Here is a 135,070-nt window from a genome sequence, read left to right as displayed (position 1 = left end):
TGAAAGCCTTTTATTTTGAATGATTTAATTCTTACCTATTACATTCGAAAAGATTGTGACATTTTGACTCATTTCAATCATCGTCTGTCTTGTCAGGGGTATTGATCAACATTTAGATCAGGGCTGGCCAATCAGGGGACAGAAGGTATCTGCTGGCTGACGCAAAAGCCAATGAATACACTTATAGGAATATTTTAGATCAAAAGATGGACTGAGGAAAAGGAGGGAAAGAAAGAAAAGAACGTGTACTGTATAGCTCAGTGTGAGTGAGCATGGTTGTGAATATGTGTATGCGTGTGTGGGTGTGTGAGCATTGGTAATAAACTCTTTATAAATCAATTGTGCCTTTGGCTTCAATTTTTAATTTAAATTTTTTTAAATACATAAACTTTGGAAATGTACATGCCATTAATTAATGTCCATGAATTTTTGTTTCATTTTTGTTTTTTCTGTCTGGTCACAAATCTGTGAAAGAAAAAACATAATATTTTGGTACCTCATTGTAGCATTGGGAAAAAATCGACTTGGGTGTAGCTAAAAAAACCGAACGCATTAGTGGATGTGCTCTTATTTATGTCATGAATCTCAGCTGACATAATGTTTGTTGTTGTTGAGATCATATTATACGAACATGGGCTAAGAGCCCTCAGTAAATGCATATACTGTTCAAAATTAGGATAAAAGGTATTTGGACACTTCCAAGTTGAAACATCCCATTAATGTGACGAATGACACCTGTGGTTAGTCTGCTAAGAAATTAGTTCTGAAAGAAGCATTATTTGTTTGCAGATGCAACTTTTATGTATATTTTTTGGTAGCGTCTGCACATTGTTGCAGTCATCATGGAGGATGTCATGCAATGTTTAAATTCCATCTGAAATCGAGTGCTTTAATGAGTGATTTTCACACGCTTGGTTCAACTTTTAGACAAATTGTCCAAACATCTCCCTGGTTGTTAAGAATTTGGAGCAACTGTATAAAATTTACAAGCTACACAAAATAGGATGTAAAGAACAAAATGTTTTATTGGAATGACAAAACTTCCATCCACTACCACTCAAAGCACTTAGTCATCTTTCAAAAATCAATTAATTAAAGATTAGTGAAAAACAATCGTTCATTCAATAGGGCACCAAAACAATATTGCTCCTTTTTGTGGAGAAACTGATAATAAAATTCTACATAAGTTGAAATAACAGTTTCTAACCGTGACAGACTGGAAAAGGTTAAAACACGAGGACTGCCTGCAGCTTTCTTCGGTGCCTGTCAGTTTAAAGTATTAATAAAAAAAAAATTTTAATCATCCAGCACAAAAAAAATATCAACATATTTAAGACTTAAACAGCAGTATTCAGTCTGAAAATAAATGTAACTGGGTCTCAATGACAAAGGTAACCAAATTTTGCAGAAAATGATCTCACTCTTAGTTTTTGTAATTTGTAAAATGACAAACTGTGGGCATAAAAGACCCTCCCTCTTTAGATCACTGTATTCAGTCTAGTAGTCAGTACCATACATCTCAGAAAAGTAGTAAAAAAAACAGAAAATAAGAATACAAGGAGTGACAAAAGAATGAGAGGATTAACAATACATTAAAAAAAAGAACTGATATAAAGTTTGTTCCCCAATAGTGATGCATATGCAACAAAATAACCCCTTACTAATGATCACTTCACAATTATCATCCATATTAGAGGTAGACGTCCTATATTTAATCATGTCTAACTTGATTAAAATATCACAGCTGACAGAGAACAAATATCAATGTCCCCAAATGACATAGTTTGGATGCCTGTGCCCAGGATATCAATGATTATGAAATTTAAATATTAATATTAGGACTTACTATATTATTTGACTGATTTTGCAATTTACTAATACGTTATACAAAAGGAAAAGAACACCACAATCATTCTGCTTACAACTACATACAAACTCTCTCTCTCTGCATACTGAACATTAGCACAATCTGGTCCAGTCCCATAGTGATCGATAGTGCTCTTCATCAACGTGCACTTTCTATTTGTCCTTCTTGCTCTCTGTGTCCATCGCAGTGATGGTCTCGGTCTCCGGTTCCTCCTCTTCAGGCACGGGTGAAAACACAGATTCATTGGGCCTCTCAAATTTCTCTCCTTTGGTTTTACCAAGCTTCTTCGACTTCTGATACAACTCGTTGAGGTTAAACTCTCGGATGATGTTTTCCTAGGAACGAACAACAAAAGAGAAACTACAGTCACTTCACATTTCTCTATGTAGTACAGAGATTAAAAGGCTTGAGATTTCTGAAGTGTTTAAGGGATGTTTCTGACAAAGTTTTTCATTTTCTGAAGTTGTTTTTCAGTCAAGTCACCATGAAATCCAAATTGACATTTTTATTTTTGGAATATTACGGTGTTTAGTAGGGGTTCAAACGCATTGTGCTGAAACCCTGTTCTAATTGTCAGAATTTCCAAGGATTTCCAAGGATCACCTAAAAGTGATCGGGCAGACCAAACCGAAGTCATAGAGCAGGGGTACTCAAGTTCGGAGGCCAAGAGGGACACATTTTAACCACATGAAATGCAAAGGGCCACAAATTATAACTTGGATCGTAAGACTTATTTAAGCCTTCTTAAGACAATATTTGTAGTTTTACTGAGTATTTAAGTGCAGTTTATTACCTAAAGCCAAGTCTTACTAGTACTTTAATGGTTGTCCTATTTAAAGGGTTACTGAACATGAAAAGTGGCATATTAAAAAAGGATTAATAGCTTGTCTTGCTGTATTCTTAATGCACAATTGCATAAAGAAAAACAACAACTGATGAAAAGAAGTCCTTTTTCATGGTGAAATGTCTGCATTGTTTTCACAAGTAATTCAGGTCTGGCTGTTGTTCAAGATTTTATAGTCTTTTTATACTCCATTGCACCTTTTTAACACTTTTTATAGCACCTATTTATACTCAGGGTCGCACAAAGGTTTTATTATTATTATTATTATTTACCTTTTAACTTGTTCATAATCCAAAAATGGTTACAGGCTTGCTAATTTGAACAGAATACCTTTTTAGGCATATGCTTTATGGGCCTTAAAGTGCTTGAACTCCGATAATTGCTGCTCGCAGCTATATTTATAGATGATTTTTACTGTGTACTTAATTTAATAATTGATGCTGATTTTTAATTAATTATATCTTCTACCTCCCACTTGCAACCACATCTTTCCGCTTTGTTACGCATATGAGATCACAGCAATAGCAAACCACAATCATCCAATCAATTTCCAATTGACAAAATTAAGTCCCGGCCTAAATTTTTTCTTGTTTGAGAAGATATCAGGGTTCCCACCCTAAGCCAAATGTCAAATTCCATAACTTTCACTGACTTAAAAGCTTAATTTCCATGACCTATAATTAACAGAAAACAGGCCGCTGTTGTGCTGAGCAGTGAGCAGACAAAAATCCGCCACAGATAGTATTTTAAAACCATCAATTTGCAAGCTTTATTTACTTGTTCACAGAAGTTTTTAGTACAAAACTAAGTTAAACACTCATACACACTACTTTTTGGCACTTTTACCCATTAAAGGTGCTAAAGAGAATGTTTTGTTTTATACATTTTTGCAATATTACTTGAAACTGTCTTTACTAATTGATAAAAGACTATTTATTAGGTGCACTGAAAGGAATAATAATAATATACATCATCTGTGCACGAGTTAAAAACATCAGCCGATATTGCGTAAACGATTGGCCCTCTGGCTTGTCAATCACTGCCATGACGTTCCTTGTGAGAGACGAGCGCAGCTGCGCGCTCCAGTAACTTTCCACACTCCACAGGCGCCGCATGCAATGTTTTTGTCCGGAGACAGGAGTAACAACTGCAGGTTATGAGTTACCTGCGGTGAGTCCGACATAATGAATCCTCTAACACGATACAGCGAATGCCGGTGGTAAACACTCGTGTTCCAATACTCATGCACGAGTTTTGGGAGGCGTTCCTTCGAAGGAGGGGGGTTGTTCTTACGCATGCGCTCATTTCAAAAACTCAGTAACAGTCTTTGGTTTCTCAGTCGACGAAAAGATCCTCTTTAGCACCTTGAAAATTTTCTGTACTAAGGCCCGGTTTCACAGACAGGGCTTAGCCAAAGTCAGGATTAGGCCTTAGTTCAGTTAAGATATTTAAGTATCTTTTATAAATGTAGTTTCAGTTTCAGTTTATTGATATATAAAGCACTACTAAAACAACAGAGCGTTGACCAAAGTGCTGTACAATGAAGAAATTCTACATAAAATAAGACATAGCACCAAACAAACCTCTAAAACAGTACACACAAAAGCCGATGCCCCAACACACTGCAGACTCGAAAGCTAAACTAAAAAGATGAGCCTTCAGACGTCTTTTAAAATTGTTTAGAGTGGAAGACACTCTAATATGAGATGGTAAGCTATTCCATCTCTTTGGTGCTGCCACTGCGAAGGCCCGATCACCCCTCCGCTTGTATCTTGTCCTCTGAATAATTAAAACAGTCTGATCAGAAGATCTTAAAGTCCTGGAAGGCTTATGCACCTGTAAAGTCTCTGACAATACGAAGGAGCTAATCCATTCAGGCACTTATATACAAAAACCAGGAGCTTAAAATCAATCCTGTACTGGACAGGCAACCAGCCCAGAGAAGATAAAATAGGAGAAATACCAAACAAAATTAAACCCTAAAATGTTATTCAAAATACATATTCAGTGACTGATACAATCTTTGTCATGAAATACACTTGTTTGAGCTTTGCTTAATATTAAAATGGTTGAGCTTGAATTAAGGTGACCAGATTTCTGAAATGGAAACCGGGGACATTTCCTATTTGAGTGGAGAAGAAAAAGAAAAAAGAAAAATTCACAGAAATCTCATTTGTTATTATCATTAAGTGAAAAATTTTGTTTTTTAATATTATTACATTAATAGGCCTAATTATTATGATTTAGTTTGATTATTAGGATTTTTGGTCTGGTTTTAATACAATTCACCAAAAAATGATTACACTATTAATAGTAACCTAACCATTGTAAAAGCAGTTCAAAACAACATGCCTATTAGCCCGTTATAACAAAAGTATGATGTTATAAAACACATAAGCACATTTCAAAAATAAAACAACATAAATATAAGATAAATAAAATGGCATTTAACAAATATTTTTAACATTTATTATAGAATTTAATGTTTTCATTTACACAACTCAACTATTATTTTGCAGTTTAGAACTGTTTAAAGCAAAAAGTAAGTTGCAAGTGTATTATTTATTTTATTTTTTTATTCATATGAGTGTACCTTCAACCCCTGAGGCTAGTTAAGGTCTGTGTGTGTGCGCGTGTGTGTCTGTGTAAGTTGATGCGTTGTGACTGTGGGACTTTTGGGGACATTTAAAATTGTGCAAAACAATCCCGCCCCCTGCTGAGGCCTTATTCTAAAACACATACTAACAGTAGGCCTATTACTTTAATTTAACATGAATAGTTCGTATGTTACTACCTTGAAACTGATAATGATGTTTATTTTGATAATTGATGATAATGGCTATCTTCTCTGGTGCAGATTACATTTCTTCTGAAGTAGTGCGCGACCAAGTGTAGCTGCACAGCCCCCTCTGTTGGTGAACAGAGAATCACTACACGATTGCTCCGATAACCAACAGACTGCTATATCTTAGTCTGGCTTTTTTGCAATGTATTTGCGGGTTTTTTTGAATGAGCTGTAAAACAGGGAACATTTCCGGGGACAGATCACCAAAAACGGGGACGTCTTGAATATCATTTTACGTGACTTTAGTAGCCACTATGAGAGCAACAATGGATAACTTACCTCAGAATTTGAAAAATAAATAAAAGGAAACAAGAACATTCAAACTGTAAGTAATAAATACTTTTCTTTGTGCATTTATGTCCTTGTTCACTCTCTATGACCTGAACTATTAGCTGCAAAATCCCAGAAACGTAGAAAAAATAGAATACTTGTCATGTCACAGCTGGTTAGGACGGTCTTTGAAGTGGTCATTTTGTTGCCAAAGCTCTTGAAATTTACATTTTCCTGGCATGTTTGCCTTAGTTAACAGGTACAGGTGACTGCATTTGACTTAAGTTGACGAGCGGGAATGGAATAAAAACCTAACCATAACAAAATGTATTATAAAAAAAAATAAATAAAAAAAAAACAGTACAGAAAAATTACATTTTGATAAACGGAAACTAAAATTTCCTGATATTCCATGACTTGGACAAACAAAACTGACTTTCAATGTCTGGAATAGACCTTTTAAAATTCCATGATATTCCAGAATTTCCATGACCTGTGGGAACCCTGAGATATGCTCACACGGATATACATCACAATAGGGAAGGAGAAACTATCGCAGCTTCCGATTCATGCTGATTTTAAGCCTCACCTCTGTGAAGGACCAAGATACTGCGCGTCCCTTCTTGTCCACCTGAGGGCGCCTCATAACTTCCTTTCCCCCCTGGAAGAGCACCAGAGAGGGCAGCTGCTTTGAGAGAGGAGAAGTGCTGACCCTGTACCTGAGGGGGAAAAAGAAACAGGATATTGTCACAGTTTGTGTACCAAAGCATGACGAGAAACACCGAGACACAACAGGGCAACTTACTTCTTGGATACTTCACTGTAACGACCAATGTCCACTTTGCCAAATTTCAGCCCTGCACAGTTGTACCTGAGCAAGATAAAGTTAATTTTCTCCATTCATAATATTTAAATTCACAGTAAACTGATGAGCAGCAGGACATACAGTACCATTCAAAAGTTTGGGGTAAAAATTTTAATGTTTTTAAAACAAGCCTCTTATGCTCACAAAGGCTGAATTTAGTTGATCAAAAATACAGTAAAATTATGAAATATTATTGCAAATTAAAGTAACTGTTTTCTATTTAAATATATGTTAAAATGTAATTTATTCCTGTGATGCAAAGCTTAATTTTCAGCATCATTACTCCAGTCTTCTGTGTCACATGACCCTTCAGAACTCATTCTAATATGCTGATTTGCTGCTCAAAAACATTTCTTATTATTATGTTAAAAACAGTTGTGCTGTTTAATATTTTTGTGGAAACTTTTGATGACTAGGACATTCAAAAGAAGAGTCTTTATTTGAAATAGAAATCTTTTGTAACTGTAATTATAAAATGTCTTTACTGTCACTTTTGATCAATTGAATGCAACCTTGACCCTCAATAAATGTAATAATTTATTTAAAAAAAAAAAAAAAAAAAAAAAAAGTACAGACCTCAAACCTTTGAATGGTAGTGTATCAAGAGCAATGTTCTTACTTCAAGGACAGATCAGCATAGACGGAGGCGAAAGACTGACATTCTGGTGACCAGTTAGCAAAAAACTCCACAATCCAGGTCACTCGGTGGTCCTTCTCCAACTCCTCCTAAAGACAAAAGAAGCATGAACATCTATACTCACTAGCATAAACCAAACAGTTTCAAACAGCATGTATTTGCACACTATATCCCTCAGGCTGCTGAAGTTAAAGTTCAACTATGAATGTAGCTAAAATTTAAGCGTATAGACCATTTAACATTGGGTTAAAACTTAGCTTGGATTTTTGCTTTTGAACACCCAATGGCTTATTTGCAAAGACTATTGGGCTGCAAAGGTAATAAACATTTATGGGCTTTGAATTCATAAGTTTTAAGTCAGCAACTAGTATGCAATGAGAAGTCGTAGAGTACAGTGCGCACACTTGTGAGAGAACGAAGCATTGGAAAGACGGAAACTAAAAATGAAGAAACAAAATACATAAAGAATAAATAAATATATATAAATGAGTGGTTCTCAACCAAGAGCCAGGGCCCACTGGGGGCCTCAGCAAATTTCCAAGAGGGCTAAAGGGATAGTTCACCCAAAAATGAAAATGTTGTCATAATTTACTCACCCTCAAGTTGGTAAACAGTTGACGGTAGCCATTGACTTTCATAGTCGGAAAAAATACAATGGAAGTCAATGGCTACCGTCAACTGTTTGATTACCAACATTCTTTAAAATATCTTCTTTTATGTTCAGCAGAAGAAAGAAACTAATACATGTTTGGAACAACATGAGGGTGAGTAAATGATGACAAAATTTTCATTTTTGGATTAACTAACCCTCTTTAAGGGCGTTTTCACACCTGGCTCGATTAGAGTGTTTGTTTTGGAAACAAACAGGCACATATGAACACGGCAATCACGCTTGGATTCGTACCAAAACGATCACTCAGAGATCGCCTGAACGAGCTGGTCTCAGCCCAATTGAAAAACTCTGCAATGGTTTGGTAAGCCGACCCAACGGACCAATGAAACAAGCGGTATTATAATTTATAACTGGAAATGCGTTATATAAAAAGCAGCAGTGTCTGATTTTTTATTGCTCTTCTCCGTGCATTGCAAGAATGCGGTCCTGACGAAGCCTTAATTCCTGCTCACCAAGGCTACATTTATTTAATTAAAAATACAATAAAAACAGTAATATTGTGAAATATTATTATAATTTAAAATAACTGTGTACTATTTAAATATATTTGACAAAGTAATTTATTCCTGTGATGCAAAACTGAATTTTCAGCATCGTTACTCCAGTCTTCAGAGTCACATGATCCTTCAGAAATCATTCTAATATGCTGATTTGCTGCTCAATAAACATTTATGATTATTTTCAATGTTGAAAACATTTGTGTACTTTTTTTTTTTCAGGATTCCTTGATGAATAGAAAGTTCAAAAGAACAGCATTTATCTGAAATACAAAGCTTCTGTAGCATTATACACTACCCTTCAAAAGTTTGGGGTCAGTAAGAATTTTTATTTTTTTGAAAAGAAATTAAAGAAATTAATACTTTTATTCAGCAAGGATGCATTAAATCAATCAAAAGTGACAGTAAAGACATTTATAATGTTACAAAAGATTAGATTTCAGATAAACACTGTTCTTTTAAACTTTCTATTCATCAAATAATCCTGAAAAAAATATTGTACACAAATATTTTGTACAATTGTACACATTAAATGTTTCTTGAGCAGCAGATCAGCATATCAGAATGATTTCTGAAGGATCATGTGACACTGAAGACTGCAGTAATGATGCTGAAAATTCAGCTTTGCATCACAGGAATAAATTACTTTGTGAAATAAATTCAAATAGAAAACAGTTATTTTAAATTGTAACAATATTTCACAATATTACTGATTTTACTGTATTTTTAATTCAATAAATGTAGCCTTGGTAAGCAGACAAAACTTCTTTTAAAAACATTTGGAACCACTAACATCTTAGTGGTTCCAAACTTTTGGACTGTACTGTATATAATTTATTTAGCAGGAATCAAAGCTACATTCGTATAAGTGTTTGCGTATGTGATGCCAGCTACAGATAAAGCCACAATAATCCCACGGAGCAAACTTGTCAATCCATCTTGATGGATGACACGGAGGAACGTAAACGGGTAAACTCCAATAACATTATTATTGATATATTAAAATAATCTCTAAATACTCGAAATTAAAAATGCTAAACAATAATTCAAGATGCAAACTCAAATAATGACTTTTTCCACTCAATACCTATTGTTTTATTGAATAACATGCAGTTCGTAAAACTTCTGGAATCATAAAATGAATTGAGGTTAATTCATTTAATGTATCTAGTTTCTGATAATATACTTTCAAAACAAGCTGCTTTGTCCTAACTAGAGCAGAAATACCAGAAATATTGTGTATGTTAAGTAGTGTGATTGTTTCTAAATCAATCTGGCTGATTTGAAATCATACTCACGTCAATGGTTTTATCACTGAAGTACTTGATGTATTCAGGGCCCATGTACAGAGGAGGTTTGCAGACCATCAGGAAAACTGCATTAGCGATAAGAGAATATCAGCATGCATAGAAATGATTGACAGCCATACAACATTCATCTAATATTTGGCTTGGTCTATAGTTTTTCTAAAGAAAAAGGACACCCATTTCCACTGACTGAGAGTGACACCGATTAAAAATACTGACCAATACACAAGGTCAAGTAGAGAAGCCCCAAACGTATGTCCAGTCTGAAGAACAGAATCACATTGGCCACTTTACAAAAGAGGATGATGTTGCCCACGTGCTGCTCAACGGTAACTGTGGAGCGACAACACATATTATTATATCGAACTGTTTCATCGTACAAAAATGAATAGTGAAAGGGGGCGAGTTTAACAGGAGGAGGGGGAGAGAATAACAGAAACACTGGATGACAAAGGACATTGATTTAACAACAAACACAAGGACAACCGTCACTGAGAACACAGCTGCCTAAACGTTTAGTGTATAAACACAACCTCAACCTCTGCTTATTGACATCACATTGAATATGGATGGAGATTATTTTCTGAAAGTTGAATGTCAATAAATAAAGCTGTAGAGAAACTCTTACTTGCTCTTCTGTTTTTCATCATGACTATAGCACTCAGGAACATCAGTATTTCCACCTCTCTCTGAAAAATGAACACAACAATGGCTGAAATTAATTTAAATGTACATTATAGTTAAAGACACTCAATATAAAGTGGGTCCTATATAATATACGTCCAAAATACATATATTATAAATTATAATTTTAGCATAACAATTTGAGTGAAATGTTGAATGATTACAGAAATGATTCCAAACAGCATCTTGTGAGTCTCAAAAAAATCTGACACTTCGTACAGAGGTCAATTGTCAAATATATATATTATATATATAGTGGCGTGCAGTGGTGTTCTGAAATGAGGAGGCACATTTTTTATTTATTTATGAATCAATGTAAATTCATGCATTACTCTTAACATTGACACATCTTCCTAGTTAAATGAACATTAAATCAAAAAAGATTATATTTTGTAATTTTACATTGACAATGTAATGTTCTAATTATCAAAACCAAGTCAATCTCATCAAATTAGTGTTTTAAGCATTTCTACATTCATTCCAAATTAATAACTAAAGGCAGTAACAATTTAAACAATATATTTTATTTGTGTATTGATGTTTTTCTTTTTAATACTCAACTTAGGCTATTTTGGATCATCAGTCATGCTCCGTAAACACCGTCATCATGTTTTCAGTCCATTTCAAGTTTAATTTTGATGTGACAAAGCGGTGATATCTAACAGTTTACTTACTTTTTAATTAGTCTTCCCATTGACGCCATCATTTGTTAAATCAAACTGACGCGCGGAACGCGCGCGTCAACAAGAGGCGGGATTTATCGCACAAACCAATCATAACATTTTACATCCAATCATAGCGCGATGGAGACATTGCCTCCTCTCATGTGACTTTCCCCCATTCATTCTCAATTACCCCCCACAAAACCCACCACACTCCAGGGGTCTGATGATTTTCTATGGTTTCCTATGAGAGCAAAGGGAGGCATGACTCCTGGGTAACTTTACCTGTGGGTGTCGCTGTTGCACAGTGTTCCTTAAGAAATACACATGACTTGCGTTCTTTGTAATATTTGTGTTATTTTATATGTAATATGGATTATTTTCTCATCCTATTTTTTTTTTGAGGAGGCACTATTTTAAATTCATTAACTAGTTACAAGGTTTTAATTAGGTTTGTGTTTCCAGTTCCATTCACTATAATAAATAAAAAGTCGAAGCATCAACACAACAATGTGATCATTCAGTGACACATATGCACCACACGTGGGGCAGGATGCAAAGTTTATTTCCCCCTCACATGCATCATTATGGTATTCCAAACTCTTTTCCCATGATTTAGGCTAGTTCCCGTGCCAGCTGAATAGCGACCCCCACATTGATCTCTTCTATAGCCCATCATCTGATGGCCACTGCCCAGTTCCCTTGTTACGAAGCTTAGCTGTGTATCCGTTATCATTCAGCATGAAACCCCGAATGTCTGCCTTATACATACCCAATCAAAATCGCATGGGTTGCCATCCTCGCGCTGCGTCGAAAGATGTTCACAGATCCCAGGCGTTTTGCGGATAAGCAGGAACGCGCTAGACATAAATAACGAGGCTATGTAGTATGGTTTTAGCAGCCATTTGTAAACCTGCGGCAAATGATAAAGAAACGCTAACAGAGGTGTTAACAATGCCATTTTTCTTTTCTTTCAGAAAACGATTGCTGCGGAGATCCGAGACGAAAGGGTCCGCATCAATACCGCTATCTATCAATGCGAGACAATATTCGTCGGCAAATGAATTAAACGATTTAAAGGGACAGAGGTCACTGCGGACGAAGGAAAAAAATCGCCCCTCCTCTTTAAAGCAGGCCCGTTGATTGGTCACTTCACTGAAACGACGTCGCTTATTGGTCGTGATGTCACATAAAGGGAAGGACAAGCGGAAGTATATGTGGCGTTTACCGTAATAAACAATCGTCGAGCGACTATTTTAACATGCGTCACTGACACACACATTCATTGTTTATCTCCTAGTTCATAATTATTTATGCAATAAAACTCCAGTATTAAACACTATAATGCATTTTAGGACAAATTATGAGTTTATCTAGTCGAATATATGAACTGGACATAATACGACAATGTACGTACTTGATAAATTACGGTAAATTTCCCCAAGGTACAAGAACAACCGGAAGTAATTGTCAACAGAACGTCAGGGACGTTCACAGCAATAGTAAAACTCATTCAAACGTCCACACAGTAATAACGTAGTTTTGTCAACATGACAGAAATCTTCTCCTCGCTGTATGGTCAGTCTGATTCCCAGGGTCCAGTAGGAGCGTCTGCGCTGGGCTTTGGATCTGGGAAACCTCAGGTACCCCAAAACATGGGCCCGATGTGCTTCTCGCATCAGATGGTGGATGAAGGGGGTCAGATCAGAAAACCCTCCGCGATGAACGAGCCCTTCTACCTGCTGCGAGAACTGCCCAGTGAGCGCCTCTTTTGTGTTTTTAATGTATTGATTTTGTAGTAATATTTAATAAAGTACTGTGTCAGTGATTGTATGATTACCAGTACTGAATGACTATCGTATTTGTGTGTCAGGGTATTCACAAAGTACTTCAAAGAACATCTTGGTACCAAATAACATTGGTGGTACGTTTAGGTACTGTACCATTATAGTACCATAGTTACCTGTGTACGAATAATACCTTCACTGTTATTAATAATATGCACAGTGATGGTTATGAGATATGAAAATACCATATAGTACTTATGTTTGACATGTCATGTCATGTTAGACCCTTACTAAAAACATCATAATAACAATAGTTAGCAGCTAAGAGAATTCACATATATCACATATTCATTTGTTATGGTTTTGTTGTAGTAACATTAGTCACTGTGTCTAGATCAGTGGTTCTCAACCAGGGGTCCGAGGCCCACTAGAGGGCCTCAAGATGACTTCAAATAAGACAAAGCAAGCTTTAAAACAACAAAAATCAATATCTTTCTTATTATAATTAAGCCTTGAACAACTCATTGTTTTTTCTATGAAGAACCAGGATTCCCACGAAAAACTTGAAAAAACTGAATATATGAGGAAGCCTCATTTTAAAGGATTAGTTCACTTTCAAATTGAAATTTCATGATAATTTACTCACCCCCATGTCATCCAAGATGTTCATGTCTTTCTTTCTTCAGTCGAAAAGAAATTAAGGTTTTTGATGGAAACATTCCAGGATTTTTATCCTTATAGTGGACTTCAGTAGCCTCCAAATGGTTGAATGTCAAAATTACAGTTTCAGTGCAGCTACAAAACGTTCTACATGATCCCATTTTTTTTTTTTTTTATTAAAATTTTATACATTTTAACCATAAATGCTTATCTTGAACTAGCTCTCTTCTTCTTCTTTTCTATTAGAATTCCAGCAGTGTAGACACTGCTAAGTGTATTACTGCCCTCATATACAATATGCTAGTGCAAGTATAGAACAGTTAGTTAGCTAATTCAAGATGAGCATTTATGGTTAAAATGTATAAAATGTATTTTTTTTTTTTAGAAAATGAGCGATGGTTTCTGTAGATAATTTAATTTGAAAGTGAACTAATCCTTTAAAAGTAAAAGTCCTGTAAATTAATATAATCTAAAATGCCATTTTTATAATGAATATACATTATGTACCATTCCTCTAGTTAGTTAAAAGTTGTAGAATATTTAGAATAAGTAGAAATTGTAGGTAAAAAATATTTTTAAAAATCATTTTCCTTAAAATCCCTTATCCAGTCAATCTCAAACGACTGGAAAAGTCATGTAAATTCATTGGTTAAAAGTGTTGGAACCCTACGGAGCCCCTAAAGGGACATGGTGAATGAAAAAAATGAGATGGGAGGAATAAATATTTGTCAGAGCTTTTGCCTACTCTCACAATTTGTTTGCGCTCCCCCGAGAACATTTGCATTTGCTTGCAAAGAATGCAAAACTTTGAAATATATAATTTTCCTCCCATCTCATTTTTTCCATGACTATGTCCCTTTAGGGGCTCCCGTAGAACCCTGAAGAACATTCAGCACTTAAAACTTCTGGAATTATTTTAATTATGATTGTTTTAGGCACTTAATCTATTTTGAAAACAAAATGTTGTCATTACAGCAGATGTACCAGAGAATCAGCTTTGAAGACAAAAAAGTCGAGAACTACTGATCTAGGGTATTTTGCAGAGTTACCAGAGTAAATTCTGTAATGGCAATGGGTAGATTTAAAGTCAACAGAGTTTTGATTACCACTGTGAACCTCTTAACCCCCTCATATCTTTTTGACAGTGGAGAATGAGCTGACGGGACACACTAATCTCATCACACACTACAACCTGGAGCACGCTTACAACAAGTTCTGTGGAAAGAAGGTGAAGGAGAAACTCAGTAATTTTCTTCCAGAGCTTCCTGGTGCGTATGCATACTTTCATGAACCCATGGCCTGGGTTAAGCTAGTACCTACATTGTTTTTTTTTTTTATCCTTCTGTTCTCCAGGTATGATTGACAGCCCAGGCATTCAGGACAACAGCTCTCTGCGCTCTCTCATTGAGAAGCCGCCAGTGTGCAACAACTCTTTCAGTCCTCTCACCGGGGTCATGCTCACTGGCTTCAGGCTACACACTGGCCCTGTAAGTGTGTGTGTGTGTGAGACAAAAGAAGGACTCCCTTTGCATTTAGGGGGGCATTATTGTGGGTCAATCATATATTGTTGTTTGTTTGCATGCATGATTTATGTGACTCTCTCTCTCCTGCCAAAGTTGCCAGAGCAATACAGACTGATGCACATTCAACCGCCGAAGAAGAAGAACAAACACAAACATAAACATCATCGGCCTCAGGATCCTTTACCACCAGGTGACTGTCACAAACAAACACACAAACGAGATGAGATGAACATGAACACGTTACATTTTGACTGTCAATCTCACTTTACTACAGAAACTCCATCAGATTCAGACCATAAGAAGAAGAAGAAAAAGAAGGACGATGACCCAGACAGAAAGAAAAAGAAGAAAGATAAGAAGAAAAAGAAGGTTAATTGGAGTCGTTATACACTTTACATGAAAACACATTACAAATGGACTTATTTTATAGGAGTTTTACAATCAAAAGTTTAGGGTTTTTTGAAGTCTTAAAGGCTGCATTTAATTTATCAAAAATACAGTAATATTGTGAAATATTATTACAGTTTTGAATAACTTTTAAATATATAAACATTTTTTAATTTATTTCTCTGATGGCAAAGCTAAATTTTCTTTAGTCTTCAGTGTCACATGATCCTTCAGAAATCATTCTGATATGCTGATTTGATGCTCAAGAAAACAGATTCTTAATTTTTTTTTTTTCTTTTTTTTGTGGAAAGCATGATAAATTTTGATCAATAGAATGTTCACCAGAATGGCATTTATTTGAAATAGAAATCTTTTTTAACATTATAAATGATTTTACTGTCACTTCTGATCAAATGAGTTCTTCCTGAATCAAAGTATTAAATTCTTTGAAAAAATAAAATAAAATAAAGAGCCTCAACTTTTGAACTGTAGTGTAAGTTATTGATTTGTTAATACGTTCATTTAATTATGATCAATAGTACACATGCTATCTTCAAATAAATACAAAAACTGTATACAGTTTTATTTCTATTATTATTTGTAACAATAATATATTATGATGTTTGTCTGTTTTCAGAATCGCCACAGTCCTGATCACCCAGGCATGACTGGAGCTCAGCCCAGCAGCAGCAGCAGCAGTTTGAGATAAGAACTGCCTCAGTGGCAGAAAACCCAGGAATTAAAGGCGTTAAAGTGAAGCACAAGCTGGAAAACTGGGCCTTTATGGTATGTCACAGATTTAATGTTGCAGTTACAGATTTGTGTGTATATATGTGTCAGAGTATATCGTTTTGTAATGTACTGGGTACCAGAACACCTGGTGCCCATCATATGTTACATTTGTAAGTGTCTAAGTGCCTCTGTATCTATTTATGAGAGTGATGAATAATGCAACATTTTTCATTCAACTTTTTTTAAAACCTTTTTTACAAATAAAACGCAGTCAGCCAAGAAACTGGCTGATTTGTGACAAAATCTTTGTATTTATTTGATATCCCCCCCCCTTCAGGCATATTTACAGTCATGAGCACAATTAATGCAAGCACCATTATGTTGAAAAATCACTAGAATCACTGAAACTTTGAGAACATGATTACAGCTCTGTAACATACAGAACAGTACTTTTGAAACAAATAACACAGTGCAAAACCACCATCTGCAATAAAAATACTCGTGTGTATTTACCAGTTGTCACATACAGCAGAATGTGCATCACGTTTAGTCAAAGTGGGAAGGCATAAAAATCTATTGAGAACCTACAATGAAAAGATCTACTCGAGACCACAGGCTTAAAGTTAAAATGATCCATGTCAAGGTAAAGTGAGTGTTACATGAAACCCTGCTTCATTTACCTGCCCTGAGTCTTGATGGGAGATGAAGTACAGCAAAATTCCACTAAATGACAAACATCATTTAAAAAATAGTGACTATTCATACTAGTGAGTTTGAATATGTCTGTGACCTGCACATACATACTGATGATCATATCATTGTAGAATATGAGTTTACAGTCAATTGTGAAACCTCTGACAGACTTTCGAGGAGGCTTTTTGAACGAGACGTGGAGACTGAAGGCCGAGTTTCCCTTCAAACGTATCTCAGCAAGTTGGATCAAGTTTTTCTGAAAGATTATTAAACAAAATGATTGTCTTTGGTATAACATGCACTGATAGATTATGCACAATAACACTGTGAACAAATATTAAAAAGTAGGTTGTGAATTTTTAACAAAATTGACGAGGCAGGAAGTGCTTCGTGGAAGGAAGTTTAGATGCTTTTGGTGACATTAAACCCCTCCTTGTTTTACTACCATTTTACTGGACATTTCAAAGTGTCAATGTAATAATAATGAAACAGCCACACTACATATTTTATGCCCTGTAATAATGTTTTTATGTCTGGTACAACCACAAAAACACTAAATGTTGTTGTGATGGTGAGACTTTTAAGATAGATGAATATCTTTTAATGTTAACAATTAGTGTGGCATCCTTTCGTTTTGTCTGTCAATTTGCTCTACAAGTCAACAACGTAGAGCAAGTGATAATAAAAGCCTTGAAAATACATCCTGCTCAGTCACACAGTCAAAGCCTTGACTGATAATTTAAATAGCACATTCGCTTGATTTTTGTAACACTCTTTCATATTTGTCAAGTCTCTACAGGGACTGAACAGGAAGCCCAATAATTCAGTTTCTAAAGTGCAATGGAACAATAACTGTCATAAATCAGGTCTATAATTCACATCTCAATAATAAATGTTATCCAGCTCAGGCGTTCCCATTAGTTTTATATGAAGAATCATTTGTTTGGTTGAAGCTGACACTCTCTTGCGCTGACTGCCTTATTGACAGACTATCACGTGCTGCCTTCTCCTTTATAAGTTGTCTTCGATGGTAGAAGAGGTATCCTGGCAGCAAGAATCCAACCAATGAGAACAGAAGCAGGCCCAAGTTGATCTGTTGATTCAAAAAGTGTCATGTTTGGTACTTTGTCCAAAATGTTAATGCTGTGAAACTCATATATATATATATATACACACACACACACACACACACACACATATATATACACACACACACATTTACCATGCACATGAATGGTGTATTACACTCAACAATGTTTGTCTCACCCAGTAAGGATCACCCTGCAATGGTCCCACCATCCACATGAAGAGTGGTTGTTGTAGGAGGGCAAACACAGCACTGATCATGGACTGCAAGCCCGTCAGAGTGCCAAAGTGATTGGTTGGGTAGCTAAATACACAAATAAACAGCTTGAAGAGAAAACAGCAAATATCCAACGTACTGAGCCATTTCAGCTAGTTGCCAAGGCAGCATTTCTAATTTTCGTTTAGCTTAAGTTCAAGTACTAGAAATAAAATAAAATAAACCTATAAATAACAAAATTACAAAAACATTGAACTAAAATGAAAATGAAAATAAAATCTAATTCAAAATTTTAACAAAAACGATTATACTAGTATATCAGTGATACTAAATTAACACTGATTCAAATTATTAATTTCCTTCATTTCTGCTTTTTAGCTGGAACTATTAGCCAAATCTTCATTGTTGCTTGCTGTGTTCAGGTAGTTTCACCTTTAAGCAGCTCAAAAATAAAAAAATAAATAAAAAAAAATAAAATCAAGTGGATTTTGATAAGTAAAACTCACACAGCAGCATAGAGCCCACCACAGCAGGAGTGAATAAAACCTCGAACTGCAGTGTGAAGAACAAAAGACACCACCTGAGACAGAAAGGAAAAAGACAAATGCAGTTATCACATTGAGAAGCTAATGAAAATGTTTGTTTTGCAGCATAAACACAGCAAGGTCAAGAAAATCATAGACCACACTGAAAATCTGGGGTCCAAAATAAAACTATATATAATATATGAGTGTAAAGTTCTATATGAATATAAAAATTAAAATTATTGAGATTTTGATCTAACAAAAATATAATTAAATAACATTCTCCTGGTTATATAAATTATATAAAATAATTAAACAACATGTATAAAATAAGTAATTACATAATATTAATATAAAATAAATAACATTTCTAAACAAATAAGTACATTTGTGACATTGTATCTAACCTGTATGGGTAGATTGTCTATGAGGGAGATGATGCCGAAGACGACTAGCAGTAGATTAGTAAAGATGAAAGCTCTGATGGCGTTGGTGAGTTTTTGGATCTTTCTATCCCTCTTTGGAGGCCCAGATGGACTGAAGAAAACGATGAAAGGGAAATGTAACCATATCACTGACATATCACAGTAATTCAATATTTCAATCTTTCTCTTTCTCCACCTTCACCTTTTTTCTCCCTCGGCTGAATTCACCACGTCCTCACACTCCTTCATTCTCCAGTCCATGATGTAGCCAATCAGAGGACAGGACATCAGGCAGAGCAGCTGAAGAGTGCCAAAGATGGACGAGTAGAGACTCACTATAACACACACGTTGGGTTTACATGTTTTATGGGGACTTTCCGTAGACATAATGTTTTTTATACTGTATAGACTGTATATTCTATCCCCTACCCCTAAACCTACCCATCACAGAAAACTTTCTGCATTTTTACATTTCCTCATGGGGCCCAAAAAATGTCCCTGCAAGGACAAGGATTTTGGATATTGCCTTCTTTGTAGGGACATTTTACCCACACACACACATCTTTGTGAGGACATTCATTGACACAATGCAGTCTCTAGCTCTTTACCTTAACCCAACTCCTCACAACAAAGTGCCTAAACTGAGCCATTACCCTAAACCTACACTTAACCTAACTAAAACCCTACCCCTAAAACCAAGTCTTGACCCTCAAACAGGCCAAACATGTCCTCACTCCGATGATCTAAAACTCAAACCGGTCCTCACACACACAAGCTCTTTGAATCCTGGAATAATGTTGCCATATAATATACTCACTGATACTTTTACTGATAAATTGCGTTATATCAATGTATTAACACTAGAAGTCCCAGAGATTTGTAACCCTCCTTTAGCCAAGTGGATGCTAACTGGCTAGTCTTTTGGCTATCATTAGCATCAATTCATGTGTAAATATGGTCATTACCTGAGCAATCTGCAGGGGGGTTGGGGGTGTGTGTGTGAATGGTTGCTGGTGGCTTGTTTGTATGTGTGGGGGAGGGAGGACTGCTAAAAGCAGAAAACTTGATTGACCATGGGCCGGTTTCAGAAAGGAGGTTAAGTGAAAACTCTGAGTATGTTAACCCTGAAATGAGGGAGTGCAAGTGATGTTTAAAAAGTTAACTCACTCATTCACACTGCAAAAATGCTTTTCTTACTAAGTATTTTTTATCCTATTTCAAGTAAATTTAAAAAAAAATCTTAAATCAAGATGGATTTTCTATATGAGAAAATTATATATGATATTTAGTCTTGTTTCCTGGGGGGATCTAAATTAAGTGCATTTTACTTAAGTAAAATGATCAATATCTGCCAGTGTGGTAATAAAAATAATCTTAATGCAAACGGAAAGTGTTGGAGTGTCTACCCAGGTGAAAAAAAAGTGCAGTAAAATACACTTTATTTCATAATGTACAGTGCTCTATTTCCGTGCACTTATTTTGTACTTAATATACTAAAAGCTCTTCTTTAGTACTTCTTAAGATAATCTTAACAACATCTAAGTGTACTCAACTGTGCTATTTTGAGACACCATGAATTTGAACTAAAATGAGCTTTTAACATACTATCTCTGTATAGAAAAATGTATTTAGTTACCACTTGTAGTACACTTGAACCTATCTTTCAAACACTTTTAAAAATGGACTTATGATGTATTTCAAATATAAGATTAATATATAATGAATATATACAAAATGTATTTATAATATATTGCCAGGCAGTGCCAGGATTGTGAGTGATTGCTGGAATGTACTCACTCACTTTTTAATATTATTTGTAAATATGTGTACAAATGGTTGGTTTCTTTATTTTATTTTGTAATATTTTTATCAATAGATCTCAGCAACAAAGGAAAAAAAACATGTGTGTTGATTTCTCCCTAAGATGGCAAAGTGAAACACAAGTTTCCTTGAAGTGGCTCAGCATGGCCCCACATTGTTTACATAACAAAAGCAACTGTTCACAGCTGATTAAGGATATTAGCCTAAAGCCTTCCAGCCCATCGGCTGTCCTGCGGGTTTTATAGGTAGAAAAGCCAAATGGCTGCTCTCTGGGACTTCTAGTGTTAAACCAAATAAATGATACTAGATCTTTTCTCAGAAGTAATTTAACTTTATGAGCCATTTTGAAACTTTAACCAACTGGTATTTTGTTATCTAGTGTAATATCACATGTGTGTATCAAGTGTGTCATAACTTCATAAGTGTCCAAATACTTTGTAGGGCCACTGTTTGTTCCAAAACCAAAAGAAACATACATTGGTTAGGTGAAAATAGCACGATTTTTCTTACCTTGGTCCTCTGCCTCCTTCTCCAACTCCTCAGAGGCTAAAACAGACACAAACAGGCGGTGGAAAAAAGTGCAATATAAAACTATGTTTACTACCCACTTACAAACACCCACACACAAACACATGCTTCTGCAAAACTAGAGCATAAAGTCTGTAAGCTTTTGCTAATTACATTTACCCATCTGTTCTTGAGCAAAGTTGCATAAACACATTTAAATGAGCATTTTTTTTTTTTCACGTTTTTCAATTTCACGAAAACAAATGATTTAGATATTTAGCTGATGCTCACGGTTAGGGTCACCATGGGTAACCAGGAACTCCACCATCTTATTCATGGCACCCATGAAAAAAATGATACGGAGCTGGGTCATCGCCATGGTGATGATACTCCACAGGAAAATAGGTGAGCACACAGAACGACGAAAGGGAGGGGATCCTGCTGTCTCACAAACATTGATCACATAAGGATTATTTTATTATCAATTTCATAATTCTTTGTCATTTTTGTAGATGGTGTGTTTGTGGATTTACCCTGGTTCTCTTCTACTGTTCCATCGCTGGGTGCTTCATCAGTAGAAGGTTGTTTTTTGGTCTGCTCTTGCTCTTTAACAGTCACATGAGTGTCAGTCATCTTATGGTCCTCTGCTTGACCTCTCAACTTGTCCATTGTACTATGAAATTAAAAGAAACAGAGAATTTTACAATAATAGACACAATAATTGGTGTATATCTTGTTTAACATATAGATATTCTTCTATTTTCATTCTAATTTACTGATTTGGTCTTTAAGAAATATTTCTTATCAATGTTGAAAACGGTTGTGCTGCTTAATTTTTTGTGGAAGCTGTGATACATTTTTTTCAGGATTCTTTGATGACTAGAAAGTTAAAAAAAGCAGCATTTATTTGAAATAGGAAATGTTTGTAACATTATAAAAGTCTTTACTGTCACTGTTGATTAATTTAAGACATCCTTGCTAAATAAAAGCATTAATTTCTTTAAAAAAATGGTAGTATATACAGGTGCTAGTCATATAATTAGAATATCATCAAAAAGTTGATTTATTTCACTAATTCCATTCAAAAAGTGAAACTTGTATATTATATTCATTCATTACACACAGACTGATATATTTCAAATGTTTATTTCTTTTCATTTTGATGATTATAACTGACAACTAAGGAAAATCCCAAATTCAGTATCTCAGAATATATTGAAGACACCTGGTGCCACACTCTAATCAGCTAATTAACTCAAAACACCTGCAAAGGCCTTTAAATGGTCTCTCAGTCTAGTTCTGTAGGCTACACAATCATGGGGAAGACTGCTGAGTTGACAGTTGTCCAAAAGACGACCATTGACTTGCACAAGGAGGGCAAGACACAAAAGGTCATTACAAAAGAGGCTGGCTGTTCACAGAGCTCTGTGTCCAAGCACATTAATAGAGAGGCGAAGCGAAGGAAAAGATGTGGTAGAAAAAAGCGTACAAGCAATAGGGATAACCGCAACCTGGAGAGGATTGTGAAACAAAACCCATTCAAAAATGTGGGGGAGATTCACAAAGAGTGGACTGCAGCTGGAGTCAGTGCTTCAAGAACCACTACGCACAGACGTATGCAAGACATGGGTTTCAGCTGTCGCATTCCTTGTGTCAAGCCACTCTTGAACAACAGACCGCATCAGAAGCGTCTCGCCTGGGCTAAAGACAAAAAGGACTGGACTGCTGCTGAGTGGTCCAAAGTTATGTTCTCTGATATAAGTAAATTTTGCATTTCCTTTGGAAATCAGGCTCCCAGAGTCTGGAGGAAGAGAGGAGAGGCACACAATCCACATTGCTTGAGGTCCAGTGTAAAGTTTCCACAGTCAGTGATGGTTTGAGGTGCCATGTCATCTGCTGGTGTTGGTCCACTGTGTTTTCTGAGGTCCAAGGTCAACGCAGCCGTATACCAGGAAGTTTTAGAGCACTTCATGCTTCCTGCTGCTGACTAACTTTATGGAGATGCAGATTTCATTTTCCAACAGGACTTGGCACCTGCACACAGTGCCAAAGCTACCAGTACCTGGTTTAAGGACCATGGTATCCCTGTTCTTAACTGGTGAGGGAACTCGCCTGACCTTAACCCTATAGAAAATCTATGGGGTATTGTGAAGAGGAAGATGCGATATGCCAGACCCAACAATGCAGAAGAGCTGAAGGCCACTATCAGAGCAACCTGCGCTCTCATAACACCTGAGCAGTGCCACAGACTGATCAACTCCATGCCACGCCGCATTGCTGCAGTAATTCAGGCAAAAGGAGCCCCAACTAAGTGCTGTACATGCTCATACTGTTCATGTTCATACTTATCAGTTGGCCAAGATTTCTAAAAATCCTTTCTTTGTATTGGTCTTAAGTAATATTCTAATTTTCTGAGATACTGAATTTGGGATTTTCCTAAGTTGTCAGATCTATTTCGACCTCACTCAGACCGTCACCACGGTCTTACCTGAATGACGCCATTCTTCCGCCTATCCTCGAGACCTAATATCAACAATGTCAGGTGACTGACCTTAGGGGTTGACTATATAACATCCGGATGAACCAACCACTTCCTCTTGCCTTTCTCGCCTCATCTGAGACCGAAGCGGTAAAATTTGAGCTTAATTATAGGAGAGATTACAGTTCCAATCCGTCACGTTTTCGTGCAGGTGCTTCACGTCCCTGAGGATTGCGGTGGATTTCTCCTCATTTATATATCTCGGCGCGTCGTTGGAACATACGTCGGTGAGTGTTTCTTTTGTTTGTATTCAGGTGTTTTTTTGTTGGGTCGGCTGTTCGCAGCTGACAAGTGTTTTTCCATCCTATCTACTGCGTGTGCGCACGTAGAATGGTGGATTTATAATTTTCTCTTAGAGCTCTGTTCGCAGAGTTATTTTGTAAGATGATTATGAAGAGTGATTCGTCACAATCTATATATTAATGGTACATTGTTAATTGTATTTTTCAACTAAGACCAAGTAGATTATTCTAAAGAATTACAGTTTAAAAAGGGGTTTTCTGTCAATCCAAGTGTTCTGTTCGCAGACTTTAAGGATGATTAATGAATTGTGATTCGTCACAACCTTTATGTTAATGGCATTTTTACTTATGGTAAACTAAATGCCAGATTGTTTATTTTTTAAATCTTGCAGTTTAATTTCAATTGATTAAAATACTGTGATTCGTTACAGTTAAATTTGTTTATTTAATTATTATTTTCCCCTTACCATAGACTGTTATTTATACGAGTGACTTGAACTCTGGATTGTCATGAGTCACTCAAAATGTCGCTTTTGCCAAACTGGTTTACACCCACGTGATGGGCACCGGGAATGCCCCTCCTGTTTGAGTATGCAGCATTTATTAGATGATATTGAAAACCCTTGTGCAGCTGCATTGGAGCTATCTTTGCAGGAAAGAAGACAGAGAGCCAGACATTCAACTGGTGGTAGCAAAGAAGTGATTCCTAGCACTTCCCCTCATAAACGCAAAAGGCCTGATGATTTCACTAAGTCCTCATGTCCTGGCATACCTCAGGATAAACGGGAAAGGGCCACAGTAGTACAAGAGCCCGAAGGTGACACTCAATTACAAATTTTGGCAGCATTGCGTGACTTAGCTGGTAAGCTTGAAACACGTAATCCTCCAGTAAACGCACAACCATCGGTACTCCCTGTTGCACCTCCTCCTGGAGATGAGTTAACATCAGATCAGGAAAGGAGGGATGATTCTATGGATGCCGTATCACTACATGCAAATAATTCTCTCTATGGTAGTGAAGAGAATGCTGAAGAAAATGAGGAAGAGGAATTTAGATCTGATGTTTCAGAAGGGTATCCACATTCTGACATTATTTCTAGCATTTTAAGTGCAGCAAGGATCCTGGGCCTTGATACTCAGGAAGAAGCTACAGCTCCTGCTCCGACACAAGGTGTATGGACGAGCATTTCCCGTACACAGCCCCCTGCATCTATTCCTGTGGCTGATGATTATTCACAGATGCTAAGGAAAGCCTGGAATAATCCAAAAGCTGCACCTCAGTTTAATGCGGGTTGTAGGCAGTTTGTTAAAATAAATTATCCCTCTGAGAGTGGTATGGGGAACATGCCGTCAGTGGAGCGAGAGATCGCAGCCTTAACCACTTTGGGACCTGATAAGGTTACAGACAACCCTCGTTGTCCTGGTAAGGAGTGTCAGAAGACTGATCGGTTAATGTGCCAAGCGTATAATGCAGCTACCCGGGCAGCCCGATCAGGAAATGCTTTGGCAATAGTTTTGGCTGCTTTGAGGAAACTTGTCAATACAGAGGAGCGTGATGTCATGAATTTGATTGACACAGCACTCATCACACACTCACAGCTTACGAGAGATATTGGAGCATCTATGTCTTCAGCAATTTTAGCTCGAAGACAGATTTGGTTAGCCCAAACATCTTTGCCTGAGACTATTAGGAAGGAACTGACTAATATGCCAGTGGTTCCAGGACGGATATTCCACAATGATTCCCAGTCTTTACTGGATACTGCTGAGCAGGCAAGACGCAGAAGAGAAACAGTTCAGCAAACTTTTGGTGGACCTGCCAGATATGGCCATAGAGCTGGTCATTCCTTTCAGCCCCTACCATTTCCTCGTTCGGAACCTTGGGGGTATGACAAAAGACGAACTAGAGGATACCAGTTCCATGATCGAGGCACCAGACAGTTTTACCAAAATCCCCAAACTGACCAGCCTCACACTCCAGTCAGGGGAGGACCTCTTAAAAGGCATACTACCAGGGGTTCTAAACCCCGGGGAGGCCATGCATAGCGGTCTAGGAGTCGCCGGGGAATGCTCCCAACTATGCCTGGACAGTTGGGAAAAAGTGACATCAGATCCTTGGGTTCTAGATACCATCAAGACAGGGTACAGGATACAGTTCCGGCGACGCCCTCCTACTTTTTCAGGGGTTCATATGACCATGGTCAAAGACCCAGTCCAGGCACAAATTTTGGCCAACGAGATCACAGTCTTATTACAGAAAAAAGCGATTGTACAGGTAAACTCCAACGAACAGCTAACTGGGTTCTATTCGAAATATTTCCTAGTACCCAAGAAAGATGGCAGACTTCGACCAATTCTGGATTTACGACAACTGAACAGATTCATAAAGGTGTTACCTTTCAAAATGCTGACTACAGTGCAAATTCTGGAAGTCATAGAACTGGGAGAATGGTTCACTTCCATAGACTTAAAGGATGCATATTTCCACGTGCCCATCTGTCAAGATCATCAACCGTTTCTTCGCTTTGGCTTTCAAGGCCGGGTCTATCAGTACAGGGTCCTTCCATTTGGCCTGTCTCTGTCTCCAAGGGTCTTTACCAGGGTGGTTTCAGCAGCCCTTCGACCTCTTCAGTGTGCAGGTTTGAAAATTCTATCATACCTGGACGACTGGCTAATTTGTGCTCCTTCTCACAATCAAGTCATGAAGGACACAGGAATAGTGCTTCAACATGTCCAGTCTCTTGGTTTCAAAGTGAACTGGGAAAAGAGCAGTCTAATTCCCAGACAACAGACCGTGTTTGTGGGAATTTTGTTGAGTTCACAACTAATGACTGCATCTTTATCACCCCAGAGGGTGGTGCATTTGCTCACTCTAGCCCAGTCATTCCGTCTGAACAAGAGGATGAAGTTAATTCAGTTTCAGCGATTGCTGGGTATGATTGCAGCAGCAGCAGTTGTGATCCCACTCGGCCTTCTCAGAGCCCGTCCACTACAACGATGGGTGAACAACTTCCAGTTACATCCCAAATTACACAGACATGCAAGGATAAGGGTTACACGAAGGTGTATCCAAATGTTACGCCCTTGGAACAACAAGACGTTGCTATCACAAGGGGTTCCGTTGGGCAACATCCCAGCGAGGCGGTCTGTGATAACAACGGATGCCTCTCTAATGGGGTGGGGAGCAGTTTGGGAAGGCAGGTCCATCAGGGGAGTCTGGGAATCTCCTTGGACCTTGGAGCACATCAATGTGCTGGAACTCAGGGCAGTGTATCTCTCCCTGAGGGCCTTTTACCCATTGTTGCAGAACAAACATGTTTTGGTAAGAACGGACAACATGTCTGCAGTGTACCACATCAATCACCAGGGCGGCACCAGATCAGCACGATGTCTCCAGGTGACAAAGGAACTGCTTTCCTGGGCTTTTCTGAAACTCTCATCACTCAGGGCAGTATACATACCGGGGGTAGCAAACAAAGCAGCAGATCTTTTGTCTCGAACTGGACCTCTCCCGGGAGAATGGCGTCTCCATCCCGAAGTAGTGAGACTTATATGGAGTCGGTTCGGTATGGCGAGGATCGATCTGTTTGCGACTACAGAGACAACTCATTGCGACCTATGGTACTCCTTGAACAACCAGGGAGGTCCCTTGGGGATAGATGCACTATCTCAAGAATGGCCGAAAGAATTGTTGTACGCTTTTCCTCCCCTACCGTTGATTCCCCTGGTGCTCAGGAGGATAGCATTGGGCCATCACAAAGTTTTACTTGTGGCCCCGAGGTGGCCAAAGAAACATTGGTTTCCAGCCCTTGTACGTTTGGTCCAAGGTCACCCTTGGCCGTTACCGAAGAGAGTCGATCTTCTTTCCCAAGCGGAGGGCCAAATCTGGCACCCGAAACCAGAGACGTTACAACTGTGGGTATGGCCTTTGATAAGTCCTTCTCTAAAGACTTAGATGAAGCTGTATTGAGGACAATAAATAGTTCCAAAGCGCCCTCTACATGGAGTAACTACTCTAGCAAGTGGAGAATTTTCTCAACGTGGTGTCAAGACCGTCAGCTAAACTCGGCCAGTTGTGACACCAATGTTGTTCTTCGGTTTCTACAGTCATTGTTGGACTCGGGGAAATCGGTAAATACCATAAAGGTCTACATTGCAGCCATCTCCCACTTCCACACATTAATAGATGGTGTAAGTGTTGGCAAACACCCCTTGGTATCTCAATTTCTTAAGGGTGCACATCGTTTACACCCAGGGAGAGTTATGAGATCACCTTCTTGGGACCTTACTATTGTCTTACACTCACTGGCTAAAGCACCCTTTGAACCTTTGGAACAAGCTGATCTTAAGTTCTTAACATGGAAAACGGTTTTCCTTTTGGCAATATGTTCAGCCAAAAGAGTTGGTGAATTGCATTCTTTATCAGTCAGTGAAGACTGCTTGAGATGGAAGGCGGAGAAAACGGGGGTTTTTCTTTGGCCAAACCCGTCATTTCTACCCAAGGTCCTTAAGCCTAGTACAATAAATCAAGTAATTGAGCTTGATGCTTTCCATCCTGACCCTCTTTGTACGGGTACAGGGTTGGATAATTTTTCTCTTTGTCCTGTTAGAGCATTGCGTACATACATTGACCGCACTCGCCCATTGCGGCACTCACACACACAACTATTTGTATGCTTTGACAAGAAGTGTACAGGTAAGCCTGTGTCTAAGCAACGTTTGTCTCATTGGATTGTGGATACAATTTCACAAGCATATTCGAACCAGAATCTCCCCATTCCGGGTGATCTGGTTGCTCACTCTACCAGGAGCATGGCTACTTCTTGGGCAGCACTCAAGGGAGTAGCGCTCTCAGACATCTGTGCTGCAGCCTCTTGGAGTACTCCATGTACCTTTACAAGATTTTATAGGATTAATGTGACAAATCCGAATTCTTTGGGGTCTACCGTTTTATCTGTTGCTAAATTGCCAGGAGAGGGAGGAGATATTAGTCCCTCGTGACCCTGATGTTATTAGTCATCCAGGTAAGACCGTGGTGACGGTCTGAGTGAGGTCGAAATAGATCGTAAGTTATGTCTATAACTATGGATCTATGAGACCGAACGATGACCGTCACCATCCCTTGTCACTCGGGACGAACTGGGGCGTTCCAGGCAAGAGGAAGTGGTTGGTTCATCCGGATGTTACATAGTCAACCCCTAAGGTCAGTCACCTGACATTGTTGATATTAGGTCTCGAGGATAGGCGGAAGAATGGCGTCATTCAGGTAAGACCGTGGTGACGGTCATCGTTCGGTCTCATAGATCCATAGTTATAGACATAACTTACGTTATAATCATCAAAATTAAGAGAAATAAACATTTGAAATATATCAGTCTGTGTGTAATGAAGGAATATAATATACAAGTTTCACTTTTTGAATGGATTAGTGAAATAAATCAACTTTTTGATGATATTCTAATTATATGACCAGCACCTGTACATACAAACATACACACACACACACACACACACACACACACACACACACACACACACACACATATATATATATATATATATATATATATATATATATATATATAAGGGGTGTAACAATATATTGTGTCACAATATTTCGCAAAAATATGCATCATGGATTGTGACAATATGTATTGTGTATAGTACAGCCAAAATGAAAATTACTGTGTGAGAAATTCAAAAAGTTTACAGAGTTTTAGTGTCAGTACTACACTATATATAATGTTGAATGTAATGTATAATAATGCAATGGGGAATATTTGTGGGTCCTGATAATGCCAAATGTCTCATGTTACCAGTAAAAAATGGCCTACATTATTTTAATGAGGGTATTGTTACACCCCTAATATAAATAGAAATGAAATTAAACTGTTAAAATAATTTAGCCATATAGTGTATGTATTTGACAAGTACTGACATGTATCTGATGTCCTCAGGGGCAGGAAAAGACTCTCCTGGCCAATTAAAAAAGCAGTTGAGGAAGACGAGGCCAGCAAGCCCTGCCCATACCCAGAAGATCACAGAAAACGGTACTTCCATATCATAGATCAGCTAAAGGACAAGACAGAGAGAGGAAGTGTTGGTTCAAATGCTGTGTTGCAGGAGATAAGTCTTTGAGCATAATGCCTCGATACTTTGTATTTCTGCTGTTTAAAGTGTTGGTGTTTTTGTACATTAAAAAAAATAACTCTACCTTGACTCCTGGGAAGGTGACAGCAGAGGACGCATACGAGCCAATCATGAGAGAAAGAATCGTCGAGCGCACATTTCCAAACATATTTGGCAACTGAGAAAATCAATCAAGAAGTGAGAATCATAAATGAATGTGTTCAAACTGTAATGTTTGTCTATTGCCACTAGAGAGCATTATGAGCTAGAAGTTTGAAATAGCCTGCAGCTACACAACATGTAAGACAGTCACAGCCTTTCAGACACAGAACAGCACCTCTCTGTACCTTCTCAAGATTTACACTATTTATGTGGGTGTTTGCTACTGTTAATACAAGTAATACAAAAATTTGATAATGACATATACATAAAAAATAATTTACATGCTTTGCAGTTTATCCTATTATTTAAATAAACTTATTGTATGTAAATATATTTAATATATAATTATATGTAGTACATTAAATAAATAAATGTATCTTATTTATATTTAATAGTTAAATATAATTGGTACATATACATTACAACATATTTATGTATATACTAATAATTATATACATACATATATGTATATAATTATATGCAGTAAATTTAGTAAAAACATATTTTTATATTATTTTATTTATTATTATTATTATTATTATTATATAATTATTTAATATGTAATTATAAATTTTAAAAAATAAATACATGTGTGCACAGTTACTAGAGTGATTACATAAAATATCTGGCATATATGTTTCTGCACATGTTGCAGCCATTTGTTATTTATCAACCATTCTGTCCATCTTTCTTTCTTTCTTAATTTAAATCAAAAGTTCTCTAAATTTTTTGACTCGCTTAGCATACAATATATTTGTGGGTATTATGAAGAACAGGTAGCAACAGCCATAATAAATTGCTGACCCAAGTATATTCCTGTGCTGCTGTGCCAACAAAGCTCTAGCACTCCAATCACATAAACACACACAACGCACACACACACACACACACACACACACACATACAAACAGAACACAAACACAAACACAGAGTCAAATAACCCTATTCAAACTGACACAAACACAAACAAGTGGTATGGCAAGAGGCTGTCAATGAGAAAGAGTTCATTACCAGCTCTTAAATTTTAGCATATAAATAGGCCGTTGAAATGAAATACTTTCAGGAAGCTGACATGTCCTTCAGTGTGGCTCGCTACACTCCATCTAAAACTATTTAAACAGCATTTTGCTAGATTGTTTATATTATACATATGACCTCATATTAATTGAACATGATTCAGTTCAATTCAGGACGTGTGTGTGTGTGTGTGTGTGTGTGTGTGTGTGTGTGTGTGTGTGTGTGTGTGTGTGTGTGTGTGTGTGTGTGTGTGTGTGTGTGTGTGTGTGTGTGTGTGTGTGTGTGTGTGTGTGTGTGTGTGTGTGTGTGTGTGTGTGTGTGCGCGCGTGTGTGTCAGCATGGAACTATAAATTTTGACAGCCAGGACATTCCAGCAGTAAATACACAAAGATCACAGACACACACAGAGAGAAGATATGGGACAAAAAGAGGTGGGTGGAATAGTTCAGTGCAATTGATAAGCTAAAAAGGGAACATTGTGGCAATGTTTGCATGTCTGTAAGACAAAATGATCTAATTGGCAAATAATCTGGCACATTTACAAGTCAAGCACAGTTTTAAAAAACTATCAAGAAACAAAGTCTTTTCATTCTCAAATCCAGATGAATTAAATCAATTCCAGTCATACATTTTTGCTTTGTTGAATATGCTGTTGTACTTGGAACTATATTAGATTATGGAAATGGGTTGTGAATTTTGGGTTGACATTAAGTACAAATACCCACATGAAGTGAATTACGAAACATAATCTAGATTCATTCTAATAATAAATTTATGGTCCATTTATATATGGTAGATAACAGAAGATTTGTTTTGCACAGTTGTTTTAGGTAGTGTAAAAATAAAGGGGACACAAATGCGTGAGAGAGAAACAGACACGTGAGAGAAAGCAAGGACAGTGCATGAAGGTGGGCTTGGCGGAGTTGAGGGCGTGAAGGCTGATCTGTGCTGTGATTGGCTGACCAGCATGCCAAAATGTAGAGAGAGGGGATGGATAACATGTGCAGCACTGAAGCAATCAGCAAAAGACATGCAAGGGCAGCTCTTACATGCAGAACAAGAAATATAACAAACATGTGTTTTGATTGTGTGTAATGAGGAGCAGTATTCATATGTTTAACTATTTTCTGATTATTTGAAAATACAGTAAAACAGTAATATTGTGAAATATTACAATTTACTGAAAATAGTTTAAATGTCATTTATTCCTGTGATGGCAAAGCTGAATTTTCAGCATCATTACTCCGGTCTTCAGTGTCACATGATTTTGAATTTTTGAATGATCCTTCAGTCAGTCAGTCAGTCTAATATGCTGAAACAGTTGTGCTGCTTAATATTTTTGTGGAAACTGTGATACACTTACATTTTGAAGTTTTTAAATAAATTTAAGGGGCTACAGAGGATCTTTTCGTCGACTGAGAAACCAAAGACTGTTACTGAGTTTTTGAAATTTCAAGGGAACGCCTCCCAAAACTCGTGCACGAGTATTGGAACACGAGTGTTTACCACCGGCATTCGCTGTGTCGTGTTAGTGGATTCATTATGTCGGTAACTCATAATCTGCAGTTGTTACTCCTGTCTCCGGACAAAAACATTGCATGCGGCGCCTGTGGAGTGTGGAAAGTTACTGGAGCGCGCAGCTGCACTCGTCTCTCACAAGGAACGTCACGGCAGTGATTGACAAGCCAGAGGGCCAATCATCGATGATCGCGTAAATGATTGGCTGATGTTTTTAAGGCACTACCTCGTGCACAGATGATGTAAATTAATATTATTCCTTTCAGTGCACCTAATAAATAGTCTTTTATCAGTTAGTAAAGACAGTTTCAAGTAATAATGCAAAAATGTATAAACAAAACATCCTCTTTAGCACCTTTAATACTTTTATTCAGCAAGGATACCTTAAATTGATCAAAAATGACAGTAAAGACACATAATGTTATAAGGATTTCTATTTCAAATAAATGCTGTTCTTTTGAACTTTATCAAAGAATCAGTATCAGGGTTTACACAAAAATATTAATCAGTAAAACTAAATCAGCAAATTAAAATGATTTCTGAAGGATCATGTGGGAGTTCTAACTGTTGAAAATTCTACTTTATTAAAATATTAAGATATAGAACATTTTAAATTCTAATAATACAGTATTTCACAATATTGCTGTTTTTACTGTACTTTTTTATCAAATAAATGCAGCTTTGGTGAGCACAAAAACATTAAAAAGTCTTAATTATTCCAAACTTTTGACTGGTAGTGTATATATAGACACACACACTTAAAAGCAATACAGAGTCAAGTGTCAACATGACCATCACCCACTAACAAACAGTGTTCAGGCAATAAGAATATAGAACAGGTCAAATGGCAACTTTGCATAGTTAACATTATGATATTGATATGATTATGATATCTTAGGCATATACAGTATAAGAATTGAACTGACGTAAGCACTATATAACTGAGTGAAAATGTTGATGAGTCTATTTTTATGGTGTATTTTATATTTGTGTGAACATGTGTGTCTTACTGTTAGTGAAGTGAAGGTTAGACAGATTCCTCCAAACCCGTTCATGGAGACAGCAATAAATATTAGAGCTGATAACACTGTAAGCAGAAACAATGCTTACATTAAAATGCAAATTCACTAATTATAGACACGTGGAATTAATTAGCAATAAATAAATATATAAATATATACACTATACAATGCACATATAGTATATATTTAATATATCTATGTATGTTTTTTTTTTAATCTGCAAAGTTCATTCAAAGTTATAAATGTTCATTTAACAATAAAATGTGCATAAATAAGCAGTACTACTGACCTTGTGTATTATAAGATGCGACAGCAATCAAAGCCATGGAGAATGCAAAACACGAACTACAAGAGTCATTAAAAAAGAGAGTTGGAGGAAGTGACCATGATGTGGGTTACAGGGCATGAGTAGTGATGAATATTCATAAAATATCATGTTCACATGCAGCAGACGCGCTGCAGATGAACACCTTCAAACTTGAAGGGTTAGTTCACCCACAAATGAAATTTCTGTCATTAATTACTCACCCTCATGTTGTCCCAAACCCATAAGACCTTTATTCATCTTCTGAACACAAATTAAGATATTTTTGATGAAATCTAAGGGTATCTGATCCACAGATAGGATATTTTTGATAAGATATTTTTGTTGATATCTGAGGGTTTCTGATCCACACATAGGCAGCAACGACATTGCACCTTTCGAGGTCCAGAAAAGTACCAAAAAACAAAAAAGGCTCAGTATTGGCCGGCTCCTGCGTCAGCATCAATACTGAGCCACTGTTCGGACGTAAACTATGAAGCTCTGCAATGAAAATAGAGTAGCAGTATGACAGAGGACAGACGAATATGTTGAATAAAGTAGTTTTTTTTTTTTTTTTTTTTGTGCACAAAAAGTTTTCTTGTCGCTTCATAACATTAAGGTTGAACCACTATAGTCTTAACAGTTTTTACTACCTTTCTGGACCTCAAAATGTGCAATGTCAGTGCTGCATATGTGTGGCTCAGATACCCTCGGATATCAACAAAAATATCTTAATTTGTGTTCCAAAGATGAACAAAGGTCTTACGGGTTTGGGACAACATGAGGGTGAGTAATTAATGACAGAAATTTCATTTTTGGGTGAACTAACCCTTTAATGTCTTCATTAAAATCTTTCAGGCCAAACTTGTCAAGCCAACATTCAGCATTAGTTCTGAGGAACTTTTCAAGTTTTATACTGATAGCTGTATATCTCTTACCTGCCAAACAATCTGATTGGACGTGGCCCAAACTTGTCCATCAGGACACCTAGTGGCAGAGTGGCTGCACTGATAATGAACGATCCAATCGTGAAGCCTAAATTTAGAATCTCCTCCTGTTCAATACAGCTCGGCCAAACCGTCCGCCCTGTTAAACTCGCGTTAGTGTGTCCCTCTGTGACATTACCTAATAGTATCAGAAGAGGAATCAGGTAGTCAAATACTTTACATGTTGCTGTTTCCTAAAACTGCTAGTAGCAACTTCAAGTAAGACTTTGCCTGTCAGGATGGATGTGTTCTAATCATGTACCTGAACACAGGTGTGAGTAGAAGCCCTCGTTCTTCAGCATGATAAGCAGGGAACCCCAACCCAACAATACGGCAGAGAAGAGCAGATTTTCTATGATTGATGTGACAGCCATCCACCAGCGCCTCCTATAGGCCTGCGAGAGTGGCGGAGCCATTGCACTACAGAATGAAAGAAACCACAAATAAGGATCAAGTTTACATAATTTTAATACAACAATTCAATACAGTACATTCAGAACAGGATTATTCTTAATTCATAAATACAAAATGACAGCAGAAGAGGCAGAACACATTTGAACACTTAATTTCATTATATACCATAAGTTTAAATTTGTAAAAAACTTTTCATTTTTGCATATAGCAGACATAACAAAATGAATTTGATCATACTGTACAAGACGGACAAATTTACTTTACAAAAAAAAGTTTGAGTGTGTTACAATTTTATACTTTTGCCCAAGTCTTTAGTAATCTGCACTTTTACACCCTCCTTGCCCAAAGTTTTATACACAAAACATTCATGAAAATAAACAGCCTGCATCTGAGACTCATTCATGCCTGAATGTGTACTAAAGACCACAAATGTAAATGTAAGCAAGTATGAATAGACACATTTTCGCACCAAGAACCGGCACTCATTCAGGATAGCAAGGTTAATTCACTATACAGTACTTGAATGTGAACAGCAGAAATGAGAAGAATTCAGGGGGGAAGCCCTTTAGAAACAGATCTGTTACAAGTTTATGTCAGTACTTGCCCTCTTTGTTCAGCACATTCTTGAACGGCACACATCTATATTGCAAAATGAAATGGAATGAGATTTAGGATTTTTTTTTTTTTTTTCAGATTGTGATTTAGGATGAAGTTCAAGCGCCTGTCACCCAAATCACTGCAATCTGTGCTTTTAATAATTGTCCTCGTCACATGGATAAAAGAGGCTGAAGTATTTTTATTATCCATAGAGCACATGTCCACACACCCCCTGACCTGCTGACACCAGAAATAGTCACAGACCTTCATGGTACACCATGAGTATCTTATCTGATTTCACCAACACATAGAATAAATCCAAACCAGATCATTTTAACAGTAATGTCAGAAATAAATGCTATAATTCATCTTATAAAACAATTTTTGCGTGTGTGTGTGTGTGTGTGTGTGTGTGTGTGTGTGTATGTGTGATAAATGTAAACACCAAAAGGAATATTTATTGGCAGACATATCGAAGAATAGGCAGTTGAAGTAATGAACCGTTTCTGTACAAATGTTTATTCAGCGTACTAAAATATATCCTCCATTGAGTTCCATTCAAACAGAAAAAGCATTTGTTCCCTAATAGAGTTAATGCCTTTTAGAATAACTCAACCATGCATGCACTTTTTACTGATATATAGTGCATCTACAAACAAAAAAGTTGCAATTTTAATTTTTAATAAAAATGAGTCAAGTAAATTCTGAACAAGTTCACTGATGGCATAATTTGCATTTCTGACATGAAACATCACAAATGCAGAACCAAGCAGTGATTACGGCACCGCTCTACATAAAGTGTGACTTGTTTAGTCTGATTCAGACTACTAGTATGAGTCAGTTGCTAAATTTGGAACTGCATACTAGTAGCCTATACAACTCGTACTACGTTTACCAAATCTTTCTATGGCAGAAATAGTAAGAGTAGTAATATGCTAGTATGCGGTTCTGAATTCAATTCATTTTGGGCACAAATTAATAAGGGGCTCGAGGAAACAGCTTCAACTCGAGCTTAGATATACCCCCCAGTGGGACTACTAGTGCTTGGAAGAGGAGTATGGTAACGAGATGCCTAAATTACATTGGTGGAGCTGGGGAGGTGGAGGGATGCCAAAACAGCTGATGTCAGAGCAAGGTGAGCAGCTGCTTATTCGCTCTGGCAGTTATTTAAAAGATTAGATGGGTTCACTCCTCCCGAAATCACATTTGTGAACTTCACCAAGTGCATAAACTGAGAGGCCTGTTGCATGAAGCTAGCTGAACAAACTCTGAGTTTCAGAGTGGGTTTAGAATTGACAAATCCACATAAATCCAACCTGGTTTAGATCCGGTTCAGTGGTCTCACAACGCTCGGTATAAACAGTCAACTCAGGTTTGATCCAGTGGCCTGTTGCGCAAAGCCGGTTTCAGATTCTACCCAGGTAAGTTCAAGATTAGTTTGAGAAAACTCTGTTTTTTTTGGGCTCATGAAGGTGGATTGGTTTTTAGCGGTGTTCATTGCTATGGTAACATGGTGCTATACAGCTAACCTGCTCCGGAGCAGGTTTATTCTGAGTTACAGATCAAACCCAAACTGGACCAATCAGCTGTGATTAAAGTGACATGTATCTGATGCAATAAAGCCACTCCCCCTGTATCTCTCGCTCCAAATTAAATCAGTTTATACTGACAACATTTAGAGACAAAATTGCTCATTTTTTGCTGCTAATTAGAGCCTGAGCACTGATGGTGCTCGAAAACACATGAAACTTTGCACACACGTCAGAAGTGGTGGAAATATACATCTTAAACCGGGCACACATTTAACAACTAGCTAAAACATTCTAAGACTGTGCTCAACACACAGCGATTGTTTCCTGCGACTGAAGCAGATTTATATACTTAAACATGGAATTTGAACACCGACTGTAATCGCAGACTGAACGCAACTGGCTCTGACTGGACGCGTTTGAGCGCGATCAGTCATAAGTATCAATTTATATTTATAATCGGCCTTACAATCGTTAAGTGTGTGCGGCTTTATATGTGTTTCAGAATCAAGTGTGGCAAAATGGCTCAATAGCGCCACCTACAAAATTTCAATTAAGTGCCCTTCGCGCTACGTTTCATGTACAGGTATGAAATTCGGTAGACACATGTTGGAGCCCAAAATCTGTAAACCCAACAGGACGTGAGATATTATGAATTTTCTCTGCAAAATTTTAGCAGTTTTTGCCATTTCCACATGTTGTACTTTAACGAACTCCTCCTAGAGCTTTAATCAGATCAACATCATATTTGGTCAGTCTAATCTAAAGGCCTTTGAGACGTTAAATTGCAAAGATCTTGACTTTTTACTTAAGGGCGTGTCCGTGGCGGCCTGATAAAGTTCGATGTTTCGCCATGAAACAGGAAGTTGTTGTAACTCTTGTATACAATGTCCGATCTGCCCCAAATTTCACATGTTTTATTAGAGTCCCTTCCTAAAGACATTTACATTCCAATATTCAGTTACAGTCATAGCGCCACCTGTGGGACACAGGAAATGACATGTTTTACACTCTGATTAACTCCTCATGGAGATTTAACCAGATCAACATCATATAGGGTCAGTTTAATCTTAAGGCCTTAGAGATGTTAAATTGCGAAGATCTTGAGTTTTCGCTGAAGGGCGTGTCTGTGGCGGCCTGACAAAGTCTGATGTTTCGCCATGAAAGAGGAAGCTGATGTAACTCAGGCATACAATGTTCGATCTGCTGCAAACTTCACATGTTCAGTACTACTCCTGGCCCGAAGTCATCTACATGACAATATTTAGTTACAGTCAAAGCGTTTAGGTCTACACATGTGCATTAGCTTGATCCAGCCTGAAATATACAGTTTTTTTTGTCACGATTTGAGCGTTGAATGAAGTGAATCAAACGGACGTTCTGCATGTTCTGTGTGATTGACTGTTTGCTGCATGTGTCACACTTTCAGGTGCACACACTTCAGAGTTCATCGCAAACTCTGGATTAAACCTGAGTTGACAGAAAAAGTTTATACCGAGCGTTGTGCAACAGCTGATCCTGATCTGGATTTATCTGGATTTGTCAACTCTAAACCTTCTCAGAAACTCAGCTAGCTTCATGCAACAGGCAACCGATCTCAAACTGATCCAGATCTCAAACTGCAACAGGCTACAGGAGTTACCACTTTGAATCAGCCTGACAAATCCTTCACTGAATAAACACACCGAATCAATCAGATCAGCTACTGAATCAACATATGACTCGCTTACTGTGTTGAGGAGACGCACAACTTTATCTGTATTCTTGTAATTTGTAACCTTGAACACAAATCTTTTATTTCCCTGGTGCAACTTAACCCCAAAACCTAATTTTTCCATGCTGGTTTCTCAGATTTTCCATGCTTGCTCTGGGATTTCTAAAAATATGAAACACAATGTTTTGTACAAGACAGCAATGCTAACTATAAAATATGAGAAACTCTGCATTTGCTTGCAAAATGCTTGCGTTCCCCGAGAAACTTTGCGTACACTCGCAAAACTTTTAATTCTTTGTGAGCAAATGCAAAAGCATTGACATATATTTTGCCTCCCATCTCATATTTTTCCATCACCATGTCCTTTTAGGGGCTCCGTAAAAAAGTGTTTACCTAATTGACAATTAAAAAGTTTAACTAATTATGCAACCCCAGCAGAGATTGTTCTCAGAACTTTAAATAACGTTGTGTCAAGGTTCTCTCAGTTATGAACAAATGTTCTTCCAAGTAAAGTTAACAAAATGTTTGTTCAAAGTTATCTGGTCTTTAATAATGTTCTCAAAACATTAGCACAAAAACATTATTTATATATGGAAAGTTTTCTGAATTCTTTTAGTTGGATGTTCATCTAATATTTTTTAAATTTTACAGCTTGATTCAGAATGATCAGAGAACGTTTTAAAGTAGCATTTTATGTTTACATAATGTTTGCACAATGATCAAGTGAAATGTTCCCTTAACTCTGCATAACCAAGAAAAAAAAGATTTAAAACATTAAAAAATTCTCTTTTGGACTTCTTGAACGTTTAGGGAACATTCAGAAATACTGTTTTCATAACGTAATACAGGATGAACAACATTCTTAAAACATATTTTTGTTAAGGGATGATCTATGATGAAATACTTCCACTCAAGAAGACAAGATGAACTGAGTTTCAAAAGGTCAAAAGCAGATTTCCAAAGTAAGTAATGAAGCTCAACTCAACACACACACACACGTTGGGTTTCTTTTATGGGGACTTTTCATAGACTGTTATTCTTTTCATAGAATGTTTTTATGCTGTACAAACTGTATATTCTATCCCCAAACCTACCAATTACAGAAAACTTTCTGCATTTTGACATTGCACAATGCACTATACTATTTTTTCCTCATGGGGACCAAAATCTCAGTACAAGATCCAATATTTCTGGTATATTATACTTTTGTCCCCATAAAGTAGGGTTTACTAGTTCAGGACCACACAAAATAATGACGCTCAACTCAACTCAACTCAGCACACACACACACACACACACACACACAAACAGCTGTTTCCTTCACACTGGCTACAGTTGCTACCGCGTGCTCAGCAGCTCACTGGAAGTGCCGCGTGCGCACTTCAGTTTCCTAAAGGAAAAAACAACGCGCGCACTTGAGACCACTGATAATTACCTTTATCAGTTGTAAAAGGTCATCATTAATACACTATACTGTATTGTTCATTCTTGCACTGGATTGTGTAACATGCCATTTTTAATATAAACATAATAAAATGAGAATACGCAAGACACAAAACAATCTGATTACTAAAATATAAATGCACAATTCAAGATCAAAAAGCAATGAGATAACAGTCAATTTTGACATTTACAAAGTACGTTTTTTATCCCACAAAAGTACGCACATCTTAGGAAAATTAACTGACAATGAGGAAAAAACTGTTGTCAGTAATGTATTTACATTTTTTTTAAGTGGTTTGCAAAAACTGAGCATTGATTTATCAACTTGGCTCTTAAAACAAGTTTCCAAAATCTTGGAAGCTTAGAGAGAGTAAACTTACCAATGTCTTATGTACTGTTATTTATAGCAATGGCATGTGTCTGGTTTTCTTCAGCCTTGCTATCCTTTCCCAACCGTGGTGCTATAATTTTGCGTTTTTCTCTTCGTGCACTCCAGGTTGTACTTGCACGTTTGTACAAACTAAAAAGGATATGTCAAGTTTTGTATGCTCTTTCTCTCTCCCTGCTCTTTTTTTCTATAAATGGCTCCCGGCATTGACCCTCCTCCCCACCTTTCAAAATGAAAACTCAATTTATGGATGTTTCCGAGAGAGCACACTAGACTGATTGTTAGTGTAGACGCCTGTAAGATCACTCACAGTGTCAGCGGCGCCCTCGTGTGGCCATGACCGCCGAAACTTTGGTTAGTTTGGCTGTGGTGAGTCTTCTAAATGAAATTACCAGGGGCGTGTTTAGGTTATTGGTGGCCCTAAGCAAATCTCCGGGAGGGGGCCCCAGCGAGCGTGTTCCGGGGGGGTTTTCCCACCCTGCCTCATACTCACCCATCCCAGAGCGACATAAACACGACCATACTCACTAATGCATTTGCATCTGATAGGCTATATGTAATTGAGAGCATTCTGAAAGACTGCTTATGTGTGTGTTATCAACATGTCAATTTATTATAAACAACACAAGACTTTAAGAGCCAATGACATTTACAGCTGAAGAGACTCTGGACTGATTTCCTATACTGTTTAGTGTCAATCACTATCCAACTCAGCCATTTAAGAACTACATTTAGCCTTAGATGTTATAATATGGTCCCTGCATCATATGTTTATCAGCTGGCAATTTTCAATGCACATTTAAAATTGCAAGTTGCAACTATTATTAACAATGGACAGATGAGGCTCATCACTATGTCACAATATCTCCCTGTTTTGCACCATTTCCTGCCAATCTGTCGTCATAGTTATGCATTTGGATTCACAAGCTTGCAATTCAAGTCGATATTAGTTTTTTTGGATATGTATATCAAATACAGTACATGGCAAATTTTCTCAAGAAAAAAATAAAATAATGCTGTATGAATCAGTTGGTAGGCTACTACAGTAATATTGAAGGTTAAATGAACCAATTTAACTTAAATGTGCATTTAGTCATTTAGCAGACCACAAAACATTTAAATGGTGGCTGTCAAATTGACAGATTTATTCATGCATTATATAAGCTATTGGAGAACATTAAAAAATTATAATATGTAATACGGTGCATATTTTGCTAAATAGCCTACCTCGATAGAGTTAATTTTTCTAGCTGACTAATGAGTTTATGGTCACTGAATATGTTTGTTCTGAGGTAAATGTGACTGACGTTATGTTTGTTTGTTTGTTTGTTTACTAACTTTTTTATTACCGTCTTATTACACAAGACATGATATGGATGTTGGTAAGTTGTTCTGTATCTTTTAACATACCTTTAGATGTTAATTCATGTTTATTTAGCGCTGTAACTGGTATTAAAGCGAAGGAGAGGATCAGTTCACGTGCGCGTCAGGCTGCCGATTCTTTTTAACTGAGACTCTGCGATCTGTCGCGTCACATTAAAGAGCGCCAAATCCGTGTTCTCGCGCTTTTTTAAGTGTACTATATACTGAAATCATTGACCTTTCCTAGTGGATATAAGGCATATACCTGCATATCATGTAGACTATCCCTCTAGGGAATACTCGCGGGGGCCCCATGCAATTGCGTGCTACTGAAACACGCTAGGCTACTGGAAATTACCCAAATAATAAATTAATGTTGTACTCGGCCCTCTGGTGAGAAATCATGGATGGTGCACTTCTATTCTGTGTGTTTTTTCAAAGCCACCTTGAAACTGTTAGGGCCCTATTTTAACGAACAAAGCGCATGGTCTGAAATGCAGGGCGCAGGTCACGTGTCCGAATCCACTTTTAGTTTAACGACGGAAAAAGTCTCTTAAAGGATTAGTTCACATTCAAATGAAAATTACCCTATGCTTTACTCACCCTTAAGACAGTTGTATATGACTTTCTTCTTTCTGACAAACACAATCATAGAAATAGGCTATTAATAAATATCCTATGGCATCCAAGCTTTATAATGGCAGTATATGCGTTAGAACTGAGTATGACCTGAAGAGAGAGTATGTGAACCCCCTGCAGAATCTGTGAAAATGAGGATTATTTTAATAAAATAAGAGGGATAATAAAAAATGCATGTTATTTTTTGTTTAGTACTGTCCTGAGTAAGATATTTTACATAAAAGATGTTTGCATTTAGTTCACAAGACAAAACAATAGCTGAATTTATTAAAATAACCCCATTCATAAGTATGTGAACCATTGATTCTCAATACTGTGTGTGGTTACCTGATGATCTACGACTGTTTTTATGTTTTGTGATGATGGTTCACGAGTCTCTTTTTGTTCTGAGCAGTTAAACTGAGCTCTGTTCTTCAGAAAAATCCTCCAGCTCCTGCAGATTCATCAGTTTTCAAGCATTTTATGCATATTTGAACCATTTCCAGCAGTGACTGAATGATTTTGAGATCTGTGTTTTATTGAGGACAACTGAGGGACTCAAACACAACTATTAAAAAAGGTTCAAACATTCACTGATGCTCCAGAAGGAAACACGACGCATTAAGAGCCGAGGGGTGAAAACGTTTATCCAGTCTACCGAATGTATCAAATAATTTTAAGCATTCGTTAACCGAATCTGTGATATTTGATACATGCAACAAAACGTCATCGGCATAGAGTGAAATTTTATGGGACGTATTCACACAGCTTATAGGTGCTATTGCAGGGCATTGTCTAATCGCTTGGGCCAGAGGCTCCAATGATAAATTAAAAAGCACATCCCTGACGAGTGCCCCTGCCAAGACAGAAGGAAGGAGAAATAGAAGAACCAATAAGTAACCTGGCTGAACAATTAAAATAAATAGTTTTAACAGCTCGCAAAAAAAAAAAAAAGAGCCAAATCCAAAATGCTCTAAGACAGACCACAAGAAATTCCACTCAATTTGGTCAAAAGCATCCAGAGAAAGGACTGCAGAAGAAGCTGTATAGGAGTCTGCTTGTTGCACAATATGAAGAAGCCTATGTATATTGTCTGCCGCAAATCTCCCCTTTAGAAAACCTGATTGATCATGGCTTATCAAGTCTCCTACACATCTATTCAATCTTAGGGCCAAAACTTTTGCCATCAGCTTAGAATTTGTGGACAGAAAGCTAATTGGCCTATAACTGAGCATTCGAGTGGATCCTTCCCTTTCTTCAGCAGCAAAACTATGAAAGCTGTGTTTTGGACCCTGTGTAAAGCACCCGTTTCTAAAGCAAAGTTAGGAGAGTTGAGAATCAAGGGTGCTATTATATCCCATAATATCTTCAGTAACTCTGGGGGAATCCCATCTAACCCAGGGATTTAGGGATTTTGCTGGAGCTCCAGAGAGGGGGAGCTTGAGGTTATGACTCTGGAGTGAGTAGCCTCTCACAAATCTAGCAACTTCTTGGACAAACCTTATCTAGATTATTATTTTTCCTACTGATCTCTATTCATATTTCTTCATTTGTGTTCTAAAATTATGAACAAAAGTATGTTTTTGTAAAATCATAATTTACCAAATAAATATACCAGATATGATTATTTATATTCAGTTTTGGCTGGGTGACAATCTGTCTGGACCATGCATCCTGGCCCTTGTGGTCTGTGGCCCCTTTCTTTATTTTTTTCTTACTGTTGGTGACATAATTGATTGGGCAGGGTTGTGCTGCTTTGGTCTAGTTCAACTGAGAATGTTTTGAAATCAAGCCCTAAGGTAATTGCGCTATCTTGTTACTTGGAGTGATATTTTATGAGATGAGAGCATGATGCAGAACCTGAAACTAAAGCCACAGGCGCCTTACGCTAAACTTGCATGACAGCTGGCAGTGCTGTAAGTCTGCATTGTATCCCTGTGACTAGCTATTGTTAATATCATTTACAGGAAAAACAAAGGCTACTGAACTTAGTCATATTTGAAGAGATTTTTGCTGGTTATGTGTAATACAGAATTTTAAAAAAAAAATGTTCATTGTTCAACAGCTTTACATTTGTGAATAAACTTGTGTCTTTAACATCTCTAACTTAACTGTTTTATCTTATATCTGTACATTCACCATGTATAATAGGCTACTACTACTGTATAAATATATAAATAATATAGAATAGCCTTTCACTTTCATATCTTACACTCAGAAAATAAGGTTCAATGGGATTTTATGGACCCCATAAGATTCTTGACATAAGGAAATGTCTTATGATTGCATAATGCTTTCATGTTTGATAGGTTATTTACATTTTTTTGTGATAAAGTACAGTATGTTCATGAGCTGTTTAATTCATAAAATTTAATTAAAAATTAGAATCTCTAAAAGTTTCTGTATGAAGTGCCTGACAGAACCTTTTAAAGTGTTAGTTCACCCAAAAATGAAAATTCAGTCATTAATTACTCACCCTCATGTCGTTCCAAACCCTAAGACCTTCGTTCATCTTCAGAACACAAATTAAGATATTTTTGATAAAATCCGATGGCTCAGTGAGGCCTGCATTGGCAGCGATTATTTCCTTTTTCAATGCCCAAAAAGTTACAAAACATATTTAAAACAGTTCATGTGACTACAGTGGTTCAACCTTAATATTATAAAGCAACGAGAATACTTTTTGTGACGCCAGACAAACAAAATAACGACTTTATTCAACAATATCTAGCGATGGGCGATTTCAAAACACTGCTTCATGAAGCTTCGAAGCTTTACGAATCTTTTGTTTCAAATCAGTGGTTCGGAGCGCCAAAATCACGTGATTTCAGTAAATGAGGCTTCGTTATGTCATAAGTGTTTCAAAATTTCGATGGATCACGTGACTTTGGCAGTTTGATACACGCTCTGAACCACTGATTCGAAACAAAAGATTCGTAAAGCTTCATGAAGCAGTGTTTTGAAATCGCCCATCACTAGATATTATTGTTTTTTGGGTGCACAATATTGTAACCTAAAATATTTAAAATGTATATTATATATAAATATACAAAAATTATTTTATTAATTTTTAATTTATTACATTTATTTTAATTTGTGATATATATCATAATATAAAAATTATATTATAGTGTATAAAATATAATTATATATAATTATAATGTGTTGCTATTACAAAGTACATCACAAATAAGTGTTACTATAACTATAATTATTCCATATTATATGTATACAAAACATATAATTTATAAACTAAACTGATGACAGGGTTGAAATAGTGTATTTTTTAATGATTATAGGCTTGGGGTTGGTAATAATAAGTGAGTAATGTTACTTTGCTAGGCTGTAACCTTACTGGTGGAAAAAGATTGAGAACCAGCATATTTGTTGACCGTTAATCTGAATATTGGTGGAGATGATCCATATCTCCATATGGATGTATGAATAGCATAACAGACAAAATATGAAGTGTAATGCATGTTTAAATGAATAGTAAATTGAATAATGTGCATTATACAAATGTACAAGTGTATTGCCGTACCAAATAGTGATGTCTATTGTGCTGTGCACCTGAATTTCTTCAAGCATTTCTTAAAGGACAGCCACGTTCATGAAAGGTTACAGTGCTGTTAACACGGCTGTTCCAGAAGAAAGATCTGAAAGGAACCTGAATGTCCTGTTGCAAATTTTTTTCCACCTGAGATCTGCCAGTCAAGAAACTTAGTATCTATAACATAAGCCCAATTTCCTGCTCTACTGCAAAAAGAAAAAAAAAAAAATATTAAAAAATAAAAGCTTCAATTGAAGAATCAATAACACGAATTTTAAATCATCCAAAAGTTTGCGTGCCAGAGATTTATGGTGTCATCCACTGACCTGTTTGAGCAGTAGACAAACTGAAGTGGTTAAATGTTCTTGGAATACTATGCAGAATTACATCATTTCCAATAGTTTCCCAGGAGGAAGTGACAAGCGGTGAGCATACCGGAGGAATCAGTTAAAAAGAAATTCTAACGAATTAACAATAGCGTTGAGACATGTCCAATCAATCCCAAAACACACCCACACAAGATTCACATACACTTTCTAGCCTGGTGAGAAAACTGATGACTCTTCAGTTTTCTCCGAAAGTTTTACGTCCAGTCCTGGAAGTATGTGATGAAAGGGGATAGAACCTCAAGATATATAAGATGGAGAGTCAGGAACATTTGCAGAAGCCGTGGCACAAGAAGTTGACCTCTGACAGGGTACCCAACTCTAAAACACTACCAGCACAGAATTTGTGTTCGACACCAAGGAGATACAAGTAAGACTTTATATGAATGAGTAAATGAATGAATTACTTGGAATATCATTGCTTCTCAGAGCTTTCTGTTGATGAACATGCATGGGTTTTGTTTTACAGTGCATTCTATGATTTATGCCTTCCTTATGATGCTGTGTGTGAAGTCTGGCAGCTTTGCACCATTCAGTTTAAACACCTGCTCAAATATAAGGGGGCAGGTTGACAGGATCAGAGAAATGTTCACCACAGAAAATGTAAGTACGCATGCCATTGATTTTAGTCTCTTTTTAGTTCATTTTAATGTAATGATAATTCCATTTTGTATATTTAGTTCACACCGACTCCAAGTGCAAGCAGTGACATCTCTACTGAAGACTTTAGAGAGGTAAGTTAGTGTGGCTGACATTGTTTTTTTTAGCTATCCGGTACTTTTTGGTTCATTGAAAGTGTTCAGCCACTGTACTGTCTCTGACAATATATGCATTTGTTCTTTTCTCAAAAGTGTGAAGTTTTACAGAAACTTGTTGATTACTCCAACTGTGAGGTGGCAATCCAACACATCGAGAATGAAATTAAAGGCCTAATCGATAACTTAAAGGTAATGAAAAGTGTTATAGATAAATGCAGTGTATAGGCAAATATTACAAGATGAGTTGCAATGTGTTTTTGTATTTGCAGATGCTCACATGCTCGGACGACGAAAAAACGTGCAAGGTGTGCAATGTATCAGAACTCTCATGCCCCTTGGAACTCTCTTTGTGGGACAAAACCTTTACAAAAACTTTTGAGAAGAAGGTCATGGGGGTGTGTTTTCAAATAATGCAACATGTGTGTCCTTAAGTGTCTTAAAAAGTACTGGGAAAATCCTGTCACTTTTATATTTATATGTTTATTTATCATTTAATGTTTTTATATGATGTTTTACACATTGTTTGTGCACCTGAACTCTGGTACAAATTGAAAATATGTATTTTTTTTATTATTATTGTGATAAATTATATATATATTTCAATAAAACGTTTTTTGAAAAAAATAATAATCATGTTTTTACATTTTATTATTTACAGTAGTATTTATCCAATCTGTTGCATCAAATGTTTCAAAATGCTACAAGACACAAACACAGCTAAAGTATTTTAAATCAAGAGTTTATTTTCCGTTTCATGAAGCAGTTTCCATTTCCCTGTCAATGGAACAGCGATTAAATGACAATTATGGCATCAACTGCATGAATAACAAAATACTACAAAATTCAAAATGTCTTTTTCAAGAAGTAGGAAATAAATAGAATCTAAATGACGAATAGAAAGAACAGGATTTTCATTCTTGTATAAAGCTCCTTTTTGTGGAATGATTTTCAATGGAGAAAAGCAAACATTAAAATAAGACTGATTGAAACAAAGACCAAAAGGATAAAGACGTGAAATAAACAGGTTATGAACTTGAACCCCCCGAGAACTTGACACCTTAGTATGGAAATGGTAACCTTAATCGCTCTGTTCTTAACAACAACTGATCCACAACCGATCCTGAAACTTTCTTTTTTGGGCTCTGAACAATTACAGATGTTATTGCCAAACATTTTCAGCATCCATCTGATAAGCGTAGTATGATAACTGGACACCTGATAATGATGTTTGGTCTTAATAAGCAATAAATTGCCCCCAATGAATAGTAGCTGGTCAGACTGATGGGAAACAAGATTCATATTAAAGGATGAAGGCAGGCAAAACAATATTCCCTGCCATACAAGCATGAATAAAAAGCATAACAGTCACAATGAAAATATCTGTAAAAATCCCCACGGTCATTTTGAAAGTAATGATTCAATGTGAGCGTGAAAGTTCAGAAAAACCCCAACTCCCCTAAAAAAGGGAATGAAATGTGACACCGCATGCTATGGGACTTGTATGACCAGTTTAAACTACTCATGGTATAGCTGACATATCCAAATAAAAAATCTTCAAAAATGACAAGGAAATGTTCTGGGTAAGATACTTCAAGGTTTTTTTGTTTGTTTGTTTGTTTTGTCACATCTCTTGGAGTGTGGGAATTTGAGGAAATTAAAATGAATGGCATGCCAAAATAGAGATGACTGACATTGTGACTTGATAAAAATAAAAAAAAAAATGGTACCAAACAAGTAGAAACATAAGAGTACTGTATGCTGCAAAAAAAAAAAAAAAAAAAAAAAAAAAAAAAGAGTATTTTACCCCAAGCACAAGTTGAAGTAATGTTAAACACATAACGTATGGAACTTGGTATTTAAAAAAAAAATAAAAAATAGCCTTCCTGGGATATTTACTTTTTCAATTTGCTTGGTCTTAAAAACATAATCCCTCAACACTTAATAAAAATGGCTAAAGCCCAACAAATATTTTAATGTATGTGGCAGGATGTGATTAAAATGTCATTTATCATGAAAAATTAGTCTTTGACAGATAATTGCAATGGTTGTGGGGGTGTTTTAGCCAGATTTCTTTAGGGAAAGGCAATAGCAGCACCAAACAAAGTTTCCACCGTCTTTGATAGGTCAGTCAAAGGGATAGCGCTGCAAAATTCATGCTAATAGTTGAGCCAATGTTGTTATGACATTTCCGTTTGGTGTCGTTAGTAATACAAAAATGACACAAGTATAACCTTTAAAAGGCAACTAATTAAAAAATAAATAAATAAAAATAACTAAAATTATAATTGTATTAAAATTTCAGGCCTAAAGTAATATTGACATATGTGCATTTTCAACTCATTTTCAAAAAATAAATAATTAAAAAAACAAAAAAAACATGAAAGAACAATGCAAAACCAGTGACACATGGGGAAGGCTGAAGTAGTTGGTCATAAGCACATCACTTGCCATTTTATAAGACTGAATTAAATTTTTCTCTGTCCCTAGCTTTTCCCAGCATTCATTTATCTGTGATTGTCCTGGTCCTGCTCTAACTTTCACGGAGCTCCTTTACATGGTGATGGAAAAATGATGAGGTGGGAGAAAAAGTATGTTTAAATGCTTTTGCGTTCACTCGCAAATGTTTTGCGTTCCCTGGTAGTGTTGTCAAAAGTACCGACTTCGGTACCTAGTCGGTACTGACATTTTAAAAATGTTGCACTTTGAGCGCTGTTGAGCGGATTCATAAACACCTCCAATTGGCCACTGTGTCGACGCGCTCATTGGATATGTCTGCGATTGGCTTCAATGATCAACGCTGTAAAAAAGTTATAAATATTCATCAATGATGCTCTTCACCGAGCTCTTACAGATACACACGGGATTATTTCAAAGCAGGTGTCTATTGCGGACCAGTCCACTGATAGACGCCTGCTTTCAAACACTCCTGATCGCGCTTTCAAAATGCTTTCAAATTCAAACGCTCCCGTGCGTTGATCACTGTAGCCAATCACAGACATATCCGATGAGCGTGTCGACACAATGGCCAATCAGAGGTGTTAACGAATCCGCTCCACAGCACTCAAGCATCACATTTTTAAAATTTCAGTAACCAAAGTTGGTACATTTGACAACTCTATTCCCTGGGGAACTTTGTGTTCACTCACAAAACTTTTGTGTTCTTTGCGAGCGAATGCAAAGTTTCTCAGGGGAACGCAAACATTTTGCGAGAGAAAGCAAAAGCACTGACATAAAATTTTTCCTCCAATCATATTTTTTTCCTTCACCATATCCCTTTAGTGGCTCCGCAACTTTTCACTCGTTCTACTTTAGATGCATACACTGCTTCTGTACATCAGCCGCTTTTCTGTCTGCCTCTCTGACTCAGACATACACACACACACATAGACTTTCACACATACTCCTTTCTAATCCCAGAAGATATTTGTTATGTCTGAGTCCAGGCTGAAGATCCAGACCAGCAATGGGGCAGAGATGAGCACAAATGACCAGGACACACCCCTAAATGCCCGCTGCAGTTTGCCAATCACTCCCCTGGTAGCATTTCCGTCCTCGTCCAGCAGCAACTCGTTGCCAGGCTCAATGTAGTTTCTGGCCAAGAACTTCAGGGCTTCATCCATCAAAATAACAGGCAGAGACATCTTCAGAACAGTCACCCACTGAGGCCAAGACAACGGCCTGATCTGAAATATGACCTACAGAGATAAACAGTAACAGAAACGGCTGTAACTCACAAGAACGAGAAAATTAAAAACATGTTCTGTCATCATTTACTCATCCTCATGTCATTCCAAACTGTCTGACTTTCTATCTTCCATGGAACACAATAGGCAACATTTTAAATGTGTGAGAAGTTGTTTTTATGCTATTAAAATGCCAATAAAGCAAAACCATAGCTTTGAGTAATAAACAGTTACATAACTTCAGTGGACAGTTAACCACTGCAACCAGATTATTATATGAGCTGAACTTCAGAAAACAGATCAGTTTGATTTAGTGAACAAATCATTATTGAGAACTGAAGCAGGGTATTGGATTCATTAAAAAAGTCAACATCGTAAAATCTGACACAGTGATCAAAATATTGTGTAGTCTGAACGCGGCAAAACAACAACACAACTTCACCTTTTGTGTCCCACCAAAGAAAGTCATGTAGGTTTTTGAAGCCTAATGTTCAGGGTCAGTAAGATTTATTCTATTTCAAAGAAAAGCTTTTTTTTTTCTTTTTTTTTTTTTTCAAACTTTCTATTCATTAAAGAATCCTGAAAAAAATATAAGAAATTTTACTTGACATCAGAATATAAGACTGATTTCTGAAGGATCATGAAGACTAGAGTAATGGCTTCTGAAAATTCAGCTTTACCATCACAGGAATAAATTGTATTTTAAAATATATTACAATAATAGTAATAATAATTCTAATATTACGGTTTTACAGTTTTTATGATAAAATAAAAAAAAACCTTACCAAGCCCAAACTTTTTTTATACGGTATTGTAAATGACAAAATACCATATTTTCCATACTTAAAGATGACATAATTTCCTTAGCATTGCATAATTCTATTGATAAAGTCACAAATATTCCACAACATCAGAGGGGGATATGATTTACTGTATTATCATCCATCATATCCCTTATTTCTAAGGGAAGCCTTTCATCATCAGTGAAATGAGCAGCGAAATCATTTCCTTGATTCATTAGGCAACCACTTTTATTGTAATTTACCGACAAACAGGCATGCACAAGCCAAACCTCTTAAACTCACACATTCCTATTTAATTATGCCCAGGCATTTTTCTAAGATACTCCTGCATCATTTTTTCAAATATCTGGCACACAGATTCTTACTCACAGGAAGAGGGTCCACATATAAGATGAGGAAATGTAGGGCCATGGAGAGACAAATGGCTCCCACCAGCCAGGGGTTTGACCATGGTGGCATCTTGAGTAGAGACTGATTTTCTGACAAACTGAAACACACATACACACAATATGACTGCACAAGACAATAAGAGCTGTCCATGCTCTCCTGTAGAACTGTCTTAATACCAAACATAGGTAGAACGATCTGCCATTTTCAGTATTATTACTGTTCAGAAAGACATATAAATTATATTTATGACATTAAATGTTTTATGTATTAGACACACACATATAAAAATATCACACATATTTACACTGGTTCTTTAGTACTAATTCAGACAGAGAAAAAAAGATTTGGTAACAAGAAATTATTTTTTTATTAAAATCTGTTCAGTTCCCCGTTTCTCCCATGTTCTCAGAAAAAAAAAAATCCTGGCTTTAGCTAGAAAAATAATGTGTCAAATACACTACCATTCAAAAGTTTGGGGTCAGTAAGATTTTTTTAATGCTTTTGAAGCCTGCATTTATTGGATCAAAAATACAGTAAAAACAATAATATTGTGAAAGAAGTATTTTCTAACATTTCTTATTATTATTAATGCTGAAAACAGTTGTGCTGCTTTATATTTTTTGGAAACCATAATGCATGTTTTTTTTAGGATTCTTTGAATAGAAAGTTCAAAAGGAAAGCATTTATTGTATATATATATATATATATATATATATAATTATATTGTAACAATATAAATATCTTTACTGTCACATTTAATTAATTTAATGTGTCCTTGGTGAATAAAAGTATTGATTTCTTAAAAAAAAAAAAACTTACTGACCCCAAACTTTTGAATGATAGTGTGTGTGGTGTATAATATATATATATATATATATATATATATATATATATATATATATATATATATATATATATATATATATATATATATATATATATATATATATTAGGGCTGTCAATCGATTACAAATTTTAATCTAATTAATTACATACTCTGTGATTAATTAATCTAGCATACATCATTTTTGCTGTGAAAGTATTAAATATCTCAATTCAAATGAATCAATGAATAATCAGCATTAGTGACATTAAAGTTCAAAAACTCTTTTATTATTATTTTCACTGTTCAAATAATGGCCATAACAATCAACAATATGACCTAATATGCTAAGGAAATAAAATCAAAAGTGCTTCAGGAAGAAGATTTGATGATGTGTGCCGTAACACCAAGGTAATTGTGATTGCTAACTGATTTACATGTTAAGTCAATGCAAAGACGCGAATAGACATCCGGCGGCACAAATTGAGCGTTTCGGGCATTTGACGCGCGTAATTCGTGCAAGTTGAAAAATCTGAACTTTGGCGAAAATTCGCGCCGCGTTAACCAATCAGGAGCTTGCTCTATAGAAACAGGAATAAAAAGGATCTTGCTTGAAAGAAAGTGAGTGAGGAGGTAGGACAATCTAGTAAGTTGTAAATGCTCTTTACTCAATTTGAGCTATATATACATATTGACACTACAAGCTAACTAAAGCCGACCAATTGAGCTTATTCACTGTAATTTACAACTATTTCCCCGCTGACGAGTTGATGTGTTTATTCAGAGGATGTGTGCAGCAAGAAGTGGAAGAGTCTGGGACACATAAAGGAGCGGGAGAGCCCCTCTCATGACGCGAATTCGCGTCTGTTGTGAAGTGAATTTCACGCGCGAATGAAGCGAGTAAACTCAAAATGTCCAAGCGTCCAACTACGCGTGAATATTCGCGCAAGTCGCATCTGGTGTGAACAGTCGAATGGTGGCTAGAACGGCTCCAGGTTTAAAGGTCAATACGGAATGGATTAATCTGCGTTATTTTTTCTCAGATTAATTAATCGAAATTAACACGTTATCTTATCAAGGTAATAAAATGTTGTGTAGCAAAAATGAGTACACCCTCCTAAAAGTTACTAATTAAACATTTTCTGGTGTAAGTTTAAGGCAATGTTTGATCAACAGGTAAGTATGTTGAACCAAAACATTTAAAGGGAAACAATTTCTTGACATTTAAAGTGTTATATAGCCCACTGAATCATTCTCAGACTTAATGCTGACAACAATGGAAGCACTTGGGAGGGAACTGTCAGGAGACTTATTTCTTAGCACAAAAGAGGACAGTGGTACAAGAGGATTACCAAATCATTGTTTTAAGTGTGAAAATATAGCAAAAGTAACACAGAAATTCAAAAACAGTGGACTTTCATTTAGTGATGAGGGATGTTTTTGCTAGACCAGGATAAATACCAAGTGAGTGTCTATAAAGCCAGCTAAAGCTATAAAAAGAGTGACTGTTCATCTCACAGAGTAAGATGCAGCCTGCAGAAATGACATGCATGGTTGTTGTTCTCACTGGAACTACCTACTGTAGCCAAAGCACAATAAAGTCAGTTACCCATTTCCAAAGCCCATATTTACAAAATATAGATTCTGGGAATCAATACTCTGGTCTCATGAAACGAAATCAATCATTTTGGATCTAACAGCATCCAAAATGTTATGGTGTTGCTAGAGGAGGAGTACAGTGAGAAGTGCCTGGTTCGCACAGTAAAGTTCAGTGGTAGTAAAGCTCTTACATAGGGATGAATGAGTGCTGAAGGTGTGAGAGAGTTGTGCTTTATCAATGCTGTCATGAATTCCCACACCACTGTGTAATTTAATACACAAACTTGAAACAGAAGATGTTACCTTTTCCTCATTCCCTGCATGGGCATTTTTTCAACATGACAATGAGGATATGCATTCTCCCAAGGTGAAACACCTTCTGTGGACATGTATTGCACTCGGTCTTAACACTCTTGAGCGCCTGTGGGGGATTCTGTAGAGAGGAGTTGAGCAACACTCCCCATTAAAGATCAGGGCATTTAAGGAGCTCATCATCCAGGAGTTAAACAGGACAGGTGTGACAATTTGTCATGAACCTGTACACTCCGTGCCAAGAAGGGTCACACCAGTATATTCAAAATTATGGAGGGCATACTAAGTGCTAGACTATTAAACATTTGTTGAATTAAATCTAGGGTGTACTCATTTCTGCAGTCCTTAATTGAAACAGAATTGGCTAATTTACAAATTTTATGGCTATTAATGACAGTTTAATCAGTTTTTATAATGTATACGTTTACTACATTTTAGTTTTGCCATCTTTCCATGAATTGTATTAGTGATCATTAAGAAAATACATATTTGTATTTGTTTAGAGGGGGTGTACTCATTTATGCTGTGCACTGTATATACAGAGCTGGTAGTAACGGATTACGTGTAATCTGGATTACGTAATCAGATTCAAAAAATACTTAAGAGTAAACTACTTTTTAAAATACTCGTAATCAGACTACAGTTACTGTTTTATGGATTATATGATTACATATTATGTACACAATGGCAGTAAGTTGTTCACAATTCATTGATTCTCCTATTTTTCATTTTTTTTAATGTTTATATTTTTTGCATAATAAACCTGCCGCTTATATACATTCGTGATTTTTTTTGTTTTTCCGGTGATGAAGGGGAGGACTGTGGAATCCTGCACAGAAATCAGCAACAAGAATATTTTTTTTTGTAATGTTGCTTTTTCTAAATTAATTTTAAGTAAATATGTTTTAAAATCATAAGATGTGATTTTGTTTTATTCAGCGTTACTATCAGCAAACACTAACAGGTACATTAGTGTTAGTATTTTGAAGTATTAACTGTCCCTACATTGCACTTTAAAAGTAATCTATTGATAACTTTTGAACCATAAGGGCTAGAAACAAATTTTCCCCCTCTAATTCCTTGGCTCAAGACGATTCAATAACACCCTATGACGTAATTTTCCATCATAAAAAATTTCCCGCCATTTTGATTTTTCTGAAAAAATCTACTTTTTCAAACTCCTCCTAGGCCATTACTCCGATTTTCACGAAAATGGAACCAAATCATCTTGAGACCATGCTGACAAAAAGTTATCAAAAGCTTTTGGATAGAACCATCCATTCTCGAAAACTGCACAAATGAATTCAATGAAAAGCTTGCCAAATCAGACTTGAGGCTATATCTCCAGAACACTTTATCATATTCAGACCAAACTTGGTACATCACAAGCATGACCTGAGGCAACATGCAGCGTTTCAGAGCTGTGCTACCTACTGGTCCGGAGATACAAAAAATGGCTATTTTTGCTTATAACTTTTGATAGGTTTGTCCAAAAATCATAAATGTGGTCATTAGATTTGGGGCATCATGCTGAAACGAATGATATCCAATTTTTCCATATCGGCCATTTTGAATTTTGTATGAAAATGCTGTATTATATGAACGCATTAGCATATCGTTACGAAACTTGGTTTGGATCATCAGCACGATGCCCTGAAGGAGCCTGAGAAATTTCGGACCAGCGCCACCTAGTGGAGAAAAAAAATTATTTAAATGCTTATAACTTTGGATGTGGTTGACTTATATTCATGGGAGTCATCTCCTTGCCGAGTGCAACAATACCAAACATGTTAGGTTTTGATTTATGGTTTGTGCGATGTGGTGATTTGGCGCTTAAAAAACAATTGCGAATATCTATGTGAAACTGTTAGTCCAATCGAGATGAAACCAGCGTGGGAAACACAGAACCTTAGCTGGTTAACTATACACTAATGCCCAAATGTCAAAATTTTGATAGGAAGTGGCAAAAAAAAAAAAACCATATAAATGTCTAGAACTCTGAAACGAAACAAGATATTTTCACCAAATTTGACATGTATGGGTTCACTCTGAGAACGCATAAAAAATTGGTGGGATTGAGCCTCTTGGTGGCGCTATAATTGAACAAAACACAAGATTGCCATTAACTACAATACAGTTTTATGATATAAAATGCTATATTATATGAATTCATTGGTGTACCATTACAAAACTCTGTATGTGCCACCGGCACCATCCTCTGAAGGTTCTCAAATGGTTTTGAGTCAGTGCCACCTTGTGGTCAAAAGTTGTAATGATATTTTGTAAAAATGCTATTAGGTTTATATAAATGTGGCCTGTATTTAATGAGACTGGTCTTAACAGATTCCATGGGTCATGCTGAGAACACTGAAGCCAATTTTGCCGTTGTCAGCCAAACTTCATGTCTGCCATACAAGTCAAAACAAAAAAATTTTTCGAACTACTCCTAGACCGTTGGTCCAATTTTCAACAAAAATCGAATGACTGTAAAGTTGGTAAAAACTTATGGATTTCGTGTTGATAGATGAAACTGTATTCATATACCACAGCAACGAATTTGAGGCTTGATGCAAAAATGACATTTGAGGCTGTATTTCTGCGATACTTATATAGACATATTGACACCAAGCTTTGACCATACCACATTAATTTGGTCACAGTGCCACCTATTGCTTGAAAGCGATAAACCAGTAAATCTTTATTTTTGACTATATTGGTGATTTTTCAGCTCTTTTGCCTAAAATGATTTGCCTGGCAAGGCCAGACTAATATATCTTCTACAAGATATATCAGTCTGGTCAGTCCGCCCTCCGTTGCCTTTCGAATCAACTCCAAACCGTACCGTACAATCAGATTAGTTTATTTCAGTGACGCAAACAGCGTCACTCTAGTGCAGCGTAAGTCCCTTCAATATCAACAAAGATTGCGCACGCGAGACCTCAGAGTTCGTTCTATTCAGCCGTGAATTCAGTTTTAAATGACCAAAAAAAAACATTAATTATTTACTTTTCGCTGTTGACTCTCGTCACTTTGCTAACGTCATATCCGCCCTTCTCTGATTGGTTTACTCCGCTTCCTGTTTGCTCGGATTTGCTCCGCCCTAGAAATTGAATTGATTCAATGGCCGACCAGACTCATCCGCTGGTACAGTGGTGAGGCTGGATTTTCCAGGCAATAAAATGATCTTAATAGGGCTTTAATTGCTCACTGTTGCAGATTGTCTGATGCTCACAGCCATGTTGGCTGGCTTGTTGTGCCTTCTTTGTGCTTGGCCGCATAAATGCTGCTTTAATTTTTCTTTGTATATGTAAAATAGTACAAGATTATCCTACAATATATGACATCAAATTAGAGTTTGCACAAAAGTAATCATATTACATTACCAAAAATGTGTAATCTATTATTACTGATTACAAATTTTCTCATGTTGGAATAATGAAATGGATGCAAAGAATATTTTAGGATTGTAGCTTTAACATGAATATGCCATGTGCTATGTGCTATTCTCCCCATAAAAACATCCAGTGGTGGTTTTATGTAATGACAGCATTTCTTAAAAATCTCATACCTGTTGAGGGCATTGCACATCTCTATAGTGACCAGCACGGACAGGGCCATAGTCATGGGGTATGGAGACTCGAACACTGAGCACTGCACTCCTGCAAACTCAGCATGACCTTCACTGCACTGCAGATAGTGAGACTATAGAAAAAAAAAAGAAAAAAAAAAGAGAAGATGTATTTACAGAACTGGCTTACTTGGTCAAAAATTATATTTAATACCATCAAGTCTTCAGAACTCCTTTTCAAAGAGGTACTCAGAGAAACTGCAGTGTGTGATTGTGTTTTGGGGTTTTTTGTTTTTTTATTACCAGTTGGTAGTAGTTGAGCTTTGGTCCATCATGAGCTGCCATGAACCACCAGGCAGCAGCTCCAACTGTTGCAGCCCCTACATAACCTGCAAAACAGAGAGAGATAAAGGGACTGAAATGCAATTTTACCAATGAGTCAATTCATTGGTTCTTTAACTTTAATTCATGGTTACCAAAAGAGTGTGTGAAACGACATGCATAAATTGTTGACAGTTCTATCGACTAGTGTTTACCATGGCTGGGTTGACAATATTGATTAAATCTATTACATTTTTTTAAAAATTGATCTTCATACTGATGAACCAAAATCGATTCTTAAATTTCAAAATTTCTATCTTTTGGTCTGTGCTGTTTTCTGTTGATGTGTGATCAAAACTTCACTATTGCTTGTAGTGTACCTTCCATCCAATAAGGTTTTGATATGAAACACAGTCTCAGCTTTCAATTTCTGTTTTATCATGAAATTCAAACAATAAATACTGTTTTGACGGTAAATACTGTTAAATACTTTAATGAGGAGTAACAGATTGCTGTAGTTGCCTCATCTGTCATGACTCACCTGTCAAATCTGTCGTGAAAACAAGTTAAAACAATCACCATTAAGATTTATCTTGGAGAAGATTAATAAATCACTCAAAAGTTTATATAAAAACTGCCTTATGTGAAATTTAAATGTTTTTAATTTGAATGTTGATTATGTCGTCTAAAAATCCATTGAATTTGGACTCTGTTGTTAATATTAACTTTTAATACAATAGTAATGTACCAACTGACAGGTTTTCTGTATAGTTAATTTGAGAGATTGTTTTCCTTAAGGAAAAACTGACATGCTGTATTTGATATAAATCCAAATTTTGACTTTTTATTTGTTGTTGAGTTGGTCTTTTTGTTAATTCTTAACATGCGGTCTAGTATACGGAACCAAAAAATTGGTTATTAAACTTATAAAGAGAAAAAAAAAGTAAGGAAATAGAAACCCTTGAGGTAGTAGGAATATTGTATTGACTTCTTGTGTGTCTGCTTGTCTTTTGGGAATTGTGTTTTTATTTTGTGTTTTTGGTTTATTTTTTTGTATTTCTTATGCTCCCTTTCTGCATTGTCCTCAATGTTGTTAGTACATGTACTGTTACTCATCTTCCATCTTAAGGACCACAATGGAAATAAGCCTATGGGCTTTTTGTGTTTTTATCCTTTTGAGCACTTCGTGTTGATTGTTGTTGTTCAATAAAGTATTCAATCAATCAATCAATCAATCAATCAATCAATCAATCAATCAATCAATCAATCAATCAAATCAATCAAAATCGGATAGAGTTTTGGACAAAAAAACTCTGAAAAATGACACAAATATAGGTGTGATTGCTGATTATGTCTGGATTGGAATGGGCCAGATAGCTCAGGCCAAATCTAATCCTTGCTGCACACCGAACACAAAGCTGTATGTTAAACACATGAGTAAAAAATGGATCTATTCCACATTTATACCACATTGGCACTGCTTGTGTGTTGTAACTGTTCATTTTTTAAGATCATGTTCAACTCTGTAACTAGGAATGTCACAAAGAAAACTCTGCACTCTAGTGGATGTTAATATATTATGACCAAGACGTTTTTTGTGTGTCATTAAGTAAATTGCAAAAATATTGACTGCATTTGTGTATTATAGCATCTGATCTAACCAGACCAATCCTTCATTTTAACAATATTATTTTATATACACTAATGACAGGTTTTAATCTCCATAACAAATGACTCACAGCCAATGATGAGGTATCTGCAGAAGAGCCAACCAGAAATTAGTGGTTCTTTAGGGGAGCGTGGGGGACGGGACATGATGTCCAGGTCAGGAGGGTTGAAGCCAAGAGCAGTAGCTGGGAAGCCATCAGTCACCAGATTGACCCACAGCAACTGGACTGGGATCAGAGCCTCAGGCATTCCCAAAGCAGCTGTGAGGAAAATACTGAGAGACAGAGAGAGAGATACAATGTGCAGCCACATGATTCTTATTCACATGATTTGTTTACATTTCTTATTTAAAACTGCCACACTGTAAACTGTGCAAAGTTATTAAGCAGACTATGTAATTAATTAACCACATAAAATGTGTTTTTGCATTCCAGTGCTGCTTTTAAATTGTTATCCTATATAAACATGCACTAGACGGATGTCTTTGACCATTGTGCCGTATTTCACAGCTTTTTCAGTGTCTTGAGCTTAAGTGTTGAGTTTTTAAAATGGCGTACTTCTTAAATGCGTCTCGAGACATTATGATTTTTCCATGTGGCTGCACTGTCTCACATTTTAACAGCAAAAAGCATCTTGTGTAAACGGCCCCTGTGTTTATTCAGCTCACTGCAGTTCGTTCTGCATGAACACCCAACCTAAACACTTTTAACTGAAACAGATTAACTGAATCGTTACATGAGAGACTATCACAAAACATTATTACATGCTCTCTGTTTCACTGCCTTCTGGATACCAACAAAAGGCCCTGACATAATTCAAGCAAAATCAAAGAACGAACTGGTGTGACATCATTTTGCACAAAATCAGGCAAAAATTAAGTTTGTTTCGAGTTCATTTCAGGATTTTGAAACAGCGTGCCAAAGAGAATTTTACAGAATAGTTCGCTCCAACTGGTAAAATCCTTCAAATTACCATTGGTCAATGGTGATTATACAAAAGGTAGGTGTGGCTCTAAAGGCAGGAACACACCAAGCCGACGGTTGGCAGTCGGGCAGTCTTTGTTCGTCGGCCGACTTAAGTTTTCTCAGTCGGCTTCGTAGCTCGTCGGTTCGTCGGGCCATCTGATCATTACGATTGGCTGTTCAGCTACTGCCACCTGCTGGTACGGAAAGGCATTTCATCTTACGCAGGCGCAGAACAGACGTGCTACTTGGCCGTCAGCTGTCGAACGTGGTTTAGTGTGTCAGGGCAACTTTGGACACAGACGCTGCCGACATGAGCCAACCCCGCAGTCTGCTTTCGTCGCCACTAGTTCGTCAGCGTCGGCTTGGTGTGTTCCTGCCATAAGGCTCTGCCTTCTTTGATGTGGAAATCTTCTTCAGTTCATTTCTTCTGTTCACTCCCTCGAGGTCAGACGTCCGCGAGTAAAAACATGAACACCTTGGAGAGCTGCTTTATAGTGGAAAATGAGTTTGTAATTGTAATTGAAAGAGACACTGACACTGTTTTTTCATGTTTAATAATGTAAAGCAATCTGTTGTATAAAGTGCTATATAAATAAACGAGACTTGTTTGGAGTGCCAAATTACAGAGCTTGTGCAAATGTTCACTATAAACAAATGCTTTCGTTTATTGCCATTTTCTCACTGCTGTCATTTTTGTTGTGTGTTTATTTTGTAATTGAGAGGAAAGCACCCAGCACATATTTACATCTAAATTCAACTTTCAGCAGCTTGCGCACCCTCAGGATGTTCGCCGACAGTATAACACTACAAAGGTATTTCGAATTTCATTTTATTACTATGTCAAGAATGAAAAAGAACTTAGCTGTAAATATATTAAGAGTAAGAGTGATATATAAGAGTCTGTATTTCTGTCTGTACTTACCAGACCACCTCTCCGATGTTAGAAGAAATGAGGTAACGGATGAACTGTTTCATGTTGTTGTAAATGGCTCGGCCCTCCTCCACTGCGGCCACGATGGTTGAAAAGTTATCGTCTGCCAAGATCATCTCTGAAGCAGATTTAGCCACAGCCGTGCCTGAGCCCATAGCAATGCCAATCTCAGCCTTCTTCAAAGCAGGAGCATCATTTACACCATCACCCGTCTGAACAGAAAAAAACAGAGCAACATCATTTTTGTTTTTTTTTTGTTTGTTTTTTTTGCACTCAATCATATCTAGAAACACCTACCATAGCTGTGATATCGTTTAGGCTTTGCAAATATTCTACAATGCGGCTCTTGTGAGTTGGCTCGACGCGGGCGAAACAGCGGGCGGTGCGGCAGGCCTCCCGCTGCAGGTGGGGAGGCAGCTCATCAAACTCACGTCCTGTAAGGCCGCTGCCATACGGCCCACCTTCAGCCTCCTCTTCCTCCTGCTCAGTGATGATGCCCACTCGACGACAGATAGACAGGGCAGTGCCCTTATTGTCACCTACACAAACCAACACAGGAAGAAGACGTCAAATTGACTTCTGTTATATACATATTTGTTTGCGCTTACCGTGGCTGGGTACTGTAAGATAACAGACAGTCTTGTATTTGGCCTTATATTTGTCACTGAGGTTGCACTTTGAGACATTCATATGAAACGATTCCATATGAATCAAGCAGCTTACTCCAAGTCTTGTGAGGAGATATGATCACTTTGAATGATGAACAGATTTAATTCAGGCTTTTATTTACATCTAAACAATGATCGATGCACATACATAGAGCACATCACATATGGTAAGCACAAACATGCTTGGTAAAGCTCACTTTTGGTAAAGTGCATGTGTGTCATGCACGAGAACCAGTGATGTTTGTTCTAGTGCGTGATGCATGTATATGACACGCATGGGCTTCCGTGTTTACCATATGTGATTCGCTTTATGTATGTGTTTGAACAAAAGCCTAAATTAAATCTGTTGTTCATCATATAAAGTGATCGTATATCTTCGTAACTTTGATTAAACAGCTCGATTCATTAGGATTAATTTGATCATGCTTTTATGTTCTTTTTGGATGTTCTAAAGGGATAGTTCACCCAAAAATGAAAATGATCCCATGATTCTTGTTTTCTAAAGTTCAGAGTTGATCTGTTTATCAGAATATGTTGCTTGTCACCATCGTTGAGATTCACAGGCTGATACTTGATGTCTGTGTGTGCCTAAAACAAAGATTTTTATTTTTTTATTCAGAACAACTTTTGAGAATAACTTTGGATTATATTGAATCACAGTGCTGCTGCAATCAATCATGTAAATTTATCTCAGAGATTGAGCTCTAAATTTGTTCAGTTATTCACACAAATAATGATTACGTGAAAACATAACCAACACCACCTGATCATCTTTTTTCTTTGCTTGACCATCTGTTACAACAGCCCAAACAAAATCTAATATTAAAAAGTCAAGGGTCAAGAGCCCAACTAAAGGCGAGCATTCACTGTGCAATATCTGTGCGATTTCAGCAAGGTTACCAACTCACACTGTAAGAGTAGATCGCGTGCGATGTAAAGCCAAAACGCACGATTTATGTGCTCACACTATGCGGTCCGATGGTCGATACGTGACTCGACTGCTCACACTATGCGCTTGACAATATGTTTCCAGAGATATCGTCAAAAGCATCAGCTATGGATATCAAGAGGATTTAGCATTTCCAATTTATATATTAAATAATAATAATAATAATAATTAGCCTATTATTATTATTATTAGTTGTAGTAGTATAGGGTAGGCCTATTTATTATTAAATTGATACTACAATTCATTTGGCCCGCAATATTTCATAGCGCATCACCGCATAACCGACGCGCTGCGAGGATAAAAGATTTGATTAGCTTTACTCCTCACTGAAAATTATTTAAAGACATTTATACAATGAATTAAAGGCATATAATTCAAATTATTAACAGTAGCCTATGTGTCCGAAGACTGCAATAATCAGTCAATGAAAAGCAGCTTCACTTCAAAAACATCTTGTTTAATACGATATACTTCTCTTCTCATTTTTTCACCCACTACATACAGTTTATGGGCCACAAGAGAAATATTAAGAAAATAAATTAAGATTTATTTACATATATTACATATAGCCTACCGTTATCAGGTTGAAGTAGGATTTATCTCTCGTTGTCTCTGAGAGAATATACACCGAAAGCTCATCGGTTTTACTTTTATTTTTTCGTAAAGGCTGGTGAATAATTGACAGGGGATTGAGAAAGTTTGCACATTGCTTGTGTAATATAAAGTAGACCCTGACTCACCTTCCTGGTTTAAAATGGAAAAAAATCCTATATTGCAACGTGACATTTTTCTTCACCAAATCATCACCAATTGCCAAATGATGGACAACAGTTCACATTTCCGCATTTAATAAAATTAAGTAAATATTAAATAGACTACATGAGTAAATAGAAAGTGAAAAGAGAAACATGTAATTTAAATTAAACATTACATTAAAAATTAAACATGTAAAGTAAATTAATGCAAGAGGCACTGGTTATGTAGCTTGAAAGACGTGGGTTTATCCATCATGCAACACGAACTAGAGGTAAGCAACATTTTGCTAAATTGCAGCTAGTTTGATAGCTACAGAACTTAAAGATCTCCCTCTTTTCGTTTTCTTTCTTGCTGCATTGAAGATTGGTTTAAGTTCTTTTTTTGCGCAGGCGCAGTGGGGGAAAAAAACAGAGTTTAGGCAAGTCGGTTCGTAGCTCTGCTTCAACGAGGGGCGACCAAAATTTCTGACATGACAGAAATTCATCCGACCATGCGATTGCCAGTCGGGAGAGGTTTGTTGTCACTCGTTTCCCTGCGTACACCGCACGACAAACGACAAAGCTGAAAATCGGCCCGACTCAAAGAGTCGCACGAGTCAGAATCCGGCTCAAAATCGGACGAAAATCGCACAGTGTATGCCTGCCTTAAAGGAACACTCCACTTTTTTTGAAAATAGGCTCATTTTCCAACTCCCCTAGAGTTAAACAGTTGAGTTTTACCGTTTTCGAATCCATTCAGCTGATCTCCGGTTCTGGCGGTACCACTTTTAGCATAGATCATTGAATCTGATTAGACCGTTAGCATTGCGCTTAAAAATGACCAAAGAGTTTTGATATTTTTCCTATTTAAAACTTGACTCTTCTGTAGTTAAATCGTGTACTAAGACCGACAGAAAATGAAAAGTTGCGATTTTCTAGGCTGATATGGCTAGGAACTATACTCTCATTCAGGCGTAATAATCAAGGAACTTTGCTGCCGTTCCATGGCTGCAGCAGTGCAATGATATTACGCAGCGTCTCTCACAAACGTCTCCATGGTTGCAAGGCACGTTCCCTGTGCAAGCAGGGGCTCACAGGTGCTGCGTAATATCATTGCACTGCTGCAGCCATGGAACGGCAGCAAAGTTCCTTGATTATTACGCCTGAATGAGAGTATAGTTCCTAGCCATATCAACGGTAAAACTCAACTGTTTAACTCTAGGGGAGTTGGAAAATGAGCCTATTTTCAAAAAAAGTGGAGTGTTCCTTTAAAGCAACCAACCCTCATGTCCACGATGGTGGCTTAAAAATTTTAATTTTCTCCTTTGGTGATTCTGCTTGTTATCATCAGGTGTCTTCAATAATGGTCAATCATCACTCAATTAATCACTTCATTATCTCATTAACTCTGACACTGCTTCAATGGTACTTTAAATGAGTAGTGCACAAATACATGAACACTAAGCAGTGTTATATAGCCTGGACATACTATTAGATAAATCTTACCTATTTCATTTACATATGACTTAAACTAATAAACTTAATGTGATTCATATGTGTGTTTATGTATCCAAATGGATGGAAATTTTATATGTAATTCAATTACATAAAACTTTTGCCTGAAATATTTTTTTGAGTGCATTTGTGGATGAAATGAATGAGAGTGTACCTGGTAGGTCGGCCATTTAGCATGTGAGTCAGTCTCGTTCAGCAATCAGCAGAAAGCATATGCGCAGTTATAGGTACTGCACAGAAGCTTGTTAATATATTCATATTTAACATACAGAACTCCACGTTTAACATAATCCCAGATTTATGAATGTGTAAATGTCTGACCAAACAATAAAAATGTTAATTTTCCAAGAAAACCTTGTGTTTGGCCAACTAAACCACTTATTTAAACTTATTTTATTTCTTTAATGAGTTGGGTCTAGATTAGGCACACATTGTAATAAAAGAAAAAATTGTAACGAGTAAATACGTTCGTTAAATTAAAAGTATACTTCTGTCATCATTCACACACCCTCAAGTTGTTCCAAACCTGTAAAAATGTCTTTCTTCTGCTGAACATAAAGGAAGATATTTTGAAGAAAGTTTGTAACCAGACTGCTTTGGGGCACTACTGACTTCCATAGTAGGAAAAAAAAAATACTATGGAAGTCAATGGTGCCCCAGAACTATTCAGTTTCCCATATTCTTTAAAATATCTTCCTTTATGTTCAGCAGAAGAAAGAAATTTATACAGGTTTGGAACAACTTGAGGGTGAGTAAATGATGACAGAATTTTACTTTTTGGGTGAACTATCCCTTTAAGACATAACACACAAGACACTCTTTTTCGCCATCTGCTGGCGTATTTATGTAATATGAAGAAATGGTCACTGAACGAATCAGTGAATGAATCTGAACAAATCATTTTGGTGAACGAACTGAAAATGAATGAATCTCTTGAAAGAATCAAAATTTCTACCACTAGTATACATATACAAGAAGTCAAATACACCTAGGATGGCTTGGGTGAGTAAACCATAGGAAAATTTTCATTTTTGGGTGAACTCTCCCTTTAATGGAGGGACAGAAACCTCTCAGGTTTCTTAATAAAAATATCTTCATTTGTGTTTTGAAGACTAACCAAAATCTTAGGGGTTTGGAACAACATGAGGGTGAGTAAATGATGACAGAATTTCCAATATCCCTTTAAAATCACCTCTATGTATGCGTTTAACCCACCTGTGATCATAATGACCCGTATGCCAGCCTGTCTGCACATACGCACTGCACTCAGCACTTCCTTCCTGGGTGGATCTAACATTCCCACACAGCCCACGAATGTCAAGTCAGACTGAGAGAAGCACAAAGGATAGTATTAGTTATAGCACTAAAATATGCATTTTTAAATGCTTTTATGTCAATTAACTTCAAACTTATTCCCATGATTTCAAATCATTCATCTCTACTAACTTGCTCACCTCATAATCTGCGAAGGTTGCAGAGTTCTCTAAATTCAGGGTTCGAGGGTCAGGGGGTGAATCCCTGGTTGCCATGGCGAGGCAGCGTAGTGTATCACGTCCCGAGCCCCACTCTCTTACTGTGCTTAAGAGCTGCTCTCTTAGGTCAGAGCTCATTGGCACACGTGTACCACCTCCTACCCGTATCCAGCGGCAACGCTCCAGTACACTCTCTGGTGCCCCCTGTGAGGTCAGGATCAAGAGAAAAATGCATGTAGATTTGTAGATGTTGGACAAATTTCAAAAATTGACAACCAATTAATATTCAGAAGGGACTATGGGAAGGGAATATGTTCTTTTCAACTTTCTATTCATCAAAGAATCCTGAAAAAATATATATTTCATGGTTTCCACAAAAATAGTAAACAGCACAACTGTTTTCAACACTGATAATAATATATAAACAAATAATTATATATATATATATATATATATATATATATATATATATATATATATATATATATATATATATATATATATATATATATATATATATATATATATATAAAAAACACTATAAATCCATTTTTAATAATTTTCATGAAAATTACTTTTTTTTTTACCTAGACCTATACATTTTGTTAATATTCAATTTATCCTGTTAAAATGGTCTATTGGCTCAGTCTGAACATGTTAAACAATGATTGTTAAATGAAACAACAATTTTGTTGATTATAAATTCAAATTTTTAAATGTTATTTTTTATGTTTCAAAACGCTACAAATCCATCCTTTTTTTTAAGCCTTTTTATATAAAAACATCTAGAATCTCAGTATTGAAAGGGTGACTATATGTTTTAAACAGTTTACTGAACAGGTTGTTCGCCTGATACAATGTCACACACTTGCACACACACACATACGAGGCGAGGTGAGCCGAGACACCCTTATATTCAAACGACCCTATCTCGGGAACCGAGCTAAGTTGGCGCTCCGGACTCCGGCACTCAGGTGTAGGTCTCATCCAGGCCATCAAAACTGTTAATTCTTCCGAATTCTGATTGGTCGAGAGGACATATCGCATTTAGGCTACAAACATGTTCGGCGCTTACAGCGGTTTGGAAAGAAACTGCATCTTGCAGTATATTTTAAACAAGGAAATATAGCGATTTGGCATGAAACATTGATGGAGCAGAGAATAGGTTCTGTACACAGCAAAATGGCATGACAAACTCATTTTTTTTTAATTTGCCGTTTTGGAAAAGAGCTCTTCATATATTATATATATATATATATATATTATATATATATAATGGATATCCAAGTAAAGTGGAACTGGAATCAAAATCACATTCCTAAAGATTCCCATTCTTAATTTTGTGCTAACACGTCATTTTAAAAGGCACAATGGCATTTTAAATGTTGGATGTAGTACTGCCAACTTGTTACATAATCTTTCTAAAACATCTGTTCTTGCTAAAATAAGTTGTTCTTTATTAGTCTATTTTATTCAAAGATTATTATGGTGACTCGGTGACTCTCCAACAAAAATGCAAAAAGAAAAGAATGAGAAGAAAAGAAAAGAAAAAGCTTTAAGGAAGGATGAAAGCCAGACCTTGACAAACATCTTGGCACCTGAAGCAGAGCGAGTGAGTTTGTTTGGAGAGCAGAAAACAGACATGGACTTCCTGTCTCGAGAAAACTCCAGAGTCAGCTCTTTCCTCATTAACTGCTTTATGACCTGATAGAGAGAGAAATAGAATGTTTTAATGGTTTCTTTAACTCACTACCTTTAGTGACTGTAAGTTTCACAAGCAGTAGATCACAAAAACATCCCGCAAACCAAAAGCCACCCAATAAGCCATTTAACAGACCCACAAAGAATATGCACATTTTCTTTTACTTTTATCTTTGCTGATGGAGAAAGAAATATGATGTTGTTTTTCAGCTCCTTGGGGGTAAAATTTTACAAACATTTAAAAAGAAAATTTTCTATATCAAAAAAGCTAATCTTTCACTTTTGATAATATACACTAAATAACACTAGCGTAAAGAGAATATTTTAAACAAAGCGAATTTGAGGTTTTTTTTGAAATCGTGAGTTCTGCCAGAGCAGTTGACAAATAACAAATAATGAAAAACATAAGAACAAGAGTATAATTATACATGCATGCACATATACAAATACATAATATAACGTATTAGAGCTGCACAATTCTGGATAAATCAAGAATCACGATTTTTTGTTTAAAACAGAGATCATGCTTCTCCCATGATTTTGAATAGACAACTAAACAAAATAACGTGTCATATACTAAAGGTTCTTAATATTAATTGCTGCAGTCTATTAAAAAAATCTTTAATTAATTTCAATTATTTATTTTTTAACCAGTTTGAATGAATGATTCAATGACTCACTCATAATGACGTCACTTTTTTCATTACTGGATGAATCAGTGAGAAATACATTTTCATTTAGATTAGAAATACATTAATCACTGTCATTTAGGAATAAGATTGCATGAATGTTTGAATTGAGATCACAGTCTTTTAACGATTAATCGTGTAGCTCTAAATTATATTATATATATATATATATATATATATATATATATATATATATATATATATATATATATATATATATATATATATATATATTATATATATATATATAATATATATATATATATATATATATATACACACACACATATTTACATATATCATATTTAGAACAATAATGATATTAAACTATACACAATTTATACAATTAGAAAAATGCTGTTTACATTTTTTTTTTACATGCAATATACAATTTCCTATTGCTGTAACAGATTGCAGATTTTATGTGGGCCAACATATTACTATATGAGCACTCACTGAACAGCAGGCAGTGGCTCTTTCGGCAGGTGCTAGGCCCTTCAGATCTGTGTCAAACACGTTCATCTTCTCCACCAGACAACAGAGTGCCGTCTCAGTCGCTTCTCCTACTTTCTCATAAACCCCTTTACTCTGTGTTTTTCAGAGAGATAGAGGAAATACAGAGAAAATAAAGTCTCTACAGCTTCATGATAACATAAAAGGAGTATGTTCATGTACGCATGTGCATATGTACCTCATTGTAATCCAGCGAAGAGTCGTTACACAGGGCACAGATAGAGGCCATTTCCACCAGCCCTTCATACTGACTGCAGCGTACCGGTACACCGTCCTTATACCTAAAACAGAGAGAAGAGAGTGGAAGGAATTGGAGGAGGCCGTGAATTAAAGAGAAAATAATTGGTAAAGTGAGAGAAGGAGATGCATGAATGTTTAAGCAAACTGCAGGTTAGTTCAGAAGAGATTCCTGTGAGAAGTGTGTGTATGTGAGAGTAGTTAGATGTGAAATAAACTCACACTTCTCCTTCAGGGGCGTAAGTAGATCCAGTTATTGTAAACTCGTTCAGTAAACACCTCTCACCTGCGACGATGTCCACAATAGACATCTGCACGCAGACAAAACGCATGCACACACGTACACACACACGCACACACTTAGTAAGATTTGATTAGTGGTTTTCAAACATCATTCCATGTTATAAATCTCCTAGCTAATCATACAATAATACAATCCCACAATGCGTCTGTTAGAATCACAGTGGACACAAGTCTCTCTCACCCTGCAGACAGACATCTGGTTGGTGGTAAGAGTGCCTGTTTTGTCAGAGCAGATGACGGAGGTGCAGCCAAGGGTCTCTACAGATGGGAGGGAACGGACTATAGCATTTTTGCGGGCCATGCGGCGTGTTCCAAGCGCCAGGCACGTGGTGATGACGGCAGGAAGACCTTTGAGCAAAAACAAAAGTTATGAGAAAAGAGAGAGGAAGAGAGAGGAGAGGAGTGAAGCACAGAGGGAGTAAAATTTACTATACAGTTTGAGCCTGATGAATCTTGACATTGTTATCCTGGAATATGGCCATGATGTGTCTTCCTACATGGTTAAGAAATGAAAAGCTACACACTCATTAAGAATTTGCCTAAATCCAAATAGTGGGGTATCATAGCTGGGTATCATATCTTTTGTTTGGATGACAGCAGCACTCAAGCTGCATACGCAAAAAAGAAGGGGGCGAGGCCAGGTTGGTGTTAGTAGTGTGTCGAAACTTGCGGTTACGATAAAGGGTATGACATTTCGGAAACATGCTCAAGGAAGTTGACTAATCACAACACACTGGTCCAGCTAACCAATAAGAGCGCACTTGAAGCTCTTCGGTAGGAGGAGCTTCATAGAGATAGGAACAGCGGTGTGTTTCTCAAAATCATCGTAAGCCTAAGTAAATCATAGGACCGTTGACATCAATAGTCTCTACGATCAGTGAGCTCATGATACATGATTTGTCAAAAAATTTAATTTTTTCTTTTTTTTCTTTTTCCAAAATCCTAAAAATGTTCTTTTCTAAATTCAAATTTTGAATCCCACATTTCCAATGTGCTCTCAGACTTCTGGACCCCATCATATAGTTGGATGACAAGCGCTCCTGAGCAAAGAAGATATTAATAGTTGGCTATTGTAAAAAAAAAAAGAAAAAAGAAAAAAAAGGAATAGGTTAGATTTGCACACCCTCAGGGATGGCGGCTACAGCCAGAGCCACGGCGATCTTAAAGTAGTACACAGCTCCACGCAGCCAGCTGCCTCCGTGCACTGGGTCACTAAAGTGACCGATGTTAATGCCCCACACCGCCACACAGATCAATGTGATCACCTTCAGACAGAGAGAGACAGAAAGAAAGAATGACTCATGCAAAACAGCTACTTTAAACTCAACCTCTGAAACTCAATAATGCTGACAAGTTACAGAGTGAATGCTGACTGTTATGTAGCAGATGAGAGGGTCTGTCAATAAAATGCTGCAGTAAAAAACAGAAATTAACCTGCTTTCATTTTCTTTTAAATGTATTTTAATGTTCATTCATTAATAACAGAAGGGTTCTGTAGTGGAATACTAAACATTAGATTAGATTAGATAACATTAACTTATTGACGGTGGGCAAAGTACAAGTGCACAGCCAATAAAACAGTTATATATTATTCAAATAATAGTGTAAGTGCAAATTGTATGAGGTATAGATGGCAGGAGATCAGTTCAATGCAAATTACTAGGAAATAATAAATATAGAGACGGTGCAATGTACAGTGATAATGATCGAGGTGTAAATGGCAGATGACAATTATAGTGCAAATGACATTATGTATGATGGAAAAGGTGCTCTGAATTCATGAATAGTAAAAATGTGCAAAAAGGACTGAAATAGTAAAAATAATAAGGTACAATAATGAGGTATAAAAATGGCAAATTACCACTGCAGTACGACTGACAAAAACACATGGTGCACTGAGTTCATGTATAACAGGAAATAGCAAATTTATGCAAAATCGCACAAATATAATACAAATATAATATATTTTTTAATTGGTTGGACGGACAGTTGAAAGGAACAAGGTATTTCTACATGCTACACACTATATATTAAAAGGGTCATGACAAGAGAAATCAAATTTACCTTGATCTTTTGACATATAAGAGGTCTTTGTACCATTAAAACATTTCATAGTTTAAATTTAAAACGTCTTCCTCATTGCAAACAAAGCATTTATTTAATCAAGCTCCAAAATTGGCTTGTTTGGATATTGTGTGATTTGTGACATCACAAGGGCAAATACATTTTCATATGACTGCCTCTAGAGTAAGACATCAAGAAATAGTTTTACATCATCACACCATAGGCCCCCACCCACTGGCGTTCAGTCACTTATTGGCTGACAATTGGCAACAATGGATGCGAGCGTCGCGTGAAAAGCTTATAGAACCCATTATAATCACTTTTGCTATCTACACTGGATACAGTATACAGATGCCCGTTCACTTTGTGACATACTTCTCGCACTTGAGTCTGCTGACAACAGGGCAAATGGAAGAATAAAACGAAGCGTAAAGGAACATTCACTTTAATGTGTCGTGTTTAAACAACTCATTTGCTCATTTCTCTAGAGACTTCAGAAGATTACCAGCGTCAAGAACAAGTGGATTATTTATTTGGCGTTATGGATCATCTCGGAGGATTATATGTTTGTTCGGAGCATTTGATTGCAGATTGTTTTGTAGATGAAGCAGACGGCAGCTACATCACAAACACTTTAAATGCATCTGTAAATGACGGTTTTATATGGATGTTTTCAAAACACTTACTCATGTGCATTAGCGAGTGGGTGTTGACAATGTTTCCTATGCAATGACGTTAGCCAATCATAACAGTGGCCGTTTTCTGACAGTTCATGTGAGTACAGTGGTTCAATATTAATATTATAAAGCAACGAGAATATTTTTGGAGCGGCAAAAAAACTAAATAACGACTTATTTAGTGATGGCCGATTTCAAAACAATGCTTCAGGAAGCTTCGAGTGTTATGAATCAGCGAGTTGAATCAGCGGTTCGGAGCGCCAAAGTCACGTGATTTTAGCCGTTGGCAGTTTGCCACGCGAAAGGAAGTGTGAACTAACCCTTTAAACCCTTCAGGAAGCTTCAGAGGGTTATGAATCAGTGTATCAAATCATGATTCAGATCGTGTGTCAAACCGCCAACCTGCTGAAATCACGTGAGTTTGGCACTCCGAACTGCTGATTCGACACACTGATTCATAATGCTCGAAGCTTCCTGAAGCAGTGTTTTGAAATTGGCCATCACTAAATAAGTCGTTATTTTGTTTTTTTGGCGCTCCAAAAATATTCTTGTCGCTTTATAATATTAATATTGAGCCACTGTACTCACATGAACCGATTTAAATATATTTTTAGTACCTTTATGGATCTTGAGAGAGGAAATGTCATTGCTCCCTATGGAGGCCTCACGGAGCCATCCGATTTCAACTAAAATATCTTAATTTGTGCTCTGAAGATTAACGAAGGTCTTATGGGTGTGGAATGACATGAGTGAATGGGGTTTATGAGTGAAATGACAGAATTTAAATTTTGGGTGAACTAACCTGCCAAACTATTTTTAAAAAGTTGTACGTAACATACAAGAATAAATGTATGCTAAATTGTTGACCTTACTATGTGGCATATTTCAAAAATAAATATAATTATTTTGTATTTTAATCACATTTTGTGTTAAAATGTAGTTTGGCAATTAAATTCAATAATAACTTCAGAAAAACACGTTTAAAATCCTACTTCTGGTTCATTCATCAGATCAGAAAACGAGAATCATGTCAAGCACATTGCTCTGCTTTATACTGCATATTTTGCAAATGCAGTAGGGTAGACAAGGAATATAGTTACTCACCAAACAAATGAAGTTCAAATAAAAAGAGAGAGCACAGAAAAACGAGTGTCCTACCTTAGAGAGTTGCTCTCCAAACTGGTCTAGTTTCTGCTGCAGAGGGGTTCTCTCTGGATCGGTGGCCGCCATCTCATCTCTGATCTTCCCGATCTCGGTGTGTACACCTGTCGCCACTACAACACCTATCGCTCGTCCTGCTGCGATATTCGTCCCCTACATAAACAAACATTTACATGATTATATTTCCATTAATTCCTGTGTGGAGTAAGATCACCTACAATAGTTACAGTATAACAAGCTTAATATTTTAACTAGGTGCCAAAATAAACACTCCTCAAGTGCCAAACTGCCTTTGGCAAATGAATAAAACATAGTTATTGGCCAGCTAGAAGAATGGTGACATCATAATTATATAAATTGCAATTTATAAATGAGAGAATTTTCAGTTGATGTAAGCAGTACAGAAGAGAATTTTCTTTTTACCTCGACTTTTACTTGAGTTGAAACTATACTGTCATAACTGACAACATATTCCAAGCAATTTTGTAGCAGATGGCATTTCACATGCCATATATGAATGTCACAATGGATACGCATATACAGGATACAAAAATATGTTATTTTCCTTGTTGAAGGAACAAATCTGCATTTTAAATATAAAAAAATACAGTTTCATAGTTGGAAAGAAAAATGTATTGCTGGTACTTTTTTTTAACACACCCATCAATGGCAGCTGAGGCAAAAAGGTCATTTTGGAGGCTGGATATATGACATTTCATTTATTGCTTTGCTTCTCATTTTTGCTAGAGGCTTCAGGTCACTGTTTATGTTCCTGTCCTTATATGGCCAGACATCCATTAGACCAGGCATTCTCAACTCCGGCCCTCGAGGTCCATTTTCCTACAGAGTTTAGTTACAACCTTGATCAAACTCACCTGTTTGTGGGTTTCTAGTAATCCTGAAGACTAAACTCTGCAGGAAAGTGGACCTCGAGGGCCAGAGCTGAGAACCCGCTGCATTAGACTTTCTCAGTGGGAAAAAAAGTAATGGAGGCTTTAGCGTGCGAGTGTGGGTGTGGGGGTGGAGTCTTTGAGGCTGGTACTCTCTGGTCATTATCCATCTGAGAGCTCAAAGCCTGTGTGATGTGATGACTCAGTCCATAGCCATGTGGGAGCAAACAATATGAGTGATGTTTTATTCAACACACAGGCTCGCCACTGCTGGACATAATCCACTACACAAACAACAATATACGTCTTGCGGCGTTTTATCTGATGCCTAATCATGTCAGGTGACAAAAACCAAACATGAAATTCATAAAGAACAGCCACAGGTTGACAGATGACAAATATTATCACTCCAGATAATCTTACAGAAAAGAGCATGTTTTTCTTATCCTGGTTGACGGCACGGGGGTCAGGCACTGGGTCTGTGTGTTTTATTACAGATACAGACTCCCCTGTCAGGATGGACTGGTCCACTCTCAGAGTAGTAGAGCGTATGGAGGTCAGTCGGATATCTGCTGGGACTTTATCACCAACTGGAGAAAAGGAAGTGGAGAAAAAAAAGGAAAAAAGAGGTAATCTTGTCATTATTGTTATAGATGTAATGCAGCAAAAGGATAAAAGATGCACATATTTTACAGAAACGCAACTAATGTGTAAACAATATGATGAATTAAAACATATCTAGTTATATTTAGCAACAGACAGACCTTGAGATTTCACTTTTTTATCTTTAATAATGCTTCCTTTTTTGGTGCGACAGATTATAATATTATTATATTTATGTAGATTTTGTTTTGGGGAAAATGTTGCAATAATACTTAAAAAGGGAACAAAATAACAGTTTCATTATTTTATTACACTGCATCAAAATATATTTGGAATATTTATCTAATAATTAATGGGCTTTGTTGTGTGAATTACATAGAAAACTGGTGTATAAAAGGTAGCATATTTGCAATATTCAGAAAAGCTTTGTCTCATATTTGGGAAAGTTGATATTCTTGGGGTGTTGCCATTTTTTCAATCACTAAATGCAGGGAATTAAAAAACTGTGATTTTGCTAGTGTGAGGCTTCCTATATGAGCACTATATGAGGTTTAAACTACAATACTGCTGATTAGCTCCTCATAATTTACAATCCATCTTTAGAAACCAACGTCAGGAAAGATTCAGATTGACGCACAAAAGGACCTCAACCTTATTTTTATTCATTAGCTTTGGGATTCTTAGAATAGAACTTTGAGTGGCAGGCCAAGAAATTTCTGAGACTGGGTCTTAACCCTTTCTGTCAAATCTGATATTAAAGTTCTCAGAAAACAGAAATGGGATCAAAAGTCTAGAAAAGACTAGAACCCTAGTGAAAATGCTCCTATTTTTTTAATTTTGTATTAGTTTGCCCAGTTCAAATCATACTATCAGCATAACCAATCGAGTGAGTGACTGAACTGAAAGGAGTTCACATTTTCAATGTCTGCTTATTTGATTATTGACATTTTATTGTAAACTGGTTAAAATCTCTGAAACCCTACAAAGGATAAGAGCTTTGGAGAAAGGATGGATGGATGTTTTCGAATCCCAGATTTTCAATGTGATCTCAGACTTTTGGCTGTCCCTGTGTATGTACATATATTTAAATTAATAATAAAATTTACTTTGAAGTGACAAAATCATAATTACAAATGCAGCTGCAAAGGAGAGCCAAATTAGGTTGATTGCCAATTAGCAGTAAGTATCAGCTATAAACGGGGTCAGACAAGAAGGACTTTGATGTGAGTTTTCAAAGCAACAGTTCCAAAGACATCCCAACTACAGGTGCATCAGTTAAACCAAACGTAACACAATTTAAAATGTTCAGGGAAATAGTCTGCAAAGATAGCATTCCCAAGTAAAACTTCAGTGACGGAAAGGAACAGTGAAAGTAAGTCTCAGCTCTTCAACTATAATAGTAGAACAGCTCACTGCATAACTGGCCTAAAGCCCAAACACAAACTCTGTACGTCTGTGGCAGTGCTTTCAATCAGAAACTGTTTCATTTATGCAGAAAGGAAGCATAAACAGCTACAACAATTTGAACCCTTGATCAATGAAAAAAGTTAAACAGTCTGATGAGTAATTTTTCATAATGTTGCGGAAAACCCAACTTTACCACATGGTCTTGCCAAATTTTAAACACAGTGATGTTTTGGACGGCAATCTCACAGGAGTCATTACTTAAGATAATCACTCTGCATGGTTTTTGGAAAGAATGAAACTATGCCAAAAATGTATTTGACAATACTTTGCTTAACTGTGGGAACAGTCAGCTATTTTCTTGAGAAACATCCTTACCGCATCTGCAGCAGACTGTTTTAGGCTGTTCTGATTGGCTTATACAAACAATCAGAACATAGCCATCTCTATTCAGCAATGTCCTAAAATTATCTCCAGACATATCCTTTGAGAGTGGACCTCTTTTTTTCTTTCCGGAAACACTGCCACCAATTTATTTTTGACAGCTCCAGCCTCTGAGAAACTAATTAGTTGCACACAAATTATAATATGCAACTGGGACATAAATTAAATACATCGGTGCACAGATGTACAAACTACAGAAATCTTTCATTAAATGCGTTTTGTTGTGGCACAAAAAAGAGAAATCTAATTGTCATTCTTACCAGCCACCTCCACAATGTCTCCAGGCACAATGTCCCTGGCTCTGACCCTCTGTACACTCTTTCTGTCCTGTCTGTACACTTTCCCCATCTCCGGCTCATACTGTTTTAGGGCTTCGATGGCATTTTCCGCATTACGCTCCTACAGCGCAAAGAAACATACGCACAGTGAGTCGTAATTTTCTAGTACAACATATTGCATAATTGCCTTATCCACAGGCTTAAAATAATTTAAGTTTTATTATATTAAAGCTGCAGTTCGTAACTTTTTTTGTGTTCAAAATGTACAAAAATTATATAATGAGAATGTACAACATAAATCCATTTTCCATGTTTTTGTCTTACCCTGAATCATTATGGTACACTTTTAATAAGTGTTTATATTCAGACTATTTCAGTCCGGACTGGTAGGACCCGCCACACAGTATCACATACACTGAGAAAAGTAGCTCCGGCTACAAATATCTTCCGCAAGACGCATGCAGTTCTGTTTATTAACCGCTAGAGGGCCAAAAATTGCGGACTGCAGCTTTAACTTATTTAAAACATATTTAACAATTTCCCAGGCTGTACCTGCCACACTCCTACAATAGCATTGGCAATAAGAATGAGGAGGATGACAAACGGCTCTACGAAGGCTGTGATGGTTCCTTCACCTTCCTCAAACCAGGCTAGAGTCTGAAAAGAGAGCGAATGATACAAAATATGGTTAGTGCAAACATTTGTCAAAGCTTTGGTAACAATATAATGTAACTGATCTGATTTCCATTTATTAAGAGATGTGTACAAGCATACTTTCTTATGTGGAAAAGCTAACCATAGAAAACGTAGAAAAGGTAACCATGCAAAATGTCCACCAGATTCACAAAAGCTGCATAGACATACATTTCCACATAAAGATCCAAATTATTCTAATAAATCAAGATTTCTGTGTGACAATGTTTGTATGCAGGATTTAGGCACAAATATGGGTCACACTTTATATTAGGTTTCTTTAACTATTAAGTAGTTGGAAGTTAAAAGATATAAAAGAAAAGAAAAGATTTGTTAGGTACACTGTAGTTATTATGTTCATGTTGTATTGCAAAACACTAATGGGATATTTGTGGGATACGGGTAAAGTTAGGGACAGGTTTAGTGGTATGGGTAAGTTCAGGGTCGGTTAAGGGGTAAGGGAAGGGTCAAAAGTGTTATTAAAGATGTATAATTACAGCTGTAATTACATGCAGTTTTTTTTTAAATATAAATATTATTTAAAAATATACACAATAAGTGCACTGCATCAAATGTCAGTACATAGTAAAGTATATATATTATTTATATATATATATATATATATATACACACACACACTTTTTTGTATATATTTTATAAATTTATTTTGTTGAATGCTTTCTTAACAAAATAACTACATTTGTCATAGTAATTGTGGTCACAATTTAGTTTAGGGTTCAGTTCTCACTATTAAATAACTATTAACAACTTTTGTCTAAATAAACTAATAACTGCTCATTAATATTTAGTAAGGTAGTTAGGTATTGGGTAGGAATGGGATAGGATTAAGGATGTAGAATACGATCATGCATAATAAGGTATGATTAATATGTGCTTTATAAATACTAAGAAACAGCCAATTTCCTAGTACTATGCATACTAATAAGCAACTAGTTGATAATGAGAATTGGACCCTAAACTAAAGTGTAACCGTATTTGCGCATGAATGGAGATTTGGGATTCTTTGATTGTTCGCTGTGGCTAGAGTTTTATAGCATTGACGCATGTGTATTTGGAAAATATTTGAGTGTGAAAAGCTTGTGCTATTGTCTTGTGCCAGCACTACTCTTGATTACAGTAAAAGAGTAAACACGGTCTTTGATTTATACTTACAAAGGAAATACAGGCCGCAAGAAGGAGAATCCGAACAAGCAGATCTTCAAACTGCTCCAGAACAAGTTCCCATAGTGACTTCCCTGTAAACACATGCACAAACAAAGATTATATAGACAGGCAGTCGCAAAGTTTCAAGATCACTTTCCATTAAGTGTCAAATAACTCTCAGAAAATGTGTAACATGCAAACAACTGAAAACATTTACTCATACAACATCTCTAAGACACATTCATTCAAGAACTATTCAGCTACAAAGAGAGTGCAAACCTCATCCAACCTCCTCAAGGGAATCCAATAATAACTCTAATTAACGACACAACCAGCATCTCCCATGCAACAAAGAATATGATGAAAGATCTGCTAATAATTACACAAACCCAAGGGAAGAGCTCACCTTCTTCTGCAGGTAACTCTGTGGCACAGGTTACAGAAAAATAAAACAAAAATGGGCAGAAGAAAAAAAAAAGATATAAAGTTAAATAAAATGTCATCATAAAATTACTTATTATTGTATTACTGCATTATTTTTGCAAGTAATGCAGTACCATTGGTGCCCCATCTTTCCCTGCTTTTCCTTAATTGCTCAGAGCTCAGTCCTGTTGTCTCATTGACACCGAAGTATCCCAGCACCTCCTCAACCGTCTTTGTATGGGCATTGTCCATCCCTGCAAGAGGAAAATTTATCTTTAAAATGCTTTTAAAGGGCCAGCACCCATCAAATTAAATGTCTGTCATCATTTACTCAACCTCATGTATGTTGTTACATTCTTATGTTCTTACGTTCTTATGTGAAAAACACAAGTGCAAGACAGTTTCAATCGCCTCTCACTTTCAATGTACAGACAAAAGACGCAATGAAAGTGAATGTCTAACATCTTCTACAAATTTGGACCAACATGAGAGATAAATAATGACAATCCCTTTCATTTTCAAGTACTAGAGGGAACTTTCAATATTCACACACACACACAGAGAAAAAGATAAAAAAAAAAAAAAAAAAACGTATCCTAAAGTAAACGTAAGCTAAAATATGTGTGCACGTGTTGTGTATCTATGGTTACGTCTGGAAAAAGAACCGGGGTAACACTTGATTTTACAGCGTACTTACTATAATAATACCAGTAAATTATGCATAATTACAAGCAGCTAACCTTAAAAATAATACTAATCCCAACTTTATGGTAAGTACAAGTTGTTAATTAATATTACTCGGTACTTAATAGTATTATTACACAATAACACGGACACCTTTGAAGAAAAATGTCTATGGCGCACCTGTTACTGTACCTGCAAGTTCGGTTATTTTGCTTACTTTTGAAGAAAACGATTCAAAATAATTTTATTCAAGAACACTATAAGAAAACATTTCAGAAAAATGTCACACATTATCATTTATCACATACCCGAGTCTAAACGTTTCAGCTGCGTAGTTGATTTGATGCCCTAGCAAATGTCAATGCAAATGTAAATAACAGCGAGTCTGTGAAAAGCTGTGAATTGTTTATCTTTCGGTCAAGTTTGGCTTTTAGCTGACTGAACAAAATTCCGTCTAAATGACTGATCCTGCAGGCTCAGTGATCGATATTCCCTCAATCTACTGTATTGTCAGACACAGCATGATGCCGACAACACCTTACTCACCAGTTTAACTGTAATTCAGTCCTCTGCAAACCACTAACTTCCGTTACACTAAACCGTTACACTTAACCGCGACAAAAGAGAGAATATCCCAGTTCAAACCCAATGCGGTGTGGTTTTGTAGATCGATCTGCCGATGAAATCCAACAGGACAGAGGCAGAGTGATGGCACTGCAGCGCGGCTCAAGGCAAATGATGATTTTCTGCTATGCGTTTTCCTTCTGACTTCAGCATGATCCGGAAAATTATACAAAAAAAATCTACTGCGCGATGAATGATTGACTGTTTAAATGGATTTTCGACGCTGTCGATTCTTGCTGAATGTGCCGGTAGTATTTAAAATGGCAAAGCCGATGCTATAATCCTCGCTATCTCCTAGCTATAACCGTCGCTTTATTTAATACTAGGTCACTGAGCGACATTATTACCGTAGGTGCTTCCAGTCGCAGACTCCGATGGGCAGCGCTGCAGCCAATGAGCAATCAGAACATCATCCTGACCGGTGGCCTGGACAAATCATCTTTATTCCTCCACCGATAATCCCGCCTTCTCGTTCTTGCTGCAGGAGGGCGGGGCTTCCACCCGCATTGTGGCTTCTGTTTAACCAGTGACCGTTGCGTGCGACAGTATACGTCATTCAATTTACAATTACATAAACCAGTCAGAATGCGTAAATGTTGAGTGACGCATTTGGGAGCCAATGAGAAACAACTCTAGCTGAAGAGGCGGGACAATGTCGTTCGGGTCAGTAATCCCAGCCCCTCCCCCGCATCCATCTGTCACTCAAAGGGAGGTTTATTGTAGCGTCATGACGCACTAATGGATAGTGGGGCCACAAGTGTGCGAGGTCGATATGCCGCACCTGCAAATTTGTTCAAACTCATAATCCACATCGACTTGATAAGATTATAAGGGAATTCCAGTCAAACATGAAGGCTGATACAGGATAGAAAGGGATCTGACCTATTTCAATTGTTGCCATAATTATCTGCCCCTAATTAATATCATTCTCAAGAGGAGCTGCTGTAATTCCTGTATGGATATATATTACATCTTCATAATGCCGTACTGTAAAACCCATTTTAACAGCTAGAAATGCTTAAAGTATTATTAATCTCAATTATTTCTGTGCAGACTTTAAAGGATTAGTTCACTTTCAAATAAACTTTTGCTGATAATTTACTCACCCCCATGTCATTCAAGATGTCCATGTCTTTCTTTCTTCAGTCGAAAATTAATTAAGGTTTTTGATGAAAACATTCCAGGATTTTTCTCCATATAGTGGACTTCAATGGTCTCCAAACGGTTGAAGGTCAAAATGACAGTTTCAGTGCAGCTTCAAAGGGCTTTAAATTATACCAGATGAGGAATAAGGGATCTGTCATTTTCGAAAAATGTAAATGTATATGCTTTATATAAACAGATGATCGCCTTCTAAGTGCTTCTGCCAAAACCGCATTTCCGTATTCTTCACAAAGTTTACGCTGTATGTCCTAACCCTTCCCTATCCTATTCTTCAGAATGAACGCAGTGCCAGATACATTTTTTCCGTAAGTAAAAATGGGAAGGTGTTTTGAAGAATATGGAAATGCGATTTTGGCAGAAGCATTTTGAAGCTGCACTGAAACTGTAATTTTGAACTTCAACCATTTGGAGACCATTGAAGTTCACTATAAGGAGAATAATCCTAGAATGTTTTCATCAAAAACCTTAATTTCTTTTCGACTGAAGAAAGAAAGACATGAACATCTTGGATGACATGGGGGTGAGTAAATTATCAGGAAAAGTTTATTTAAAAGTGGACTAATCCTTTAAATTGCAGTTGTCTATTGAGTGCTCACTAATGTGTACCATTTAAGGGAAATCAAATTAGGAAATATTGCAGCTCATAGCAAAGGGAGATCTTTAGCCAAAAAAGATGCTCTCCAAGCATTGCACAAACAAGTGAATATGTATTATAATAAAACGTAAACAATGCATTTGTGTAGCATGCCCATTTTCAATTGAAAATAAATTGCATTAAAGGGTTAGTTCACCCAAAAATTAAAATAATGTCATTTATTACTCACCCTCATGTCGTTCTACACCCGTAAGGCATTCGTTCATCTCAGAACACAAATTAAGATATTTTTGATGAAATCCAATGGCTCAGTGAGGCCTCTATTGAGAGCAAAGCCATTCAAACTCTCAAGGTCCATCAAGGTACTAAAAACAAATTTCATATAACAGTTCATGTGAGTACAGTGGTTCTATCTTAATATTATAAAGTGACAAGAATACTTTTTGTACGCCAAAAAAACAAAATAACGACTTTTCAACAATATCTAGTGAAAGTCCAATTTTAAAACACTGCTTCATGAAGCTTCTGAGCTTTATGAATCTTTTGTTTTGAATCAGTGATTCGGATCTTCTATCAAATGGCTAAACTGCTGAAATCACGTGACTTTGGCGCTCCGATCCACTGATTCGATTCGTAAAGCTCTGAAGCAGTGTTTTGAAATCTGCCTATATATTGTTGAAAAGTTTTTTTTGTTTTTTTTTTGTGCACAAAAAGTATTCTTGTCGCTTTATGATATTAAGCTTGAACCACTGAACACACATGAACTGTTTCAAATATGTTTTTAGTACCTTTATGGACCTTGAGATTTTTAATGGCTTTGCTCTCAATAGAGGCCTCACTGAGCCATCGGATTTCATCAAAGATATCTTAATCTGTGTTCAGAAGATTAATGAAGGTCTTACGGGTGTAGAACGACATGAGGGCGAGTAATTAATGACATTATTTTCATTTTGGGGTGAACTAACCCTTTAAAGTCAACAGTAAAGGTGGGCAATTAAACAATCGATAAGTAACGCTTCCAACTCGAGTATAAACTGCAAAAGAGTATAAACTGCAAAATTGTAAAGTATATGCATCCCCGTACATATCTTTGATCTCCACTGCATACCTGAAAGCTGCTAAAATGTTGTCAGATGATAAATAATTTGTTAATGTTGACAGCAGTCTTCATCAACAGGCATTTTAACTTTCACTTTTTTGGTTTAAGCTTATAAAAAACTTTTAAATGTAATGCAAAAATATATAAAGAATATACTATTAATTAATTAAATATAAAAAAATTGAGGATATAAGGAAGGGTATGAGGGATTGATAAGTTTATGCATATGTAGCAGGTGCGCTGTAAAATATAATTGTTTTATAAATGCATGAGACTCAACAATAAAAGCATTTGCGTAGAAAAATGTTTAATAAAATGTAGTGTGATAAACAGCAAAGCAAACATAGTAGAACATATCAAACACAGTAAAAGTATTTTCTTCTTTTCACCCACTCCTCTGTCTTTTGTCTATCAGTTTTTCAGAGGGGATAGTCACGCCAGAGACTGAAATAGAAGGGAACAAGTGAGCGTTATAGCGATAAAGGCTGTGGTTTGTGTGGTTTGTGACTATCTGCATGTGTAAAAGGAAGAGAGAGAATATGTCAGTAATACCTCTGTGTGTACTCTGGGTCAGTGTTCTCTTTCAGAACAATGTCTTTAATCTCCTGCGGGGGATTCAACCCATGGAGCGCTGCCCTCTCCCATCTCTGCAGTCGACTGATCCCTAACACACACAAACACATACACAGAGGGTTTTTTAGTTGCACTTTATTTTACAGTACAGTATGTGCACTTTTAATGTACTTACAATGTATTTAACCAAGAAAGTACTTGAGTGATATAAGGTAAGACCTTCGTTCATCTTCGGAAGACAAATTAAGATATTTTTGATGAAATCCAAGAGGTTTTTTACACCCCCCATAGAAAGCAACATAATTACCGTCATTCAAGGTCCATAAAGGTATTAAAGACATCGTTAAAATAGTAAATGTGACTACAGTGGTTCAACCTTAAAGGGATAGTTCACCCAAAAAATGAAAATTTCAAATAATGTGAGTCAATGGTAACACAATTTATAAGAGTCAATAAACACGCACAGACAAATCCAAATTAAACCATGCGGCTCGTGACGGCACATTGATGTCCTAAGTAAGACACGAAACGATCGGTTTGTGCGAGAAAACTAACAGTATTTATATCATTTTTTAATACACCACTATGTCCAACTGCATTCATCACTCGATTCGTTTGGTCTGATCGTGCTCTGACAATGGCAGTGATGTCTAGCGCATATACTTCAATGAGTGCTAGACATTACTTCCATCGTCAGAGCGCAATCAGACCTCACTAAGCGAGTGCTGAATGCAGTTGGACATAGTGGTGTATTAGAGGTAAAAACTGATATAAATACTGTTCGGCTTCTCGGACAAACCGATCGTTTCGTGTCTTAGGACATCAATGTGCCGTCACGAGCCGCAGGGTTTAATTTGGATTTGTCTGTGCGTGTTTATTGACTCTTATAAATTGTGTTACCATTGACTCACATTATTTGACTGACAGATGGCAGCGGTTGGAGTTAAAAATCATCATTTGTGTTCTACTGAAGAAACAAAGTCACCTACATCTTGGATGCCCTGGGGGTAAGCAGATAAACATCAAATTTTCATTTTTGGGTGAACTATCCCTTTAATGTTATGAAGTGATGAGAAAACTTTTTGTGCGCAAAAACCAAACAAAAATAACTTTATTCAACAATTTCTTCTCTCTGCTGTCAATCTCCTACGCAGTTGATGTTGAAGACATATTGCAGCGCTTCTGTCTTCGGCTACTGTGTCAGCATCACACACATGCGTCATGGTGCTCACGTGAACAGCGTCGTCCAATAGTGAGCCGGTGTTCTGATGCAGAACCCAGAAGCGCTGCCCTATGTTTACAACGTCAACTGCGGAGACTGACAGGGTAGAGAAAGAAATTGTTAAATAAAGTCGTTATTTTTGTTTTTACGCACAAAAGGCGCTTCATAACATTAAAGTTGAACCACTGTAGTCACGTTGACTATTTTAACAATGTCTTTAATACCTTTCTGGACCTTGAATAACGGTAATTACGCTGCTTTCAATGGGGGATATAAAAAATCTCTTATATTTTATCAAAAATATCTTAATTTGTGCTCCAAAGATGAACAAAGGTCTTACAGGTGTGGAACAACATGAGTGTGAATAATTAATTACAGAAATTTAATTTTTGGGTGAACTAACCCTTTAAGATTAGGATTAGGGGTAGGTTCAGGGCTAGTACCTACCTTGTTATTACCCAATTACACACACATTCAACACTCTTTCAAATACAGATACAGACAAAGCTTGCGAAAAAAGAATTCAAGACCTTAAAGTGATAAAGCCAACAGTTTTCAGGGTTTTATATTATTGTGCTTCAGAAGCCACATGACAAATTCAGACATAAACAGCATTATGTGAACCGGCACAAAGATTAATTAAATTGATGATGTACCTGTGCAAGGTCCGAACCTACAGTCCAGATCAAACTTCTTCAGTTCTTGTAGATCTTTTTCTCTTTCACTCAGTTGTGGGGGTTCAGGATCTGATCAGTAATAACATGTTAATAAATGCTGTTACACAACTGGTGCATTTACATGGTCTTTTAAATAATATGCACAATTTAGAAATACAGTGGCATATTGCAGATTTCTGCTTTCATTTAAATATGCACATATACACACCGAAACAAACTGTCGCACCTGCTTTTGGCGGGGAAGGAGACTTGTTTCTCTTGCCCCCTCTCTTTGCCTTCTTTACAACCTTAAAGGTGTCGGTGATGAGGCCACGCTTAGGTGTCATATCTAAAATGAAATGATAGCTGGTAACATTTTACAGTAAGGTCCCATTATTTACGTTGCATATTAACTAACATTAACAATAAGAAATACATAGTTACAGTATGTATTAATCTTTGTTAAGTTTAGTTAATGAAAAAAACACCACCTGTTCATTGTACGTTCATGTTAGGTCATCTTTTGATTTTAACAATGTAAGGAAGTCATTCAGGTTTCCAACATGAGGTGGTGAGTCAATGATTCTTCATATTTGGGACGCAGTGCTCATTGAGCAAGATAATTGGCATGATATGAAATTAATTTCAACAAGTAAATAAGTAGCCTATGTGTAAAATGTAAACAACATTCGGGATTTAAACATTTTATTAAAAAAATATTGGTCAGATGCTGTCAAACGTTAGACAAAGAAACTATTATAACACAGTATAAACATAATTTTTTGTGCAGCATTCCCATTTTCAATTCAAAATAAACTGCATTAAAGGCGATATCTATTAATCGATCGATTGATTGAACAACAATGCTTCCATTTAGAGTATAACGCATCTGAAACATTGCCTTTGCATTCCCTTATATTCAAAAATCACAACATACCTGAATGCTGCTAGAATGTTATCAGATGATAAAATATTTGCCAGTTTTGTTGACAGCAGTCTTTATCAAATCCTTTTAACTTTCGCTTTGTGGTTCGATCGTTTACAAAACAGACTGGCATTCAATAGGAAGGGCGGGGCCACGCACAGAGCGTGATTGCGTCATGACGAACGCGTTACGTGAAGCTCTGCGCTCCGCTCATCTACACCACACACAGGACTCGGCCTTGATCCTCTCGCCGAATAACAGTAATACTGATTCAAATATCTCACATGTTTCGTTTTCTGTGCAATAAAATTGTTGGAAATAAACCAGTACAGCTAGAAATTTACTGTAAATTTAAAATAAGTCGTCCGTCACATGAATGCCGAATATGGTAGCTTTGCTAGCTCTAGTTATTTGTTTATAGTTAGAAGACAATTTACAGTGCATCTGCAAAATATTTAGATTCGCAGTTTTATTTTACAGCACTAATCTAAGTGTTTACATCCAAATCAACCTGCAATAAAAAGTGTGCCGCTCAGTGACATTTAGGAGCTTTCCTTCTTTGATAACACTCGAAATGTTGTCAAATTCATAATGCTTCATGCAGTGAAAAAATAAAGAAGCTATATGAGTACTGTATGATGTGTATTTATGATTTTACCCTTGCTGTCGCAGCTTTTGAACGTCACAGGCCCACTCTGTCTAAGCTGGAGTGGCTGACATGAGTGACACTCTGGAATTCAATGAAATTTATCAGGAGGTCAAGGGCACCTGGGTGAGTAGAGGCTGCAACAGTCTGGTGTGAAATCTGAGATGTTATTCTGAAAAAACACTGAGCAAAACGACTGACTGACCTTTCTCTCTAGAATGATGGCCGTCTGCGCTTCAGTAAGCAGACAGTGGTGTTTAAAAACAGTAAGACCGGGAAGGTGGACAGCATTTCGGTCTCTGAGCTCACTCAGGCCCAGTGGAGGAGAGTCTGTCTGGGTCACGGCATCAAACTGTGCTCCAGCACTGGCCACATCTACAAATATGATGGCTTCAAAGACACTGTGAGTCAGAGATACCAAATTCACTCAATCAAAATAGATCTGTTTGCTCCACCCTCCATCCTTTCATTCCATGCCTTAAATGTGCATCCATCTCTTTATGTACAGGACCTTGAGAAGATCTCAGAGTACTTCAAAGCCAACTACAAAGTGGAGCTGATGGAGAAAGATATGAGTGTGAAGGGCTGGAACTGGGGCACTGCTAAATTTAATGGTCAGTGCAGTTCTGATGCAACACTATTTCTGAGATATCTTGAATAGTGACCTTAATTCAACACTCTTAAAAATTAAGGTTCCAAATAGGGGATTTTGCAACAACACCATAGAAGAACGTTGTGTGGTTCCCAAAAGAACTTTTCAGAGAACAGAAAACAAAAACATTTTAATAATTTAAAGAACCTTTTGTGCCATGATAAAGTTCCATGGATGATAAATATTCTTTATGGATGCCAGTAGAGAACCTTTAATTTTAAGGGTGAAGTTTCTATGGTCTGTCAGATAAATGGTACAGTATTAGAGGAAGGACTTTTTATGCTGTATAATAAATAATAGAAATAATTAGTAGTATATGATATATAGGCAGATATTTTTTAATTATCGGCCGATACGTTTTCCTTTATGACCAATAATGTTGGAAGCGGGAGTTTCATTAGTTTACTTTCTTTGTTTAACAGTTCTGTCTAGATTAGTAGAACTGTTAAACAAAGAAAGTAAATGGTACATAAAAATATTATAGTGTTATTAAAGCATTATTAGCATTTAGTTATAATAGAAAGGCAAATACTGCAGTGCCCTCCACTAATATTGGCACCCTTGGTAAATATGAGCAATAAATGTGAGAATAAATCTGCATTGTTTATCCTTTTGATATTTGATTAAAAAAAATAACAAAATTCGAACCTTACATTCAAAGAAAAACACTTGAAAGTGGGGGGAAAATCATATTATGAAATAAATGTTTTTCTTTAGTTCACGTTGGCCACAATTATTGGCACCCAATTATTGCCATGTCCTTTTCCCAAGATAAGAGCTCTGAGATTTCTCCTATAATGCCTGATGAGTTTGGAGAACACCTGACAAGAGATCAGAGACCATTCCTTCATACAGAATCTCTCCAGATCCTTCAGATTCCAGCTCCATGTTGGTGTTTCTTCTCTTCAGTTCACTCCACTCATTTTCTGTAGGGTTCAGGTCAGGGGACTGGGAAAACCATGCTTCCTTTTGTGCTCAGTGACCCATTTTTGTGTTGGTTTTGATGTTTGTTTTGGATCATGGTCCTGATGAAAGATCCAACCACAGCCCATCATAAGATTTCTAGCAGAAGCGTCAGGTTTTTATTTTTTTATCTGTATTTGAGGGAATCCATGATGGCATGAATCTGAACTAGACCTCCAGCAAAAAAAAAAAAAAAAAAAAAGCCCACAGCATTAAAGATCCAGCAGCATATTTAACAGTGGGCATGGGGTACTTTTTATCCCTGTTTCCACCAAACCCACCTGGGTTCTTTTTTTTAGTTTCATCTGACCATAGAAGCCGCTCCCATTTGAAGTTCCAGTCGTGTCTGATAACTGAATATGCTGGAGTTTGTTTTTGGATGAGAGCAGAGAATTTTTTCTTGAAACCCTCCAAAGCAACTTTTGGTTAAGAAGCTGCTGTTTGATCTTTTTTTAAGTCTTTTTGACCCTAAGACTCAACTAATCTCTGCACTTCTCCAGCTGTGATACTTGCAGATTTGTAACATCTTTAGGTGGAAAATGGGGATTTGCCCTGATGGTGGAAATGGGGATTTTCAATTCTTTAGCTATTTTCTTACAGTCACTTTCTATTTTGTGAAGCTCAACAATCTTTTGTTGCACATCAGAACTATATTCTTTGGTTTTACTCATTGTGATGAATGATTAGGGGAATTTGGCCTTTGTGTTTCCTCATGTTTATTCTCCTGTGGAACAGGAAGTCATGGCTGGACAATTTCATGCTCCTAGTCACCCTGGTGCACTAAAAACAATCTAAATATGGAATATATGGAATATACTTCAGAGATATTTTACTCTGAAATTCTTACTCTGATATTTATAAGAATTTCTAGGGGTGCCAATAATTGTGGCCAACATGTATTGGAGAAAAACATTTACTTCATAATGTGAGTTTCCCCACACTTTCAACTGTTTTCCTTCAATGAAAGGTTAGAATTTTGTGAATTTTTTTCAATGAAAGATCAAAAGGACAAACAATGCAGATTTATTTTCACAGCCGCCTTTGCTCATATTTACCAAGGGTGCCAATATTATTGGAAGGCAATATATAAAGCTTTCTCATATACCAACTTTAAAATCATTGATTTCAAAATATGCTATGCAATATTCATTTAGCTACTGTCATATTCAATGTCACTGTACTTTAATATTGCAGACAGACATACTGAGTGAACTGTTGGTTACAGCGTTTACTTCTTTTTTTTATATACAATTTCTTTATTTGTGAAAAATAATATAATAGGATTACAGAATCATGCACTAGCTAAGTATAAATATTTTTATTTTACAGGTTATTTTTCATATTGATTAATTTACAAATGTTTTATTTCTAATTTAGTAAATATTACGTAAAAAAAAAATACATTTCATTACAGCAGTTGTTTTACATGTGTTTTTTACAATCTTTAAATAAAATTCTATGATATCATATATCAAAAAATCTATATCAGTTGACTACTATAATTAATAAATAAATGCATAATAAATAATATAAATAATGGAAAACTGTTAATAACTAAACCAATTGCATATTCCAGCTTTACAGTTTAATACACTTAGCTTGAAAATGTCTTTTCACTGCCGTATCTAAGTATTAAACTTTTTGCCCCTTTGTGGTTTTTCAGGGCCGTTGCTTTCATTTGAGGTGAATGACAGTCCTGCTTTTGAGATTCCACTCTCCAGTGTATCCCAGTGTGCTACGGGAAAGAATGAGGTCACTGTGGAGTTTCATCAGAATGATGACACAGAGGTATCCCTCATGGAGGTGCGCTTCTACGTCCCACCCACCACAGGAGACGAGGGTTCAGACCCTGTGGAGGTAAGTGTGTTTGTGTGTGTGTGTCCACACCTACCTAACATTGACCAGCAGATGGCGTAGTTTACCAAGCAACAATCATAACATGCCCCTAATGAAGAGGTTTTCAATCTTTTAGATGCTATGGACCCCCAGATATGATCTTCCTTATACAAGGGACCCCCATCCTAAAATTTAAAAGGCAGCTATACATTTTTGTGTATAAATACTGTGAAAAATTAATATTATAAATATGTAAAATATTATTTGGAAAATATATAGTTTCTTTTATTAGAAAAACATTTTTTTTTCCTACTCACAATAGTACTATTCAATTCAATTCACATTTGTTATTTGCATAGCACTTTTCACAATACATATCGTTTCAAAGCAGCTTCACAGAAACATGCATGTTTCTACATTACAATTTAGAGTAATGTCAAAAATGTACAATTCTAAGATAATACAAATCATGCAGTTAGCTAATGTTATGTTATAAATCATGCAGCTAATGTTATGTATTAATTTGGGCAGAAACAATGATGGTTGGTTGTGATCATAATGATTACAGTATAGAGAAAATTCAAATTCATACTATTGTTAGATGTATCATTTATAATGTAGAAAGTATTTATTTAAATATTATTTATTTTAATTATTTTATTGTTTATTTGTTTTGTTTTTTTGCATTTTTACATGGGTTTTTCTATAAACTTTTCCACAGACTCTCTATCACTCCCTTGCAGCCCCCTGGGGGTCCCCAAACCCCAGTTTCATAACCCCTGGCCTAAAGTACTACATTTCCCACATAAACCCCACTAAAACTGAAATATAAAATGAGGTTACAGCACTCCTCTCTGTTGTATTAGGCATTTGCTCAGAACGTTCTGTCTAAGGCAGATGTCATCCAGGCTACAGGAGATGCTGTGTGTATCTTCAGAGAGTTGCAGTGCCTCACACCTAGGGGCAGGTACATACACATTCACACCCGGATATTTACCTGACAATTTATTAGTTTTCCCTTTAAAATAAAAAGTGTGAAGTAGCAGCATATGATGATTTTTTGCTCTCTGTAGGTACGATATCCGTATTTATCCAACATTCCTCCATCTGCATGGTAAAACATTTGACTACAAGATCCCATACACCACAGTGCTCCGCCTTTTCCTGTTGCCTCATAAAGACCAGCGGCAGATGTTCTTTGTGGTGAGTGGGGCATCATAGTATGGTAAACAATCTCTGATCCATCTAAAGGGCTAGTTTTGGAGGGCTTTATCTTTTCCATTAATCTGTTCTATGTTGTGTGTCTGATTGTCTGATATAGAACCTCTGCATTATTTGTTAATAGCTGCAACCTCCTTTCTGTTTCAGATCAGTCTGGACCCGCCCATTAAACAGGGTCAGACCCGCTATCATTTTCTCATTCTTCTGTTCTCCAAGGAAGAGGACATCAGCCTCACTCTCAACATGAACGAGTGAGTGACAGCGAGAGAGACAGTAACATCGGTGAAGGTTGTGATGGGTGTGAGAAATAAACTGTTTAACTTTTTGCAGTTATGCTTAGCTGTATTTTAAGTGTTATGTCAGAAAAAAATGACTGTTCCTGAACAGGTGTTTCACTTCATCAAGGTCGATGGCACTATTTCATTTAGCAGATGCTTTATCCTTGGCAACTTACAGTACACTTATTACAGGGACTGTAACCTTGGAGCAACCTGGAGTTACAGGAATTGTTCACTTAAAAATGAAAATTCTGCTGTCGTTTGCTGATCCACTTACCCTGTGTTGCCATCCAGCAGTATCATTTTTCTCTCTTGTGTTCTGCAGGGATGAGGTGGAGAGACGTTTTGAAGGAAAACTTAATAAAAACATGTCTGGCTCTCTTTATGAGATGGTCAGCAGAGTCATGAAGGCCCTGGTCAACAGGAAGATCACAGTGCCTGGAAATTTCCAAGGGTAAAACACGTATACAAAAAACATAAATAATATACCAAAAAATTATACAGGAAATGTTAACAATTTTATTTTATCTAACAAAACAATATATAGCTTCTTTTACATTTTTTCTTAATATTATGTTTTTAAACATTAAATAGTATAGAAAATGCATAAATGTAATGAAATATACACCAAAAGGCCCTTCCTCATTGCCATTGAACCAAATCTTCCTGATTTATTTATTATTTTTTAACAGTAATTTAATCAAAATACAGTAAAAACAGCAATATTGTGAAATATTATTAAAATTAAAAAAAATATATATCTGATTTCTATTTTAATGCATTTTAAAACTTAATTTATTACTGTGATGCAAAGCTGATTTTTAGCAGCCATTATGCTCAGTGTCACATACTGTAATCCTTAAGAAATCATTCATGCTGATGAAAAAAATAGCTTTAAAAAAACTATTTTAAAAATATAAATCTTTTGTAACATTAAAAATGTCTTTGCTGTCACCCTTGGTCAATTTAATGCATCCTTGCTGCATAAAAGTATGAATTTCGTAAAAAAAAAAAAAAATCTTACTGACCCCAACGTTTTGAACATTAGTGTCTAATCAGCCATTATATAGTACAACATAATGTCTTTACAAATTTTGTGAGGTCTGTATTTTTGATCACTTCCATACCCTGATCACTTCCAGTGTCATTATCTCTCCCTTTCTTCCCTGTAGTCACTCAGGAGCTCAATGTATAACATGTTCATATAAGGCCACTTCAGGGCTGTTGTATCCTTTGGAAAGAGGTTTTATCTATGTACACAAGCCTCCGGTGCATCTGCGCTTTGAAGAGATCGCCTGCGTGAACTTCGCCCGTGGAACCACCACCACCCGCTCCTTCGATTTCGAGATTGAGACCAAGCAGGGCAATCAGTACACCTTCAGCAGCATTGAGAGGTACCCATAAGCCAAATGTTTTTCTTGTTCAATTGTCAGGAGCATAACTTTGTGGGAACTAGACCTTACCAGTAATGAAAAGACCAGTGTCCAGTATCCTCTTTAAGGCACTTCCTGCCATTATGTCCTTGAGCACTTAACCCCCATCTGCCATATAAAGTCTATGCTTTCTCTTTGTGGTTATTTTTTCTGCTTTTGTCCTTTACTGGAGTAAAAAAAAACCCTCTCTTTTAGTGACCTGACCCCTTCTACATTAGATGTTGAAGGGAAAAAAACAAAGCTACTTAATGCACATTACAGTATTTTCAGTTTGATGCACATTATGACTGAGTCAACACATTAAGGCATCGGTTGATCACATCACATTAATGTGGCAGAAACAAAACAGTTTTTACTCATCCTCATGTCATTCAAAACCTGACCCATTCACACCAATAACTAACTGTAACTATAAAGTTTCGCTCTAATTTTATATAAATAGGGAAGTCCACACCATAGCTATAAGGATAATGACACGGAGCAACTATTTCCAGCTGATTAATGATATAACATTGGCAGCCAATCAGAATCGCCCAACTTTACAGAGCTTGAGCATTTAAATGTGCAGTAAGCAATTTCTGGGAAACACTGTTGATATTTGAAATCAACATCCAAACAAAGACACCCCTCCCCTCATTGCTCCACACCCAAAATAACTAACACGCTATCCATGCCATGCAGTGACTAACAGCTGGTGCATCAGATTGTCCCGTTACTATAGCTAATGTTACAACAACAGCAGCATATCTTGGTTCTGTGAAACATAACACACAAAACCAACGTTACTCACATATCCAGGAGAAACAAAGTGACCTCTGTGTCTATTTTCAGGCCTTCCCAATCTCTCTAACTTAACACCAGCACTGGAAAGCTTTTTCAATATTAACATGGGTCCTAGCTCCTGCCTGAACATAACCTTTCTTCTTCCAATTATATTCCTCTGCCTTTTTCCTTGTAATATCTCAGCCATCTCTCTTTCTACAGTCGTTCTACAAATGTCCCACTTGCTCACTCTCTCTCATCCCCCATAATGAGCGTATAATCCTCCTACTGCTGATCGGTTGTGTTGAGTTGTGTTGTGGTGCTCCGTCTGATTGGTCTGATTCACTTCTGTCTCCTATTTATACAGCCAGGACTATGCACACACACACAGAACAGACATTTAGCAAATAATCACAAAATAGTTTGTTTGGGTGTTGATTTGAAATTTCAACAGTTTCTCAGAAATTGCTTACTGCAAATTCAAAAGCGGCAGATGACAAATCCTCGAATAAACAATTGTTGTGGACACTAATATAGTTCTTGTTCTTGGTGTGAACGGGCCTTAACTCACTAATAGAGTCTTTATCCTCTGTTTATTTTATATGTTCAATTTGTCTCTACCTTCTTCTTCAGGGAGGAATATGGTAAACTCTTTGACTTTGTCAATGCTAAGAAGTTAAGCATCAAGAACAGAGGCTTTAAAGAGGTACACCTACAGTCCTTCTTCTGTCCTATCAAGCAGCACATAATTTTCATCTTCATAGACATGTCCATAGACCCCTCACACAGTGGACGGACACTTATTCTACTCTTTGTGTTTGTGCTGTATGTCTGTATTGTGTTCATTTAGAAAAAGGTTGGTATTGCCCTGCGATTTGGTCTGGTGTCGGTGCTCCTATAACTTGCTTGCATGGTATTTGTTTGCGTGTCTCAATCACAACCCGAGTGTCAAAAGCGTTCTCTCTGATCTTTGAAGGCTTAAAGCAGATGTCTCATCCACCAAAAGGTGGCAAGGCTCACTGGTTATGATTTGACCAGGTGAACGCTGTGTTCAGATCACTCAGACTTTCATTATAAGACTGCAACAGTATTTCGTCTGAAATCTGTATAGAATTGATAAAAACATTGTGTTCTAGACAATTCTGTGTGCGATGAACACAGCGTTGCTCAAGGGTGTGCTTTTGAATGAGTTAACACTGATTGCTTTTATGAAACGTATGTGTGTGTGTGAGAGAGAGAAAGGCCGGTGAGGAAGGGAACATGAATGGGTTTAAAATCTTTGCTTGGAGAGGGCTTTCCTGTGTCCGCTTTGTTACAAGTACTAACTTTGCACTGACATGATGTTGGTATTGTATCGATATCATTTTGGTTTGTACTCAATCAGGGTATGAAAGGTAATGACAACATGTACAGCGACTCAGACGACGACCAGCATGATGCGTACCTGGAGCGCATGAAAGAAGAGGGCAAGATCCGTGAGGAGGCCAATGACAGTGACGACTCAGAGGGCGAGAGTGGTGAGTGGCGGCTCTCTGATCTTGTGTTTAGATGACCGGAGCAACTAGGGGTGGATGATATACCGGTAGACACATGCACACAATAATAGAAAATGATTTGTCAACCTGTAGAGATTTTGGACTATCGTCTCTATCACGGTAACACTCATGTGGCATTTTTTGTACATTTGTACTACTGCATTTATTTGTCCTATTGCTTTAATTAGATTATTTGTTCTCATTTTATTAATAACTATTTACATGTCTTCTATAAGCTTGAGGACTTTTTTATTTATGCTAGTTAGGCTTGAATTGGTTTTTGCTGTGATATCGTAATTGGTGTAGAGAATTGTGAAATGTTAATATTATCTAAAATGTTGGTAACTTAACTTTATTTCCAGGAAAAATAACTATATTGCAATATATATATTGTTATCATGAAATAAAATTACTCATAATGTGATAAGAATTTGTTTATATCACCCACCCTTAGGTGCAACTAAATTTGTGTGTCATAAATTACAACTGGCTTGGCTGAACAGAATACATTTTGTGTGAGACAAATTAACATTTGAATTGACTTTTTTTTTTTTTTTTTTTTTTTTCAGATGAATCTTTTAATCCTGGAGAAGAAGATGATGAAATTGCGGAGGAGTAAGAGGCTTTGCGTTGATTTGTTTGCGACAGCATAAAATAGTGGTTCTTGCTAAGAAAAACATCACTATTACTATTGTTCATACTTGAACATACTCCTAACCATAAGTATTAACAAAGTTGCAAAAAGCACCTATAAAACCACCCAGAACACCCTATCAATGACATTTGATACTGAAAACCAGTTATAACACCCTAGTGTTGTGACGTCAGGCACACTTACACATTCTTCAGAAAATGAAAAAAAATCTGATACCTAATAAAATCATATTTGTATGTGTCAGGTACGACAGTAAGGCCTCTGCCAGTGAAAGCAGCGCTGAGGGTGGGGACAGTGATGAAGACCGCAAGAAGAAACCAGCCAAGAAAGCAAAATTTGTAAAAGAAAGAAAACCACGCAAGAAAGAGGTGAGAAACAGAGAAGAGTGAACCGCCAGTGACCGTTAGGGTTTCTATAAACTGTTTACTTAGTACAAGTACTTACAAATTCAGTGCTACTTTGTGTAATCTTGTGTGTAGAAAAAGGCAAAGGATAGCAGTGCCCCCAAGAGACCAATGAGTGCCTACATGCTCTGGCTGAACGCTAGCAGAGACCGCATTAAATCAGAGCACCCAGGCATCTCTGTCACAGAGATCTCAAAAAAAGCTGGAGAAATGTGGAAACAAATTGGCAAAGACAAGAAAGAGGTGATGCCTCAGATTCTTTTCTCCTTCTAATGGTCTTGGTACACTTTAAACTTGAACTGATACTTGTGTCTTGTTCTTTCCACCAGGAGTGGGAAGGAAAAGCAGAGGAAGCAAAGAAAGAGTATGAACGAGCGATGAGAGAGTACAAGGAGAGTGGTGGAGGATCTTCAGGCAGCTCAAAAAAGTACTCCAAATATTCAAATAGCCTAGTGCTGCGGCTTACTAGTTAGTCAAAAATGAAAAATCTGTAATTTACTCAGCATCATGTTGTTCCAAACTATGAGGTCAGCATTAATAATTGGCCATTTCTCACTCTTTTTTCCCACATTTCTTTCCTGAAGGGAGATGAAAAAGAAAGGAGGGAAGAATGAAGAAAAGAAGAAAAGGAAGTCAGGTGGTGGGAGGGAGAAAGAGAAGGAGCGAGCAACAGGCAACGACAGCTTTAAAAGTCGAGAGTTCATATCCAGTGAAGAGAGCTCATCAGAGTCAGAAAAAGGCAAGGGACGGAAGCGCAAGGTAACCCACTGACACACACTTAACAAAATTGCTTATGCAGTGGAAACAGTTTCATTCAGCAACATAGTTACAGCAAAAGTATTTTACATAGTACATAGTTTAGACAACCTATGGCACGCATGCCAGGAGGGGTAATTGCTGACACGTGAGCAAAAGCGAGAGAGGTGTATGTATTTCTTTCAGGTAAAGTAACTTTTACCTGCATACAGATTTACATTTTGAGGTAATCATTTCTCATAGTAACATAGCTTGTTATATTTATCAAGTATATTGAGTCCTATTAAACATTACACACACATCAAAATGAATGTGATGCATGTGGAAATTCAGTTCATGCGTACCTGGTCATGTGTTTTCTCTGACTGGATAGCTATCCAATTGTGAAAAGACCAAAAGAGAGGGTATTTTTTTCATATTCCAGATAAAACTGGACAGATTGCATGTGGTTGTTGAAGCCACAGATGTAAATTTTACTCCTCCTAAAATGGTAAAAACTAAACATGTGAGAGTGTGCTTCCGGTAGCCAAATATGACAGCGCTACTGCAGACACCTCTCCGATTGAGGTCTCTGATCTTGAAATTTGCTGTTGATAAATAAAATGAATCTTGCTTTCTTTGATGTGAACTACATTAAATTTGCATATAGCACAGGAATTGAAGAGTAGAATTATATTCGTTTTGCAGAGACACATTTATGTTGCTAAATGTAAATGGAACAAAACGGATAGATATCTGATCATTTAAAATACATGAATGACCAGATGTAAATAGGCCCATTGGAAATCTGTTCTTTGAAGTCTAATTATACCTGAAAACATACAAACTAAAGGATTTTAACAAATGTAAAACAAATTTTATGAAAAAATTTTTCAGAAAAAAGGTTCTGCACTATTTCTGTGTTCTATGTCTATATTTAAAATATGTTTATGCAACATTGCATTTTTAATATTTATACATATGGGGGGGTGGGGAGACAGTTTTAACTCAAACTTAAAAATGGCACTTCATGAGAAAGAGGTTGCCGACCCCTGGTTTAGAAGTTTGGTAACTTTATAGTTGGGTTTTCAGAAATTACATTAAAACATTAAAACTACATCCTCCTGGGACCCAGGAATAGAATTTTGTCCTCTGTAGTGGACATAATATTTTAGTGAATTTCTCTGACATCAAACATGCCACCGTTTTAAGTCTGGATGTCCTATAAAGAGCTCATTCAAGGCTTTGCCGTGATACCAAATGTTTGGAAGTTTCACCATGACAACAACTTTTCCTTGGTCTTTTAATATGACTGACATTAATTATTTCATTTTTTTTTAATATATTACATGTTTTAATAGACAAGGAAACAACTGTTTTGATATATTTATAGACAGAAAACTTATTGTTGTTATATAGCTCAATATATTTTTTTTTGACTGACATGATTAAATGTAACACTCTTATGGAAATATGATAATATTTTGTAATTATCATTTAAATCGGATTAATTTTCAAATTGTTTGTTATAAATCGACATCTCAGGAAAATGTTAAGGGGTTTCAAATCAAAATGTGACTTTCTGTTACGAAACAGGACATTGATTTCATGCATGACCTCTGTAGAGGACACCGGGACTTAAATCATGTTTATCAGGCATTTTGAGAGACACAAGTGAAGAGCGAAATAAATTATATATCAGTATTCCTGTTAATTATTAGATATTATTATGAAAATGTTGCCAATTTTTTACTCCCATTATTACACTTCTTTTTTCGTTACATGTTGCTCCAAGAACACATTAATATGCAAATTAGATACAGCGAATAGATGTATTGTATTGAATGGGAAAATCCATGTATGGCCATTTTACCCTCATATTGCATAAAGTAAAATGGTATACCGATTCATTCTGTTCTATCTTTAATAACATAGTTGAGAATAATCTTTAAACAAAATGTTGAATCCTGAAAAATAAAAATTGATTGGTAAATTAAAAAAATCCATTGTTTTTCCCCATACATGTAATTTAATGTCATTTTATTTTTTAAACAACTTTCTCCTGGTGTCCACTACAGAGAGCCTAGCATAAAATATGAATAAAATAAAAAAAATTTCTTATGCTCTAAACAATGTAAAGATGTGAAAAAAATACTAAATTCAAAAACTTTTTTAATATGTAACACAGTATGTATTACACTAAGGCCAAATAGAGAAGCCATGTGTGGCAATCTAAGTACACCCTTACTGTTTCCTTAGGAATTAAGAGGGTAAGTAGCAGTCAGGCACTGCTAATCAAATGCCCTTGATTAACTGATCATCAGCAAGTGTGAGCATCTCTATAAAAGCAGAAGTTCTGGCAGTTTGCTGTTCTGGAGCATTCAGGTGTGTGTTAACACAATGCCAAGAAGGAAAGACATCAGCAGTGATCTTAGAGAACAAAGTCCTTTGAACAGACAGAGTAGACGATACCAAAGTGTAGATGTTTGGCTATAATGCACAATGCCACATTTGGCGAAAACCAAACACAACATATCAGCACAAACTCCTCATACCAGCTGTCAAGCACAGTGGTGGAGGCCTGATGTTTTTTTTTTTTTTTCAATGACCAAGACGAGACAACACCAACTGCATTAAACAATAACTGTGACTATATTAACATCTTGATGAAAAAAGACAAGTCTAAAATTTAGTTAAAAAATAAAATCTTGACCATAGTCAGTCTTTGTTTTTGTTGTATAAAAGAGGAGACATAACATTACAGACTGTTTTTAACAAGCCACTACAAGCTTTCATGCTATGAGCTCATTCTACTTTGATTTGATGTTAATAAAACAACAAAAGAAAACAAGAGAAACATTCACTGCTCTTCACTGAATGCGCGTCCTGACAGGTCTCGCATGCGCAGAACTGACCATAAGCACAAGCTGAAATCTTCAAGCACACCAGGGGTGGAGTGAGGGGGTGGCTTCTGGGCTCCACCCTTGCTAGTGGCTCCTGTCGGTGGTTTGCCTCGTAATCTAAATGGAAATAATGTTAGTACTCTGACAATGTTGAGAAACTTACAAATATTATTCTCAATGTTGAGAAATCTAAACTAAACATGAAAATTGGTAGAGTTATATATATAATATTATACCTGTTTGAACACTGTCCTCTCCTCGTGGTCATCCATCTTAGACAGCTTGCAACTATCGAATTGATTGTATAAACAGGCATGACTTATAAACACATGCAAATTACTGACTTTTATGACTTTTTTTATTGTCCCGAGTACACTGAATCCTTGGACTCGGTTGGACTCAGGAACATTTTTAGAGTCCCAAACGCTGGAGTCCGAGTAAAAATGCATCCGAGTCCGTGACAGTTCCAAGTTCGAGTCTGAGTACCCCAACTCTGCTTATCCGTAAAGGTGTCGCATAACCTGCTTTCTGGGAAGTTTTATCAATAAATTAAATAACTGCTGTAAATTACCGCTGTGATTGTGCTTTGGGCCAATCATAATGTTCATATGGAGATGAAATGATGACTGTTTACAGTAAGCTCCGCTGCTTTTAAATATGCACTAGATGGACATCTTTGACCGTTGCGCCACATCTCGCAGCTTTTTCAGCATGTTGCGCTCGAGACCCTGCCTTCTTTTCCATTCATCAGTGCTGCGGCTCTGCGGTCATATAATATTTTTAAAAGCAAAAACGCTTTGTTTGATCATCCCCTTATGACTCACTCAGATGTCAAAAAATGTTGTTAAATTGAACTGATGGAGAAACTAAACCGCTTCTCCTCATGCGGGCGAATTAAGACAACGGCGCAGCATTTAACCCCTTAGCATAGTATTTGTACCACGGGTGGTACAGTGATTTTTGATGACTGACGGCACAATATTTACTGGTATTTTGGAGCTGATGTATGAACGGTCTCTTAACTGTAAAAAGCCAGAATGCCGTTGTGTGAACAGCACATTTATGTATTTAACAGTAAAGTCATTCTGGTAATTTTATAGTAATTTACTGGGATTACTGTGTGAAAGGCTACTGATAGCATGCTAATGCAGTTATTAGAGAGAAAGAGATAGATATTAAGCATGTGAATTACTTGAGTCTGTGCATCTCTCAACAGTGTTCGGCAGCAGCGTCTCTACTGATGGCAAAACTGTATGTTTATCTGCTTCAAGAAGAGCCGTTATTACCTTTAAAGTCCCCCTGTAGTCAATAATTTTATCCCTTAAAACTCATCACCAATCTTCATGCTTTAAAATAGCTTGAATGTAACTCTACACCCTTGCCTCATTTAGTATACGTGGTTCTATGAATATGCTAATTAGCCCCGCCTCCTCTCACTCGCACCAGCTCAGAGATCCACTCTTTGATGATCACACATTGACGTGATTGGCTACAAGGTAGTTTGTTGTGACGTCAGAAACACCAGCGATTTCAAACCGCGTCTTTGATTCACTGCACTTTTAAGGAGAAAATACTCAGCAATGGTGTTGACTGATGAATATGCACATGGTTTGTCTTAAAGCACATTAAACGTATAAAAAAAACATTAAAACCTTAATTTTCACTTTTTTATTATTATTATTTATTTATTTTGCATGACCTGACCTGACCTGGCCCTTGATTCTGAAATAAGTTGACTGATGAAAATATTGAAAAATGTCTTTAATAAAAACTAATTATATAACATCCATTAACAGTTATTCTACACAAATACATAGTTAACAGCACAGTAACAAAAAAATACTGTAAAATAAAAAAATCAGCTTTGTGATGTTAGCAATATGGACCAGGTGTCTGTAAATCCCTCCAAAACTCAACTTGGTCTTTCAAGCTTTGTGTCGTTGTGACAATGAGTTTTGAATAACGACAGAGGTTATATCTGACAGGGAAGACATTGAATAGGCCTTTTTCGGGTGGGTCCGTCAGAGCAATTCCTAAATGCTTCATGCATAGACCTAAAAACACATCCTCTATGTAAACCGGTTTGACAAGTTGGGCTGCTTCAACAAGTTTTCTAGCCATGTCTATAGAGAACACATATCCAAAGCCCAACACATAGGGTGGATATAGAAATGAGGAATAAACTTTTTTTGGAAGATACCATTTAGAACGGGGGTTTCTCGTTACCAGTGCAGTCCTGGACACACGTCCAGTCATATAGTTCTGCTTTGGTGCCGACAGAAGCATATTCGCTAAGTTTTTCACATTGAGAAACACATCCGAGTCTACCTTCATTGCGTAGGATGCACTCTGACAATAGGCAGACAACCATTCTAGCATTACAATTGTCTTAATGGTGAGATTGTAGTAACTGTCCCAGAAATCACTTTGTAAAAGGTCATGATATTTCTCGCTTTCCTGCAACAAATCTTCTTGAAGCTTTCTATTGTCTTGTGAAATGGGCAGACCTAACAGAAATAATGCAATCACTATCTTGTCCCCCACTATCCTCTCTGTACCCCACGTTGAACGGACGGCTTCCCGAGCAGCCGTATTGCTTGGAGCTACTGGTATCATCAATACCACAAAAGCGTTTTCTTTCTGGCACTTCTCTGGCTCATTCATAATAAAACTATACTTGTGTGGGTAAGCCACATAATATGACTTATTGGTAAAAGGGTCTGGAAGAAATAGTCCAACAGCTGACATCCAGGTTTCTGAGATTTCATTGCCGAGAATGTAGTAACACAGGAACAGGATTGGCAAAATGATGAATATGATACGTGAACGAAGAGATCTGTAGCCACCATTTGATTTCCATTGACTAAAAAGAGAAAACATGTTTGACATGTCTTTTGGCATGTCTTTGTAATGTCGCATTCAGATAAATACAGGTTTGTTGTCATTAATACACACAGCAATTTGTTATTCCTGATAACATGCAACAATTAGAGTTACAACAGTTCCAATAAAAGATTTCTGAAAAGATTTCGTATTTTCGCACATTGAATCGTTGTTAACTATACAGTACATTTTCTACAGTACAGATTATAACTAAAGTTATTTTATGCCTTCATAATTCAATACACAGATTAAAACAGAAAAGACCAATTAAACATATCAAGCTAATAATGTTGCACTGGTACTTTACCGTCTTTGTTTGCGGCATTGCACCATATTTCTGCTGTTACTGGAATTTCAGAGGCATTGTCAAGAACTGGCATCCCATGACAACCGTTCAGGGGGAGTGTGTGTGTGTGTGTGTGTGTGTGTGTTTGAAGTGTTGCGAGTCAAACCTTTTTCTTTATTTTGCATAACCAGTTCCACCCCTTTGCCACATTACAGACATTAAGCAACCAACATTGACCATTCTGATGACAGAAGGAAAAAAGCAAATCTTTTGTCATGAACATTATTGACGATATATACATGTAAACATAGAAATATAGGTGTGTCTTTTGAAACACTAAGCAGACCATTTAAATAGAGTTCCCTGAGATGATAATGTTTTGTTCACAAATGACAGTATAAATTAGTCTTCTTTCAAAAAATCTCTTACCCCTGTTTTCACAGACAAGGCTTAAGCCTAGTCCCAGACTAAAAAGCATGTCTGAACTGTTTTAACTAAAGGCAACTTGCACTGACACATCTTAAAATATGTCAGTGCCATTGTTTTGTCTCAAAATGGACACCAGTAATGTTTTGTTTTAGGCACGTTTATAAGCTACTTAAATGCCTTAATTGAATTAAAGCCTAATCCTAATCACAATGTCTGTGAAACCAGGCCTTAGCATGACTTCAGTTAATCCAATATCTTTAATTATACTAACTTATTGGCAAATCATATGCCAGTTAAGTCAGTGAATGGCTTCATGTTGTTTAGATGATTGTATTTAAGCTCTGACTTTCACTCTGTTCCTTTATGTTTTTGTTTATGTTTGTTTATATGGTGGTTGCATTTCTTTACTCCTTTTGATTCTCCTGAGTATTTCCTAGTCGGATTTTGATTAAAGACTGTTTTTGTGGATATTCCTTTCACCGTGCACTTCATTACAGCCACAAATGTGGCAATTATAAGTGAAAAACATAGAGAGACTGAACGCTAAATAAATAGAAGAACATTTGAATGTTACTAAAATAGTACAGGCATACACTAACAGGGATGGGCAGTATTTAAAGGGATAGTTCACACAAAAATGAAAATTTGATGTTTATCTGCTTACCCCCAGGGCATCCAAGATGTAGATGACTTTTTTTCTTCAGTCGAACGCAAATTATGATTTTTAACTGCAACCGCTGTCGTCTGTCAGTCAAATAATAGCAGTGATTGGGAACTTCAACTATAACAGTATATAAAACTTGCTTAGACAAATCCAAATTAAACCCTGCGGCTCGTGACGACACATTAATGTCCTAAGACACAAAACGATCGGTTTGTGCGAGAAACCGAACATTATTTATATAATTTTTACCTCTAATACACCACTATGTCCAACTTCGTTCAGCTTCCTGCTAGTGAGGTCAAAAAACGCGTTGTGATGACGGAAGTGATGTCTCGCCCATATACTTCAATGAGCGCGAGACATCACTTCCGTTGTCAGAGCGCGATCAGACCTTACTAGCCGGAAGCTGAACGAAGTTGGACATAGTGGTGTATTAGAGGTAAAAAATTATATAAATACTGTTCGGTTTCTCGCACAAACCGATCATTTCGTGTCTTAGGACATCAGTGTGTCGTCACGAGCCGCAGGGTTTAATTTGGATTTGTCTATGGAAGTTTTTTCGACTCTTATTGTTCAAGTTCCCAATCACTGCTATTATTTGACTGACAGACGGCAGCGGTTGCGGTTAAAAATCATAATTTGCGTTCGACTGAAGAAAAAAAGTCCTCTACATCTTGGATGCCCTGGGGGTAAGCAGATAAACATCAAATTTTCATTTTTGGGTGAACTATCCCTTTAATTTACATGCATTCGAAATATAAAATACTACCTAAAACTACCTAAAACTCAAGAAACTAAACATAACCATAACAATTTAATCATTAAATCTAGTTTTATAGTCTTAATATGAAACATATATTTGTGTGTCTGTGTCCAATTTGTTGTGACTTCTTATCTGTGACATTGATTTTTTTTTTTTTTTGTCTTTTGTTTTTGATCATAGCTTTGATTCACTCTGCTATTATAAATTATAAATTTGGGCCCATCCGTATTCTGATTTATGCTGTGCTTGGTTTACGCGTCCTTTTTTGAATTGATAATTTTATAGATTTTATTTTCCTTTTTTAGTAGGTATACTCAGCGGGTATTTGGGACAAATGTATTAACTGTATTCATTGTCTCCCTGTCATTCTCTATTCCTGCTACTTTTTATACAGGGGTCTGATGATGAAGAGGAAGTGGTCAGCACACCGCCAAGCTCTGAGTCGGGCTCAGACTGAAAGACACTAATGAGAGACATAAACAGGGAGGAGTGAAAGAAAACCCTTTCTTATACTTTCATCATTTCAGTGTACATGACCTGATGAAATCCTGATAGTACACTCATAAACACTTGTGTTTATACCTTTGGTAGTGTTGACTTGTAATGGATTAGCTCACCAAAAAATGAAAATTCTGTCATTATTTACTGACCCTTACAGTATGACATTTCAATCCTGTATGACTTTTTCTTTCTGAATGAGGACTGAAGCTTTCAAAGATGCAAAGGCACCATAAATGTGTAATAAAATTAGCACATACAACTAGAACATTATATTCCAAGTTTTACACAGTAGTTTTGTGTGAGGAACAGCGAAATTATTGTTCACTGACTTGACATTTGGCTCAATTCAGAAGAGAAGAAGGAATGTCTGATTTGTGAACAAAACATTCTTTTGAGATGGATCTTTTTATGGGCTGATCCAGTTCTCAAATAGGTTTAAATGTTTTTCATGAATCAGAAACAGTAATTCATACAGGTTTGGAACAACATGAGGCTAAACTATTCCTCTAAATCAGTGTGTATTCATTTAATGTTGTCCTGTACTTGTTCAGATCACTATGTTTATCTGTTTGTACAGAGATATTTTACAGTGCTGCTTTCTAAACAGAATCGAAACTGCATCTTTGACGCATCTATTGAGCTTGCTGTGTATTCGCATTGAATGACAGTTATGAAACACAAAACAATATTTTTTTTACATTTGTATTCACCTTAAACTTTGGTTTTAATCCGAGCTCGATGTTTATTTTATACAGTATTATGAAATGTTGTTTAGCGCACACATTACTAATTGTACACATTTGTTGATGCATTAAATAATCTGCATTTTAAAAATGTTTTATTGTTAAGAATTTTTTCGAATAATTAAAAGTAATCATATTATGACATATATCCTTTTCTCATTCACCTGCATGCTCATCAATACTCTGGAATGTAAGCGGAAATATTGTGTGGTTTTTAAGATAATGCACTTGTAGAGGCATTAAAAGAATTTAAAAGAAGTAAAAGCCAACAAGCCCAACAACTGACAGCCTGCTAATGGATATAAAACATTCTGGAAAGTGTATCGTCCTCCTTTCACTTTCAGTTGTAAAGCTTAAGAATTATTATGTGAATACCAACATCACCACAACATTATCATGTTCACATGTATTTTGTGATGTTATGGAGGAAAAAGAAAACAACACATTGATTAATAGTCTGTTAACCCATTAGGCAAATACCAAGGGCACCATCTTTTTGTACTAGTTGCAAATTTCCAAAGCCAATTTTACTTGGGACACAAGTTATGACCCCCATTAAATCATTGCCTTTTTTCAACATTTTGTCTCACAAAGTTTCTACAAATATGACACATGTATCATATTTTATGTTGTTTACAATGTATCTATAATCAAGTGCTGTCTGGGGCCTGTTTAATTAGTAGCTATTAAAAGCTACACATCTAATTTTTTATTAAAAATAAAGAGTCGTATAACTTTTTTTTAATAAGTTGAATAAAAACTTGAGTTTCATCTTCTTTGAGAACGAAAAGTAAGACTAATTATATCTTGGCTGACTGTTGTTTGTTCAGACTACTTCTAACTGGACCCTGATTCTTGAATGAATCACTTGAGTCGGTTCTTTCCATGAATTGGTCAAAAGGTCTGAGTTTACTCACTCGCACAGTGAATGGTTTAGAGCAGTTTCTCACTGGTAACAGCACAAAACAAAAGAAACAAAAGTAAAACGCTGAGCAAAGCTAATATGAAAATACCGTCAAAACACACCTACGCACGGCTTGTGAACGACTCGACAGCAGGTAAAGACACTTTCCGAATCCGTGTCAAAACATGAAAGCACTAAAACTACCGAAGTAACGTTAGGGATGCGTCTCGTCAAGGATTCTGTTTATATTAAATATATATACTGATTTGGCAGACACGTTTAAATCCAAATAACTTGTAGCGCAATTCAGTTTAAAAGTAGGGTTTTTGTGCTACTGTTTTGAGAGCCCTATTAAGAGCTGATATCTTTTAGCAAACATTACTTTGAGCATTTGCTCATAACTTAGAGAGAACCTTGACATAGCGTTAGCCAAAATTTTGAGAACGATCCTGTACTGGGGGACCACCTATTTAAAGGGTTAGTTTACCCAAAAATGACATCTCTGTCATTAAAGGTGCAATATGTAATATTTTTGCAGTAAAATATCCAAAACCCACTAGGCCATTGTTATATATTTTGTTCATTTGAGTACTTACAATATCCCAAATGTTTCCAACTATTTGTAAAGCGTGAGAAAATTGCAATTTTAACCAAGGCTCCGGGACGTGTGAGGAGACGGTTTCCGGTTTTATTTTGTAGAAACCATGGAAACACCAAAGACACTTTAATGTCTATGCTGTTCAAATGTGAGAAATATTCTATAAAACATTTCTTCAGGCTCTACTTCTTTCTTTTGTGTTACTTATCCAATTAATTTGATCTTGTATCTGGTACATGCATGTAACGTAAATTCCTATATCTCTCCCCTCCTCTTTCCTGGTGCAATCATTTTCCTTTAGTCTGCTTTTTTGCATCACTCCCCCTACTTCATATCTGTTACGTTTCTGTGGTTTTGTCTCTCTCATCACGGCTCTCAAACCACTTTGCTCATTATTGCATTTGGCGCATTGATGACTTTGTTCACCAATTTGTATTGAGTCCCATCCATTTCCTCAGTCTCTTTCTCTCTTCCCCCTTTTCACTCTGTACCCTCCCTTCATCTTGAGATCCTGTTTCAAGACAATCAAATCAGCTTGAGACATCTAACACTTAACATTATCCTTGACTGATAGACATCTTCATATACTCCAGCAGTGCTTGAGCGTAGCCTCACTCTGTGGCCTCTCATTTGATTTGGTCTTCTGTCATGCGTTACTCCTGCATTGTGTCTGTTTTTGTGGGGAAGCAAGTCCCAGATGTATTGAACTTATAGAGAGAGAGAGAAAACCACAGGTTAATGGTTCCACTCTTGGCCATGTCAAGAAATGTTGCCTCTCAGTTGTGGTTGAAGTGTGTGTATGTGTTAGTGCTGGTTGTGGGATACATCCTAAATTGCCTTACTGTTTTTCCATTTGCATAATTGAAATCATCGGAGTAAATGATAGTCTGGCACTCTCGTCCAGCTCTTTGTAAAAGAAAAGCTTGATGTTTCAGTGGTCTTTGTTCTTCTTACAAGAAATGATATATGAAATAGAAATAGAAATTTCAGCTTGTTAGCATGTTTTAAAATTTTCCATCGATATATCTGCCTGCTGTCTTTTAATTATGAAATACAACACCGTTTAAAGATTATATTTTTGTTTGTTTGTTTGGAAAGAAATTAATACTTTTATTCAGCAAAGGCACATTAAATTGAAGTGACTTTTATGATGTTTTATATATATATATATATATATATCTATATATATATATATATATATCTATATATCTATATCCAGTGTTCTGGAAAAAAAATTTTTATCATAGTTTCCAAAACATGAAGCAGCACATCTGTTTTCAACACTGATATTAATAAGTTCTGAAAGATCATGTGACACTGGAGTAAAAGTTCTGAAAATTTAGCTTTGCCATCATAGGAATAAATTACATTTTAAAATAATAACATTTAAAAAAAAAATAAATAAACATTATTAATTGTCATTGCTGTTTTTGTTGTTACTTTGATGAAAAAGCAATGCAACCTATGTGAGCATAAGAGACTTCTTTAAAAAATGTAAAAAAAAAAAGAAAGAAAAAATCTTTCTGACCTCAAAGTTTTGAATTGTAAAAGAGAAAATGTTAATTAAAAAAAAAAACATATAATATTAGTAAAAAAATAAAACTAATATTATTACTACTAATATAAGAAATATTATTTAAATTAATAAAACTAATATTATTACTAATAATATTATTAATATATTTTTTTTCACAAACAAATTTAGAGATTCTGGACTTCCAAGCATTAAAAAAATTGGTCAGATGCATAAATGTAAAAACCATGTGGTCAGTCTCATCAGAACATGATATTGCAAATGACTATATACAGTCCATCACTTCATGGGAAAATATCGCATAGATGTAATCTTTAACTAATGAGCCTCACACTTAATGATGCTTCCTGTGTGAAAAAGCTTTTTACTATTGCATGGCGCTGTCACTAAAACTACCGACGCAGGGATGTGTCTCGTCAAAGATTCTAATTATATTTATATTACATTTATTGATTTGGCGGGCACCTTTATCCAAGTAATTTACAGCACATTCAAGTTATAGTCCAGTTTATTAGGCTATTTGTATTCCCTACAATCAAACCCATGACTTTGTTGTTGCTAAACCTGATTAAAAGGTATAGGCCCTATTGTATGAAGTCTGCATGACAACTATTATCAATATTATCATTATTTGGCTATTACATTACACTTGCTTCTCATTAGACTAAAAAAAAACTTTGTAGAAGTAAATTATAATGAGAAAGTAACCGTTTTTTTATGCCCCGCCATATGGTAAGAAAAATATTACCATTATTAGCCTATCATTGCGGAGATCATATTCCTAATATAATATTATTTTAGATTAATATAACTAATATTATTACTGATAATATTATTCATATTCTTTTTACACATACAACATAAGGGATTCTGGGCTCCAAGCGTAAAAACGTCTGTCAAATGCATAAATGTAAAAAACATGCAGTTAATCTTATCGAAACATGCGGCTTTAGATAACTAACTGATATTGCAAATGACTATATACAGTCCATCAGCTCATGAGAAAATATCGCATAGATGTAATCTAGTTTAAATCTTTAATGCCACTCCTATGAGGCTTTCTGTGTGAAAAAGCTTTTACATTTATGGCGTTGTCATGGTGGTCATGATATAATGTGCGTGCAATTCATCAAGATTCAACTATTCTAGACCTCTCACACACATAACATCTAGCCTATAACTGCACTTCTAGCACCCTGTGTCTGATTCTGTTGTTTTGTTATGGACACTCTATGTATGCTAATGTTGAGTAAGAGATGTTAGGAACTTCTTTGGGACTAAGCCTTAACTTTGCCAGTAATATGATTTGTGCATTTTTGTAAGTTGCTTGGTAAGTGAGCATCTGCTAAGAGTGTCAAATGTAAATTTTATATCTGGAGAATGGACAGAATTACTGAAGGAGGATTAGAGAATAAGAAAAGAGGGAGGAGAGAGGGAGGGACTGGGAGGAAGAGAGGGGGTCTTCTGTGAAAGCATCCCAAGATGTGGAGACTTCTAATCAGGGAAACCAATAAGGAAGATTACTGAAGAGGTTTTTTGACTTTTAGTGACAAAACACAGGATAAAGCATTTGGACAGATTCATCACCAGCATTAACTTATTCTTAACGAAACATTCTTGCAAATACGTTGATACGCTCGGAATTTTTGTGAATCCAGTGAATTCAGTGTGTTCTGGAAAAATGTGGAACTGTATAACAAATTTCTTTACCTATGAGACGACCAAGTCCGTGGTGGTGAAGAGCTGGACCATTGGCATCATCAACCGTGTCGTCCAGCTCCTCATCATAACATACTTCATTGGGTGAGTGTATTGACTCATCGTTTTTTACTAAAAATAAACAGTTGTATTATTATTAACTAAGATTGAAAAAGATTAATAAAGACTGTAACAAACGTAATGCTGATTGTTAGTTAATGTTAGTTAATGCATTAACTAACATGAAATAATGGGACCTCATCAGATTTTGTTTTATAGCAGAATAATAAAAAAAAAAAAAATTTAGGAAAAATGGCTTTGGTTTTTGAAACAGTTTAACCCATTCATTTATAAAAAAAAAAAATAGATAAACATTTAAATATACAAGTTTTATATGGGAAATTTTCTTTGGCTACGGATTATGTCATTGTTTGTTTATATACCCATCAGCTTCAGCTGTGTCTTTGGTTTCCTTTGTTCAATCCCTGTGTTTGTATTGTTAACAAAGACTGTTTGTTTTTGGAAAAAAAATAAAATATATTTAAAAAAAAAAAAAAAAGTAAAAAAAAAAAAAGATATAATGGGACCTTATTGTAAAGTGATAACAAAGAAACTTTGTTATTCAAGACTTGTTTTTTAGTCTTTGTGGTGACAAAATGTATGTAAAGTACGAAGTACTTATGAGAGTTTTCAGTAAATAAGTGCATGAAAATCTTTTTTACATGCAGCATTTTGTAATATTTGTGAGCATTTTACATAAAGGAAAGTAAAAAAGAAGCCTATTAAATGCTCTGTATTTCATGTTTTCTCTCTCTCTCTTTCTCTCTTTCCACCCTCCCCCCACCTCCCTCAGCTGGGTGTTTTTGTATGAGAAAGCGTATCAAGTGCGAGACACAGCTATCGAGTCATCAGTGATGACTAAAGTGAAAGGTTTCGGAGAATATAACAACCGGATCATGGATGTTGCCGATTATGTCACACCTACTCAAGTAGATCTCAAGTTTTAGAATATTTAAAAGAATATATATACTTTTGTGACCGATTTTTATTGCAAGTGTGTGTATGTGTTAATCTATGTGTGTGTACATAACATATAGTTTGATGTCAAAATTGCCACCAAAATTAAATCTTAACAAAATCTCCCTTTAGGGCAGTGTTTCTCAAACTTTTTCTGCCATTCCCCAATTTGGCGGTAAGAAGGGTTCCGAGCCCCACCTGTCCCCAATTGCCCCAACAAAATGGTAATAAACTAGGCTAAAATGTATTTTATTAACATCACATTTTTAAAAACATTACTTCAAATAACAGCATTAAAAACAGAGGAAATAAACGTGCAATTATATTATCACTTTGTATGAAAAGACTTTGTTCAAAAATATATAAAAATAATAATTCAGTTGAAAGGACTGTTTGCACTGAGCCTCGTGACGCACATCCAGTTTGAAATGTTATGGCTCAGTTCTTTCCAGTTATATATGTTTTCATTTTTTTACTGACAATCATTTGTATGTAATTCACACATTTATGCCCAAAATCCTAATATTCAAAGTAGTTGCGCTGTCATTGCCTTATGAGTATATGTACTTTTATTTATGTATTATTTGTAATTTATCTTTTCTTACAATAATATTGTTCCTTTGTTAAAGTACATGCTATTCAAAGTTTATTTTGTAATTTATTTTTATACATTTTTTTAAAAATTTAATTTAATTTTTTTTTTTTTTCGTTGTTATTATTATTACTTTTGTAATTTTATCATTTTGGCAGAAAGAGTTATGGAGAAGAGGGGGAATAAAGTAACTTTAATTGTATGAAGCTTTCTGTTAAAACTTTGAAAAAGTTTATAAATAAATATTAAAAAAACATTCCTATATGTGGGGACATACCGCTCAAAAGGTTAATAGAGATGGGCACAAAAATGACCAAATTTCCTCATATTTTTCGCGCCCCACTTGCTATGTTTCTGTTCTCCATCAGTGGGGCGCGCCCCACACTTTGAGAAACGCTGCTTTAGGGACATGTGAGGACCCAGCTAACAAAAATATGTTCTAAGATTGTTTTGCTAATGTTCCCATTAAGCTATAAAAATGTTATTTCTGAATGTTCTCTGAGTGTTCAAAATGTCCCGTTTTTTAAACATTTTAAAAACATTTTACTTTTTTATGTGAATGTTCGAACATTATTGAATGTTTTCTGAATGTTCTAAAACAAGTACTAAGATTTTAAAAACACTATACATATGTACAGAAGAGGATTAGGGCCAAGCAATAATAAAAAATAAAACCATCTCGAGATTAAAGTTGTTAAATTTCGAGAAAAAAGTCGAGATAAAATGTTGAGAATATACTCGTTAAATTACGAGAAAAAAGTTGTTGAATTATGAGAACAAATTCGTAATTTAACGACTTTATTCTCAACATTTTATCGCGACTTTTTTCTCAAAATTTAACAAGTTTTTTTTTTCCGACATTTTACAACTTTACTCTCAAGATAGTTTTATTTTTTTATTATTGCTTGGCCCTAATCCTCTTCTGTACATACGTCCAGCTAAAATGTTTTTTAAAAAAAAGTTCCATGAATGATGTATAATGTTTTTGTGCTTATGTTTTGAGAACATTATTAAAGGGATAGTTTACCCTAAAATGAAAATTAAATCATCATTTACTGTTCTAATGCCATATGCTCTTCTTTCTTTTTCAGACCACAAAACAAGAAATTAAAATAAAAGTCCCTTCAGAAAAAATGACTAAAGACCAAGGTTCCCTTAAGATTTTCCCATGGAGTTTTATAATTGGATTTTACAGTTTATAAGTAAAAAAAAAAATCCTGTGGAAAAATACATAACTTGATGATACTTTGACATTTTGTTCTACTACGTAAACTGCATGCACTCACACCCCAAACTGTCTTATCTAAGTTACTTATTTAAAAAATAAACATAACTGCTCAAAACTTGTGTTTTTGATAGGTGTTTTTCAGTTTACGTTGTAGAACAAAACGGCAAAAATATCATCAAGTTATGTTTATTATGCAGGCTTCATTTTACTCATGAATTGAAAAAACCCATAATAAGACCCCATAGGAAAATCTTGAGGGAACCACTGGCAAATTTGTCTTCCAGGTTTTGACATCATCCTTGCACCTCTTGACCAGCATTAAGCTTTAAAAAAGATGCAAAAGTATCACAGAATGGTACCGTATAACACAACGTGTGTGGTAGAGCACACGGCGAGGAGGATGAAGATTCAAAATGGACTTTAATCACATCCAAACAGAGTAGACAGGTAAACTCAGAGTTGCATTGACTTTTCATAGATGAGGCCGGACAACCCAACACTAAAAACACAAGAACTTAAATAGTCTAACAAGGTGAACTATTGAGGAAACAGTTGAACTTAATGTCTAATCATAATCAGTAACCATGGTAACTAAAGAGTGGCGGGAAACTACAACAAAAGAAACATGTGACTGAAGATAAACAAAAGTCCAAACATAAAAGAACCGTGACAGTACGCCCCATCCCGGAAGGTGCAACTTTGCACCTTAGTAGATGAAGCGAGGGAGTGAGGGTGGGGGCTTTGGAGGTGAATGAGGAGCAGGCGAAGGTCTGGAGAAACCAGGGTGGCGATAATGGAGGTAGCAGCCATGGTGGAGATGATGGGAGGAGAGGCCAGGTGGTCACCCGGAGTTCAGCAACGTTGATAGCCCACGGTGGAGTCGATAGAGAGAAGAGCCATGATTGTGATTTGGCTGACGACATCCAGGGGACGACTGACGCAGAATAAGCCGAAGACTGTGGAGCCCTAGGCGCAGACGGAGAGCAGATGTGACCTAGCGTCATCGACAGCACTAGAGACCTAGGCAGAGCCATAGTGATGAGCATCTAAGGCGAAACCAGAGTGCCCGAGGACTGAGGCAGAGCTGATGCAACTGAGGACCAAGGCGGAGCCGGAGGGAGGGAGGAGCCCGCTGGAGGTGAAGGGGTGAAGAGACGGAGTGCAACGAATGGCTCATAAGTCCGCGTCACTGGCAGGGTGATGGCTGACTGTAGTGGAACCGGAGGGATGAGAGAGCCCCATGAAATCTTAAGGATGACAGCCTCTGGTGGAGCTAAGGCACATTTAGGATAGGACCAGCGATGATGAAGGCACATTTATATTGGAAGGGACTTGTGAACAGGGTACATGGGCGGATAGGGTGGAATGTATTACCTCAGCATCCCAATCTATCAGCCACTCCTCTGTGTTTAACTCCACCAACACTCCCACTGTAACAGATGATGCCGGCTCACACCCCTGGTCAGATTTCCTGTGGTGCTTCGGCTCCAGGGTGATGGTTGGTGCTGTCCATTTTTTGTGGCAGGTGGAAGTTTATCATCTGTGGTGGGCTCTAATGTCAAATCCGTCTCTGTGGGTGGTGGTTGGCTGAACTCTAAAATATAGTTATAAAATATACCGAGCAAGTCGTTGGTGTAATGAGTCAGGCATGCCAGATTGAGGATGTCCTGGGTAAAATCAGTCAGCAAACTCTCCCCCTGCTCCATGCACAGGAGTTTAACTGCACATGGTAGGTCCATGTGTGGGAAAAGTCGCAACTTTATCTAATCTTGGCCCGGTCTTCTGTCACAACTGTCACAACAAGGAAGATGAAGATTCAAAAAGGTCTTTAATAACATCCCGACAGGGTAGACAGGTAAACTCAATGTAGCATTGACTTTGCATAGACCAGACAACCATTCACTGAAAACACAGGTACTTAAATACGAGGACTAACAAGGTGAACTAATGAGGACACAGCCGAACTTAATGACTAATCATAATCAGTAACCATAGTAAATAGAAAATATGAAACTTGTGACTGTATATAAACTAAGGGTGTACTCACACTAGGCGCTCTAAATCGTGCTCAAGCACATGTGACCCCCAAAGCCCGGTTTGTTTGACAAGTGTGATTGCTCCGTTCCATGCCTGGGCGCGGTTCGTTTAGCTGGCCCTGGCCCGCTTGGAAGAGGTGGGCCAGAGGGCGGTTCGGTTGGGCTCGAGTGCGGTTCGCATGCAGTGTGAGTGCTAACCATGCCAGGGCACGGAACACTACTACTACTTTTGTGTGCGCTACTGTCATCTTTATGACGGCAAACATCTTTATTACTACTTTGATAGTACACTTATCAATTCATGTAATTAATTCAAGTGTATTTGGGTTTATAGCGGGTATAGATCTCACCTTATTGATGAACAGGAATTGTAGTTTGCGAGTAAAGCTGCAAATTCCTCCATTAACATCAGCTGCCTTCATAATAATCCTCTGATACGTGCTATTGAAAATCACTGTGGGGCATAAATTATAAATAGCCTATATAATATTAGGCAGTATCTTCACGAAAGTGCATTTCTTCCTATTTTCTTCCATTCAAAAAGTTGCATCATATATGACGTAAGCGTGCTCTGGCCTGGAACGTTAAATGCAATGTGAGTGCGGGCCAGCGGAAGAGTGGGGAGGGGAGACAATCGCGCTCGGGCTCGGTTCAAGGCAACCGTGCCTAGTGTGAGAACACCCTAAAAGTCCAAACATAACAGAAATGTGAAAATGTGTCGTGTATTCCAAGTGCTCTCGGGGTATACGATAAGGTTTGGTCTTGATTAGTTTTGATTTCTCCCTAACTTGTGCCTTTTTTTCTTGCCGAGTCAAAGTGAACTGCAGCACTAATAGAGTTTCATGAACCAATGGCCATGTCATTACATTTTGGTTTGTTTTTCACCAACTGGGGCAGTTGTGGCGTAATGGTCACCATACATGGCCACACGTCACGTCATGTCACATTGCTGTATACTTCCAGAACACTTGCAATATATGACACATTACGCATGGGACCATTCTGTGATACATTTGCTTCTTTTTTTAAAAGCTTGATCCTGGTCGCTATTCACTGCCATTATATGGACGAGCCCGAGTGGGTCATTTTTTTTTTTTTTTTTATTTCCTTTTGTGGTCTCAAAAAGAAGTGCATACTGCATTAGAACAACACCAGAGTGAATAAATGATGACTTAATTTCTGTTTTAGGGTGAACTACCCCGAAAAGATAACACTGAATGGACATTCTCTTAAAGGGTTAGTTCACCCAAAAATGAAAATTTTGTCATTAATTACTCACGCTCATGTCATTCCACAGCCGTAAGACCTTCGTTCATCTTCAGAACACAAATAATTTTTTTTTTTAAAAAAGTAAAAAATAAAAAAAGGCTCAGTGAGGCCTGCTTTGCCAGCAAGACAATTAACACTTTCAATGCCCAGAAAGCAACTAAATACATATTTAAATCAGTTCATGTGACTACAGTGGTTCAACCATAATGTTATGAATCGACGAGAAAACTTTTTGTGTGCCAAAAAAAACAAACACGCTCCAAACACTGATTCGACACAAAAGATTTGTAAAGCTTCACGAAGCAGTGTTTTGAAATCGCCCATCACTAGATATTGGTGAATAAAGTCATTATTTTGGAGTGTTTTTTGGCACACAAAAATTATTCTCATCGCTTAATAACATTAAGTTTGAACCACTGTAGTCACATGAACTGTTTTAAATATGTCTTTAGTAGCTTTCTGGGTACTGAAATTGTTAAATGTCTTGCTGGTAATGCAGGCCTCACTGAGCCATTGGATTTTAAGAAAAATATCTTAATTTGTTTTCTGAAGATGAATGGAGAAATGTGTGTGGAACGATATGAGGGTGATTATTCTGTCATATAATTAATGACAGAATTTTCATTTTTGGGTGAAGTAACCCTTTAACATTAACTACTGAAAGAATGCTTTGAGAGAACCTTGTCAGAAAGTTAGACAAAGTTCTAAGAATGTTTCTTGTTAGCTGGGGATGCTTTTTATTTGGAAAATACATTCATAAATACTAGGGATGTAACGATATTATCAATATCGTAGTATCGCTATAGCAAAATTGTCTCGATATTATTGTGGTCACATGACTGTATGAAACGATACGTCTTCTGGGCAAAAAGTGTTTTTTTTTTTTTTTTCAGCAATTTTTTTTTTTTTTTTTTTCCAGAAAACGGTTCTGGTGTTATGGGTGCGAATTGCGAGGAGCATATCCTTTAATAGGCACATCTCACCTCATAAATATTATAACAATGAATGCACTGAAAAGCCCTTGCGGTTCAGTCTACTCATATACGTCAGATATCAATGCAGAGAGAATACATTTGTTACTGTATTTGTTAATCTTTGTTAATGTTTGTTCATAAAAATACAGCTGTTCCTAGTTTGTTCATGTTACTTCAGAGTGCATTAACTAATGTTAACAAATACAACTCTTGAGAGTGTTAGAAAAAATAATAGATGTTACCTTTGTCAAGGTCCAGCTGGTGCTGGATAATATTTATAAAGTTAATTATAAAGTTAGTTTTTGGTGATTTAACTAATCTCATACTACCTCATACTTCTAAGCAGCAGTTATGATTAGTGGATAGAGAAAAGAGGACAGGATATGACATGGTTAATTTGTACATCATTGTAATGTTCAATCATTGTTTAATACTCATGGCACTTTTTTCCAAGTCTTCATTTGTCTTTTTTAAATATCGCAATAAATATTGAGGATATCGAGATATTATCGTATCGTGAGATTTTGATATCGTCACATCCCTAATAAATACTGTATATAATTTATATTATTTTAAATAAATAAAAAACACCTCATTCAGGGTGTGAGATTATATTATAAATAAAAACAATAGCAGTTTATAATGTCTTTTTTACACAAGTAAATGTCTGTGTGTACACGTGTGTGTATGTGTCCATCAGGGGGCGTCAGTTTTCTGCATCATCACAAAGCTCATCACGACAGAGAACCAAGTTCAAGGAAACTGTCCAGAGGTAAGTGAGGACACTGTTTTAAATTAGTGTGTTTCTCGAAGTATTGAAATCTATCAAGATTAATTTACACAAATTGAATTGATTCTTGTCTGTGTGTGTGTTCACGTGTTTGTAACATTTCAGAGTGAGATGAAATTCAAATGTGACAATGACGGTGCTTGTAAGAGGCAGATGTCAAAACCATCTAGCAATGGTAAAATTCTAATGTTCTTTGTATTCTTTGTAAGATTTTTGTCATGTCATTGTGATTATCGAAAGTTATTGAGGGATAAAATTATTGACTGCAGAGGGACATTGTGGATTGTTTTGTTATCCTGAAATGGTCGAGGAAAAACCTATTAAACCTACTAACATTATAACAAATTGTACAGTCTATATGTTATGTTCTGATCCATTAGTTGTGTCTCTAAGGGTTGCTGACAGGACGATGTGTGAACTTCAATACTACCCACAAAACCTGTGAGATCAAAGGATGGTGTCCTGCAGAGATTGATGAAATTCAACCGTGAGTCCACTTTTAAATGAACAAATGAATAGATGTGTGAATGTTGAATAAAAGGACTGATGGACATTTTTTTGTATTCAGAAACCCCATGATGGAGGTGCAGAACTTTACCATCTTTATCAAGAACAGCATTCGCTTCCCACGTTTTAACTTCACAAAGTAATGTCAATCAAACACAAACAATGAAAAATCTTATCATTATCATTCATATCATTCGTCCTTTAAATATTTCTCTTTTCCTTTCAGGGGAAACTTTTTGCCCAACATCAATAGTTCCTATATAAAGCAATGTAACTTTGACTTTGAGAGTAACATGTATTGTCCAATATTCAAAGTTGGTGATGTGATCCGATTTGCACAACAAGACTTTACCACTCTTGCTAAAAAAGTGAGTGTTTATTTATTTATTTTAAATATTTGTTGTTGTTTTTTTTTTTGTTACTTTCGCTCTTGCTTTCTTCCTTTTATCATCTAGTTTCACATATGTAAGAAATATCATGACTGGTGTTATTTTTGAAATTGCTTTTATACAACAGTTCTATAAATAAGTTGGTAACACTTTACAAAAAAAGGTCTCATTTGTTAACATTAGTTTAGGGCTGCAGCGATTAATCGCGATTAATCGTTTGCAAAATAAAAGTCTGTGTTTACGTAATATGTATGTGTGTGTTCTGTGTATAATAATTATGTATATATAAATACACACACATACAGATATAAAGTTTAGAAATATATGCATGTATTATAAATATATATATTTATATATATATTTTATATTAAATATAAATATTTTATATGTAAATATAACATTTTTCTTAAATATATACATGAATGTGTGTGTATTTATATATACATAACTCTTATACACAGAACACACACATATATATTACATAAACACAGACTTTTATTTTGCAAACAATTAATCGCGATTAATCGTTGAAGCCCTACATTAGTTAGTAAAAATACAGTTGTTCATTGTCTGTTCATGTCAGTTCACAGTGCATTAACTAATGTTTACAAATACAACTTTTGATTTTAATAATGTATTTGTAAATGTAGAAATTAACATTAACTAAGATTAATAAATGCTGTATAAGTATTGGTTATCATTAGTTCATGATAAATCATGTAATTAATATTAACAAATTAAACTTTATTGTAAAGTGTGTTACCAAAAAGTTAATATCACAAGAAATTTCACAAGAGGCTGAAGAAAGTCCTGTTGTATTAAAAAAAAAAAAAACAGTACATTTCAGACTATTTTTTAGATTCTCCCAAAAAAATCTTTATTTCTCTTTAAGTGCAAAGTCAAATTGAATTTGTGTAAGTAATCTCTGACTCTTTCTCTCAGGGGGGAGTGATAGGGATAAAAATAGCATGGGTGTGTGATTTAGACAAGGCAGATGATGCGTGTAAGCCCGCCTACTCCTTCACTCGTCTGGACGCCATGTCAGAGAAGACCACTGTGTCTCCAGGATACAACTTCAGGTTCTAGAACCTTTTCTTTCCACTTTTAATCAAGAATGTTGTAGTCTGCTGGCCTCTAATGATACTGCACAAGCAAATGCCTTCAATCTGTCCACATACTTCATCTACATGTTTATCAGACTTTTTATAGTGGCCACATACTAGGAAATATTACATAAAGGCACAAAATCATTTAAAGTTGATAGATCAGATTGAAACTTCATTGGCTAACATGTCTAAATCTTTGTCCTTAGGTACGCAAAGTATTTTAAAATGGAGAACGGAACTGAGTATCGCACTCTGCTGAAAGCCTACGCCATCAGATTCGATGTGCTGGTTAATGGAGATGTGAGTTCATCTTAACATATTTGTGTATTTTTGAGTTTTTTTCTGGATCTGGGCATAGTTGCTCATTACATTTTTTCTTTAAAGGCTGGAAAATTTAACATGATACCAACTCTAATCAACATGGTTGCTGCCTTCACCTCTGTTGGTGTGGTATGTGTCTTCATTACTAGATTGTGTGTGTGAACTTTAAACAGCTCATTTTCACAAATTGGGTCATATAAATGGGTCATTTTGGGTAACTTTAAGTAGAAATTAAACTCCAAATGTCAGCTACTTAATGTGACAAAATCAACAACAGTATAAATAAAACTAGAAAATAGTAAAATGGTGCAACCATAATAATTAGAGATCCATTATTATGTGTGACACCACAGACATAAAGAGGGGCTTACTCAAATTCACCATTTGCTTCAATTATTAAAGAATATTAATGAGATCTAGTTTGGTCACTTCACACTTGGGCTGGCTTGCAGTACGGCTTCAGTCAAAAACATTAATTCCATATTGTCTTAAAGCGGAACTCAGTAAGATTTGCGAAGCTCCCCCTACAGTTTCCTTCAGTGAATCACACTGTCATAAATACTCCAAGCGCAGCTCTGGACTACAACGACTACAACACTCAACCAGCGCAGTAGTTTTGCAAATACAGTACACTCGATGGAGGTGGGTAATTTTCGAAATTGTCTCATAAAGACATAATATATACATTGTTTTTGAATTAACGTAAAGCATTTTGTCACTCTCGCGTGAACGTGAACGTGAGGCGAGATTGTGTCGGGTCGGTGCAGCTCAAACACGCCACTACAATTCAATCAACCATCATAAGGACTTAGAAAACTATTCATGAAGGTAAAAAAAGTTACTTAGTTCTGCTTTAAAGGGTTAGTTCACCCTAAAATGAAAACTCATTTACTCATCCTCATGTTGTTCCAAAGCCATAAGACTTTCGTTCATCTTCCGAACACAAATGAAGATATTTTTAATGAAATCTGAGCAAATTCTGTCCATCCATTGACAGCTATGCAACTGCCACTTTGATGCTTCGAAAAGTGCATAAAAAGTTTGCAAAACTAATCCATAAGAATTGAGCGTTTTAGTCCAAATTTTCTAAATAGACCAGTTTGCTTTATATGATGAACAGATTGAACTTGAGGGTGAGTAATTATACAGTAATTAATGATAATTTTCATTTTTGGATGAACTAACCCTTTAAAGTTAAGTAGATTATGCTCAATAGTTATACATGCGAACTTTATTAAAATCTGCAAATAAATGTTGTAAATAATTTTTCTATGTTTGAATCAATACACAACTCATTGTAAATATAATGAACAATTCAAAGTAATATATAAGTATCAGTTAAATCTTTGCTGTCTACTTGCATGAATAAAGGACAAATGTAATATTTGTTTCATATTATTAAGTTAACGTTTAACTAACTTATTCAATGTAGAAAGTGCTTTTTTGCTATATTTATTATAATACACTATAATTTTGCTACATTATTTACTATATTTAAAATATTTATCAAAATTTTGATGTACAACATAAAAAACACATTAAAATGTCAATAAATTCAAGCAAAAATAGTATTCTAGATGCTAAGACAAATGAATTCATGTGTGGGACAGGCATTTTCACTCATTGTTTGTCCTGGTCTGAACTGCCACTAAGCTCAAAACCTTTACCATAGTTCTCACCAGTATAAGTCAAATAATGTGTGAAATGTGACTCAAGTGAGAAGTGAGCAAACCGCCCGGCTGGCCCCAGATCTTGAAGAACGATCGATCAATATCGACATAATTTACCTGCACTTTAAAACTGCATACCCTTTTTTTGTTTAATATATATTTACCTTTATATATAATAAATTATATATAATTCTTGACATAAATTTTGTCTCCATCCTCATCATGAACTTGGACTGTTTTATCATTAAATAAAACTTTTTATTTTTTATTTTTTGTACCAGATCAGTGCCAGACAGCAACTGACGCCTTGCTACAACATTCATACACATTTATAGCTATGAATACAATATTTTATAGCATTAGCATCTATTTCCATGAAAGCTTGGCATTAATGGATGCATATGTATTCAGAACGTATTCATAATTTATTATTATTGTTCATGTTTAATACTGATAATTCAAAACTGTCAACCTGTTTAAGTAGACAAAACTGACACTTTTTCTTTATTTTAGGGTACAGTGCTTTGTGATATAATTCTGCTGAACTTCTTGAAAGGAGCTGACCAGTACAAGGCCAAGAAATTTGAAGAGGTTTGCATTTAAGCAAGTCGCCAACAACATTACATCTATCAAGTTATGATGACAATGAATGCCTCACTGCCTCTCTCTGTTTCTAGGTATCAGATTCACACATTCAGAGCACTGCTTCATTGTACAGGACCAGGAACCACAGCCAGCTGTCAATCAAACCTGATGAGAAGTTCTCAACTGACTCCGGAGCATTTTCCATTGAACGTTATAGTTAATAATGTCCACCACTGCACTTGGGAAGGATTTCATATATATATACATTTTAATTTTCCCCTTAATTTTACATTTAGCTTAAGCATTTAAAATATTTTATAATTATCTTCAAACCAAATTAAACTCAGTCAAAATGTATTATTTGCCCGACTGAGTGAATATCAAAAAAACGTTACTTTTTTTTTGTTTTGTAACTAATAGTATTAGGTAAATACTTAAATTCTGCTATGTATGCTCACAGTGTTAGCACGACCATTATAAAACTATTAATTAGTTAAAAATATTAATAATTCTTAATAATTCATATTTAATAATTCATGTGATTATTTAGTAGACACTCCAATGTTTTTTGTTTTGTTTGTTTTTTTAATATAAAGTTATTGTAAAAGAGTATCACTCACACTTTTGGCCAAGTGTGGATGAAAATGTATTTGCATGATCCAATTTTTCTGAACTTTTCTAACTGTCAGGATTATTTTTGGTTCATTGTGTTCTGTTTCTCTTCTCTGTTACGGTTTGCCGTATTTTCAAATAAAAATGGAATTTTTTTTATTTGCATTTTGGCTGCTCATATACATTTTGGAGGCCTGAAAACACAAACTCATGAAAACGGGTTTTTGAAAACGATATCGTCTCTGTATAAACTACAAAAATGCAAATTTGTGAAAACGGTGACGTTATGCGCATGTGTATTACGTGTTCAGTCTATAGGTGCTTAGTGTTTCTTTACAAAGTGACATCGCCAACTACTGGCCTGACATGCATAATACAGCGTTTCTAAATGTTTTTGCGAATCCATGTGAATGGGGATAGTTTTGACCACGTTGCCGTCAGTACGCGAAAAACGCAAAGGGATTTTTTTTTTCTGTTTTTAGTACATCGTTGTTGTGTAAATGTACCCTGATTTCTTTCTATTAGTTGTATGTTTCCATGGTTAATCATTAGCACACCTGTTCTTATTTATGTTAATCACTCTGTATATTTAAGCCCTTGGTTCATCTCAGTCCTTTATTCGTTCTCCTGTTTGCATTATGTGGTTGTGTTCTATTTTGATGTTCCGAGTTATGCTATATTATAATAAAGAGTTTTTCTGTTATTTCCCTATCGATGTGCACATTACTACAGCCACTAAACATTACACACACATTGTTGATACTTTATTTATACTTCCAATTTGCTTGTAAATATTGATGCAGGGCATGGGGAGGCTCAGGGCAATAAAACATTATTTGAACTAATGATTTACAAAAGAAACAAGACTGACAAGATAGCATTATCAATGATTAAAAATTGGATTTAGAAGTAAAATAAGGTCCCTGGTTAACTTCACTAGAAGGTACCTTAACAATTTTTTTGACAGCATAAATTACCAAACAAGTTGTCAAGAGCGTGTTTGGTTTTCCCTTATGAAAACTGCTGAATAAGTATTGCAGTAAGAAAAAGTGAGAAGTAGGAGTTGTTAAAAAAAAAAGTGTTATATCAGTAATATAAGGAGAAATATACATTCACTAAGCTGAAAAACAATAAAATATGCTCTGCAGCCATTTTCTGAAAAACATTTATTCTTTCATTACATGAAAGTCTTGAGTTAGACTAACAGTACAGCCATTTAGCATGTGATTTCCATCATCTTTAGTTGCAATGAGAAATGTAGAAGTTCAAATTTAAAGAGATCAGCAACAGTGTCTTTAACAACATGGCACAGTGGTATAACGGTCTAATGTGTTAAAAGAGCAAGCTTGTTAATAGATCAGAAGCATTAGGCATTAGTTTTTGTCCAAACCAAAATAATGCATTCACATATCGTAATTTGGCCAATCTGCAGTTGCGATAGGCTTTTTTTTTTTACTATTGTGATGTGTATCTGAGTGAAATGGCTTCTCAAACAAGAAAAAAATGTAGGTTGGGACTTGATTTTGTCCATCGGGAATTGGTTGGATTGTTGTGGTTTGCTATTACTGTGAGCTCATGTGAGTGACAGGTTGTCCCGCCCTTGTTCCAGTAAACACATTATCAAAGAAGAGGAGAGCTGTGACTGGAAGAGAGGGGAAGTTATTCTGATTAAAGATTATGAGGGAACACAAGCTACTTTAAAAGTAATGATGTACACAGATAAATCACTTATAATAAATACTGTAAAATTCCATAAAAAATAAGAAGTGTCAATTTTGACTTTATGATGACTTTATTTCTTCTTTTTTTTACAATTCAATGAATCTGCATGCTATGCATGAGCTTTCATGTGGAACTTCATATAGAAATGCTGAGTTAGAGAAAAGGAGGAGTTGTTAAAAAGAATAAAGCGACAGAAAATGTTATGAGGAGACACGGAAGACGAGAGTGGAAGGGTTTGGTAAGTCCTCTTCTTCCATAAACATACTTGTTGTATGCATTAAACAATAAAATATTTTGTAATTACTGCATTTATAACTCCATATTTTTCATGGTAACCATGTATTATTTTTAAATTATTCAAAATAAATAATAAAAATAAGGGGAAAATGTTTTAAATTACTGTTTTGTTTTGTTTTTTAAACATAAGCTTCCACTGATTATGTTTTCTTATTCGCAGTGTGCAGCAGAAATGGAGATTTTTAGCTTTTTGTTGATGACTTTTCTTTTTGGAAGTGGTAGCTTCTTAACAATAGAGAGAGGTGATGGTTAAAATTAGGCTATATTTCATTTATTTAAATAATTCATGCAATATACACAGACTATTTTATAAAGAAAGTTTTTAAACCTCAAGTGTAAATTCTGGTGTGACATTTAGATGAGGCTGCTGGACATGCAAATCCCTCATCAGGCTGTGTTCTGCCTAAAGCCTGTCCAATGACTGGCTATGAGACTTGGTACAAAGTGGGGTCACGCTGTGTCAAATACTTTGGCAACCCTCTCAACTTCACTGCAGCTGAGGTAAGGAGTATCAGTGGGACAACAGACAACACATATTAAAAAGAAACTGACTTATGCTCATATGTAATTCTCATGTAGTGTTGTTGCTCTTTTTTACACAGTTCAGCTGCAAAAGCAAAGCCCCTGGTGGACACCTGGTGTCGGTGCACAACAAAAAGGCTAATGGTGACGTGCTCTGCATTGTGATCAGGTTTAATCCGCATAACCTGCGCATTTGGATCGGAGGCTTTGAGTTTTTTCAGGTAAATGAGACAGAAGTGATTTAAAAAGAAAATATATAATTCACAGATAACATTTTGCCTAAAATGTTTGATCTTTCTCAATCTCTCAGTCTGGTAAATTTGTCTGGACTGACGGTTCCTCCTGGAACTATCAAATTTGGACACCTGGTGAGCCCAAACACGTCTTCAGTTACAGGGAGGACTGCGTGGAAATGAACTGGAATAGTAAGCAAAAGGGTTTCTTGCACCTATAAGTGTTACTGTTTATTGGTAAAATCACATAAATTGCATAATTGGTATGTAAAATGTAACCTAGAATCTATCAAGATTATTAATTCTCACATTCTTTGTTGGTTTCACCTTTTAGATGTTGGCAAGTGGAATGACGATGCTTGTTACGTGAAGAAAAACTACATGTGCGCCTTCGAAGTGAAGACATGACTTAGACTCGAAGTAGACTTAGACTGAACTGTTTTATCTGGGTATCATTCAGTGAAACCTTAAACATAACTTTGTGTTCAAAATTGTAAAAACACAACATATTTTCAAATGAATTACAAATGGTTTTATAATAAAAATGAGTTATTTCGAGTTTTAAAAATGTATTGCACTGACTATATCAAGGATAGTTTTCAAATGTATAAATACATGTTTGGGGTCCATAGGCTTTTAATCTCTCTGTGTGGTGCAGGGATGATGCCAAAAGGTTAGAAATGTTAAAAGCCCTTATTTTTAAGACAGGGCTACATCCTAAAAAACACCAATGTTTATCAGCCCAAACAGGCCTTCATGATGGCTTTACACATTTAAAATAGCAGATTCTGGTCATCAAAACATTAAAAGAACTATAATGTAAAGGTAATGAAATTATGGACCTTCAGTTACGTTGCCAATAAGTCATGAAATTACCAAAGTATTACAAATATAGTATGTAACTGGAACGTTCTTGGTTAATTTTTTCCCTTAGGAGATTGTACTGACACCATGTGAGTTGGTAATTTGATGGTAGTGAAATTACGGGCATGTGACGTAGTTAGGCTGTCAATTAGTAAGTCATGAAATTAAAATAAGTACCAATAAAATTTACATAATGTCATGCGCTAGCCAGGTAAGCATCAAAACACAGGGGAATCATGACAGTCATAAGGTCACTGAAATTTATTTCAGTGTGTTGTTAGATAAACAGCACCAAGGTACACAAAAGTATACAGTATACTTACTTACATCTTTGGTGTAGTGTCCACTTTGGTGATAAAAGGCAAGGGGATTGGGCGGCAGCAAAGAGAGGTAACTGCTGAAACCTTTCCAGTTCTTCAATTTCTCTCTAGTTAATTTCAACACATCTGTTTTTTGTTTTTTATCTTCTTTCTCTGTTCTGTTCATCTCTTTCCACCACTCATCCAAACTTAGCCTACCAAAATTTACAGTCAAAAATTACAACACAATTTGAACACAGTAATACTGAATTGTTATACAGAATGGTTGTCAAGCAACACACAGACACAGTGGCATCGTAATACTGATGTAATGAGGTCACAGGTGTATGTTTGTATAGTAAAAACACCTTTGAATGCGGTTCAACCCATCAGAATCAAGGACTGGAACTGATTTGTTTTATAATGATGCATCTGTAATACCAACATAGACCAAAGTACTCTTAATTTATTGGGCTTTTTAAGGGCCAACAAAGACATTTCTGGATTTTTTTATGACTTTTATTATTATTATTATTATTATTTTACAAACCTGTAGAACTTTTTGACTTCAAGGCCCCTGATGAAATATTTTTGAGCTTGGCATAACTAGAAATGTGTATATCCGTTATAAAAATAACCAGATAATAAGAAATAATATATCTTGATTTTGAGTTATTTTAGCCTATTTTAATGCTTGTTTTGTCTTATTTTAAATAATTTAAGTCATCTTGAAGTCCCTTTTGGAAGTTTGAGAACCACTGCTATTGTCACATTTAGAGTTTGTTTTTGTTATGTGTTTCTGTTATTTATGCCTTAGTTTCATAGTTAGTATGTCAGTTAGTTCTGTTCTCTTCCATTCCCTTTCAGTCAGAAGCAAATAGATGAATTGGGATCTCACCTGTGAGCCCAATCACCTTCGAGTCTAAACTAAACGAGACAAGCTCTCCAGCTAGTATTTGAATAGTTTTGTGTTTTAATTTTTACTATTCTCATTTGACGGCCACAATCACTGTCTCACATGCCTGGGCATAAGCATGCTGAGCCTGCGTTCATGGGTGACCACGTCGTCATGCTTGTTGCATCTCGCCTTTCTCGCAAGGCCGCCACTGCCGTGCATGTGATGGCCACCCTGCAAGTCTACGAGGCCAAAGCACTCATAATGCACAAGGGTAGTTCTAAGCCAGGGTGGTGCAGAAACTGTGCACAGTGACTGACTGTGATGAAAGGCGCAGGCACCAGACAATGTCCCCCTAGGTGATCCAGAAGCGCCCCCTGGCTAAACCTTGCAGATGTGCGGGATGTCATCAAAGTTTGTTTTCTCGATGCCTCCATCTCACAAGTTGGCCTTTTGTTGAGGTCTGTGCCCAGCAGTTCTCCGCAGTCAAGAAGCAGGCTGAGGCATTCAAGAGCCTGTCCCGACGTGCTACCAGACCCTCATGGGCTGCCACTCAGTTTTTTCTTTGCTGAGGGCATCTCTCTCCTGTGGCAAAAAAAAGGCTCCAGCATGGCTATTTCAACCATAACCTCCGCAGGAAGACCCATCGCAGTTGCCGTTTAATCCTCCAAGTGGTCAGGAAGCTGCTCTTCCCCCGGAGGAGGGCGAGGTGGAGAATTTTTTTAGTTACATTTCTGTTCTGCTGCTGGCTTCATGTCCAGCGGTACCCAAATTCTTAGCAAAAGAGCATGGTCTCTGGGTCCCAAGAGGGTGTGGATGGCAGAGTGCAATGCTGTGCCTTTCCACTCTCATCCCCCTCTCCTACTGCTAGCGGGCAGCAGTGTGCGGTTCGAGGACTTGACGCGCCACACACTCAGACACACTCTGGGACACGGTGCATTCCAGGTCAGCCCCATGAAGGTATGCAGCTTCCGCAGTGAGACTGTGACTCAGGGAGGATGAGGAGCAAGTCTTACTAGTTGTGCCCTTCTGGCATAACAGGACCTGGTTCCTGGAACTACTGTAGTGAAGATTCCTCTAAGAAGAACCTGCTTTCTTTGAGAAGCAGCACCATTTGGCACTCACATCCAGACCTTCCGGACAGGACTTATGTGACCTGACGATGGTAGACAATATCCTTTCGGCACAGCACACTCTACAAGGCGCACTTATGCTTTGAAGCGGAACCTTTTCATCGAATGATGCTCTTCTCAAAGAGAAGGCCCCCGGAGAAGCCCGGTCAGAGTTGTGCCATCCTTGGAGCAAAGGAAAGCATATCATGATGGAGTAGTAGGTAAGTCTTTGGGAAAGCATGGTCCCACATGTGTAGTTCCACGACAATAATTCCCTGTTGGTAAGCTCGTGTCTTTCTCTCTGCCAGTTTCTACCAGTATTGACCTCCACCCTCGTAAGGCTAGAACTACCACAGAGGCCTTCCATATATAGCACTGCCCTGAATGGCCAGTCCTTATGCGTAATACCACGTAGTAGCTTGAGAAGGATCTGGGAAACTTTGGGAAAGTTACAACATACGTCAATCAAGAAGATAACCTAACGTCTGTGATAAACAACATTAGTATAAAAGACTGATGAGTTGATTGCCTCTTCGAATACTGATACGTCAGAACCCCCGATGCCTAGAAGCCCAGAGTTGAGGACAAGAAAGCCCAAGCTGAAGATGGGAAGCCCAGAGCTGACTAAACCTTTGACTCAAAAGAGTGATTACTGTATTTTATACCTTAATGATGAAGCTTTATTTGCCTTTACACTTTTGTTTACTATAAAAAGAAAAGTAACCAATTAAAAGAAATGTAATTGATTACAAAAGCTGCCTACCTTGGCTTGATTTATAGTGTTTTAAGACTTTGAACAAGAACGTACCACAGAGGAGTCTTCTGACCAAATTGTAAGTAATTTTAAATGCTTATAATTTAGGCCAGACTCAACTTACTTATAAAGATCAAAATACACCGCAAAACAATATGCTTTCCAGTGTATTAGTCCCACTAAATGGATAAATGAGAACAGCAGTGATGGACTGCTCTTATGTCCACCCAGTAGTTGCAGGGGAAAGAAGCTTGCTTACGCAGAGCACTGGAAGGGACAGCCATTGTGGCGTTTTGGTACAGGGATCCCAATTTGTCAGTTCAGTTCTGACGTAACGTCAAACGTGACTGACTGAAAGGGAATGTCTCCGTTACATATGTAACCGTTGAGACATTATGTCACATCGCCAAAATTGCTGTACCACCGCTGAACGGCCGCGACACACCGTCTTGGCTCCTCAGCGAAAACTTAATGTGCGACTACACACGCTCTTCCTTTATACTTGCTTCGCAGAGTGGAGTGCACAATGCAAATCTCGCACACCAATGTCCATTGGCTCATTTAGTTTACACTCTCAGGTGATTTGGCTCTCAGGCAAAATCCAAATTCATCTCCATTCTCTCCGTCAGGGAACGAGGGTTACATATGTAACCGAGATGTTCCCTACCTGATGTCTCTGTTTCTCCTTAGTCTTTGTTCTGGTATTAGTCATGTTTTGCCGTTGAGTGGTTTCTCCTGCAATTCCCTAGTTACCTGTTGATGGATTTAAATTAAATTTCCCTGGACTATAATTCCTGCTTCCATTGAGTGTTTGAACCCAACAATATGACAGCTACAGACTAACTCAGGACCAACTAAGGATACAACATGGC

At 36.4% G+C, this 135,070-nt stretch overlaps 9 protein-coding genes and 1 long non-coding RNA gene across 17 annotated transcripts; 4 read left to right on the top strand and 6 right to left on the bottom strand.

Moving 5' to 3' along the window:
- Positions 1-570: 570 nt before the first annotated feature.
- Positions 571-12,253, bottom strand: tmx2b (thioredoxin-related transmembrane protein 2b). The gene is made up of 8 exons (XM_067405301.1): positions 11,924-12,253; positions 10,434-10,494; positions 10,025-10,138; positions 9,797-9,873; positions 7,311-7,417; positions 6,632-6,697; positions 6,416-6,545; positions 571-2,202 (listed from the first exon to the last, which is right to left on the bottom strand). Exons 1-8 carry the CDS (start codon positions 12,110-12,112, stop codon positions 2,020-2,022), a joined length of 927 nt encoding a protein of 308 aa, XP_067261402.1. The 5' UTR covers positions 12,113-12,253; the 3' UTR covers positions 571-2,019.
- A 335-nt stretch (positions 12,254-12,588) lies between these two features.
- On the top strand, positions 12,589-16,280 carry med19b (mediator complex subunit 19b). The gene is made up of 6 exons (XM_067404342.1): positions 12,589-12,909; positions 14,744-14,866; positions 14,952-15,085; positions 15,215-15,311; positions 15,396-15,490; positions 16,146-16,280. The coding sequence occupies exons 1-6, from the start codon at positions 12,702-12,704 to the stop codon at positions 16,215-16,217; spliced, it is 729 nt and encodes a 242-aa protein (XP_067260443.1). The 5' UTR covers positions 12,589-12,701; the 3' UTR covers positions 16,218-16,280.
- Positions 16,281-16,537: 257 nt separating this feature from the next.
- slc43a1b (solute carrier family 43 member 1b) lies at positions 16,538-36,545 on the bottom strand. Of its 2 annotated transcripts, none has more exons than XM_067404339.1 (15): positions 36,451-36,470; positions 35,695-35,852; positions 35,385-35,571; positions 34,432-34,487; positions 34,131-34,207; positions 30,509-30,601; positions 30,233-30,366; positions 22,047-22,186; positions 21,805-21,954; positions 21,517-21,552; positions 19,388-19,520; positions 19,168-19,297; positions 18,743-18,816; positions 18,200-18,323; positions 16,538-18,026 (listed from the first exon to the last, which is right to left on the bottom strand). In XM_067404339.1, the coding sequence occupies exons 2-15, from the start codon at positions 35,846-35,848 to the stop codon at positions 17,838-17,840; spliced, it is 1,677 nt and encodes a 558-aa protein (XP_067260440.1). In that variant the 5' UTR covers positions 35,849-35,852; positions 36,451-36,470; the 3' UTR covers positions 16,538-17,837. The 2 variants fall into 2 exon arrangements, with proteins under 2 accessions (XP_067260440.1, XP_067260442.1); XM_067404341.1 differs by having other exon boundaries at positions 17,830-18,026; positions 21,805-21,951; positions 36,451-36,545.
- A 12,376-nt stretch (positions 36,546-48,921) lies between these two features.
- si:dkey-28b4.8 (sarcoplasmic/endoplasmic reticulum calcium ATPase 2) lies at positions 48,922-83,620 on the bottom strand. The gene is made up of 23 exons (XM_067404338.1): positions 83,067-83,620; positions 81,971-82,090; positions 81,820-81,837; positions 81,423-81,505; positions 80,109-80,213; positions 79,539-79,677; positions 77,251-77,417; positions 75,935-76,090; positions 73,159-73,300; positions 72,217-72,383; positions 71,955-72,043; positions 71,674-71,776; positions 71,439-71,570; positions 70,171-70,296; positions 68,575-68,796; positions 68,336-68,447; positions 63,552-63,793; positions 63,246-63,466; positions 61,430-61,632; positions 59,673-59,758; positions 59,370-59,503; positions 53,047-53,164; positions 48,922-51,886 (listed from the first exon to the last, which is right to left on the bottom strand). The coding sequence occupies exons 2-23, from the start codon at positions 82,086-82,088 to the stop codon at positions 51,599-51,601; spliced, it is 3,171 nt and encodes a 1,056-aa protein (XP_067260439.1). The 5' UTR covers positions 82,089-82,090; positions 83,067-83,620; the 3' UTR covers positions 48,922-51,598.
- Positions 83,621-86,298: 2,678 nt separating this feature from the next.
- On the bottom strand, positions 86,299-90,369 carry pold4 (DNA polymerase delta 4, accessory subunit). Of its 6 annotated transcripts, none has more exons than XM_067402699.1 (6): positions 90,230-90,367; positions 90,037-90,108; positions 88,683-88,802; positions 88,454-88,543; positions 86,555-86,666; positions 86,299-86,446 (listed from the first exon to the last, which is right to left on the bottom strand). In XM_067402699.1, exons 3-6 carry the CDS (start codon positions 88,798-88,800, stop codon positions 86,422-86,424), a joined length of 345 nt encoding a protein of 114 aa, XP_067258800.1. In that variant the 5' UTR covers positions 88,801-88,802; positions 90,037-90,108; positions 90,230-90,367; the 3' UTR covers positions 86,299-86,421. The 6 variants fall into 6 exon arrangements, with proteins under 6 accessions (XP_067258800.1, XP_067258803.1, XP_067258799.1 ...); XM_067402702.1 differs by having other exon boundaries at positions 88,701-88,802; XM_067402698.1 differs by lacking the exon at positions 90,037-90,108 and having other exon boundaries at positions 90,230-90,369.
- Positions 89,517-110,352, top strand: ssrp1b (structure specific recognition protein 1b). Its single transcript, XM_067402695.1, has 18 exons — positions 89,517-89,638; positions 90,051-90,150; positions 90,242-90,427; positions 90,533-90,638; positions 93,303-93,496; positions 94,342-94,442; positions 94,549-94,678; positions 94,844-94,947; positions 95,300-95,428; positions 96,147-96,368; positions 97,803-97,875; positions 98,554-98,686; positions 99,274-99,319; positions 99,604-99,727; positions 99,839-100,006; positions 100,093-100,190; positions 100,348-100,522; positions 108,821-110,352. Exons 2-18 carry the CDS (start codon positions 90,097-90,099, stop codon positions 108,881-108,883), a joined length of 2,106 nt encoding a protein of 701 aa, XP_067258796.1. The 5' UTR covers positions 89,517-89,638; positions 90,051-90,096; the 3' UTR covers positions 108,884-110,352.
- LOC137031620 (uncharacterized) lies at positions 94,954-97,795 on the bottom strand. The gene is made up of 3 exons (XR_010896588.1): positions 96,438-97,795; positions 96,102-96,350; positions 94,954-95,412 (listed from the first exon to the last, which is right to left on the bottom strand). It is a non-coding gene; the product is annotated as an uncharacterized lncRNA (long non-coding RNA).
- On the bottom strand, positions 103,998-107,604 carry LOC137031618 (beta-1,3-galactosyltransferase 2-like). Its single transcript, XM_067402696.1, has one exon. The coding sequence runs from the start codon at positions 106,318-106,320 to the stop codon at positions 105,274-105,276; it is 1,047 nt and encodes a 348-aa protein (XP_067258797.1). The 5' UTR covers positions 106,321-107,604; the 3' UTR covers positions 103,998-105,273.
- A 249-nt stretch (positions 110,353-110,601) lies between the features above and the next one.
- Positions 110,602-128,163, top strand: p2rx3b (purinergic receptor P2X, ligand-gated ion channel, 3b). Of its 2 annotated transcripts, XM_067403598.1 has the most exons (13): positions 110,602-110,728; positions 114,424-114,509; positions 115,258-115,393; positions 122,221-122,292; positions 122,416-122,485; positions 122,704-122,797; positions 122,879-122,956; positions 123,044-123,185; positions 124,149-124,285; positions 124,519-124,612; positions 124,697-124,762; positions 126,817-126,894; positions 126,981-128,163. In XM_067403598.1, exons 3-13 carry the CDS (start codon positions 115,319-115,321, stop codon positions 127,107-127,109), a joined length of 1,035 nt encoding a protein of 344 aa, XP_067259699.1. In that variant the 5' UTR covers positions 110,602-110,728; positions 114,424-114,509; positions 115,258-115,318; the 3' UTR covers positions 127,110-128,163. The 2 variants fall into 2 exon arrangements, with proteins under 2 accessions (XP_067259699.1, XP_067259698.1); XM_067403597.1 differs by lacking the exon at positions 110,602-110,728 and having other exon boundaries at positions 114,221-114,509.
- A 1,144-nt stretch (positions 128,164-129,307) lies between these two features.
- On the top strand, positions 129,308-130,769 carry LOC137032942 (galactose-specific lectin nattectin-like). The gene is made up of 6 exons (XM_067404978.1): positions 129,308-129,460; positions 129,680-129,761; positions 129,878-130,020; positions 130,122-130,262; positions 130,352-130,466; positions 130,609-130,769. Exons 1-6 carry the CDS (start codon positions 129,425-129,427, stop codon positions 130,680-130,682), a joined length of 591 nt encoding a protein of 196 aa, XP_067261079.1. The 5' UTR covers positions 129,308-129,424; the 3' UTR covers positions 130,683-130,769.
- The last annotated feature ends 4,301 nt before the right edge of the window (positions 130,770-135,070 follow it).

Source organism: Chanodichthys erythropterus, chromosome 12, assembly GCF_024489055.1.
Source record: "Chanodichthys erythropterus isolate Z2021 chromosome 12, ASM2448905v1, whole genome shotgun sequence".
Lineage (NCBI taxonomy): Eukaryota > Metazoa > Chordata > Actinopteri > Cypriniformes > Xenocyprididae > Chanodichthys > Chanodichthys erythropterus.
Note: the sequence above shows the minus strand (reverse complement) of the source record. Positions and strands in the feature narration are given on the sequence as shown.

Coding starts and splice junctions, on each gene's coding strand:
- ssrp1b (XM_067402695.1), top strand. CDS start 90,097: ATGAGTGACACTCTGGAATTCAATGAAATTTATCAGGAGGTCAAGGGC. Junction 94,443..94,548: donor TGCCTCACACCTAGGGGCAG/GTACATACACAT, acceptor TGCTCTCTGTAG/GTACGATATCCGTATTTATC. Junction 98,687..99,273: donor CGACTCAGAGGGCGAGAGTG/GTGAGTGGCGGC, acceptor TTTTTTTTTCAG/ATGAATCTTTTAATCCTGGA.
- pold4 (XM_067402698.1), bottom strand. CDS start 88,800: ATGACACCTAAGCGTGGCCTCATCACCGACACCTTTAAGGTTGTAAAG. Junction 86,667..88,453: donor TAGGTTCGGACCTTGCACAG/GTACATCATCAA, acceptor TGTGTGTGTTAG/GGATCAGTCGACTGCAGAGA. Junction 86,447..86,554: donor GACCCAGAGTACACACAGAG/GTATTACTGACA, acceptor CTTCTATTTCAG/TCTCTGGCGTGACTATCCCC.
- med19b (XM_067404342.1), top strand. CDS start 12,702: ATGACAGAAATCTTCTCCTCGCTGTATGGTCAGTCTGATTCCCAGGGT. Junction 14,867..14,951: donor TTTTCTTCCAGAGCTTCCTG/GTGCGTATGCAT, acceptor TCTGTTCTCCAG/GTATGATTGACAGCCCAGGC. Junction 15,491..16,145: donor AAGATAAGAAGAAAAAGAAG/GTTAATTGGAGT, acceptor GTCTGTTTTCAG/AATCGCCACAGTCCTGATCA.
- LOC137031618 (XM_067402696.1), bottom strand. CDS start 106,320: ATGCGACATTACAAAGACATGCCAAAAGACATGTCAAACATGTTTTCT.
- LOC137032942 (XM_067404978.1), top strand. CDS start 129,425: ATGAGGAGACACGGAAGACGAGAGTGGAAGGGTTTG. Junction 129,461..129,679: donor GACGAGAGTGGAAGGGTTTG/GTAAGTCCTCTT, acceptor TCTTATTCGCAG/TGTGCAGCAGAAATGGAGAT. Junction 130,021..130,121: donor TCAACTTCACTGCAGCTGAG/GTAAGGAGTATC, acceptor TTTTTTACACAG/TTCAGCTGCAAAAGCAAAGC.
- p2rx3b (XM_067403597.1), top strand. CDS start 114,388: ATGTGGAACTGTATAACAAATTTCTTTACCTATGAGACGACCAAGTCC. Junction 114,510..115,257: donor ATCATAACATACTTCATTGG/GTGAGTGTATTG, acceptor CACCTCCCTCAG/CTGGGTGTTTTTGTATGAGA. Junction 126,895..126,980: donor AGGCCAAGAAATTTGAAGAG/GTTTGCATTTAA, acceptor CTCTGTTTCTAG/GTATCAGATTCACACATTCA.
- tmx2b (XM_067405301.1), bottom strand. CDS start 12,112: ATGGCATTGTTAACACCTCTGTTAGCGTTTCTTTATCATTTGCCGCAG. Junction 6,698..7,310: donor TATGCTGATCTGTCCTTGAA/GTAAGAACATTG, acceptor TATCTTGCTCAG/GTACAACTGTGCAGGGCTGA. Junction 2,203..6,415: donor TATCTTGGTCCTTCACAGAG/GTGAGGCTTAAA, acceptor GTTCGTTCCTAG/GAAAACATCATCCGAGAGTT.
- si:dkey-28b4.8 (XM_067404338.1), bottom strand. CDS start 82,088: ATGGACAATGCCCATACAAAGACGGTTGAGGAGGTGCTGGGATACTTC. Junction 70,297..71,438: donor GAGCCACTGCCTGCTGTTCA/GTGAGTGCTCAT, acceptor TCTCTCTATCAG/GTCATAAAGCAGTTAATGAG. Junction 68,448..68,574: donor CAACCTTCGCAGATTATGAG/GTGAGCAAGTTA, acceptor TGCTTCTCTCAG/TCTGACTTGACATTCGTGGG.
- slc43a1b (XM_067404341.1), bottom strand. CDS start 36,485: ATGTGTGCCGTTCAAGAATGTGCTGAACAAAGAGG. Junction 30,602..34,130: donor TAACCTTCACTTCACTAACA/GTAAGACACACA, acceptor TGATTTTCTCAG/TTGCCAAATATGTTTGGAAA. Junction 18,027..18,199: donor TGCAGGGTGATCCTTACTGG/GTGAGACAAACA, acceptor TTGAATCAACAG/ATCAACTTGGGCCTGCTTCT.